Source organism: Brachypodium distachyon, chromosome 4 (genome assembly GCF_000005505.3).
Source record: "Brachypodium distachyon strain Bd21 chromosome 4, Brachypodium_distachyon_v3.0, whole genome shotgun sequence".
NCBI lineage: Eukaryota > Viridiplantae > Streptophyta > Magnoliopsida > Poales > Poaceae > Brachypodium > Brachypodium distachyon.
In genome coordinates this window covers 27657059-27799103 of record NC_016134.3, presented here as the reverse complement: position 1 = coordinate 27799103, position 142045 = coordinate 27657059, and the positions used below count along the sequence as shown (strand labels likewise).

At 45.5% G+C, this 142045-nt stretch overlaps 8 protein-coding genes, 2 long non-coding RNA genes and 1 pseudogene across 15 annotated transcripts; 8 read left to right on the top strand and 3 right to left on the bottom strand.

The window, feature by feature from the left end:
- Positions 1–6594: 6594 nt before the first annotated feature.
- Positions 6595–11258, bottom strand: LOC104584613 (F-box/FBD/LRR-repeat protein At5g22660). 2 transcript variants are annotated; one of them, XM_010239554.3, is made up of 5 exons: positions 10951–11258; positions 8787–9684; positions 7855–8016; positions 7550–7748; positions 6595–6931 (listed from the first exon to the last, which is right to left on the bottom strand). In XM_010239554.3, the coding sequence occupies exons 2-5, from the start codon at positions 9663–9665 to the stop codon at positions 6858–6860; spliced, it is 1314 nt and encodes a 437-aa protein (XP_010237856.1). In that variant the 5' UTR covers positions 9666–9684; positions 10951–11258; the 3' UTR covers positions 6595–6857. The 2 variants fall into 2 exon arrangements, with proteins under 2 accessions (XP_010237856.1, XP_024311027.1); XM_024455259.1 differs by lacking the exon at positions 10951–11258 and adding an exon at positions 10419–10543.
- Positions 11259–20297: 9039 nt separating this feature from the next.
- On the bottom strand, positions 20298–24241 carry LOC112272372. Of its 2 annotated transcripts, none has more exons than XR_002966078.1 (6): positions 23922–24241; positions 22891–23845; positions 21543–21704; positions 21254–21472; positions 20719–20822; positions 20298–20610 (listed from the first exon to the last, which is right to left on the bottom strand). It is a non-coding gene; the product is annotated as an uncharacterized LOC112272372 (long non-coding RNA). The 2 variants fall into 2 exon arrangements; XR_002966077.1 differs by having other exon boundaries at positions 21254–21452.
- Positions 24242–50607: 26366 nt separating this feature from the next.
- On the top strand, positions 50608–52513 carry LOC112272393. Its single transcript, XR_002966119.1, has 2 exons — positions 50608–51494; positions 52163–52513. It is a non-coding gene; the product is annotated as an uncharacterized LOC112272393 (long non-coding RNA).
- Positions 52514–53752: 1239 nt separating this feature from the next.
- LOC100820939 lies at positions 53753–58060 on the top strand. The gene is made up of 2 exons (XM_010239553.3): positions 53753–57444; positions 57616–58060. Exon 1 carries the CDS (start codon positions 53836–53838, stop codon positions 54982–54984), a length of 1149 nt encoding a protein of 382 aa, XP_010237855.1. The 5' UTR covers positions 53753–53835; the 3' UTR covers positions 54985–57444; positions 57616–58060.
- A 4571-nt stretch (positions 58061–62631) lies between these two features.
- LOC104584612 lies at positions 62632–68511 on the top strand (annotated as a pseudogene).
- Positions 68512–70285: 1774 nt separating this feature from the next.
- LOC100821443 (transcription termination factor MTERF4, chloroplastic) lies at positions 70286–72268 on the top strand. The gene has a single exon (XM_003577691.4). The coding sequence runs from the start codon at positions 70622–70624 to the stop codon at positions 71765–71767; it is 1146 nt and encodes a 381-aa protein (XP_003577739.1). The 5' UTR covers positions 70286–70621; the 3' UTR covers positions 71768–72268.
- A 3624-nt stretch (positions 72269–75892) lies between these two features.
- Positions 75893–83959, top strand: LOC100820952 (TOM1-like protein 3). Of its 2 annotated transcripts, XM_003577690.4 has the most exons (10): positions 75893–76145; positions 76274–76439; positions 79104–79182; positions 79501–79599; positions 79685–79798; positions 80175–80344; positions 81047–81128; positions 82205–82290; positions 82372–82605; positions 82824–83959. In XM_003577690.4, the coding sequence occupies exons 2-10, from the start codon at positions 76333–76335 to the stop codon at positions 83590–83592; spliced, it is 1740 nt and encodes a 579-aa protein (XP_003577738.1). In that variant the 5' UTR covers positions 75893–76145; positions 76274–76332; the 3' UTR covers positions 83593–83959. The 2 variants fall into 2 exon arrangements, with proteins under 2 accessions (XP_003577738.1, XP_010237854.1); XM_010239552.3 differs by lacking the exons at positions 75893–76145; positions 76274–76439 and adding an exon at positions 78339–78477.
- Positions 83960–86316: 2357 nt separating this feature from the next.
- LOC100846545 (protein disulfide-isomerase) lies at positions 86317–89939 on the top strand. Its single transcript, XM_003577688.4, has 10 exons — positions 86317–86573; positions 86980–87010; positions 87113–87397; positions 87508–87696; positions 87784–87909; positions 88444–88581; positions 88673–88792; positions 88866–88983; positions 89183–89295; positions 89394–89939. Exons 1-10 carry the CDS (start codon positions 86365–86367, stop codon positions 89619–89621), a joined length of 1557 nt encoding a protein of 518 aa, XP_003577736.1. The 5' UTR covers positions 86317–86364; the 3' UTR covers positions 89622–89939.
- Positions 89940–91263: 1324 nt separating this feature from the next.
- Positions 91264–100986, top strand: LOC104584611. 2 transcript variants are annotated; one of them, XR_002960108.1, is made up of 3 exons: positions 91264–92060; positions 92657–92691; positions 100972–100986. XR_002960108.1 is itself a non-coding variant. In XM_010239551.3 (2 exons), the coding sequence occupies exon 1, from the start codon at positions 91385–91387 to the stop codon at positions 92027–92029; it is 645 nt and encodes a 214-aa protein (XP_010237853.1). In that variant the 5' UTR covers positions 91264–91384; the 3' UTR covers positions 92030–92060; positions 92657–92863. The 2 variants fall into 2 exon arrangements, 1 of the variants encoding a protein (XP_010237853.1); XM_010239551.3 differs by lacking the exon at positions 100972–100986 and having other exon boundaries at positions 92657–92863.
- On the bottom strand, positions 93069–98551 carry LOC100845938. 2 transcript variants are annotated; one of them, XM_010239550.3, is made up of 8 exons: positions 98175–98551; positions 97205–97894; positions 96640–96678; positions 96020–96372; positions 95359–95570; positions 93947–94203; positions 93694–93872; positions 93069–93613 (listed from the first exon to the last, which is right to left on the bottom strand). In XM_010239550.3, the coding sequence occupies exons 1-8, from the start codon at positions 98401–98403 to the stop codon at positions 93533–93535; spliced, it is 2040 nt and encodes a 679-aa protein (XP_010237852.1). In that variant the 5' UTR covers positions 98404–98551; the 3' UTR covers positions 93069–93532. The 2 variants fall into 2 exon arrangements, with proteins under 2 accessions (XP_010237852.1, XP_003577734.1); XM_003577686.4 differs by lacking the exon at positions 96640–96678 and having other exon boundaries at positions 93072–93613; positions 98175–98549.
- A 31564-nt stretch (positions 100987–132550) lies between the features above and the next one.
- Positions 132551–137981, top strand: LOC100846745 (putative FBD-associated F-box protein At5g56820). Its single transcript, XM_014902356.2, has 6 exons — positions 132551–132626; positions 132752–132918; positions 132997–133939; positions 136764–136925; positions 137007–137205; positions 137834–137981. The coding sequence occupies exons 3-6, from the start codon at positions 133025–133027 to the stop codon at positions 137860–137862; spliced, it is 1305 nt and encodes a 434-aa protein (XP_014757842.1). The 5' UTR covers positions 132551–132626; positions 132752–132918; positions 132997–133024; the 3' UTR covers positions 137863–137981.
- The last annotated feature ends 4064 nt before the right edge of the window (positions 137982–142045 follow it).

The following is a 142045-nucleotide window of genomic DNA, read 5'->3' as shown; positions in this document are numbered from 1 at the left end:
TAGTTGATAGGAACATATTCTTGCGATTTGTTTCTTGTCTTCTCTTCTACTAACCATGACAGGACTTACACGAAGAATGGAAAATAGGCCTATGCTACCAAGTGACCGACATGAGCGCTTTTCACCACATCCATCCTCCTCGTCTCTTGTTGACATTGGCAAGGCAAAGGTATATCGCAATCCTTGTAATGCCAATAACTGTTTTTGGACCTTTCTTTGATGGAAATAATGATGCTGAAGCTTATATTGATTGGGAAATAGCTCTAATTGAACAATTCACATGTTTCCATGTACTAGATAGTCGTAAGGTCCAAATTGCTAGTAGTAAATTTCGTTTTGATGCATTATCATGGTGGAGTGAGATAGTTAGAGAAAACAAAATACCTCACACTTGGATTGATATGAAGAAAATCATGAGAGAAAAATATCTTCCTCCAAGTTATGCTTATGAGTTATGTTCCAAATTACGACATTTGACACAAGATGATAAAACTGTTGATGATTACTACCACGACTTTCACATTATAACGTTGCGATCTGGTTTAGATGAAACCGAAGAAAGAAAAATGGATAGGTTTTATTATGGGCTTAACTTTGATATTTCTTACATGATTGAATATGGAAAATACGACTCTCTTTTGTGTTTGCTTGATCTTGCTCGTAAAGTTGAGAGGAAATTACAGCGAAGGTCCATTACAAATGAGTCGAGCCCGCAAAGTAATGATAAAGATGATTGTGTTGCTGAATTAAATATGACATGTGATGAAATAGATGAGATACGTGTTGAATTTTCTGCAACATGTGAAATTATTGACGTACATGCTGATTCGAGTGCACCTACCGCTGAAATTTATTCTTCTAATGATTTGGGTGCACATATTAATTTTGATATTGATGAGAACGAATCATGTGAGTACAAAACTAATGCTTTCGGAGAAACATTCAAGATAGATAAATTTGGCTTAGTTTGTGTCGTGTTAATTAGACATGGAGTGATTGATAAGGATCCACCTATTAATACTTTGTGTTATATTACACTTGATACACCTATGTATTTATCACATGCAATGGAAAAAGTGTCCGAGTTAACAATTTCAAAATATTTTCCTAATGTTCATGGATACACTATTCAATTAATTGGAGAACATGATGTGAACACTAACTTTTTGGTGCATGAAATTTGCATTACTTGTGATAATTTTACTATCTTGGGAGAAAATAAATTCTTGCATATGCTTAACTATTTTGATATGACCTCCAATATTGGTGTTGATTATTTGCCAAATATTTTTTTACATTGTTTTAATATTAGTGCTTTGACTTGCTCTAAATTTTAGCATCTTGTACTAACTAATTTGGGTACCATTAATTATTATTCTCCAGTGTTGGGATGGTATAATGGTGAGCGGTGCAAACCAAATACAAGATATTGTCTCACTTATATATGCAAAACATATTATCAATCTTCTTGCTGGAATGTTATTCATGATGATTGTTTGACTAATTATCTCATGAGATTTTGTTATAAAACATTAATTGTGCAAGAAAGGATATGTATAAAGATGGATGACATATACATATACCATACACACAATTTGTCTATTTTATCAGTCTCTTTTCAGCACAAACGACGCCGAGGACGGCTTTCCTTTCAAGAAAGGGAGGATGATATGGACATGCTAACCATGGATACGACCTTTGGCACCCTCAATTCTAGAATATTCGATAACATTTATAATCAGGTGAAGTCAAGTACTATTTGTTTTCAATGTCATATGCATGAAGAGGCAGAGCTACTATCTTTTATCATTTCATTATGTAGGTATTTCGAGACCTTTCCAAAGGGTCCGGCCCCACCAAGAGATTCGACGCGAGCTGACCGTGACGGATCTGTTTTTCTGTTTCCTAAAGAGTTGTTGTTTTGTTACGAAACTTAGAGATAGAGTTGGATTTCGGCCCCATCCCCAAATTGGCCGAAAATCCATCTTCCTCATCCTTTATATACCTCATGAGCCCCCTTAAGGAGCCTTGGGTTTTGTTTAGTTAGAAGTTAGCCATCGCTACTATTTCGTGTAATCGCGTGTGTCGGTTAGACCACCTGTTTTACCGTTTTCGGAACCCCAACTTATCGTCTCGTTGAGACATTGGTTTGATATAGTATATTCGTAATTTCAGATTGCATCCGCTATTTATCTTGTTTTTGCTTGTTCTTCGATTGCTTGCAGGAACAAAGACCTTTGTGATCAGATTGATCGTGCCCCCGCGTGATCAATAACCCTTTGGAGTTAGTGTATCGATTGCTAAGGCGCTGCCTCCTAGGCCGTAGTCGGATCGTCAACGTCACCTCCTACCCAAATCAAGAGTTATTAATCTCATCGAAAGATCGTGCCACGCCACACCCATATCATAGGTTCTTGAACCTTCTCTCGAATTTGAGAGTAGCGCAGCGCCAGAAACTATTCATGTGCAGCCTACGCCAGCTAGAGAGGAAGCAAATGATAATGATCATGAAGCTTCGAATAAGACTACTACAGAACTTTGCAGGTCGAGAAGAACACGTACCACTCCTGAGTGGCACGATGATCATGTCATGAATTTCATGTTGTTAGACAACGATGAACCTACGAATTATGAGGAAGCGTTGATGAGCCCAGACTCCGAAAAATGGTTAGCCGCCATGAAATCCGAAATGGGATCCATGTACGAAAACCAAGTATGGACTTTGGTAGACTTACCCTATGATCGAAAAGCCGTTGAGAACAAATGGATTTTCAAGAAAAAAACTGAGGCTGATGGTAATATTACCGTCTATAAAGCTCGACTTGTCGCAAAAGGTTTTCGGCAAATTCAAGGAGTTGACTACGATGAGACTTTCTCACCCGTAGCGATGCTAAAGTCTGTTCGGATTATGTTAGCAATTACTGCATTTTTCGATTACGAAATCTGGCAGATGGATGTCAAAACCGCGTTCTTTAATGGCCACATTGAGGAAGAGTTGTACATGGTGCAACCCAAAGGTTTTGTCGATCCTAAGGATGCTAATAAGGTATGCAAACTTCAGCGTTCCATTTATGGGCTGAAGCAAGCATCTCGGAGTTGGAATCTCCGTTTTGATGAGGTGATCAAAGGGTTTGGATTTGTCCAAACTCATGGAGAAGCTTGTATTCACGAGAAAGTGAGTGGGAGCTCTGTAGCATTTCTGATACTGTATGTGGATGACATATTGTTGATCGGAAATGATATATAACTTCTTAAAAGTGTTAAAGGCTATTTGAATAAAAGTTTTTCAATGAAAGACCTTGGTGAGGCAGCTTATATATTAGGCATCAAGATTTATAGAGATAGATCAAGACACTTGATAGGGCTTACACAAAGTACATACCTTGACAAAGTTCTGAAAAAGTTCAGAATGGATCAAGCAAAGAAAGGGTTCTTGCCCATGTTGCAAGGTAAGATATTGAGTAAGACTCAGAGTCCAGCTACGGCAGAAGATATAGAAAAGATGAATAGTATCCCCTATGCTTCAGCCATAGGCTCTATTATGTATGCTATGATGTGTACTAGACTGGACGTGTCTCATGCTGTTAGTTTGACAGCGGTTAAGAATATCCTTAAGTACCTAAAGAGGACTAAGGAAATGTTTCTCGTTTATGGAGGTGACGAACAGCACGTCGTAAAGGGTTACGTCGATGCTAGTTTTGACACTGATCCGGATGACTCTAAGTCTCAATCCGGATACGTATTTATTTTGAATGGTGGTGCTATTAGCTGGAGAAGTTCCAAGCAGAGCGTTGTGGCAGCATCAACAACTGAGGCGGAATATATGGCTGCTTCAGAAGCGGCGCAAGAAGGGGTTTGGATGAAGGAATTCATATCCGAACTAGGTGTGGTTCCGAGTGCTTTGGATCCTATGGACATCTACTGTGACAACACTGGTGCCATAGCCAACGCCAAGGAGCCAAGGTCTCACAAGAATTCCAAGCATATTAAACGCCGGTTTCACACTATTCGTGAATATGTCAAGATGACATAAAGATTTGCAAAGTACATACGGATCTGAATGTCGCAGACCCGTTGACTAAACCTCTTCCACGAGCAAAACATGATCAGCACCAAGCATCCATGGGTGTTAGATTTATTACAATGTAAACTAGATTATTGACTCTAGTGTAAGTGGGAGACTGTTGGAAATATGCCCTAGAGGCAATAATTAATTTGTTATTATTCATATTTCCTTGTTCTTGATAAAGGTTTATTATCCACGCTATAATTGTATTAACATGAAACTAAATACATGTGTGGATAAATAAACAAATACCGTGTCCCTAATACGCCTCTACTAGATTAGCTCGTTGATTAAAAGATGGTTAAGGTTTCCTAACCATAGACATGTGTTGTCATTTAATAACAAGGTCATATCATTAGAAGAATGATGTGATGGACAGACTCAAACCTAAGCATAGCTTTTGATCGTGTCACTTAAGTTTAAATTGCTAATGTTTTTATTATGTCAAGTATCATTTCCTTAGACCATGAAATCATGCCACTCCCTAGTACCGGAAGAATACTTTGTGGACATCAACCGTCATATCGTAACTGGGTGATCATAAAGGTGTTCTTCAGGTATCTCAGAAGGTACTTGTTGGGTTGTATGGATCAAGACTGGGATTTGTCACTCCATGTGACGGAGAGAGATATTTGCGCCCTCTCAGTAATAGAACATCCTAATGAGCTTGCAAGCATGTGAATAATGTGTTTAGTCACAGGATATTATATTGCAGTACGAGTAAAGAGAACTTGCCGGTAACGAGATTGAACTAGGTATGGTGATACCGACGATTAAATCTCGGGCAAGTAATATATCGCAAGACAAAGGGAATTGAATACCGAATTAATTGAATCCTCAACATTGTGGTTCAACCGATGAGATCTTCGTGGAATATGTGGGAACCATTATGGACATCCAGGTCCCGCTATTGGTTATTGATCGGAGAGGTGTCTCGGTCATGTCCACATGTTCTCGAACCCGTAGGGTCACACATTTAACGCTTAATGTCGCTAGGGTTCGATGAGATAATAGATGGTGATATCGAATATTGATTCGGAGTCTCGGATGGGATCCAGGACATCACGAGGAGCTTCGGAATGGTCCGGAGATAAAGATTTATATATGGAAAAGCTGTTTCAGGGTTCCAAAAAAGTTCGGAGTATTTTCGGTATTGACCGGGAATATTCTAAAAGGTTCCAAAAGTTTTCAGAAAGTTCTGAAATGTTCCGGAATATTCCTGAGAAATTAATTGGACCACTATATGAATTAATTGGAGAGGAAACGTTGGGGGGGACTCCACCACGTGGTGGAAACCACCGTACATGGGAGGCCGGGCAGAAGGAGGAATCCTTCCTTGGACTCCCCTGGCCGGCCCTAACCCCTTTTTGGAGGAGGGGCAAACCTGGCCACCACCCCATATATAAATAGAGGTGAGGAACAGGGGGAGAGAACACACCAAGCCCTCAGCTGGATCTCTCTCCCCTGGGCCCCTCTCCTCCTCTCTCGTGCGCAGCAAAGCCCTGCCCGCGGAGCTCTCCACCATAGCCACCACCACGCCGTCGTGCTGCTGGAATCTCATCGACCTCTTCCCCTCGCTTGCTAGATCCAAAAGGAGGAGACTACGTGAAGCTGAACGTGTGGATACCAAGGAGGTGCCGTCGGTTCTGCACTGAGATTGATCTCATCGAAAGTTCCACTACGCCAACAACGATTCCGTGATCGTAACGCTTTGTGGTCTACGAGGGTATGATGCTCATAATCCCTCTCGTTACTTGCATCTATTAGATATGATCTTGAGTTTCTTTCACATTTGTCGTAGGAATTTTTTTTTTCCATGCAACGAACCCATCACCCGGCTCCTCCCGTGGGCGCCGTCGCCGTCCAGCGGCCATCTCCACCTGGTCCGCCCAAGAAGGAGAAGGCCTGGGCGACCCTGTCGGAGGGCGAGCGCAAGGCGCTCGTGCTCCGCCACGCCGACAACTTGGAGGAATTTACGGGAAAACGAGCGGCGAAGAAGGCGTGCCGCCTCGACCTAAACTGGTAGGAGAAGGACCTCATCGCCTGGAGCGAGCGCGAGCACAAGAAGGAGCTTGCTGTGGCCGAGAAGGCGCTCCACTGCGGCGACGTTGTCAGGCTCGATGACGATGAGCCCGCCGGCGAGGAGGGAGACGATGCGACTGGTGGAATAACCTCACCGACGACAACGAGTAGGCGGCTGCTAGGTTTTTTTTATTTTGATTAAATTTCGTCCAGCTTAATCAAATGTTGCCGAGTTTAATCAAATTTCTCCATGTTTTTTTGAATTTTGGTATTGGGGGCACAGCTAGGAAGCGTCGGATCCCCAAATTTTATTTTGCGCCCGCGCCCCCCAAACAGCTTAAAAATCAGCCGCGCCAGACGCTGAATGCGGGCCTGGCTGGAGATGCTCTTAGACTCGTTTAAAAAATATTTCGGATCAATCACAGGTTTGTCGTAACTAACTCCAATTATTCATCAAATTTGATAAAACATTAAGAATTAAGCGCCTATTTTTGAGAAAATGATCATGACTGGCAATATTAATTGATTCATCAAATTTGATAAAAACAGACATGTCGATCCTGTCCACATTTCATAGCAATGCTCCGACGACGAGTATATATATCTCCATATATAACCAACTACCACTACCACTTGAACAAACTGAAACCGTTTTGCTGAGTTGTGCCAACAAGGACATATTTTCAGGTCTAGTCGAGACTCACGATTACAGACACTTTAAACAAAAAGCACAGACGGTTTGGAACAACATCGGGATCAGACACCCATCTCAATCGTCGTCATCATACAGCCGGGCTGAGGGTCTAGCGTCGTCATTATCTGAGTTTTTCTCGAAACTGAAGCCTGCACACAAAAAAAAGACACTAAGTTTCTTCTGCGACGCCACAAGAAATGTTTAATTGCATATATAGGAGGTCATTTGCGTGTACTAGCTAGACACAAGATCACAGCTAGCCATGGCTTAACAGTGCTTCAGCCTTCAATTCACAGAAGAGTGGCTTGCTAGTTTCCTCAGTAGTGTTAATTATTGACAGCACGGCCATCAATTTCCGTTGAGCAAAATGGTAATTACCGGATCCAGTAAAAGTAAAAATAGACCAGTTGGAGATTTTTGGTCAGATGTAACCCGGCAAGTGGACATGTAAAGTTGTCTAAGGATGCATGAGAAGCAATATTGTTTGCATAATGGTGGATTTGTAACCAACAATTACATTGTAATTAGTACGTTAGTTAGGTGAAGCTGAACAGACGTTCATAACTCCGCTTACAATCCATATCCATGCTAAAGGGTTGAACACGGATAGACTTTTGAACACTCAGAATTGATGTATACTTACAGCAGACATCGTTTTATAATTAAATGTTAGAATATGCCGTGCGGCCGTGCCTAGCTTTGCTCTTATAACTAGAATAAAGGAATTGAAAGTGCGAAGCATGGAGAGGGGGATATAGTTAACTTACAATAAAAGCATGAACGCCTGGGCTTCAAGTTAATGTGCTCCTTAGGTATGCCCCCACAGGTACTCAAGAGCTTGAATGTGTTTGAAACCCTCTCATCGATCTCTTCATATTCAATGGTAACTAACTTAAGTTGCGCACTTGCAAAAAATGATTGCTCTATTGGATACTCACTTCCTTCTATTTTGTCAAAGATAAAGTCCTATAGGAATTCAGATCAATCATATATGTAGTGTCATCAACATAACCATGCATATATTGGGCCATTGTTGATATATAAAGAGAACTCACAAGCCAAACATATATACCTCAATATTATAAAACTGAAGCGTGAGCTCCTCAAGGATAGGACATTGCTGGAGAATGGAAACTAGTCCATGTAGGTTCAGAACCGCACACCATTCGTTGAGTAACAGAGTCTTCAATTTGGCAAACAAGGGGCGATATTCCAAATCCCTTTCATAGATATACTAAAGAAATTGCACAAGAATTAAAAAAAACTCGTAGACTAGCTATTAACATGCAATCAGAAAAACTGAAGAAACAAGCATTGATAACTATAGATTCTATGGTAACCAGAAAGTTCATCAAAGGATTGTTTATGCCACTTGTATATGGGAAGACAGTGTATAGCATGGGTCAGGACATCAGAAAAACAGAAAATGGATCATTGCTAACTCCAATAGAAATAATGGCTTGATTGGACAAAATACATGAAATAGTTTGCTGTCTTAAAGCATGGGCGGATCCACTCAATTTTGATATACCAATACAAATTGTAGATTTTCACCATTGATGCCCCCTCTAATTTGAGTTATAACTTCTTAAGAATGTTTAAAGTGCCCCCTCTCAACTATTCACCTGGCTCCCCCCCTTCTTAAAGTATAGGTTGTATTTAGTAAAAGTAGTAACAAGAACTGTTCATAACTCGTGGTGCATGTTGAAGTTCCTCTGCATCTGGATATACTGCCCGTACAGGACAGGCACTCAACTCACTAGCCCTAATGAAATTAATAGTTGCCGATCAATCTTAAATTCCCAAATTATACTACGTTCAGAAGTTTGAAAAGTACAAACCACACATTTAAGAATGATTTTTGTCATAATCCCTAAAGTTGATAAATTTTGTGTTTATGCATGTCTAGGAATGGATGGTGATATATACAACAAACAAAATTAACCAAATAACCAGTGAATAACAAACAATGATAGGAGTGGAAACAGTAGTTAGTATGCTTACAATTTTAGGATGAGATATCAACTCCAGATGGCTAGCATTCGACAAGCCATTGAGAAGCACGCTCTGATAATCTCCAACATAACAACCAACACAGCTTTCATGTGGACAATACCCAGGGTCATCATAATAATAGTCGCAATAATCCAAACTGCCAAAGCCCAGCCTAATATAAGCTGTTTCTAGCAATGGCATGTCTTCAAGCAACGGAGTCCTCCCTTGAAAACCGTCAAGCAGAAGTGAAGTAAGACATGGTGCAAAAATACAAACGCGGATCTCGTCATCTACACGACATGTTGAAATGCTCAAACGCTGTAACGATATGGATGACATCTCCTGAGTCCAAATGCCGCATTTTTTCAAATTTAGATCCACCAATACCGGCAATTCCGAGATATCCACAGAGAAATCAACAAACTGTAGATTTAAGATCCTCAAATGTTGGGACACGAGAGGCATGTCGAAATTTATTTTGTCACCAATGCCTTTGTCACCATTGATTTCAAGCACCTGAACCTGTCTCATTAAAAAGTAGTCAATCCATAAATCCATATCTGTGTATGCGTCATGGGCCTCGTCTGGATATGGACTGATTTCACAGTTCACAAGAGGTGAGAGTTCGCGAAGGAAGATCAGATTGTTGACGAACTTGTTGTATTTCTCTACACTCTTGAACCATGTCCCCAGTCCGGTGTGGTAGAGGAGCAAGCTGTGAGTGGACCTCCATAGGTGGCGCCACCGACGGGAGAGCACACATGTCCTCACGGCCCCATCTGCCGGCAACAAGGATAACACTTTCTGCAAGAGCTCGTCGGGAAGGGCGCTGATGCGGTCCTCACCGCTCCACAAGGGTCCTCTTTTGCTCTTACACTCCTTAGCCATTATGTCGAACAGGCAGGATCTGCATGCGGGAGAGGAGAAACATGAGAAGAGCAAGCAAATAAAGGGAGGAAAACTCATAGAGTCTATGAAAATTCAGAGTTACATGGAACGAAGTAAAGCTAGTCAACAGCTCTGACTGCTGGAAGTTTGGGGCAGACGAAAGACTACTCCCATGGCATGACTGACTAGCATGAAAATGGGTCAATATATGGCCTCATGAAAATGTGCTGGCCTTCTAGGGCCGCTTTGATTCACCGGAACAGGAAAACTATAGGATCAGAGCGTCATGTTATCTTGAATACTACAGGATTCAAATGATGTTTGATGGTGCACATGAAAAACGTAAATATTTTTTCTAAGAGGTTGGAGTCGATGAAATTTTTCCTATGAAATCTAATTCAAATTAAATGAATCCTATGGAAAAAAATTTATGGTTTGCAATCCTATGAAACAAAGGATGCAGGTGATTAGCACTAAAAGATGACCTATTGTACAACATGTTTTATTGTCTTATCTAAATGACGTGGAACATATAAGAGAAGCCGGTCTTATCAACCATTGTACATGCCCTTAGGGAGGAGGGGGCGGTAATTACTCCCGGTTGTACCAAAAAGGCTATATTACATTGTACATGCTGGGTTAAATGTTTTATGGTAAAATCATTGTACTAGCTCAGTGCATGTGCATTTCCTCAAAACCTGGTGAAAAGATAAGAAGAGAGAAAAATACATTTTCTAGGTATAAGGAATTTACTTTGATTTAGATGAAAACCCCTATGTACTTTGCTAAAAGCCTTGGTTGTTCCAATCTACTGATCAGCTCGGACAGCTTGGAGGTAGTTCAGGATATGGATAGCGATAACTGGCCCTGGTCTCCAGCTGCAGCCATATATATTGATTGCATTGAAGCTTTGAAAGAGTTCGGAAAGGTGATCATAGAGCATTGTCCAAGAGAGGCAAACCATGTTGCACATGAGCTAGCTAGGGTAGCTAGGGATGATCCACCGAATGTTTGGTTGGACAATCCTCCTAGTTTTCTTATTCCTCTCCTCATTGATGATGTTACTCTTATTTGAGTTTTAATAAAGCTAGCCCTGTTGGCCTTCCCTAAAAAAAAAAGCAAACTCAGGTTGGGACTTCCGGTTAACCCAAAAATTTGGGTCAGGTAATTCGGGTAAAAAAAAATGGATTTCCAAAACTACCACCCAAAATTATAGCACGAAAATAACACCAGATCAGGCAAATATAAGTACCATATGAGGAAATAGAAATAGGACAGGACATACATTGCACGTTTCTTCTGTAGTTGGTGCTTTCCTTCAGTTGCCGCGACCGTGCGGATTGCCCCCTCCACCTGCGTTCCGGGTGCTGGGCGCGAGAAGACGGACGAGCTGGGAGTCGGATCCGGGAGGGGTCGTGTCGTCGCCGGCTTGTGCGTTGCGGACGCCCGGCGTGGGTGGTGATGAGCGGCAGCCGGTCACGATGACGTTGAGCCGTGGCAAGGCGGCGACATGGCAGTTGCTAAGTCCGGACTCAGGAGTAGCGTCTAGGGTTGAGCGGTGCGATGCGAATGGGACTGGGAATGGTCCGGAGGATGCGGTGGCCAGGGTCGTGTGAGACGCCAGAGTTTGTGGGCCTGAGGGGTGCGGGCTAGTTTAGTTTGTTGGGTCGACTTGAACCTAAAAGTGAGAATTTATCCATTGGTCTGCTGGGTTTTTGGGCTATTCAGGATTTTTGAGTACCAGGAGTTAAATCCCGAATTACCTGAACTAATATCAGGTTTTTGAATCTATTACCTGACGAAAAACATCAGACTACGGGCTTTGGGCGCTTTTCAGGTTTGGGGATCGGATAACGGGTTTTATGCCTGACCTTTGAGGAACAGGTAAAAACCATCTACAATTATTACGAGGGGACACTCTCTCTGCACGACTATGGCACACAACAGCCCTCTCAAAGGCTCGCGTGTTTAACCCATAATTTCATTTTCAACTGACATGCCATATGTTCAGCCCTTGTCTTCAATGACAAAACCTTCTGGTTGAGCCATTTAATCCATCTTCATTCGGTCACCATTAAGGAACGTCATTTTAACACCCATGTGATGTAGCTCTAAATAATGAGCTGCTTTTGTCATGACAATTCTTAAGTAATATTTCGTTAAGACCGATGTAATGATTTCAATACGATCAATCCCTTAACTTTGTGACAAGCCTTTTGCTACGAGTATTGCTTCGAACCTTTCGATATTCCCATTGAAGTCATGCTTAGTTTTTTATACCCACTTGCAACCTACCCTTTTTTAAGCCCTTCTGGAGAGTACCCCGATGTTAATTTAGACTGTTCATTCTCTTTGATCTAAGGGCGATTAGTTGTTACTCCTTAACACTCCGATTTAATTTAGATGCGTGGAGCACCGTTTGCCAGCACCACCCTCTGCCACAGCTACCACGCGTGCTCACACAGTCACGCCCGCACTTCGCGCCGCAAGCAACACAGCAGCGTCTCGGCCCAGCTCCGCATAAACAACAGAAATCAGCGCGTGCTCACACGCGCTTGGACAGGGAACTACATGCTCCTGTTGATTCCTGCCGTCATGATAGGCTGTCATGGCAAGGTGGGAGCACCGGACCAGCCTCGGAGGAGCTGAGGAGGTAGAACAGGAGATCATGCGCCATCATCTCTTCCGAGCTCATTTTTTGGGATCTTGACACGGGAGAACCTTCTGTCGTGGAACAAGAAGAATTAGTGGAGGAATTGATTGCTGCGTTGCCAGCGTTGGCGATTCGTTCAGTTCGTCGTCCAATTTCATCTCTTTCGAGCATATATTGGCGTGGGCAGAGAGGACGGTGGCGGCGGGGTCTGGGAGGACAATGGCGGCGCAAGCTGAGGAAAGTGGCGCGGCGAGGGAAGAAGACGGCGGTGTTAGAGTGATCTCCCAGCCGTGTGGGCCCAACGGCCCATCAGGCCTAGATCTGACGCGTCCTGATCGGGGGCGCCCAACCCAATATGGTTGGTGGGCCCCTGTCGTCCTGCGCTATATAAAGAGGTGGGGGGCCGGGGCACGCACTACTAGGTCTGCATAGCCAAACTCCCCACCGACAATCCCTTCTCATCTAGGGTTGCGCAAAGGTGACGAAAGGCTCCGTCCACACCGTCGCCCCCCCCCCCCCCCGGTCGTCTCTCCCTCACCGTCGCTCCCTCGCCATCAACATGGCCGCAATGTCAAGCTCGTCGTCGTCCCAAGACGAAGGTACACATCCCTCTATCCTTCTCTCTCTCTAGCCCCATACCCGTATGCCATATTCGAATCACAGAAAGTAGTATACCCGGCTAGATCTACACCTAGACGAATTCTAGGACTTAACATTGTTATCAGAGCATGTCGAAGTTGTAGATCTGCTCGGGATAGAACAAAGAAAGAAGAAAAGGAAAAGGAAAATCAAAAGAGAAAAACCCTAACCCTAAAAGAGAAAAGATGAAACTTACTCGTGCGGGCCGCCGCCGGTCGTCAGCGTCCGAGCGTCGGCCGCCGGGAAAAGGGCGCCGCCGCCGGTTGCTTGATGGCAACGCGCGCATGTCGCCAGTGGCCGGGGACGACGCCACTCCCTCCACGCCGGTGAGTTCGCCGGAAAGAGGAGCAGAGAAAGAGAAAAGGGAGGCGGGGGAAAAGAAGGGCCGGGGGGGCGGCTCGCCGTCGCTCGCCGGCGCGCCAACCGGACCGGCCGAGAGCTCCTCCGCCGTCGTTGCGCAGAAAGATTGTGGTTAGGGTTTCACACGCTAGGGTTTCAGGCGGGTTGGTTTTATCCAACCGAAACCCGCGTCCGGCCGTCGGATCCGAAAAGACGGCCAGGATTGAGCCTGGCAAGGCTGCCTCCGCTGGCGGGCCACGAGAGCGACGTGGGCCATTGGGCCACGTGCACGAGAGAGGCTTTGGGCCGCGGCGGGCCGAGCGCGTGCAGGCCACGGGCTAGGGGCGCGCGAGCGCGAAAGAAAGCCGTTGGGCCGCGGTTGGCAGCGTGCTGCCCAACGCGCAGGTGGGCATGCTAGCGCGAGCGCGAGCAGGCTGTGCGACGAAAGTTTTTTTTTAAGATGCATTTATTTTGCTGTATATGTTTCAGTTTTGCTGTATTTGGTCTAATTTTTTATCCTATTCAAACTGAACCAACGAGAAAAGAACATGATTATAAAGTGTAAAATGATGCTTCTGAAAAGTATAAAGTTATAGTTTTTGTTCATAGTTTCCGCTGCAAATAGTTTTAAAAGTGTTGTTAAAATTAAAAGAACATGATTAAAAGTGATTTATGTTAATTGTGATCGTGTTATGTTTTTCTTGACCAACGTCATTAATAGCATGATCATGATTAATAGGTAAAGTGTGCATTTAATTCTATTTTCTGCCCAACGGTGATATAGATTAAATTGCACAAACAGTTGTATGTACCAATTTTGACCAATGTTGGATTAATGCATGCAATTGTTGTTATCTTCTGACGTCATTGTGGTTTCAGGAGGGTACTACTTGATGGGATGCCTCAAGGATGTACCAACCCTCAGGGGTGACAACTACACTGAGTGGAGAAAGAAAGTCGACCTGGCTTTTGTTTGTGCCGATGTGGACTTGGTGGTTGATACTCCACAGCCACCAAAGTCTACAGAGCCAGTCAGGGATGTAAAAGATGATGATGCTGCTTGGGAGGAAAAGAAGAGGGAGTATGCTCCATTGGAGATGTCATACACCCTCGAGAACAAAAACTGGCTCAACGCCAACAAAAAGTGTATGGCTTTTATAAAGAACACAATTGAGCATGCTATTGTGGGCTCAATTGCAGAGTGTGCTTCCGTAGGGGAAATTCCTAAAAGAGCCAAAACGGTAGGCTGTAAATGGGTCTACAAAACCAAATATGACTCTAGAGGGAATATAGAAAAATACAAAGCACGACTCGTGGCAAAAGAATTTACACAAAGAGAAGGAATAGATTACAATGAGACATTTTCACCAGTCTCATGCAAAGATTCCTTCAGAATAATAATGGCACTAGTGGCGCATTTTGATTTAGAGCTACATCAGATGGATGTAAAGACGACATTTCTAAATGGGGATTTAGAAGAAAAAGTCTACATGAAACAACCCAAGGGTTTTGTCATGGAAGGCAAGGAAAACATGGGATGCCGCCTAAAGAAATCCATTTATGGATTAAAGCAAGCCTCTAGACAGTGGTATATAAAATTTAATGAGACCATTAAGAAATTTGGGTTTAAAGAGAATGTTGAGGACAACTGTGTTTATGCAAAGTTTAAAAGTGGGAAATACATTTTCCTAATCTTGTATGTGGATGATATCCTGCTTGCTAGCAGCGATGTCAGTCTACTACTAGAAACAAAGAAGTTTTTGTCCTCAAATTTTGATATGAAAGATCTTGGTGAAGCGTCATATGTCTTGGGCATAGAAATTCACCGAGATAGGAAAAATGGGGTTCTAGGACTATCGCAAAAGGCATATTTAGAAAAGATTCTAAAGAAATACAATATGCATGCGAGCAATGCCACACCTGCTCCTATAGTCAAGGACGACAGTTTCAGGAAATTTCAATGTCCCAAAAGTCAATATGAGATCGATCAAATGAAAACGGTTACATATGCTTCGGCCGTTGGAAGCCTACAGTACGCACAAGTGTGCACTCGCCCTGACTTAGCTTTTATCACCGAGGTACTCGGTAGATATCAAGAAAATCCAGGCATAGAGCATTGGAAAATGGTAAAGAAAGCATTGCGTTATGCGCAAGGCACAAAAGACCTCATGCCAACATATAGAAGATCTGATTCACTAGAGATAAGAGGGTATTCAGATGCAGACTTTGCGGGAGATAAAGATAATAGAAAATCCACGTCAGGATATGTATTCACTCTCGCAGGCGGAGCTATTTCGTGGAGAAGCTCCAAACAATCAATAGTTGCATCGTCCACGATGTATGCAGAATTTATAGCATGTTATGAGGCCACGGGGAGGCGATATGATTAAAGAAATTTATGCCTGACTTGAAAGTAGTGGATTGTATCGACAAACCACTAAAGATGTACTGCGATAAAGTATTATGTTGTGAAAGATAAAATTCAGGATCACACTATAAGTCTCGAGCATATAAAGACAAAGGATATGCTTGCGGATCCGCTTACGAAAGGCCTACCACCCAGTGTGTTCAAGGAACACTTAGCCGGCTTGGGTTTAAGGAAAAGCCTATGATTCCTTGATAAAGAATGGCCCGAAAAGAACAGAATTTGTTTCAACATTGAAAGGTATGTCGTAGCTGTCTGATTCTATCGGCAATTGAGCTGAGATGATGAAACATGCTCTACGTACTAATCGGTGGTGAAACAAGTAAAGCAAAAGGTATATAGTTAAAAGAAAGTTGACATCAAGGGGGAGAATGTTAGAGTGATCTCCCAGCCGTGTGGGCCCAACGGCACATCGGGCCTAGATCTGACGCGCCCTGATCAGGGGCGCCCAACCCAATATGGTTGGCGGGCCCCTGTCGAGCTGCGTTATATAAAGAGGTGGGGGGCCGGGGCACGCACTACTAGGTTCACTGCATAGCCAAACTCCCCACCGACAATCCCTTCCTATCTAGGGTTGCGCAGAGGCGACGGGAAGCTCCATCCACGCCGTGCCGTCAAGCTTGTCGTCGTCCCAAGGCGAAGGTACACATCCCTCTATCCTTCTCTCTCTCTAGCCCCATACCCGTATGCCATATTCGAATCACAGAAAGTAGTATACCCGGCTAGATCTACACCTAGACGAATTCTAGGACTTAACAGGCGGCAGCACGGTCTGGGAGGACAAGGGCGGTGCGGTCTACGAGGAGAACTGCGGCACGAGCGCAACGGCGGGGATTGGGATTCTCAGGGAGACATCATCGGAGGTGAGTATATTTATTTTAATTTTTTATTGAAGTGAAAAGTTTAGAATACCCTTTCCTAATACTCCATTTAGACTAGATGGCAAATTGTCTTTTTTTTTACCTTTTTGTATATGATAGTAACATGCATTTACAAAATCTAATAAATGTATCAACCTCTATACATTGAGGCTATACCAAGGGTTGTAGGAACATTGAGGCTGCCCTTAGGTCCCGAAAGGACTTGATGGAAAAGTAGGATAATACATTGAAGTTGAACCACCCCACCCACCCCTCTCTGACTTTGATCAAATTAAAAGAGGATGGACGAAATCCATGCTGAAATGTCTTCTATTTGGATTAAAGAAGAAACTAAAGCAAAGCAAATGTCTAGGGGATAGAAATATTCTTGAGGGTGACAAAAATACTCCTTAATTTCATGTAGTTGCCAATCAAAGGAGAAAAAAAAACTTCATTCTCTTAAGGGCCCCTCTATTATCACCTCTGATCGATACCAACAAAATTAATGCTTTCTATTGCTTCTGACTTTCATAAGCAACTCTTTAGTTTCGAAGAAAGAAATGGTTTCTCTTTGCAGGATGGTTTCTTTCTCCTTCATGACAAAATTTCTCCTGGTCAAAATTTACTCCTTACCCTCCCTTTTATTGAGGAATATATTACGAAAGTTGTCTTTGATTCTTATTTAGATGGTGCTCCTGGCCCTGATGGTTTTCCGTTCATGTTTTTCCAAAAAAAAATGATATCTCTAAATCTCATCATGGACGACCTCCTTGTTTTGTTTGCAGATTTCTATGATGGAAAGCTTTATATTTTTCGTTTCAACTTTGCCATCCTTGCTCTAAACCCAGAAGAACAAGATGCTTCTACCATGAAAAAGTTTAGGCCTATTTGCCTCTAAAACAACATTTTTCAGATTTTCACCGAGGTCTTAAGCAATAAGTTAGCTCTGTTGATAGGTTTCTTTGTTCAAATAATCTATCTTTATCGGAGGTAGGACTAGTATATTTAAAAAGTTTTGTCACTGCACATGAGGTCTTGCATGATGTCCATCAGTCTCATGAGCAGAGCTTGATTATGAAAAAGCTTTTGACAAAGTTAATTTAGAATGCCTTTATGCATTACTTGAGAAAAGAGGGTTTTGTCAGAGGCAGATTTCTTGGATTAAACAAATCTCACATAATGGTTCTACTGGGGTAAAAATTAATCAGATCGAGAGGATATTTTTCCTCACTGGTAAAGGTATTAGGCAAGGCGACCCTTCTCCCCTCTACGTTTTTATCTTGTTATTGATGTATTAACCAAAATGCTTATTAAAGCTACAACACATAATCTTATTAAAGGTCTTAGGCCCAATCATTGTCCTGGGGGGAGGTTTCTCTTCAGTATGCCGATGACATAATCATGTTTACCCCCAATGATTCTACCTACCTATTAATTTAATGTGGGCGTTGGTATGTTTTTTAGCAGGTTTATAGAATGATAAACAATTACAATAAAACTACGTCGATTCCTTTTAATGGGTCCACTGAAGAGGTCCTTCCCCATAAGGATATATTTCGATGTGTTTTTAATTTGGGGACAATCCCATTAAACACTTAGGAACCCCCCTGCACTATGACGAGTTAAAAAGGGAAGACACTTAGGAACCCCCCTGCACTATGACGAGTTAAAAAGGGAAGACATGCATCCTTTAATAGACAAAATCCTGTAATTAACACCCAAAGGGTCCACTGTCATTGGAGTGGTTCTGAAGGGGAAAGAAAAATCCACCTTGCTAATTGGCATTTGATTTGTACTAGAAAAGAGTTGGTGGGCTTGGCACCCCTTGTCTTCAAGATGTCAATCTTTGACGTTTTGGGGTCCTGGATCAAGAGAAATATCCAAGACGAGGATAAACTCTCGAAATCTATTGTTGACTCTAAATATGCTAATAACAACCCAAATACATTTTTACTACTCCCTCCGATCCATATTATTTGTCGCAGCTTTGTGTAGATACGCAAGTATCTGGACGCGTTTCATTGTATAGGTACATACATATCTAGACAAAGTTACGACAAATAATATGGATCTGAGGAGTAGTAAAACTGAGGAGGTGTGTCCAGATTTTCGGAAGGTGTCATGTGGGATGCCTAATCCATCAAATTTGACTATCGATGCCATGTTGGAATGAGGTTAAAATCAGGTTCCGGGAGGTCACCTGGTTTGGGTCCTCCCTTTTGTCTATTCAGTTCTGGCCTACCTGCATTATTAGCAATGAACAATTTTCTACATTCGATTCTGTTTGGGATGATCAGTATCTAAAACTTACTTTCAGAAGGATTCTTTCCGGCCAATTCATGGAACAATGGCATGAGCTTGAGCAGATTGTCCAGCAGGTGGTTTTCACAGATGAGCCTGATGATTTAATCCAGCAATACTCTTCTTCTCGAACTTACTTAACTAGCACTCTTTATAAAATTATTGATTTTGGAGGGGTGATGCACGTAAACATCCTGTTGTTTGGTCGGTAGTTGCTCCCCTAGAATCGAGCTTTCCATGTGGTTAGTTTCTCAAATGGTGAATCCATTTTTATGACATGCATAAGGAAATTGCGGATACTTGAGCCGATTTGAGGGAGTGATTTCTTTGCTGTAGGGAAGAAGAGAAGCAGAGAAGGGAGGAGAAAGGCCGCGGGCAAGGATGGTAAAGAGCAGGGAGAACATAAATTTATCATTGTTTTAGCTTTGTGGGTCCTATGTAAAAGATATTTGGCTTTTGGCACATTGGAGTGAAAATCATTGACTAGAGATTTGGCTTTTGGCTTTTGGCACATTGTGGAAGCCCTAACAAATCATTAACTAGAGACAATTAATCCGAAGAAAAGAAACACTAAGAAACCTGAAAATTGTGTCTTCTGCACTGATGATGAATATGTTCAACATTTCTTTTTTTTTATTATGTTGTTGCTAAATCAGTTTGGAAGCTTATGTCTCCTTCTTTATTCAAACTCTATTTGTGCATCTGTATTGTGGAGTCTCTGGAATTTTTAATCACCATCCATGGTCTGATATAAAACAGGTTTGGTGGCTTATTCTGAAAACTGTCGAGAAATGGAACTTATTGTACAAGGAGCCAATGACAAACCTTATACTCACTCCGTCCCATATCAAGTGACTCAATTTTTTTCAAATATGGATGTATCTATGCCTAAAAAGCGTCTAGATACATGTAATAGAAAGTCACTTAACATGGGACAGAGGGAGTAAATGCTTTTTGCGTTCAAGTGTTCAAGCTTCCACACCTCCTGGCTGGCTGAACCTCTCCTCTGAGCAGGCCCCTTCGACTATAGAGATGGTGGCTTCCTCAACTGATAAGTTTGCTGGGAGCTGCGCCCTTCTCTTCCTCTTCACTGATGGAGTAGGAGCTGCGTTCCAAGCTCCAGAACGTTTAGTGCTTTCGCTTGACGATCGCTGAGGCCTTTCATGCCAGTTCTTTGCCGCCTGTGGCTGTTCATTTTAATCCCTGTCTAATTTTCTGCAAGAAATCAGTATTGTACTTTGGTCTGCGAGGTTGATGTTGCAGCAACAAACAGAGGCATAAGGCAAGAGCTGAAGAGCATGAAAGCACGGTCACGACACAGCACAAGAGTGCATCGATTTAATTGTTTTCTTCTCTTTGATTTGATGACACGTAGCGGAGCATTCGCTCCATGAGACTAAAGAGCGAACGTTCGCTCATTATAAATTTCGTAGAATAGATTTTTTTTTTGGATAATCTCCAGAAGTGGCAACATAAATCATTGAACCCATGACAACGTTCTGACCGGCCATAGTATCCGGCAGGGATACTACTAGTTTGCAGAGTTTATCGAAAAACTAATAAAGGAAAGTTTGAAAACCAAACAGAGATAAATGCCACTGACTCCAGAGGAGGTTTAGAACAATATCATGACCAGGCACACATCTTAGTCGCCATCAGTGGTTGAAGGTGTGACATCTCGCTGGAGTAGATGAAACCAGCTCCTTCGGGAACCTCTCAAAAGCGAAGCTTCAAAAACATGAGAAGTCACAATAAGTTTAGTTGATACCAGAAATTTCAGCTTGCATTATGAAATATTGGTAGTATTTAACATGCATCTTGACAAAAGTTTCTAACCCGGAGTTAAGCCAAAAATTCTGATTGCATGTTCACAGCCAAGCATCAAGTGTGTTTCAGGCTTGATCAGTAGGGGGGCAGGGGGGGCATGGCAGCATGAAACCCTGTTGAGAAGAGCAAAATAATGAGGCACCATTATCTAGAGAGAATTAGGGTCATTATATCCTTACTGGATGAATGACAAGTGATACATTTTTTAATATCTAGCAAGGGTCTGAAGATCAAATTACTACAACTGACAAACGCACAATAATTAGAGATTCCGAGTAAAAGAAACGGGAGAAATAAACTGCATGTGAAGATGAGAACAGTTATATTTTTGACCAGTAATTAATCCATCTATACTCAAGGATAATGGACTTTCTATATGTATGGATTCGTAAAGGGTGCCATACACCCTATATAGTTGATGCTAATTACAGCAGACATCTTAGAATGTATCAGTTAGAACATGGTTCTTTCTTCCAGAAAGAGAATAACTCAGGTAAATTGCACAGACATATGAAGCATGAAGAATGGCAAACAGTTAACTTACAATTTAACCACAACCCAAAGATCTTCTTGACGCTAATTTGCTCAGCAGGTATGCCACATGTAGTCAAGAACTTCAAAATTTTGCGAACCTTCTCATTGTCCTGTTCACATTCAATGTTGACTACCTTAAGGCGTGTGCATGCAAAAGGTTGTTCTCTTGGATCATAGTTTTCTTCAGGTCCTATCGCGCTTACGAGGTCCTAGTGGACACAAAGTACTTCTGTGAAATCAATTAAACATACCTTTAAATATATATTAGCATTGTACATATAGAACACAAACTGACAAACCTGATTGTCTTTGAGCTCAAGGGTGAGTATTTCAAGAATTGGCGAGTGTTGGAGAACTGAAGCTAGTGCATCAAGATCAATAATCGCAACCCACCAATTGAGTACAAGAGTCTTTAATTTGCTAAACACGGGGCATGATGCCAAATCCCTTCTGAAGATATACTGGAAAAATTATGGGTGAGCCCGTGAGTCAGAAAATACTCAAACTCTAGTTTTGCAGGTTACAAGATTAGATAGTTAAAATTAATAGGGACCGTCGGTGGAGATTACAAATTCTAAATAGGTAAAGCAAAAAATAGGTGGCAGTGCAGCCATTACCCTCCCTGACACCCTACCCTGGCCAGGCTAAATTAATTCCGTACTGCAACCTCATCATGCCCATCCTCAGCCACCGCCTCCCAAGCACTGGCGGATCCACGTTACAGGGTATGGGTGCAGTTGCACCCACAAAATTTTGTAATCTCTTCATAATTTTTCAAGTTTCATGTGTTTCCAAGTCTATAAATTGATATATTAGTACAATTTGCACCCACATGGTAAAAATTCTGGATCCACCACCCCAGCTTCCCTCTACAACAAGGGGAACGTGAGGCATTGAATCCATCACTTCCCTCTTCATAATGTTGAACCCATGAGCCACAACAAAGGAAGAGAAGGAGAGATCGAGAGAGAAGATAGGTCATCAGGTTGGTACCCATCTAATAGTTTTCCTCTTCTAAGTTTCTCTGCATGTAAGCATTCCACGTATATCAGGCATACAGGCTCAAGCTTAAGTCCCAAAGAAATTTAAAAGAATCATGCTCAGTCTTGCATAGACAGATCACGCTTTGTGACTCGGATCCGTTGAATCCATGAACTTCTTGGAGGGCGAGAGATACTAAGGTTTAGGAATGACACTTGTGATCAGAACATTCTTCTAAGCCATCAACTTAATTGCTACCCAAGGGTTTACCTCTACCCAATACTGCATGATGGCTAAGGAACTACCCGGAGGAAATTCGTCAGGTGATCAACTAATTGTAACTCTCTCTGCATCAGGTTGGATATATCTCCTCCCGCAGGAAAAAATCTTGCATTTTGGATTTGCTGGACCTCAGAAGTTCAAAAAGTATAAATGGTGAATAGTATATCACAATCATCACAAACGTAACTATGGTGGTAAGGTCTGTCCACAGTGAACAAGGACGAAGGCACAAACTTTCATAATTGAAATATGCAACTTGGTTAAGTTGAATATGCATCCATGCATGCCTCAAAAATGCATACTAAAATTCAAATAAGGCGTCTGAAAATGTCAAGTAGAGATGGAAGTAATTAATTGCTACCAAATGACAAATAGCAAGCGTACCTCTTCAGGTCTAGCTATCAAGACCAAATTGATAGCATTGGACAAACCATTGAGAAGCACTCTGATTACCACCGACGGGGTAACCAAAACAACCAACACAGCTTTCATCACCACAATTCCCTACTGCAAGGTTTTTGGAGTAGGAACAGCAATCAGAAGAAAATGCAAGCCTGACAAATGCTGTTTCTAGCAATGGCATGCTTTCAGTCAAAGGAGTCATGCCGTCACAATCATTTGGTGTAGATAACTGCAGTGTATTAAGGCTTGGTGTAGATAACAAAGTGCGGTAATCAGTAGGGAAGCAGCAGCCGCCGATACACATACGCTTGAGTGATCTGGATGATACCATGTGCGCGTGAATCTCGCAGTTGGAAACCTTTAGATCCTCTAACACCGGACAGCTCGAGAAATCCATGGAGCAGAGCAAGTCAACACTGTTAAGATGTAAGGTCATCAAGTGCTGGGAGACGAGAGGCACATTGAGCCGTAGTTGTTGGTCAAAATAGTCTTCGTCGACAATGACTCGAAGCAACCGAGCATGACTTGCTAAAGCGTACTGGATCCATTGGATGACATATGGATATGGGAATGTCTCACTGCTTAGCTCATCGGTATCGTCATGACAAAGATCGATCTCGCAGTCGACCAGACACAATGGCTCACGGAGCTCGATGAGACGGTTCACGAAGCTGTTGAAATGCTCGGTGCTCCTGAACGTTGGTGCCTCTGCAAACGGCTTTTTTACAACAGGCGCAAGCTGGGCAGGCGCATCCAGAGGTCACGCCACCGGCGCGCGAGCACGCAGGTCTGGACGGCCTCATCCGCCGTCAACAAGGACAGCACATCCAGCAGGAGATCATCGGGGAGCGCGCTGATGTGATCCTCAGATGTTTCCTTTGATTCCTCGATTTCGGTCCTCTCGGCCATTCCGTCGAACAGCTAGCTGGCACCGGACCTGCGGGACACGATATGAAGATCAAGCTCGCATAAAGAGCCAGATGAAAAGATTAACGATCGGAGGATCATGCCACCTTATGTCAGCTGGAGACGGAAGCTGCGGGGGGCGCCGGAGGACGAAAGCCCTCAAGAGCCCGCAGCTTTTGTCTCAACGCAATGGCTGCCCGTCTTCCCTCCATTAACTCGCATCGATCCTGGAGGTCGTGTGCTTCACGAGAGAAATCAAATCCCTCCATTAACTCGCATCTATCCTGGAGGTCGTGCGCTTCACAAGAGAAATCAAATCCCACACAAATAAGACCCCAATTAATGCAGATTATTTCTCTACAGAAAATTCCTGTGCAAGCCGCCAGCAGCATGGGAAGATAAAGCTCCTCCCAAACACAAGAGAGAATTACCGTTATTTGATCGCTAGTTGCCCCTTAAGTCATTTTTCCTATTCACACAAATACCCTTGGGTTCACAATGTAAAAAAAAAAAAGCTTTTTAAAAAATCAGTCTCGGTCTCTCTCTCCCCCAAATCAAGAGCCCAACCCGCCCCCTTTCTTTCCCCAAGGCAGTCAACTAACGGTAGTGGCATGTTTGTATCACACGCAAAATTTGAGCGGCGTATTTGAAACAAGAAAATTCTGAGTGGCATTTGGTCGGGCAAATTTTGAGTGACAAATATGGAATTCTCTCCAAACATATCTACTGTTTTACCTTCATCATCACTACTCCTCCGCTGGTAGATCATCGGCTTTCTCCTGCTCCATCGGCTCCGCTGGTGGGGAGTAGTAAAAAGATCCCCCGACTACAACTAGGGGCCTAGGCGCCTAGGATTTACCCCAGGGCAGTCACTGTAGGCTGAAAGGACGGGGAATCCCCTTTTGGTCGGAGCATTTAATGCTGGCGTGTGCTTCACTCCTCGTCTTGACGAACCCTGCGCGCAGCGCGCCCGTCGAGCGGCCACGTGGCGCCGCTGTTGCTCCCGCTCGCTCCTGCTCTTGTAACGGACACTTGCGCCCGGGAACACCCTCCCCGGCAAGTAAACTTCCCGGGAAGCGCTCAGGCGGGATTTCTCTGTTGCCCTTCTAGGCAATCCCCGGAGCCCGGCTAGCCCTGCCGGGCTGGTGACTCGCCGGGCAGCTCGTGCGGAGCTGCCTTGGGTGCGATCCTTCCGGAGAGCAAGCGAGGTGGCCCATGCGTCATGCAGTAGTGGTACCCTGGGTGCCACTGGTGCGACAGTAGCCCCTGGGCGTGGGCCGGCAACGCCTGTTCCTGGGTAGAACCTTCCCTGGTCGGTTGCCGGGTTACGCCCTTAACCGACGTGTGGGTCCCGAGCCGGTTCGGGGCCCTGCTAATGCGCTGCTTCAAGGGCTCTGCCGTTACGCGCAGAGTAGTGGGCGCGAGTTTTCCGCCCTAACCCCCCCCCCCTGTTAAACACGGGTGGTTAAGGCCACGCCCTGCGTTATCCCCTCTTAGAGCGTAATTATCCCAACGCACCCGTAGGGTGCGGATGCGACCGTTGCTTAGCACTGGGGCGCTATAAGACCCTGCCGCTGTGCTAGGGAGCAATCACTTAGCCCCCAGCTTTTTTCCCCTTCGTCTTCAATCTTCCTCGCACCCCTGCCTCCAGCCAGCTTTCGCCCACACTTCTCATGGCGCCCCCCGCTCCCAAGAAAGGGAAAGGCTCCAAGAGGCCTGCAGCCGGCAGGAGCGAGACGGCTCCCCAGAAGCCTATTTCAAATAAGGACCAAAAGAGGAGGGAGCTTAGGGCCTCGTGCACCCACTTCCGGCCCGGCTACAACGGCGAGGCGCTGGACAAGGTCCGGCATGCCGTTGCCTCACATTTCAACGAGTACGGGGAGACCCTCATCTTCCCCGCCGGCGCCGACCACCAGGAAAACGACTTCTGGGTGTTCGCGCGCTTCATCCTTGCCGGGTTGGTGCCTCCGTACTCCCTGTTCCTCCATGCGCTCATGGAGGCGTACCAGCTCCGGGTGGTGCAGCTCCACCCCACCTCCCTCTTTCTCCTCGCTGTCTTCCAATTCCTCCGCGAGGGATTCGTCGGGGTAATGCCATCGGTGGCATTATTCCGGCACTACTTCTACCCGCGCGTCGAGCAGGCGGGGGCAATGTCGTCGGGGGTGGTCTTCCGCGCCCGCGACCGGATGAAATCGGAGTTCATCGTCCGGTCGGAGAAGAAAATCGAGAAGGAGTGGCGTGCGGACTGGTGCTGGGTCCGCGTGGAGGAGCCGGAGGAGTACATCTGTTGGGAATATGCCCTAGAGGCAATCATGTATGATGTAATTCCCAAAGTATTCATAAATATTATTAAGTTGTCCTTCTTTGAACATTTGATATGTATCATTGAATATGTGATTTGATTGTGGAACTATGTATTCATGTTGTTCATACTAAATTGTCCTTAGTCATTGAGGTTGTGCTGGACACATAACCTAGACTAATGTGAAAGTTGGCTGATGACTCGGTTCCACTTGTCATGGGCATGGTGATGTCATTCCAGCTTACACGGACTCGGCTAAAGAGTTTAGCGAGTCGGACTGACCCATATTGAGATGCAACGAGTAGGTCGTCATTTGCATGTCTCAATCAATGTAATCCTTAGACCTGAGGTTATCGCACAATCCGAGTTGTGGATCACCAACTTAGGTTCTGTCAAACGTTGTTCCGTAACAGGGCAGTTATAAAGGCAGAGTTCGGGTTGACTGAGAATCAAGCTGTGTGATGTGGATAACCAAGATGGGATTTTGCCCCTCCGACTGGAGAGATATTCTCTGGGCCCTCTCGAGTGATATGATTCGGGAAGCATGGCCATGCGCGACTTGGTTAACTGCTAACCGGGTCGATCGACTAAGAGTTAGTCGGATGAATCGTATATCACAGATCGAGAAGAGAGTTGAACTATTAAAGGAATGACGATTAATCGCTTATAGTTTGACAAGGTATATCGTGAGGCAAAAGGGACTAAGACGTATGTCACATTGGAAGGTACGTCGTCATGACTCGATGGTACTTGGGAGTCGGCACGTTCTGCTAGGAGCCGCTACCGATTGATCGATTGAGAGTCGGACTCCAATCGTGTCCAAGTCACCAAGAGCCTGCAGGGTCACACACTTAAGAGCGGGAGCAAGTATTTGGTCGGGTTGGACCCGAACTGAAATTGGGCTGACAATGCAAGTTGGACTCACAGAGTGGATGGGCCACAAGTGCTGGAGCCCACTTCCACTCGGTATATAAGCAAGGGCGTAGGATGCCTAAGGGGCACGGTTTTTCCACTCTCATGCGTTGAGAACCCTAGCCCTATTCAGTCCAACCGTCGCACCGGACCTAGCAGTCCACCGCCGGAGCTCCTCCTCGCACATGTGGATACAGGCAGAGGTGCTGTACGTTCAGCACTTCGACGATCGCGGGATTGGATCGGCTGGATCGGATCGAGGGACTGCACTGCATCAAGGCGCCGCATCGATAATCCGCAACCGCGCGTCTAGTGGTAATCCTCGTGGCCTTCTACCTCGGCTAGATCTTGGGAGTTCGCGTAGGAAAAGTTTTTGTTTATCTCTACGCGCCCCTTCAACATCTTCACGCCCACCGAGCTGCCGGCGCCCAACGATACTAAAGCTACAGCCGCGATGCCGAACTCCTCCCCATCGTCGAGCGGATCAAGACCCTGCGGCTAGCAGGCCTCACCGACCTCGATGTGGCGTGCACCTACATCGGCCGGCGCATAGCGCCACTGCAGCTGCGCTCCCGCCCCGTGCGGAGCCGCGGCGTCTTCCACGGTGACCGGGAGCACGGCAACTCCTCGGGCGCCCACGGCCCCGCCTAAGCGGGGGCTCTTCCGGGGCTTCGAGTTCAAGCTCAACCCCCCGAAGGACGGCACCCTGTCGGGAGCCGGCAAGAGGGGGAGAGCCGACTCGCCACCCATCGCGCCCAGCAAGAGGACGCGCATCCAGGCCGGCGCCAGCACTGACCCGGCCGACACGGGGGCCAGCGGCGCCGCCATTGCGCCCACCGCCGACCCAACTCCAGTAGAGGAGGAGCCGGCGACAGGTACCGATCCCCTCCTTGATCCCATGGCATATGTTAATCCCGCCTGCTTACCTGCAACTGTGCCGCCTTCTAAACTCGCAGGTGAAATCCAGCCCATGACAGGCGGCCCGGTGACAGGGGCCGGAACGGGAGGGGAGGAAGCTCTTCCCGCAAGTTTGACGGCCCCGCAAGGTACTCACTCAGAGCCCCCTTGCGTTCTTCGCAGGGCAATTCGTCTTATTTTTGGGTTCTAATTCCACTCTTTGCCGCAGTCCCGATTATGCTCACGACGGGAGCGGGCGCCGTGCTGGTTGACCTCGGCTCTGACATCGAGGACGCAGGGACGAGGGAGGAGCCGGAAGGGGCTCCTGCGCCCAGCTCCCCCGCGGAGGGCGCGACGTTGGCGGCGCCCGCCGTCGTTACCGAGGCGAAGCTCGGCAGCGCATCCTAGGCCTTGCTGGCCGGGGACGTGGATCCCGTGGTCACCCCGCAGGAGGCGTCTCTTGCCGGGGAAACGGCAAATCCGCCATCCCCGCAACCCATGGGCGCGGGCGTGGAGAAGGCTGCGGCCGGGAAGCAACAGGAGGCTCCGCCGCAAGCGGACGACGCCCCCCCCCCCCGGCCAAACAGTGGCGGCGGGGGCCTCGTCGTCATCTACTGCTGCCTTCGGCCCGAACTCCGACATACTCGCCGGGCCGACTTGGGACCCAATCACCTGGGACCCAAGCATCTACGACCAGGGGCATCAGCTCCTTGACGCGATCAAGGAGCAGCAGCTGGCGTTCGTCACCTCCTTCAACCAGGTGAGGGAGCGCCACGAGCTCGCGAAGGGCTAGCTTGGCGAGGTGCGGCAGGCCGTTGACAGGGAGCGGCAGGAGCTCTCCCGGCTGGGGGAGGAGGTGCGCCTGGCCCGTCAGCCAGGGACGAAGCCACGGCGCCGGTCATCCCCGAGGCGGAGCTCCACCGGCAACTGGAGGTCCAGCGCGCCGAGCACCGGCAGGCTCTAGACTCGTTGTTCGAGGCGCACGCGAAGGCCGAGAAGGAGCACGAGGAGGTGCTCGCTACGGCCAGGCTCGCCTCAACGAGAAGAGCGAGCCGGTCTGCAGCTACCTCTCCCAACTCCAAGGGCTGCGCACCAAGGTGGAGGAGCAGGCTAAGGCGGCGGAGAACGCGACGGCGGCGTCGGTGCGGCGGGAGAAGGAGCTCAGCTCGGCCAAGGAGAGGAGCGCCAGCTCGAATCCGAGTTGGCCGCCACCCGGGAGGAGCTCGTCAAGGCAGGCGAGGACAATGTGGCCAAGGCCAAGGAGATCGCGTGGCAGGCGGACCTCCTCCGCAAGTCTAAGCACGCCGTAACACTGGCACGCAGCAACCATGCCACGCTGCTGGAGTAGCGCCGGAGGGAGACCCTGAAGCAGCTCGAGATCGCCAAGGCGGTGCACGACCTGCTGCCGCGATTCGAGTTGCGGGCCGCGTAGGTGGACGGCACGGACGTCAGCACGCTAATACCGTTCTTCTCCGACATGGTGGGGAAGCTCGGGGTGCTCGACGTGTGGATCTCCAAGTTCTGCGACCGGGAGATCGCCACGTGTGCCAGGGATATCGCTGGGACATTCCTCCCCCGGGAACACCTCCGCCACCCGGACTTCCCCTTCGAGACGCTGTTGGACGCCTGGTTTGACAGCGAGGACGGCCCCACCCACTGCCAGGCAGTGAGCAGGTTCATCGACGAGGTGGTAGACCAGATGCAGAGGAAGCTGGAGCTCGAGCTGGAGCCAGAGCCCCCAGCGGAAGACGCCGGCAACTAGTCGCCGCAGCCCCATGCCGGTCCTTGTTTTACCTTCACGTTTTTGTCTTTGATTCCTGCCAGTGTCGTGCTTGGCGCCGTTCAAACAATTAAAGTTTTATTAGTTCATGTAATCGTTTGCTACTTCTATGAATTTTGTTCTTTGGTTCTGCTTAGTGCTTGTCTCTTGTTCCCGGGATTGAGTTGCGGGGTGGATCTCCCGGCCTTCGTGTGTTATGCCCTGTGTTGCCGGAGACTCGCGCGCCACACACTTAACCGGACCAGGGACCCGGGACGGACCCGCAGTGCCGACCTGGGGTCAAGCGGCAGCGGCGAGCCACTCCACTTGCGGGGTAGCCACTCCCAAGCATGCGCTCCCGGGGCGGACCCGCCAGCCGCACGAGGAACGCACTCGCCCCGCACGCGTCCTTCTAACACCCCAGCCACACGGAGGGCTTGAGCCACGCCAGCGAGCCACGTTAAGCATCAGAGAGTTCAGCGTCCAAGATCGTGTACTTAGCTGTTCGTTTTTTATGCTCGGAATGCCTGCCGGAGGGGTGCGGCAAGGACGCTATGGCAGTGCACCCTTCGGTGCTAAGCACGGACAACATGCACCACCAGAGCGCCGCCACAGCAGCCCTCGCCTTAGACCCGCCTGCTTGAGGGATGCAGCAGGAACGCTGTGGCAGGGCCGCCGCCGGCACCAAGCACCGGTGGCGGCGCCCCCACAGCGTCTCTGCGGCACCCCTCGCCCCGAAGACTCCCTCTGGAGGGATGCGGCAGGAACGCTGTGGCGGGGCCGCTGCCGGTGCCAAGCACCGGTGGCCGCCCTGCCACAGCATCTCCGCGGCAACCCTCGCCTCAGAGTTGCCTGGTGGAGGGGTGCGACAAGGAAGCGATGGCAGTGCACCCAACGGCACTGAGCACTGATGGCATGCACCACCATTGCGTCTCTGCAGCCTTCCTCGCCTTTGTAGCCGCCTTCTGGCTTCGCTCTGGGCTGCTCCATGGCCACCGTGCCCTTTCATAGGCGTGGTGAAGAACCTTGCCACCACGCGCGCCTAGTTACCGAGGCACACGTGGTGGCACACTCCCTGCGGTGCGGTAAGGGTCCTGCCACCGCGCGCACCAAGTCACCGCGACACACGTGGCGGCTCCCTCCTACTGCAGGAACCTCGGAGTGCGTTGAGAACCTTGAAGTGCGGTGGCCACGCACAACCGGGCACCGCTAAATGACATAGCCCGTGAGCGACCACGAGCATCACAGTACGCACAACTCCGTCCTTGCCCTGCATGACAGATTCTTGCCGAGCCCAAGATGCTGCAATTTTTTTCGAAACACACGAAAAAAGACTCGCAACATGGATAGAGCATAGGTAACCCTTCTGCCTCCCAGCCCCCGGGCACAGAAAGGTCGATACCAAACTTGGGTGTGAGCACCTTTCTACTCCAGGACGCAGCTCCTGCGTGATGCGCGTTGTGGGGAGCCCGGCAACGGCATGACCCCGTGCCGGAGCAATCCGGCAGCGGGTTTTTCGTTTTCAAGGCTCCAGCAGCCCCCTGCTCACAACCAAGGATGGAAAGACACTTTTGTGCACCTAAAGTAGTAGACAGAAGGAGAAAAAACATGCAAATAATCGAGGCGGCTTGTACTTATCTTTATTCATAGAACTAGCGGTTTACAATCGGGGGTTGCCCGGCTACACTAGTTTGAGAGGCATGCTACCGGAGCATCACCTGCGGGTCGGGCTCCGCCGCTTCACGGGTAGAACTTGCGCAAGTGCTCAAGGTTCCAACTGTTTTGCACCGGCAAGCCTTCTTTGGTTTCTAGCCGGACAGCCCCCGACCTGGTCACCTGCACTACCCGAAAGGAGCCCTCCCATTTCGGAGCCAGCTTGTTCCCCGCCTTCGTTGCTTGTATCTGGCGCAGGACAAGGTCTCCGATCTCGAGCCCCCGCGGACGGACCCGCCTATCATGGTAACGACGCCCTGCTGGTAGCGTGCAGCTCGCACAGCAGCCCGGCATCGAAGTTCTTCGATGAAGTTTAGATCGCCAACCCTCTGCTCGTGTTGGCTTTGGTTGCCGTACACGCGTACCCGAGGGGATCCATGCTTGAGCTCGAGGGGCAGCACCGCTTCTGCCCCGTAGACAAGGGCGAAAGGAGTTTCGCCCGTTGCCCGGCTAGGTGTGGTCCTGATCGACCACAGCACGGGCTGTAGTTCTTCAACCCAGTGCTTCCCGTGGCCTTTGAGCTTGTCAAAGGTTCTCGCCTTTAGTCCCCGCAGCACCTCTATGTTGGCTCGCAGTAGGCTTGGAACACGGCGCTTGTGAACTGTGTTCCGTTGTCGGTGATGATGCCGTTAGGTACACCGAACCTGCACACGATGCCCTTGAAGAACTTGATGGCCGCCTGAGCGGTCACCTTCCGCACTGGCTCCACTTCCACCCTCTTGGAGAACTTGTCGATGGCCACGAGCAAGTACTCATAGCCGCCGACCACCCTTGGCAACTTACCGATGATGTCCAGCCCCCAGACTGCGAACGGCCAAGAAGAGGGGATCACTTGCAGGGCCTGGGCCGGCTGGTTGCTCTTCTTCGCGTGGAATTGGCATGCCTCGCATGTCCTGACCAGTTGCTCGGCATCAGCCAGCGCCGTAGGCTAGTAAAAGCTGTGCCGGAATGCCTTGCCGGCCAGAGCCCGGGAGGCCACATGGTGTGAGCATGTTCCTCGATGTATCTCCTCCAGCAGGGCGCGCCCTTCGTCTTGGGGCACGCAGAGGAGCTTCACCCCGTTTTCACGCCGCCGGTAGAGGTTCTCGTCCACTAGGGCGTACATCTTGGCTTGCCGGGCTAGGCGCTCCGCGGCAACGTCATCTTCCGGGAGGGCCCCTCCCTTCAGGTAGCGGGCAATATCCACTGCCCAAGGCGGGGTTTCCCTACTCATGCATGCCAATATGTTAGCGGCATGGACTTCCGCTGCCGCAAGGTTTCCTTCGGTTGCCGGGGGGGGCTTACCCGGCAGCCGGCTTGGGGGCGACCGAAGGCGTGGTCTGCTTGTGCCAGAACACCCCCGCAGGGACCTTCCGGCGCTCCGCTGCCAATTTGGACAGCTCGTCAGCCGCGAAGTTATCCTTGCGCTTGATGTGCTCAAATCGCAAACCCTTGAATTTGCGTTCCAGCTTGCGGACTTCGTCCACGTATGCTGCCATCTGCGGGCAGTTCTAGTACTTGTTAACCTGGTTGATCACGAGTTGGGAGTCCCCGCGAACAACCAGGCGCTTGATATCCAGAACGGTCGCCGCCCGCAACCCGGCGAGCAACCCTTCATACTCAGCCGTGTTGTTGGTGGAGTTGGGGAAGTCAAGCTGGATGGCGAACTTCAGCTGATCGCCCGTGGGCGACTCGATGACGACTCGGGCGCCAGCCCCCTGTAGGCTGAACGCGCCGTCGAAGTACAGGACCCAATGGCCTTCGTCCAGCTTGCCGAGTAGGCTGGTCTCCGGCTCCTCTTCTTCCATGCCGGTCGAGGTCCACTCCGCAACGAAATCTGCCAGAGCCGCGCTCTTGATGCTTTTGGTGTTGGTGAAGTGCAGATCAAACTCCGACAACTCCATTCTCCACTCGGCCACCCTTCCGGTGGCTTCACGATTGGTGAGGGCTCGTTCGAGACAAAACCCCGACACAACCGTGACGCGGTGCGCCTGGAAATAGTGGCGCAGCTTGCACGACGCAAGCAGGATCCCTAGCAAGAGCTTCTGCACTGGCGAGTATCGCGTACGGGTGTCGCGCAGCACCGTGCTGACAAAGTACACCGGGTGCTGCACGAGCCGCTTGCGCGGTGCTAGCGTTGCGGGCTCGACGATGATCCCTGGGTCCGAGGCGGTTGCCGGGGGCAGCTCAGCCCCCTGCCCCCCAACCTCAGCCACCGGGTGGTCTTCTTCCCTCTCGACAACCAGCACCGAGCTGACCATATGGTCAGTCGCTGCTAGGTAGAGTAGCAGCGGCTCCCCCGGCTTGGGGGCGACGAGGATGGGCGGCGACTTCAGGTACTGCTTGAGATCCTGGAGCGCCACCTCAGCCTCGGGGGTCCAATCGATCGGGCCCCTCTTCTTCATCACCTTGAAGAAGGGCAGGGCACGTTCACCCAGCCTCGAGATGAAGCGCCCCAGCGCGGCACCACAGCCGTTGAGGCGCTGGACGTCCTTCACCTTGCGGGGAGCCTTCATTTTCTCGATAGCCTCTATCTTCTTTGGATTGGCTTGAATTCCCCTTTGCCAAAACCAAGAAACCCAGAAGCTGACCCGAGTCCACACCAAAGGTGCACTTTTTAGGGTTCAACTTGAGCTTCATCCTGCGGAGGTTATCAAACGTTTCCCGCAGGTCATCAATCAGCGAGTCCCCACGCTTTGATTTGATGACGATATCGTCCATGTAGGCCTCTACGTTTCGGCCTAGCTGGGGTCCCAAACACTCGCGCAATGCACACTGGAATGTTGAACCCGCGTTCTTCAACCCGAAAGGCATGCACATGTAGCAGTAGCAGCCAAACGGGGTGATGAACGTTGTTTTCTCCTCGTCTTCGACTGCCAACTTAATTTGACTATAGCCGGAAAAAGCATCCAAAAAACACAGCAAATCGCAACCGGCAGTGGAATCTACTATTTGGTCAATGCGAGGTACAGGGAAAGGATCTTTAGGACACACATGGTTAAGATCAGTAAAATCCACACACATGCGGAGTTTATTCTCCCCCTTGGGTACTACTACAGGATTAGCTAACCAAGTGGGGTACAGTACTTCCCTGATAGCTCCCACAGCTTTGAACTTGTCCACTTCTTGCTTGATGAAATCTTTGCGCTCCTGTGCTTGCCGGCAGATCTTCTGCTTGATGGGGCGGGCGTCTGGGCGCACCGCGACTCGATGCTCGATCACCTCCCTAGGGACTCCGGGGAGATCCGATGGTTCCCAAGCGAACACGTTGGCGTTCTCCCGGAGGAAAGTGATGAGGGCGCTTTTCTATTCGGCAGTGAGGTTCGCACCGATGGTGACGGTGCGTTCCTCATTGCCGGCTTGGAGGGGCAGCTTCTTCCCCTTGGCGGCCTCCTCCTTGAGCTTCTGGCCCTTGCCGGGGAGTGAGCTCGAGCCTACGCCTCCCCCGACAAGTCCTTGCGGTGTAGCGCAGGCCTTCTTCGCTGCGGGGCCGTCGTCGGGCAGCGAGCCGTCACTCTCGACGACGTCTTCGGTGCCGAAGTCGGCTACGGCGGCGGCCCTGACAATCTCGCCAACGCACCAGGCTGCGTCCTTGAGGTCGCACCCGATGGAAAGGACGCCATACGTAGACGGCATCTTCATCACGCCGTAGGCGCAATGAGTCGCCGCGATGAACTTGATCAGCGCCGGCCGACCAAGGATCCCGTTGTAAGGCAACGGGGTGTGCGCCACGTGGAACACCAGGTGCTCGGTACTGAACGCTTCCCGGGACCCGAAGATAACCGGCAGCGTGATGCGTCCTGGGGGCGCACGATCCCGGGGTTCACTCCCCGGAACGGGTAAGTGGGCTTCAGCCGCTCCAACGGCCGCTGAAGTTTCTCCATTAACCTGGCGGACAAGAGGTTCAGCCCCGCTCCGTTGTCCACCAGCACCTTGGTCACCATCACGTTGTTGATGATCGGCGACACCACAAAGGGTAGAACCCCTAAACCCAGCTGGCGGGCTGGGTGATCATCGGTGCTGAAGGTGATCGGCACGTGCGACCACTTCAGCGGCTGCTGCGCCTTCGCGTCCGGCAATAGCGCACACACCTTCCGGGTGAGGCGCTTCACCGCGGCGTGGGATGAGAGAGCGTAAGCTCCCCCATGGATGCAGGCGATGCCGCGGGGCTCCTGGAAGCCGGGCTCGTCGCCCGCGCTGCAATCAGACTCACGCTGCTCCTCAGCGTGAGCCTTGTCTCGTCCCCGGGGAGGGTGCTCCCTGCCAGCACAGGCCTGGCCGCGTCCCCCCTGGGCTTCCTCCCTGCCGACGCCCCCACCAGCAGGCTTCGGGCCCCGCTCTGGCGTCGTTCGGGCAGTCCCCGGAGAGGTGCCCGATGTCGCCGCAGTTGAAGCAGGCGCCGGCCGCTCGGTGTTCCTCGTGGCGCTGCTCGTGCCTCTGCTTGATACCCTGCAGGATGCGGCAATCCTGCGTGTCGTGGGAGGCGTTGGCATGGATGGGGCAACGGGGCGCGTCGCCCGGCTTGCCGCCGGACCCGCCACCGGGTGAGGCCTTTTTCGCAGGCCTCGCGGTAGCCCCCGACTCCGCGGCGAGGACTTGCTTCCCGTTACGCTTCCGGGAGCCCTTCTTCTGCGAGCCTTCAGCTGGGCTCGCGGTAGCCTTAGCTGCAAGCTCGGGCGCCAAGCGCTCTTCCTCGGCCATGGCACGCTTGTGTGCCAGGGCGTCAAGATCCTGTGTCGTCCGGATCCGATGCATGCTCAGCTTCTCCCGCATCTTGGCGTCACGGACGTTGATGGCGAAGGTGGTGACGATGGCAGCAGCCTCCGCCTCTGGGATGGAGTAGGAGAGGCTGGAGAAGCGGTTGATGAAGCTCCGCAGCGTCTCTCTCGGCTTCTGCACCACAGTGTGCAGCTCCGCCATGGTTCCCGGGCGCTTGTAGTCGCCCTGGAACGCACTAACGAACTGCTCGCGCAGGTCTGCCCAAGTGGCTATGGACCCAGCAGGCAGGTTGAGCAGCCAAGTTCTCGCTGATCTCTTAAGGACCATCAGGAACCAGTTGGCTCTGACCTTGTCGTCGGCGCCGATGGCGTGCATCCCCAACGTGTAGGTCAGGAGGAAATCCTTCGGGTTCACGGTCCCATCGTACGTCCCGAGCGCCGGCGCTCAAACTTGCGGGGCCATGTCACCCGACGTAGCTCGCGGGTGAACGCGGTGCAGCCGTCCTCGGCACCCATGGGAGCATCCTCCTGCTCCTCCGGTCCGGCGCTCCGGGCGCTGGCGGAGATCCTCCTGTTGGCGGGCGTTCAAGACGCCGCGCGTGTCACCCTGTGTGACGGTTGGTGACGAATCCGAGGATCCCTCAGGATCCCCGCCTCCTTGCCCCCCTGCGGGGAGGGTTCTCTCCCTGCCCCGAGGCGCGGGGCGCGTCTCCACATCCCGGGTTCTGCCCACGGCCTGAGCCTGCCGGGGCACCCTCGCCTTGCGGTTGCTAGGCGGCGAGTGCAAGGAGCGCGTCCAGCTCCGCGCTCCATGCTTCGTGCGCCGGCGTGCCCTGCTGCAGCTCGTACCGTACCATGACTCGTGCGGCAATGATGGCTTCTGCCGGGGTTTGGGCTGGGGCAGTCGATTCTCCGACCGGCTGCCCTCTGCCCTATCCCCCGACGCACCCGGGTGAGTAGGGTGAGATCCCGTTGGCGTCGCTCGCGACGCGGTGTGCTCATGACGCAGCTGCCGCTGCGCGTCTCCGGCCCACGACTCGACTCGCTGGCCGGCGCGGGCGGCATTGTGGCCGCTCGCGCAACTGGCTCCGGCGCTGGGAGCTGCTGGCCCCCTCAGCCGATTGTCCGCCGACGGCCGAGAAGGCGGAGGTGGCAGCTGCGACTGCTGCGCCCGAGAGGGCTCAGGATTCTCCTGTGCCCGCGACGCGGGTTGCGCGTCGTGCGATCGCGTGTGTGCCGCTGGGGCTTCATGCGGGTCGATCCGGGAGTCACCGACCCGCTTAGGAGGCATGGCGACTGGGTCTGTTGTTGGAGTAGACGAGGCCGATGCTACCGCAGACAACGGCGCCGGCGGTCACCAGCGAGCTCTCCTCGCGCGCCCCCTACCTGGCACGCCAGATGTCGTAGCACAGGGCCTTGACACCGGGGATGCGTGGGCAACCCCTTTTAGGTTCGGTAGTGGGCGACGGGGATCGCTACGGCGATCGCCGGCGAGGCCAATGTCAAGCGCGCACAATGAACGCGAGATCGTTTACCCAGGTTTGGGCCACCCTGAGGTGTAAAACCCTACGTCCTGCTTCTGTGTTTTCTATTATCCGGTGAACAAAGGTCTACAAGTTGCCGGGGGGAGTCCCCGGGTGCTCTCTCTTTTTTGGCTAAGTGCTACTTGCTGTTTTTGGCCTACACTAGTGTGAATCCCCGAACCCAACCCCTTGACCGCTGGCGGGGGTCCTCCTTTTATACCGAAGGGGATGCCACAGGTGCCACGGTGCATGGGTGACAAATGGCGAGCAGAGAGCTAGGGTAGCTCCTCCTCGGTGCACTGGCTTGCATGCAGATTAAGTAGCACTGCAACTAGGGGCCTAGGCGCCTAGGATTTACCCCAGGGCAGTCACTGTAGGCTGAAAGGACGGGGAATCCCCTTTTGGTCGGAGCATTTAATGCTAGCGTGTGCGTCACTCCTCGTCCTGACGAACCCTGCGCGCAGCGCGCCCGCCGAGCGGCCACGTGGCGCCGTTGTTGCTCCCGCTTGCTCATGCTCTTGTAACGGACACTTGCGCCCGGGAACACCCTCCCCGGCAAGTAAACCTCCCGGGAAGCGCCCAGGCGGGATTTCTCATGCTCCCCTTCTAGGCAAACCCCGCAGCCCGGCTAGCCCTGCCGGGCAGCTCGTGCGGAGCTGCCCTGGGTGCGATCCTTCTGAGGAGCAAGAGAGGTGGCCCACGCATCATGCAGCGGTGGTTCCCTGGGTGCCACTGGTAGGACAGTGGTCCTCGCGGAGAGGGCTCTCAGCGTGGTGGCGCTTCGTCATCGAGCTTCGATTCCACTCGAGTTCGTCCATTGTAATGACATCGGTGGAGTGTCGGTGTAGATGTTGATATCCCCATGGGCCGGCGATATGTTAGGAATCTAGTCATCTGTGCATGCCACCTAGATTGTTCTAGGACAAGGTAACTAATTCTAATTTTTGTTTGGCTTTTTTCTAGACGATAGGTACAAAAAGATCTAAACTAGGGATAAATTGGAAAAATCTCACCGAGCAACCTTAAGCTCTGATACCACGTGATGTGGGTCGGGGTGGCCCAATCTTTCGATGAGATTGGTAACTCTCGATTTGGGTAGGAGGTGACGTTGACGATCCGACTTCGGCCTAGGAGGCAGCGCCTTAGCAATCGATACACCAACTCCAAAGGGTTATTAATCACGCGGGGGCACGATCAACCTGACCACGAAGGTCTTTGTTCCTGCAAGCAATCGAAGAACAAGCAAGAACAAGATAAATAGCAGATGCAATCTAAAATTGCGAATATAGTATATCAAACCAATGTCTCACGAGACGATAAGTTGGGGTTCCGAAAGCCGTAAAACAGGTGGTCTAACCGACACAAGCGTTTCCACGAAGTAGTAGCGATGACTAACTTTTAACTAAACAAAACCCGAGGCTCCTTGGGGGGGCTCATGGGGTATATAAAGGAGGAGGGAGAGATATTTTCGTCCACCTTAAGTAAGGAGGCCGAAATCCAACTCTATCTCTAACTTTCCTAATAAACTATAACTCTTTAGGAAACAGAAAAACAGATCTGTCAGTTTGTTTTGTCCGCCACGACCAGCATGAGTCGAATCTCTTTATGGGGCCAGATCCGTTGGAAAGTTCTTGTAATTACCTTTCCAACAAGTACTTGTTTGCTTGGTCTGGACTCCGGATGCGGCCTGGGTGATTAAAAGAAATTCGGGTCTTCTGACAGCTCGGACCCGAATCGGATTCAACTTTAATTCGTGATATTTTTCTCTAGCAAGCTCCGAATCATGTGCCGTTTGATTTGTTGGAAAGTAGACTTGATAGGCTTCACTTTGAATCTCCTTTTGGAGGCTATCACATTTCATCTTCACTTTGAACTTGTAAAGTTCAATAAGATGCCGACATAATAAGATTACACAAGATAATAGCTCCGCCTGTTTGCAAGTAACATATTGAAAACATTTTGTAATTGAATTCAGCTGATTATAATTGTTATTAGATACACCAACAATTAGGGTTCTAATGGTCGTATCCATGGTTAGCATGTCCATATCATCCTCCCTTTCTTGAAAGGAAAGCCGTCCTTGCGTCGTTTATGCTGAAAATATGCTAACAAAAGAGACAAGGTATGCGCATGGTATATGTATATATCGTTATTTTTAACTCCATTCCCATGTTGCACAATTAATGTTTTATAACACAATCTCATGAGATAATTAGTCAAACAATCATCATGAATATCATTCCAGCAAGAAGATTGACAATATGTTTTGCATATATAAGTGAAACAATATCTTGTATTTGGTTTGCACCGTTCACCATTATACCATCCCAACACTGGAGAATAATAATTAATGTTACCCAAATTTGTTACTACAAGATGCTGAAATTTAGAGCATGTCAAAGCACTAATATTCAAACAATCGTGTAAAGAACTACTTGGCAAATAATCAACACCAATATTGAAGCTCTTATCAAAATGATTAGGCATATGCAAAAAATTATTTTCTCTCAAGAAAGGAAAATTATCACAAGTAATGCAAATTTCATCCACAAAAAAGTTATTGTTCACATCATGTTCTCCAATTAAATGAATAGCGTATCCATGAGCATTAGCACAAGATTTTGAAATTGTTAATTCAGAAACTTTATCCATTGCATGTGGCAAATACATAGGTGTATCAAGTGTAATATAACACAAAGAATTAATAGGTGGATCCTTATCAATCACTTCATGTCTAATCAACTCGACACAACCTAAATCAAGTTTATCTATCTCACTTGTTTCTCCCAAAACATTAGTTATTTCCTCACATGATTCGTTCTCATCAATATCAAAATTAATTTGTGCACTCAAATCATTAGAAGAATTAATTTCAGCAGTAGGTGCACTTGAATCACCATGTACGACAATAATTTCACATGGTGCAGAAAATTCAATAGGTATCACATTTATTTCATCACATGCCCTTTTTAGTTCAGCAACACAATCATCTGTATCATTACCTTGTGGGCTCGACTCATTTCTAGTAGACCCTTGCTGTAATTTCCTCTCAACTTTACGAGAAAGATTAAGCAAACACAAAAGAGAGTCGTATTTTCCATATTCAATCATGTAAGAAATATCAAAGTTAAGCCCACAATAAAACCTATCCATTTTTCTTTGTTCGGTTTCATCTAAATCAGATCGCAAGGTTACAATTTGGAACTCATTGTAGTAATCATCAACAGTTTTATCATCTTGTGTCAAACGTCATAATTTTGAATGCAAGTTAAAAGCATAACTAAAAGGGACATATTTTTCTCTCATTATTTTTTTCATATCAACCCAATTGTGGGGAATTTTCTTTTCTCTAACTATCTCATTCCACCAAGATAAAGCAGCGAAAGTAATTTACTACTAGCAATTTGAACCTTGCGACTATCAAGTACATGGAAGCATGTGAATTGTTCACTTAAGGCTAGCTCCCAATCTATATACGTTTCAGCATCATTTTTCCTCTCAAAGAAAGGTACGCACAATTTAATTATATTAGAAGGATTGTTTTGTACCGTTGCCGTGGCATTGTCAACAAGAGACGTGGAGGACGGCCGTGGTGAAAAGCACTCATCGCGGTCATGGCATAGCATCGGTCTAGTTGCCATGCTTCGTGTAAGTCCTGTCATGGTTAGTAGAAAACAAGAAACAAATCACAGTAATATGTTCCTATCAACTACAAGGATGTGGCTACAAGTCGATCAACTCTCAAGCTAAAAATTAAGTTCTTACGAGTTCTAACCATGCAAAACATGAAGGTGATGGCCAGCGGCGTAATCAAGCCCTCCGAATATTGAATGTATCGATGCCTCGGTAACAAACCAACCTAGGTGTAGAATTTGTGGAGCTTAGAGACTTTTGTGAGTAACAAGGAATAGCAAATAATCAAATCAGCAATGCAAAGTTGAAAATATGCTCAATAATGCTAGTCCTAACTGCTGAAGTCGATAAGAACGAATTACAGAAATAATCTAAGCCTAGATACTGAAGAAGGTAGGATAGAAAGATGGCACAACAAGTAAATTCCTGGGATTTTTTTATTTTCTTTTTCTTTTCTTTTTGTGGCCTTCTGTTTGGCTTCTTATTCTTCTCTTCTTCTTTTTTTCTTTTTTTTAACCCCAGAAAATCACGCAAAAGAAGGACCGGAAAATTGTATGTCGGTCTATAGAAGAACAGCAAAGGCTGTAGTAAGGAAAATTCAGAAAAATATGGAAAAATATGGGTTAGAAGCGTTTCTACACAAGCTTTCCAGCAAGGGCAAGATCACTCAAAACGGATGTCGGACGGTGGAGAAAACTGAAAAACACCGGGCTGCAGCGACGCCGGAAAACGGATGCAGAAACTTGGAAGCTCCGAAAGTCCACCTTACAAACCGAATTTGAGGGTCAAAGTGTAGGGAATACACCTTGGATATTTCCTGATGCGCCTCGTCGTGAGCTTTCCAAAAAGTCCAAGAACGTCCTAATCCGAGTTGGTACGCAAAAGATACACCCGTTTTACTGAACACGGGTCAAACCCACCCGAAACTAAAATTATACTCGGACTCGGATCCGAAACTTAGTGGAACTCCTTCTCTTTTTTTTCTGTTTTTTTTCTCTCCTTTTTTTTTCCGTATCACAACTTTCCGAACAACTTGATCTCCAAGATACTTTTTTTTATATCTTTCCTCTTTCCGAAACTCTTTCCCAACTCTCTCCCGATTGGACTCGAACTCGAATTCGCGGCTGAAAATTATAACTTGCCGACTCGATGTAGCACTCGAAGAGGGACTCGGTGTAGGACTCGACGAGGGACTCGGTGTAGGACTCGGTGGAAGATATGGAGGTAGCGAAAGATTATGGCGTGGTGGTGGTGTGGCAGGGAGTTTGGCGGCGGAAGATTGATGAAGGAAACCTACGTCACACGAAAACAAGAAAACCAAAAGCAAGTTCAATCTAGTAGAAAAAATCTGAAAAACAATCCAATCTAATCCAGCAACTCGACACGATTAATGCAGCAAAGATTCAAGAATGCAAATACTAATGTGAAAATTGCAAGGCTCAGATTGGTTCTAGGACAAGGTAACTAATTCTAATTTTTGTTTGGCTTTTTTCTGGACGATAGGTAAAAAAAGATCTAAACTAGGGATAAATTGGAAAAATCTCACCGAGCAACCTTAAGCTCTGATACCATGTGATGTGGGTCGGGTGGCCCAATCTTTCGATGAGATTGGTAACTCTCGATTTGGGTAGGAGGTGACGTTGACGATCCGACTACAGCCTAAGAGGCAGCGTCTTAGCAATCGATACACCAACTCCAAAAGGTTATTGATCATGCGAGGGCACGATCAACTTGACCACGAAGGTCTTTGTTCCTACAAGCAATCGAAGAACAAGCAAGAACAAGATAAATAACGGATGCAATCTAAAATTGCGGATATACTATATCAAACCAATGTCTCAAGGAGACGATAAGTTGGGATTCCGAAAGCGGTAAAACAGGTGGTCTAACCGACACACGCGATTACACGAAGTAGTAGCGATGACTAACTTTTAACTAAACAAAACCCAAGGCTCCTTAGGGGGGCTCATGGGGTATATAAAGGAGGAGGGAGAGATATTTTCGTCCACCTTGAGTAAGGAGGCCGAAATCCAACTTTATCTCTAACTTTCCTAACAAACTTGTCTCCTTGTTTTGTCAACTTGTTTTGTCCGCCACGGTCAGCACGAGTCAAATATCTTGATGGGTCCAGATCCGTTGGAAAGGTCTTGTAATTACCTTTCCAACAAGTACTTGTTTCCTTGATTTGGACTCCGGATGCGGCCTGGGTGATTAAAACAAATTCGGGTCTTCTGACAGCTCGGACCCAAATCGGATTCAACTTTAATTCGTGATATCTTTCTCTAGCAAGCTCTGAATCATGTGCCATTTGATTTATTGGAAATTAGACTTGATAGGCTTCACGTTGAATCTCCCTTTGGAGGCTATCACATTTCATCTTCACTTTGGACTTGTAAAGTTTAATAAGATGCCTACATAATAAGATTACACAAGATAGTAGCTCCGCCTCTTTGCAAGTAACATATTGAAAACATTTTGTAATTGAATTCAGCTGATTATAATTGTTATTAGATACACCAACAATTAGGGTTCTAATGGTCGTATCCATGGTTAGCATGTCCATATTACGTTCTTTAGATCTATTCAAGGGTTCGACAACGACAACAACAGGTCCAGGACGACGGTACTTAGGGGCACGTGCACAAGGACTTTTTGCATTAACTAACATACACTCACGGTCCTGATTCTTTTGCAAAGGTGTTAAGTTAGTACGAAATCAGGTTCGTCGACGTATGTGGCCCCAACGTCGTCTTCCTCTACTCATCAGCATCGGCATGAGTCTGTGTGCCCAGCCATGAGCATTCTTACCAGAGCTTCCGGGGAGGGATTAGGGGAGTTTTCAAAGGGAGGGACCGTAGATGCATGAGGTATGTGCAAGTTAACGTTTCAAGGGGTTACCTGGCATATGGCCCCAAGCCTATGTGGCATGAGTCAACCGCCATGTCAACCGGTTAGAAGGACACAAACACACTTAGGACCTGCCATGAACCATTTAAAAAAGAGTAGGACCGAGACGTGCTTCTAACATTTAGGACTAACTTGTATCTTTGCAAAGATTTAGGACGGCAACGTCATCAGCTCGTTCAGGCGGTGGCAGTGGTCCAAGGATCTCAATGCAATTTTCATCATGTTTGAGGTGCATTATACTTGTGAACATTTACAATCGTGTCCTTTTTGCAAGGAAAAAAATATTCCTGTGCTGTGCAACCTTGTTGAGTCGGGTCTTGTCGGAAGAATCGGACAAATTTTCCGGTTAACAAGTACCATGCATGAACATCATGTGATAAGAACAAACAAGTAATCTTTTGCCAAATTTCATGCAAAAGAATGACTCTGTACATTCTAGAAACATAACGGGTCATGGACTTAATTCATAATCTATTATATACTAAAAGTACATGACGGAACGACAAAAAAAATGATAGGATGCTAGAAAATCTCACAAAAAGCAAAACATCAGACCGTAGACTGCTAAAGTTATAATTAATCTCAACCGTTGGATTTTATTACACCGAACCATAACTCTCCACGTTAGACTACCAAAAACGATTCACAAGTCTTCCTGTCGTGCATCTCTCGCCTCATCTCCTCTGCAGCTCTGCTTGCGCCGCCGGCATCTTGCCCCTTCTCACAGCCGCTGCCAGCCCTGGATCTTCCTTTTCTCCCAAGCGTCTCCACCCTCCCTAGCTAACATGTTACTTCTCTAGATCACAATCTCCCTAGGAGCATCGATGAATCGTGGAAAAGGATTTGGCAAATATGGCGTCCTGATACCTAGAGATTTCCCCCGGAAGAAACAGATCCCTGGAGGTTGAAGACAGCGGCCGCGCGGCCGCGTGACTGGTCTTTGACGTGATGCATCATATGGGCAAGGTAAGCAACCTTGTGCCATTGGGTTTTGAGATTTTATAGGTACCATGCTCATCTGGTGTTAGGTTAACCCTAGCCTGCAAATTGATTCCACTAAGGTGCAAGTACAACCGTCGGTGCTCAACGTATAGGCTGAGCTACCATAAAAAGCACATCAAAGGTGATTGTTTGGATCAAGTGATTGTGCATCAATTGGTAATTGTATGGCATGTGTTTATTAGTTGCTGGATATTATTATTTTTAGGTGCCGAGGCTGCATAATTAACAAAAGAAAATCCTATGCACACGCATACCTTCTCAAAATTGTGCCGTACAAATTTCTTGCGATGTCGATGTCACCAAGGTAATGAGAAACAATGGTCAGGGAACCAAGACGTTGGTGAAACTCTAAACCATAAATCCTTGGTGGGCGATGCAACGGACAAGATGAGGTGGATGTGCACAACAAACAGGCATCTATTTGGTTTGTTCTCCAATTTTCTTTTCTTTATGGTTTCTAGATTACCTGCTGATCCAAATTTTAACCAGTTGAACTTTCATTCAGTGAGATTGATTTTGAGATGCAATATGGGGATCAGAAGGATGGGCGTGGGAAGAAATTAATTCCAGGTTGTTCTGAGCCAAGAAAAGATGAATCTAGCATAATGTAGCATTTATGCCGGAGAAGCCAAATTTAAGAATTGCTTAGATTTGAGATGCCGGTTTTAGTTGGTTTGATTTTGTTGGTCCATGTCATTGTGCTTCTTATAATTTATCATATGCCATTTTCAGGTAATGAATGAAAGCTAATTGCAGAATTATGTCTATGGTGTGCTTTAACAATATAACAAGAATCACTTTCTTGAAGCACTGCATGGATGGTGAGAATGACTACAAGAACGTGAGTTCAAGACTTCTGTCAACAATCGGACCAGGCTTAATGCCACTTTCTCTGGAAAGGAAAATTATAGATGAAAACACGAAGGCACTAGAGGTGAGTAGTGCCAAGCAACATTTTCTGACTGTGTTGTTCACCCGAAAGACAATATGACCTCGATACATCTATTTCGACAACAGGGCGTAAGTTGGCCAACAACAAATAAACAACAATGCTGATGAATTCAATGAGGTCATCTCTGGAGCCAATTGCGATCGACAATGCAACAGGAAAAAGGGCTATGTAGCCTCACTGCATATATAAGTCAGATGCAATGTTGCACATCACAGATTCATTTTATTAGGAAAAAGGAGATACAGGATTGACAACACATGTTTTTGAAAAAAAATTAAATTATTTTCTTGACTGGCACATGTAGGACTTGAGGATACGGATCCTATCCAGTTGTTCCTAGGTAATGAATTTTCTGTTGTTTCCCATTGTTCCTACCCAGTCCCTCCTTTTGTCACTTGATCAAGTCTGGAAGTTTGCAATGATTCCATATCTCCATTTGTTTGCATTACAAAATATTGTGAAATTCAAGCGCAAGCCCAGCATGCGGATAGTATTGCAAGATCTTAATCTACAAAGATATTCTATTTATATACAGGGAGCTTATCGGTCAATTGACCGGTCCATGGTTTGTGTTAACCAATAAGATGTATTTATTATCGATTTTTAGGATTTGTAGAGTAGAATTTAAAACTTATAAGACATCGCCATTCTTTTTTTTATTCCAGATTTTCTTGCATATCCATGTCAAACAACAAGAAGGAACATTATATTGGTAGTATTAAAGATAATTGTGTATATTCTTGACATATTCCGGTATGATCACTCGCTGAGATGTCCCTTTATTTCCCTGTATTACACCGTTGCGATTTATCAAGTTTAAACTTCGAGCACACAGCACCACCATGTGGTAAATATTGCAAGAACCTTATGTACCTACAAATTATCTGTACGTATACACGAACAGCGTTGATCACTTCACAGATCATGATTTGAGTTAGTAACCAATTAGATGCCTTCTAAAAATTTACAAAGGGCAAACGCAGGCACTATTAGGCATTTCAGGTTTCCTTCTATATCAACACGTGAAACATCAAAAGGAACAAAATTTTGGTAGTACCTACTAAAATAATTAAAGTTTTTTTCGGATACTCCGTTGATTGTAGTGGAAGGCACATCTAGCAAAGAGGGTAGTCCCCTTGCATCATCTTACTTCATTAGATCTTATATATGTTTTTGGATTAGCCCCCTTTTCTATTTGGATAAATAGTCCAGTTAAGCAGGTTTGCAATAGTAGTGATGGACCACATAATATATAGTTAATATGGTTTGACCTGAATTTTGTTATACGTGAAATCACTTTTTTTTCAAAGGTATTAGGAAAGAACAATTTGAAGGAAATGTGAAGGGAAGTCCTTCTATGTTGTGATAAAACAATTTCATCAGAGACACCCAAAATTTTGTCATGAGATGTGCGGAGAATATATGCATGAATTTCCTTCTAAAATGCTATTTTGTATATTTGTTCTGGCTTATGTACAAAATAGAGTAAAAGAAGTCCTTTTGTCACAAAATAGTTGAACCAGTATCTCAAATATGTACAACTCTATCACCAAGAATGAAGAAGGAAAGTTCTCCAATGACATCTATAGACCAGATTGCTCGAAATATAAAGTTCAATTCTATGTACCGATTTGGCTTCCGGTTTCCTCATAAACAAAAACACTCCTTTTTTAAGCGGAATGCAAGTTGGCTTGATTAATATAATCGACACACGTTAGTTATTTATATGGTATCTAAAAATGACATTGATAATAGTTTGCCAACGAAATAAATTCAATCCAAAATGTTGTTGCCATCCAAGGTCATATTCTCTTCTATCATAATTTATGATCTGTTGTAGAATCGCAACATTTTCAGTCACATGACATAAAAATCTATGAAACCATTTTCAACACACTAAGGATGTTGCCCTCGCATTTGCAAGGGCCACGGTGCTAGTTTTTTCTTAACAGAGAAACAGAAAACTGAGCCTTCAGTTGCAACATATACATAACGTAGAACAAAGTGGTATTTCAGCCTGGTCAAAGCAGAAATCAGCAACTTTGCCATAAGGCTACTTATTGTTAACAGTTCTAAGCTCCATTAATCCCATCAATGGAACTGACATAAGGTCCCGGTTACATTTTCCAACCCATTACCACTTAACTTAACTCAAAGGCTCAAAGCAACTGTTATTCTCAGTTGTGTCGAACAGCAAACTTAGCCTAAATTTCAGTAAGAATCAAAGGATGCGAAAGTGAGACTAGCTAGAGGTACTGATAATGCTCAACACACGCTGCCATTCACGCGCTTTAGACAGACACAAAATCGTAGGACAACAATGCGAACCAAAGACATTGTTTAGTCGCCATCCGTAACTGAAGGCGTGGTGGCATCTCTGCATTAGACGGAAGCATATACCACGAAAACTTCTCAAATCTGAAGCCTGTACAAGCATGAAAAGGAAAAGTAAGTTTGGTTCTGAGGTCCTCATAGATATGGAAAGGATTTACATGGCCAGCATTTTGAGGTAGAGGAATTACTAACAAGTAACTTGGCCAAATTTTCCAGAGTTAAGACAGAACTTTTAACTAAATATCAGAGTAAATAGCCTCCAGAGGCAACGACATATGGTCATTTACATATAGTATTGTCAAAGGCTCACGGCCAGGGGCCTCAAAGTGCTTTAGCCTTCAGGCAGAAGTGTGGCTGAACCTTGTTAGTTCGAATTAGTATATGAAGATAACAACTATTCCACTGCTTAGTCTGGACTTAGAATATGACCTTATAGTTTAGCACGAGACAAAAAAAAAATCAGTTTTGAACACCCCTAGGCACTACAGTATCATTAGGAATGTGGCAGCACGGCATCAATCCCGCTAAGCAAACTGATCACAAGCTGCAACCAAAAGTAAAACATAGACAGGAAATTATCCAGAAAGAGACTAGTTAGAAGGACTGCATTCTATCATCCATGAAAGGTTCATAGTCCATACTAACATGGAAACCTGGGTACAGTGGACTACATCACCAGAGCTGAGTAGATTTGAAGATGAGAACAACTATTTTCAATTTTCATCAATAATCTAATCAGTAAAAAGGTTATTAGGATATACAACCCAGATGATTTGGCATGGATGGGTAAAGCTTTATAGGCACCGTGGCTACATACAAATAAGTTTTGGTGAAACATAACGGCCGTTCTGCACTCAACCAGTTTGCAATTACGTATACTAAAGGATAATGAACCGTTCATATGGATTCATATGTAAAGGGTGTCACAGTCTAGCTTATGTGTGCTTACAGAAGACATCATGGAATATTTTCAACCGTCTTCATCGTCCCGCGCCCTGTTTAATCTTGGCTATCAAGGCTGAAGCTTCCCTGTGGGGTCTCATAGATACTTTTGGTTTAGGTGCCCTGGTATCTGGTAGTGATGATGTCCCCTGATTCTAGCGCTTCCTGTATAGCTTGTTCTTCTTTTTGTTGTTTTGTTTGTAATTGTTACCTTTCGGGTTGAGTTCTTCTCGACCCTCTTTGATATATGAATGGCACGCTCTGTCGTTTCGTCAAAAAAAATATGTTAGAACATGGTTCCTTCAAATTAGAATACGTAGGAATAGGGGATTGCAGAAACATACCAAGCATGGAGAATGACAATAGTTAACTTATTGTTCAAGCTTAACTGTCTAGTTTTGATGCAGATCTTCTCTGGAAGTATGCCACATGTCCTCAAGATATTCCAAACCTCGTGAACCTTCTCATTGAGCCCATTACATTCAACTCACCTTCCAAGTTGGACCAAGAAACGATAGGAACTATTGTTTTCCCTTGCCTTACTTTTGACGCAACAGTGGAGCCAACTGCCATAGTTACACTCGTCTTCCACTCCAATACCATTGAGAACATGGAACTGAGCTTTAAATTATTGACATTTCACAAGAAACGACGGCCATCTTTCTTTAGTTTCTCGGGTGGGTGGGGGTGATGGGCCATCTTCTTGGTTCTCAATAAAGAAGTGCCAAGTCGACATCTTGCTTCTTGTTAGCTGACACATTGCCATCCAGCATGGCAAGGACGAACTGCCATGTCAACCTCCGCTTAGGGCATCTCCAATAGTACATGTCAGCAAGTACTAAGGGTGTGACATGTAGGACTTTTGATGATGTGGAGAGAAAAAAGGATGAAAAAGGAAGTAGTAGTTACCTATATAAAAAACTGCTTTGACTCTTGTACCAAGAATTAAGTAACAACAAAACACCTGTTGGAGAGATCTTTTGTTATTAAAGCCTTACTTTGTGGGTCCCATCCTCTCACATTCATCTATTGCCTTTTCAATTTTAGCACTAGATCTTAGTAACCATCTATTGGAGATGTTGTTACTAGTCATGGGATAAAATGTTCACTACCCTCTTAGTAACGGTCTAAGTAACACCTTGTTGAATATGCCCTTATGGTGACTACCAGTAGGGCTTCAATTAAAAAATGAATAGCGGAAATGCTTGACTCGGCAAAATTAAACAGATTACTGACTTTACGTTTTTCTGCAGTTAACATTGCATACATTTTCTGGAGGGTCTCGGGCGACTCAGCGCCCGCCGCCGCCCTCCCCTCTCCTCCGTCGCTGCCTGGATTTTGGCCGCCGTCGAGGCGGCCCCAGCCAGATCCTTCGCCCTCTCCCCTGGATCCGGCGTCTCGTGCCAGATCTCAGTGGAGCTCCGCCGCCACCGCTTCTCCACCTCTCCGTCGACGGAGGCGGTTGCTGAGCGCGGGTTCGTGCGCCGGACGACGGTGGCAAGGTCCTCCTCGAGCCTGTGGCTCCTGCTCCCTCTCACCCCCAGGCGCCGTCCGACGGCCCAGGTCCGGCGCCCTCAGCCAGATCCGCGGCCTCCGACCGCGTGCGCCGTTGGTTTGACCTGCCTCGAGGATCCGCTTCCGTCTCAAGGCTCGGCCCTTCGCAGGATCCTCAGCCTTGATCCGGTTCTGTGCCTCTTCTTCTTCTTTTCTCCGTTTTTCCTTGTTACTCCCTCCGTTCCATAATTCTTGTCTCAAATTTGCCCAAAATGGATGTATCTATTCCTAAAAAGTGTCTAGATACATGTAATATTTCGATAAGAATTATGGAACGGAGGGAGTAGCATTTAGTGTAAGTTTAGTCTAAGTTTGGATATGTTCATCTTTTATTTCTCTTAGGTTGTGTCACTCTGCAATTTGCAGGTGATATCGTTTTCCTATTGCAATCTGATCTATAATTGTGCTAGAAATCTCAATTTGTGCTTTGCCTTTTGAGCTAATCATGCATGTTATAGAGGTTTTTTGCTGTAGATGTTTAATGGAGTTGCTTGACTGATCGAAAAAGATAGATTGTACTGGAAATTGGAGCCTTGGGGCAAATTTTCAGAAGGTTCGATGTACTGGGCGCTGAAAATCCTAAGCACCATTTCCATTTCTTTTTCCATACTAATATGTACTTAGGGTTTTCTTGGAAGGCTGGGGTGTGATTGGGTTTAGAAGGATGGTTATTTGTTTAGTCTGAATGAATGAAAAGACAAATTATATTGAGAACTCAAGGCCAAAGGGCAGTTTTCACCAGGTTCTCTTTATAAATTGTTGAAACGATCTCAGCTAGCTTATCCTTTTAAATTTCTTTGGAGAATTAATGTTCCTTTGCAAATTTAAGATATTCCGGTGCTTGGCAATAGAGGAACCATTTTCACTAGAGATGTGCTTCAAACTATGGGCTGGGAAGGAGATGACCATTGTCTATTTCTTCTCTAGAAAAGAATCTATTGTTCATCTTTGTTCTCTTGTTCTCTGGCTAAGTATGTTTGAAGGTGGTTCAAGTTAGTTTGGCTTTTCTAATTTGCCTTGAAGTGTTCAGGAAGTGCTTGACTGTTGGCTGTTACAATTTGATAAGAAAGAGAGGATCTAGTTGTAGTTGGGTTTGGTGCTGCCATATGGGTTATTTGGAAAACCAGGCATAATGCATGTTTTCAAAACCAAATGCCACATGATCCATCTGCGGTTGTGTTTACAGTTCGTTCGATGACTGATCTCTAAGTTGGGTTACAGAAATCCGATACTCGAGAGGTCCTGCTAAGGTGCTCTCGTTGGATGTGGTGAGTCATGGCTGAGGCCTTCCGGCATTTATTCAGAGGTTGATGTTGTGAGCGGCTGGAAAATTGGCAATGCTGATACAGATGTTGTGGTGGTGATGAAACTACAAGTGTTGGGTCTTTTTTTGGTTTTCTGTTGTATTGAACCCATGTGTAAAGTAGTGTGTTCAGCGTTTGAATGTGCTGGCCTGTAGGGCTGGTGCTTTGAAGCCTATGAGTGTTTATCCTAAATTATGTAAAAGATATTATGGTTTCCTTTAATGAAACCGGGGGCAGCCCCTTTTGATCAAAAAAAAATTGCATGCATTTTCTATTTGTCCAAAGGCTAAGTTTTCCTATTTGCATGGTGCCAGATGGCCAAAAACATATAACACATGGTAAAAATAATAAGTGTACCTTGTAAGGATCGGATATGAACTCCAAACTGATAGCATTCGATAAACCATTGAGAAGCACACTCTGATATTCGTCAAAGAGTAAAATGCAGCGGCAGTCCTAATATTTCGCAAAAGTGTCAAGTTAGTCCTAAAAGTTTAAAAATGCATGTTTGAGTCCTAAATGTTTGTTAAGTTGTTCACTGTAGGTCCTAGTTGTGTTTGAGCACCTCTGACCGGCCGATGTGGCAGTTTGACTAATGCCATGTCACCTGGACCCACATGTCAGATAACCCTTCAAATAGGAAACTTGCAACAAAATCCCCGATCCTTGGTTATTTCTCTCCTGCTGTCCTCCCCAGACGGACGCCGGTTCCCCCCCTCCTCTATGTCCTTGGTGGCCTCGATGTGCAGCGCTGCCGGTGCGCCCGAGGGCAGCTTGCGGTTGACGACGTGCAGCGCCTAGCCCGTGGTTTGCTGGAGCTGAGCGGGATCGCAAAGGAGGATGACGCGCTTGCGCGGGAAGATGCAGTAGCAGCAGGCAACGCATGCGCAAGCAGCGGCAGCGACGGCCGGAGGGCAGGACCCCCATGCGATGCATCCGCATCAGCCGCACTTCGCGCACACCACGGCAACAGCCTCGGCCAGCGGGATCCCGTTCATGCAGCCCCAAACGCCGGCGGCGGCGAGGTGGGCGCCGCATCAGCGCCACCCGCATCATATTTGAGGCTACACATGAAAACGGCCGCGCCAGAGAACTCCCATGCAACGTCGGCTCCTCCTTCAGGCGTGTCGGAGCGGGAGGGAGAGATGGGGGAGAACAATGGGGAGAGGGCCGCTGCTGGGGGAATGGCTAGCTCGAAGCTCATGAAGAGCAGAGAGGGGAAGATATCTGCCACGCGGGCCCAGCTGACATGGCATTAGTCAAACTGCCACGTCGGCTGGTCAGAGGCGTCCAAACAAAACCAGGACCTACAGTGAACCACTTAACAAACATTCAGGACTCAAATGTCTATTTTTAAACTTTTAGAACTAACTTAAAACCTTCACGAAACTAATAGGATTGCATTTTACTGTTCGTCAAAACCATAACAATCGTCGTCACTGCCGTTCCCATCCAACCTATTATCACACTCATCCTGACTTTTTTTTCTTTTTTTTTTTTCGGGTAGCCAAGTCACATTTCAGAAGAGCCCTTTCCCCACCCCAAGCAAGTTTCCCTCGAACCGGAAATCTCTCCGGCGCCACCGCCGCCATGCTCCGCCTCCGAAGCTGCATCCTCTCCGGCATCGTCTCTTCTCCCTCCACCTCTCTCCACCGCCTCCTCGCCGCCGCCGCGCCCGCCGTCCCCACAAGCCCCGCCTTCGCCGTCGAGGACTACCTGGTCGAAACCTGCGGCCTCACCCGACCCCAAGCCCTCAAGGCCTCCGCGAAGCTCTCCCACCTCAAGTCCCCAGCCAATCCCGACGCCGTCCTCGCCTTCTTCGCTGGCCTCGGCCTCTCCAGCGCCGACGTTGCCGCCGCCGTCGTCAACGATCCGAAGTTGCTCTGCGCTTCCGTAAAGAGAACACTGGGCCCTAACGTCGTTGGACTCACCGGCCTCGGTCTGTCGAATTCTGAGATCGCCCGCCTGGCGTCTTTGTCCTATGGCATATTTCGCTGTAGATCCATCGTCCCCAGGCTGCAGTACTATCTGCCCCTCTTCGGCTCCTGCGAGAACTTCCTCCGGGGGCTCGAGCGCAGGTCTTTCTACATTCTGAATGTCAACATAGAGAGGGTAGTCAAGCCCAATGTAGCGTTCCTGCGGCAGTGTGGGCTAGGTAGTTGTGATCTTGCCAAGCTGTTTACCCGTGTTCCGGTGATGCTCACCTCCAACCCGGAGCGTGTCCAGGCAAAGGCGGCGTGTGTTGAAGATCTACTACATGTGCCCCGTGGCTCTGGGATGTTCACTCAAGCGCTTCAGGCTGTCGCATACTACAGCAAGGAAACGATTGCCGCCACATTGGAGTACCTGGTGAAAACATTCAGGTGGTCGGATGGTGAGGTCGGCATTGCTTTGTCTAAGGCTCTGTCATTGCTGGCGCGTTCCAAGGACATGCTGCTGCGCAGATCAGAGTTCCTGATATCCAATGTGGGGTTGGAATCGTCATACATTGCTCATCGGCCAGTAATGCTCACTTACAGCCTGGAGGGTCGGCTCAGACCCCGGTACTATGTTTTAAAGTTTCTGAAGGCAAATGGATTGCTAGATCGCGATAGGGACTACTATAATACAGTCGTGGTCACCGAGAAGGTATTCGCGGAGAAGTTCCTACGCCCTCACAAGGAAGCTGCGCCACACCTTGCCGAAGACTATGCGGCTGCTTGCAGAGGGGAAGTGCCGAATAACTTCAGATTTAGATGAACCAAGAATGGGCTATGCAAAATGGTAACTGCGATGGCACAACAGAATTTTCACTGTGCCTTGTAAGCTGGTAATTCTTGTTTCAGTGTTCTTTGCCAAATTGGATGTTGGTTGTCTGCTATAGTAGGAATGCACAGACCAAGAGGTAGAGGAAGGATCTACAGCATGCTCTCTGGCCCTGGCAGCAATACACAAGGCAGCAACACAGAGGAATGTGCTCAAACAAGTGTTCTAGTTGAGGAAGGAGGGGAGACCGGGAGAGCAATACCCAACAATCTGCCGTTCATAATTAAGAGAAGTGTGGATGTGTGAAGATTCTTCTTTTGCACGACCTGGAATGATGGTTGTGTAAAGTGTTGATGTCCGATGGTTATGTTACAAAGTCTGCACTTTTTAGGATTTTGTTTGGCCTAAAAACCTGCTGTTATGATCCAATGAGAAACCTGATGCTGTTCATATGTTATGAAACTCATGCTTCAGTTCATGTCAATTTTTGTGTGGCTGAAATTATTATGGTATGTTGCACCGATTACTAATGTTGTTCTATTGATTTGCACTCAGTTGATATCAATATGCCCAGGATGGTTTGTGCCAATAAATGTTATGCCTTTGTTTGGCCTATATATTATTTCTTAATAAATCTAGTGAATAGTGATGGCCTCTATTTTTTTTGCTTTTGACACTTTTTTTGAGCTTGGAGTGATGCCCATGATGATGGCGTAATAATAGAAGCGGGCCTTCAACTTCTACTGTTGCAACACCGTCGATGCCAAGAAGCTTAGGGAGATTGGCCTCATCGTCTACTCGATCGGCAAGCCGCTTGGTTGCATTGGCTCGCTGTGGACATGCTCAAGGGCCGCGACCTGCGACTCTGCGGCGGTTGTGTGATGCTGTGCTCCAGCAAATAGGATGGCTCCGCTGAATTTGGCTAGGTGATGTTGCTCTGGCCTTTTGTTCTGCTTGCTCAGATTCGTAGACTGGTGACATTTGGGTATAATTTAGTGGCTTCTGTTTTTAGATTGTGATAGAAAACTAGAAAGTAAGAACAAATTGAGTTTTTTTGTGCAACTGCTTGCAATTTCAGTGTCCTTTGAAATTGGAATTGTGTGTGTGATAAGAACTTCTGCGCGCCCTGTGTTTTGTAATAGTCTGCTCTCTGTATTTCAGGCAGAAGAGCAATTTTTGTCAAGGTTATTAGGTTTTGATAATTTTGGAGGCCTATTCTTGTCGATACCTATCCAAATTTTATTTCGGTTTTGTTTCCTCATCTCGTAGTGTCACACGGTTGCATGTTTGTGATGGAAAGGTGCACTTCCCATGTGTTTGTTAATTACCTGATGTGCATTTTCTGATCTTAATGGGCATGCGGCTGTTCATCCATGTCAGCCTACTCCCTGGAGAATTTCAGAGTTCATTGTGCCAAAGATTGACTAGGTTGGTGTTCACTGTTCACAATGACTGATTGCTTATGTTTAGGTGTAGTATTCTAGTCGCAGCCACCTCGGTTTTTTTATAAGAGCCAACCACCTTGTTTATCCAACAAAAGGGATGAACTCCAACAACTTCTAGTATGTACTTCTACTTTGCTGTGATACACAATGCTGAAAGGTTCTAGGAGTATTCGTAGTTTTCTCCAATGCTTAATGTATATATGTTTACCTGAGCGCTTATAGTATCTTCTACAAGACCACAAATTTCTTCAGTGATGGAAGGGAAACATTTGTGACGAGCATTGCAAGCTTATCAGTGAACCAATCTGTTGTAGGCTGACAGGCAGGAGCTGATGGTGGACACTGGCAAGTACATCTACTCCTTGTTTGTGTTGAAATAGCAAGAAATTTCAGACCTGAATTGAATGATAAAAGATTGGAAATAGTATACTAGACAAGAAGGCCACTAGTACAAACCTCGGAGCATGAGTTATTTTGCCTGTCTCTGTAACAAGATTGAATTACAAAAGACCACCACCTTACAACCGTTAGGTGCACGTGACCACCAGTTTTTTTTTTCTAAGACCAACTGTTTCTCAGGCAGACGGACGCAGGGTGCACCGATCTCTCCTTCTATGGCATTTTGACGGGAAAACTGTCATGTGGGCCCACTCATCAGGCCACGTGGCGGAGACGGTGCTAACGCCCGTTACCGCCAGCCCCGACCAGGTAGATTGAAGTTGATCCCCTTATCCGGTCCGGTCCGACCCAATTGAAGACTGTTGCAGCTAAACCAGAGGAAGAAAAATTGAAGAAGACAGAGATTTTTGTGTCTGAACACATCTGCATCCCAGTACACAGAATTGGGTCGGACCAGACCATAGGAAGCTGCGCCACACCTTGCTGAAGACTGAGGGCGCTTGCAGAGGGAAAGTGCTGACAAATTTCATATTTACATGAACCAAGAATGGACTATGAAAATTGGTAACCGGGATGGCACAACAGAATTGTCACTCTGCCTTGTAAGCTGGTAATTCTTGTTTCAGTGTTTTTTTTTTGCCAAATTGAATGTTGGTTTTCTGCTATAGTAGGTACTCCCGCCTTCTCAATTTCTTACACATTTAAAAAATCACAATAGCCAAGGAGTGCCTAATTTAATGTCAGCCGCTAGATCACCTGATACGGTGTGTTGTGCTTGCAGTGCTACAATACTAGTAAACTTAGTGGGTCGAGCTCATATTGAAGGGCTACTCATCAGCGACCGCACCACGGCTGCATGATCCTGGAGGGGTCCCTCCAATCTATGGTGGGTTCTCTTCAGTCTGTTGCCTGCATAGCAGACGTAGAGGAGGTAAAATAAGGATGTACAGCCTGCTCTTTGGCCCTGGCTAAAATGCACAAGGCAGCAACACAGAGTGTGCTCAAACAAGTGTGGTGGTTGATGAAGGAGGGGAGAGCAACACCCAACAATCTGCAGTCCATAATTAAGGGAAGCGTGGATGTGTGAAGATTCTACTCTAGGAAAACCTGGAATGGTGGTTGTGTGAAGTGTTTATGTGAGATGGTTAGGTTACTAAGTCTTCACTTTTGGTTAGGAAAACCTGCTGTAATGATCCCCTTGGATGAGAAACCTGTTGCATTTGTTATGTTGTGAAACTCATGCTTCGGTTTCATGTAAATTTTATGGTCCGTGTCAATGAAATTATTATGGTCTGTTGTGCCAATTAATAATGTTAGTCTATTGCTTATCTCTCAGTTCATGTCAATTTTTCGCTGTGCACTCAATGCCCAGGATGGTTTGTGCCAAATAGCCCTGCACTCAGTTCATGTCAATTTTTTCATGTATTAATAATGCTAGCCTGGTGCTTAGCTTATATGCCTATATATTTTTTCTTAATAAATCTAGTGATGGTCTCTGAATTTACCTTCGTAATTTTTGGTCCTACTCCCCCCACTTTTTTTATTTTTAATTAATATAAGACGTTCTAGCTTTGCCTCAACTCAAAGTTTAAAGAGTTTGACCAAGTTTATAGAACAATGTACTAATATCTACAACATCAAATAAATATACTATGAAGATAGATACCATGGAAGGTTTAAAAATACTAATTTAGAGTTGTAAATGTTATTAAGAAAAAGTAAAAGTAAAATTGTAACATTAGTATGCGACTAAATATCATTGTCTTGTTCTTTATGCAAAGAAATAAAAAGAAAATGTCCAAATTGATTGTAAAAATCATGTGATTTTCTTTTGAATCCATGATCAAAGAGAATTTCATTTGTTTTTCACGTGCTCCATTCTTTTGAATCAAATGAATAAATAATGTCATCTAGGAGTTAAATTTTTTATTTCTATTGTTTTCCTATGAAGCAGAGAAATGATTTCTATTATTTTCCTATGTATAGATTTTTTTAACTGTATTTTTCTATGCAAAGATAATTGAAGATGTATCAGGTGAAAAACTGTACTCTGTGCAAATTTGAGAAATCCAAATAAAAGGCAAAACCTAATCACTTAAAACTTTTATGAAAAATCCGGTGAAGGAGAAGTCTAGGGGTTTTCATAAAATACAATACGATTAAATGATTAGAAGTTCCACCTTTCATCTGATATTTTTAAATAAGATTTGAATAAATACAATTGAATTTTTTTTAAATTCTAAATGCATATGCATAGAGATTTTCACCTCAAACATTTCCTAGATATTGTAGTGTTTTAGTGGCCTAGTCCTTGGTGCTCGCTTTGTCCTTACTCCTTGCAGCGTGTTTGGCAAGGCTCGGGGGAAGGGGAATGGGAGTTTAATCTCAATTCCCTTTCCCTCTCACAATTACCTGCCTCCCCTCAAGGAATAGAAATTGCAAAGTTTTAGTGCTTAATTCCCTTTTGAGGTAATAACATTGGCGATACATAAACTTGTACCGCGCGAGCACTTTAATACATGAACTTGAAAATTGGGGCCAGGTGGTCCATTAACTTGTATGCGGATTCGTTTTTTGTCACAGTGAATCGGGGGCGGACACATGTGTTTCCGCGCTGGATTAGTCACGCGCTGCTAGATTTGTTATTTTTACAGGAACCCCCTGTGACAAATTTGGACCACATAGTAGCCCGTCTTCCCCAAATCGAATCCCTAACCCTATCTTGGTCGACAGAGGCGACGAGGTCGGAGCGGGTACGGCAGGGTGAGGAGGTAGGAGGGCGGCGAGATACGGCGAGGGTGAGGAGGTAGTGCGAGGGTGAGGAGGTAGGATCCGGTATGGTGGTCACCGGCGAGGCTGGGTCGACCCGACAGGCTACGGACGGCGGCGCCGGCGCGGAGTGGGTTGTGATAGGAGAAGTGTACTGGTCGGCACCTCCGCATTGCAAACGAAAGGTTAGTAATTGAATTCCTCTTCGATTTGGTGATTTTGGGTGACATGTTTTTGATTTGGTGATTCAAATTTGAATGCGTTGTTGAAGATGTTATCTTTGTGCCAGCAGACCGACGTTGATGACGATCAAATGAAGTTGGAAGTTGTTGATGATGATCAATTCAGTTTCATAAGAAAAATGGTAGAAGAAAATCTGAAGATGACCAAGGAAATTGACGAGCTCAAGGGAGAGATCTCCAGAATGATAGCAGGGATGAAGAATATGGAGAATATTCACAGGGCACAACTGAGAAATAGTGAAAGAAAAGATGTAGTTTGTCGGTTTGTGGTGCTTTATGTTGCATTATGTATCCATTGTGTGCTCTTTTCATTAGAGTGTTTGTTTGAAATAAAGAATTGATGTAGTCTGAAATCCTGCTGATTTTGAATGACTCAAATTCCTGGTGAATTGATGTAGTCTGAAATTCTGTTGTTTGTTTCAAATAAATAGTGTTTGTTTGAAATTCCTGGTGATGTTGAATGACATTTCTGTGATTAGTGAAGAACATATACAATGCTATGAAATAGAAGCAAAAACGACTGAAGCATATAGGCTTTAACCAAAGAAGACACCATTCAGATGAAGATACCATTAAGTTGAAGCAACATAGTAGCAACACACCATTAGTTCCACATAAAAGCAAGCTCTTTACAGTAGCTTTCAGAGCAAAAGGACTTAAGACATACCACACAGTGCATAAGACCCGGTGCATCAAACAGGACTACATTAGTAACAGACAGTGCATAACTAGACATCTTCATCAGGTTGAGATGCATTCCGAGTGTTCTGTACCTCTTTTGCTGACTGCTCATTCAGGCCAGGCAATGGCTGAGCAGTTTCCCCCTGGTCACCAAACAGAAGAAATGACAGAGATCCTGGACCTGTCCTGTAAAGTGGGCCTGTAGCTCTGCCTCTTCTAGTGTTTGGTTTTGCAGCTCCACCTCTACCTCTTCATGTAGTGCTTCTGCTTCTTGTTGTAGTGGCTGTAGCAGCCCCAGCTTCAGTTCCAGGTGAGGTTGCTTCAGCTTGCCTTTTCTTACCCCTTCCACTAGATGAGCTTGCTTGAGCTTGTCTTTTCTTTCCCCTACCAACAGATGAGCTAGCATCCTCACTAGTTTGCTTTTTTCCTTTCCTTTTCATCTCCCTCTAGATCCTGTTGCTCTCAAATTTCCTCTTGTCATTGTTGTTGTGACCTTTGCTGATGGCATTGCATCCCTTTCAGCTGCCACAAATGAACTCTCTTCTGGCAAATGACCATGTGATCTGTCAAGTGTCACATGAGCTCTTTCCTGCATAGTAGAGACACAAGATTAATATGTACAAATTACATTTGATCTGCAGTTCTTTAAGAAGTTGCTATGATCAATCATGAGGTGAAGCATCTTATGGTCCTTAACAGTTGTTGTTGTTGCCAATACATCTTTATCCTTCTCTATGCAAACTAAGCCATCAGATAGAGATTTGTTACGAAGCAACCAATACACTTTAATCCTGTCATCATCCTCATAACCAAGCTGCTTTGGCAAGTCTTTGATCCACAAAAGTGACCATGTGTCAACATCACAATAGTCAAAAATGTCCCAACTGGAGCTAACATATTGCAAATTAGATCCAATACCACAGAAAAACCCATTGTGTTCAATATTGACCGAAAACAATTCAGAATCAGGATCTACAAGATTGAAACAAAAGATGATATAAGCACATTGTACCAGATGAAGTCTATGATGCACAAGATGATATAATGCGCAAGTACTCAATCGAAATTGCAAAGATTTTACCCTCTTTCATGCTACGGTAAAAGATTCAAAATCCTAAACCCTAACCAAATTAGGGGCGAAAATCAGTGCAATTTCAACCCTAACGATCAACCAATCTCGCTCGAGATTGCAACCTCATAACTTCAACCCTAACGATCAATCTCACGAAACCCTACCAAAAACGAGTCCTTGGCGACAACGAACGAACGCGGGAACATATTAGGCCGCGGACTTATCGTATTGCGGTGATCCCTGATTGCCGCCGTTGAGCCGGCGTTGCGGCTCGGGCGCCATCGTCACCGACGCGCTGCCGCCGCCGAGTGTTGCCTGATCGCCTGAGACGCCAAAGAGGTGGAGACGACGGCAAACGAAACGTTCGCGGGGAGAGACACTAAGCGTCAGGGAGAAATAAGAGAATATAAAGCCATATGGTTTTTTTTTTTTGCAAAATTACCTTTCGCCGGACTTCCCAAGGACCTAAAAAACAAAGCAAAGGGCTTAATTGCAAAAAAAAAACCTGTCTCAAGGACACCGTGGCACTTATAGCACCCGAAATACAAGTTAATGGACCACCCGACCAATTTTCAAGTTTATGTACTAAAGTGCTCGTGCGGTACAAGTTTATGTATCGTCGGTGTTATTACCTCTTCCCCTCCAAACTTCCAACCAAACAATAGATTTAAAGTCTTATCTCTTTTAATTCACATTCCCTATCTTGCACTAGGCCACGCGCAACCTTGTGTTAGACTACACAACGGCCTCTTTTTGAGCATATATTGTGGCTGGACGGACAAAAAAAAAACTTACTGGGCCTTGTGTGACTTCGGGCATTTCAAAGGCCTGTCGGGTTTATTGTGTCGGGCCGGCCCGAGCCGTGCCTGGGCCTGCAGATCGCATAACTGGCCGGCGCGGCCCGGTCCCTCTAAAACCGGGCTTCCTCGGGCCATGCCCGGGCCAGGCCCGAATAAATCGTGCCGGGCCGGCCCGATACCCACATATAGCCCCAACCAAACGAGCTGTTAGTGCTCTGCCGTCGGATACGTGTTGGAACTTGGACGGCAGGATCTAGCGCCTATGAAAGCCAAGGCACAGGTCAGAGGAGCCCTTTCCCATCCCAATCCGACCGGAAATATCTCCGGCGGCGGCGGCGCCGACGCCGCGCCCGGAGGTGACCTAACCATGCTCTGCCTGCGAAGCTGCATCCTCTCCCGCATCGTCTCTTCTCCTGCCGCCTCTCTCCACCGCCTCCTCTCCGCCGCCGCGCCCGCGTTCCCCCAAGCCCCGGCTTCGCCGTCGAGGAATACCTGGTCGAAACCTGCGGCCTCACCCGACCCCAAGCCCTCAAGGCCTCCACGAAGCACTCCCACCTCAAGTCCCCAGCCAATCCCGACGCCGTCCTCGCCTTCTTCGCTGGCCTCGGCCTCTCCAGCGCCGACGTCGCCGCCGCCGTCGCCGACGACCCGAGGTTGCTCTGCGCCTCCGTGAAGAAAACCCTGGGCCCTAACGTCGTTGAACTCACCGGCCTTGGTCTGTCGAATTCTGAGATCGCCAGCCTGGCGTCTTTGTCCGGTGGCATGTTTCGTTGTAGATCCATCGTCCCCAGGCTGCACTACTATCTGCTCCTCTTCGGCTCCTGCGAGAACTTCCTCCGGCGGTTCAAGCGCAGGTCCTACATTCTGACTGTCAGCATGGAGAGGGTGGTCAAGCCCAATGTAGCCTTCCTGCGGGAGTGTGGGCTAGGTAGTTGTGATCTTGCCAAACTGTTTACCCGTGATACGACGATGCTCACCTCCAACCCAGAGCGCGTCCGGGCAAAGGTGGCATGTGCTCAAGGTATACTACGTGTGCCCTGTGGCTCCGGGATGTTCCGGCAAGCGCTTCAGGCTATCTCGTACCGCAGCAAGGAGATTGCTGCCACAGTGCAGTACTTGACGAAAATATTCGGGTGGTCAGATGGTGAGGCGGGCGTTGCTTTGTCTAGGGCTCGGTCATTGCTGGCTCGTTCCAAGGAAATGCTGCAGCGCACATCTGAGTTCCTGAAATCTGATGTCGGGTTGGATCCGTCAGACATTGCTCGGCGGCCAGCAATGATCAATTACAGCCTGGAGGGTCGGCTCAGACCCCGGTTCTACGTTTTAAAGTTTCTGAAGGCAAATGGATTGCTACATGGCAATATGGACTACTATGGTATAATCCAGATCAGCGAGAAGGTTTTCGCGGAGAAGTTCCTATGCCCTCACAAGGACGCTGCGCCACACCTTGCTGAAGACTATGCGGCCGCTTGCAGAGGGGAAGTGCCTAATAACTTCAGATTTACATGAACCACGAATGGGCTATGAAAATTGGTAACTGCGATGGCACAACATATTTTCACTGGGCCTAGTAAGCTTCTAATTCTTGTTTCAGTGTTCTTTGCCAAATTGGATGTTGGTTGTCTGCTATAGTAGGAATGCACAGACCAAGAGGTAGAGGAAATTGATCTACAGCACATGCTTTGGCCCTGGCAGCAATACACAAGGCAGCAGCACAGAGGAATGTGCTCCAACAAGTGTTCTAGTTGATGAAGGAGGGGAGAGCAACACCCAACAATCTGCAGTTCATAATTAAGAGAAGTTTGTATTTGTGAAGATTCTTCTTTTGCACAACCTGGAATGGCGGCTGTGTAAAGTGTTGATGTCCGATGGTTAGGCTACAAAGTCTTCACTTTTTTATGCTTTTGTTTGGCCTAAAAACCTGCTGTAATCATCCACTTGGATGATAAACCTGATGCTTTTGTTATGTTATCAAACTCATGCTTCAGTTGATGTCAACTTTTGTGTCGCTGAAATTATTATGGTCTTCTGCACGGATTAATAATGTTGGTCTGTTGCTTAGCATTCAGTTCATGTCAATTTTTCACTGTGCATTCTCTGCCCAGGATGGTTTGTGCCAGTAGATTTTTTGTGCTTTTGTTTGGCCTATATATTATTTCTTTATAAATCTAGTGATGGCCTCTCTTTTTCGCTTTTGACTTAGCTTTTTTTAGCATGTATTGATGCCCGTGATGGTGTAACAGCAGAAGCCGGCCTGCAAGTTCGATTGGCGCAATGTCGTCCATGCTCGCAGTGAACATGCTCCAGGGCTGAGAGCTGCGACGGGCGTGTGATGTTGTGCTCCAGTTAATAGATGGTGAATTTGGCTAGGTGATGTTGCTCTGGCCTTTTGTTCTGCATGCTTTAGATTCGTAGACTGGTTACATTTGGGTATAACTTAGTGGCTTCTTGTTGTAGATTGGGATGGAAAACTAGAAAGTAAGAACAATTTGGGTCTTTTGTGCAACTGCTTGCAAGTTCAGTGTCCTTGGAAATTGGAATGATGTGTATATTACTGCGAGTTTCAACTTCTGCCCTGTGTTTTGTTGTAGTGAGCTCTCTGTATTTCAGGCCGAAGAGCAACTTTTGTCAAGGCTATTAGGTTTGGAAAATTTTGGAGGCCTACTCTTGTCTACACCAATCCAAATTTTATTTCGGTTCTGTTTCCTCATCTCGTTATGTCACACGGTTGCATGTTTGTGATGGAAAGGCGCAGTTGCCATGCGTCTGTTAATTACCTGATATGCATTTTCTGATCTTCATGCGCATGCACATGGACATTTCGTATAACCAAATCTCTGGAGAAATACCTTACAACATAGGTTTCTTTCAAGTATCTACACTGCAAACCGTCCTGATTTCATGCAGCTCCTCTATACTTTAGCTATTTGTACTCTGGTTGTACACTGTTCCAATCACAATCAAGACTTTTGCATAATGTTCAAATTATTGTTTCATAGGTCACTTCAAGGAAATAGGCTGTTTGGGAAAATTCCAGATTTGGTTGGCCTCATGCAAGCTCTTGTTGTTCTTTGAGTAGAACATAACACTTGACTCCACAAGTGTGTAAGCTGATGCATTATTCGATATGACTGTTTTGTGTGTTCATCTATTGTTTCTTAGCGATATGACCAAAAATGAATTAGTTGGGCCCAATCTTCCAATTCTCAGCAACCTATCCTACACTGACAAACTGTTAGTATCATCAGTAGGACCCTTTCTTTCACTGAAACAATCTTCTTTTCTTCTACTAACACCCTGGCATCTTTTATCTTCAGGTATTTACTTGGCAATAAACTTACTTTACAGATACCGCCAGAAATTGGGAGCATGACTAAACTTAGCAACCTGTAAGCAGCTGTTTTTCTTTGATTTAGAATATTACATAATGTTGCACTTCCGGTGATTTCAATGATTATTTTTTGCAGCTCAAGAACTGGGTGGTGATACTTCTATATTTATGACAGCGGTGAAAATATAGTTTTGATTGACACAAGCATCTTTTATAGTTTCAGATGTGATTGTTGGATGTTTAGCTCAAATACAACGAATATGCGAAATTGAACGTACTGAATACCCTGTTTTAGATGTCCTTTTTTCGAGATTACAGATGAGTTGATTTTTCAGCCGTGAGAAACAAACAATACTTCTGGAAGAGAAAAACAATGGATAGCTTGACTAAGAACATGGTGGCACATTATCAGCCTTCATTCCTGGATACTGCTGGCAAAGACTGGAAATGGTTGTGCACCTTGAGAAACTGATAGATGATGTTGGTTTTTATTGGTACCAAATTTCTATCATTATCACGGATTTGATAGCACTGAGCAAATTGTAAGCAAGGAATGCACTCTACAAGATTACGGTACTGCCGCTTAGAACTATAAATATTTGTCTCTAGTTAACTCTCTTTACTTCTGGAAATATTTTGTCGCTGGCATGTTTGTAAATTTTCTGCAGTTCAATTGAAGCATCTTTTGTGACATTTGTTGCTTATTCGGTTGTTTGGCAGGCCGGTCTAGACAGGTAAAAACCCTAGGAAACACTGCGAAACACGTCGGGCCAGGCGGAATCTCATACGCGACTCACATTTCTTCGCTCGCCTCCGCGTCGCTACGGCGCCGCCGTAGCCTGCCTCTGAGACCGCCATAGTCTGCTCTGCTTCCCGCCGACAATGGCCGCCCGCGACCTCTGCTTCCTGCCGCAGCGGCAGCAAGAGCGACCTCACCGCCAGTCGGACCGCCGGTGAGTATGATCCCATGGTACGCCCCCTCCCTCCCCCCTCTCTGTATTCTCCTACCCTATTCCGCGTCGCCATTGATATCATTTGTCTAACTCTATCAAACAGAGCAGAGGACTCAACTGCCGTCGACTTCTCTTCTCTGGCTGCCTTCAACTTCTCCGGCCGGAGTCAGGCTGGCTTTCTTGCCGGTAAGTTCCTCTTGTTCTTTCTCTCCTCCTTAGCAGTCCAATTTTGGGACCATGTGTTTTTGTTGTTAGTTGGCACATAAAATACTTTCCTTGCAAATTTTGGTTACAATCAGTGTGTTCTTGTTGGACTTCCTATAAGAAATTTTCATTAGATTGTTTCACAAAAGCTATATACCGAACTTTTGTTGGATTTTGGTAATCTTAGTTGATCACAACAAATTGTGGTAGTAATAGATTGTTGCCATCACACAAGATACTGACCTGATTGTGTTCTCTGAAGATGTCATGAAATGTGATGGCAGCCTGGAGTTTTTATTTTTTTTAGTAAAATTAAGTGACTGTAATTTGCATCATCAATTACTACCTTGTTGTGCAGCGTAAACGTGTGAAGGCATCCTCGGAAGCATTTTCTAGTGCTTCATACATAGCCTGTGCTAGTTGGCTAAATAACCCGTGTATTGAAAATGTATTGCCATCAGTGGAAGTACATCTGTCTGTAGCTAATGCATATATACATGGTCTGGACATGTACAACTTTTTACTTTTTTTCCTTTCGAAGTTAGATGCATATATTTTCTAATGCTTCATAATAAATGGGTTTGCAAGTAACCCATTTGTTAATATGTGATGAAACATAATGTCTTTTCATATAACTTGAAACTTGGTGTAAATTGGCAAGTTCCAACTGTTTAACTGTGATGTACATCCAGTACATATTAAGTCTGAGATGCCCTTGAGCTACTGTTTGAGACTGAGATGCCTTTGTGAGGTACAAGTGTTCTGGCTTCCATTTTTTAGTTCACAGCATAAGTTGTACAATGAAAAGCTCTGTTGAATTGGAGGACAAGATCCGTCGTCAGTAGCATTAAGCTGTGCTGTACATGCGGTACATATTAAGCCGTAGCCTGTGTACAAATGTTATGGTTTCCATTTTTGGTTCTGATTGCTTCATATTCCCTCCCATCCATAAAAAGTGTTGCCCACTTAGTACAATTTTGTAATAGGTTAGTACAAATTTTGTACTAAGTGGATGACACTTTTTATGGATGGAGGGAATACATTTTTTAGATGAAATTGGTACCCAGCTTTGTGACATTTTTGTGTACTTGGGATTGTGGCTGATTTCTGGGAAAAAATGTATTAATCATTTGATCTTAATTGTTCCTAGCTAGCAATCAGCATTTACAATATATATAAGCTGCCCTCTTTGCTGTACATGTGCTTACGTGTAATGTTCATCATCTCAGTTTCCAGTTAATGTATGGACATAACACAATCTCTTCTTGTAGGTTCAAGGTCCGAAAGGTGATAATTCTGGACTCGAAGGCGGAGTAAAAAGATCTACAATCCAAGATGTTATCTCTAGCAAAAAACTGAGTTCAGAGACAAGCACCATCTACGATTCAGTACTTAAGAATGCTATCATTTTTATTGTAATCAAGTACCCTCTCCGTTGCATAATTCTTGTCTCAAATTTGTCCAAAACTGGATGTATCTATTACTAAAAAATTTCTAGATACATGTAATATTTCGACAAGAATTATGAAACGGAGGGAGTAGTTGACTAAGAACGTGACGCGAAAATCTGCCTGTTTGCACTCATTTTGTGTTGAAATACAATAATCAATTTTTTATCGAGGTAATGATTGAAAACACTCATTTAGTTAAAATCGGTTTCAACAAAAGGCCTCAATGAATCCCTTTGTGCCACAATGCAACTAATGTTGTAATCAAGTGTTATTTTAGCTCAAGAAGGTTGATTTCGATTGCTCGATTAGAAGAAAGTAAGAAAGAGTTGACCCTATATATATGAGAAAACAGGCCCTAAAAACCATGCATTTCACGGCTTATTTTATGAAAGCCATGCGAAAAACTATGGCTACGAGCAAACGCAGGAAAAAGGAAAAAACAAGCCGCAACCGTCAGAGTGAAACCCGTCCCGCTAAAATGACGCTGAATAGTGAACGGACCCATGCGCGAGAAGAAGGTAGGCAGAAATAGGTTTCTTTGACGAATGGAGCAAAAAAGAGACTGCCTCGACAGGAACAACTCGCGCATTAGCTAGCCTGCCCTGCAAGAAGCCACCATCCCTAGACATGACCCTAGTCAGACCCGTCGCTGCAAGCATACTCCGCTGCCAGACGGGGGCTCCAAAGGTAACGCCTCCAGGGAGGCATGACGTTCGAAGCCGTTACCCAATCGGGGAAACCGAGTCTGATTTTTCACTCGGAGGCACCTCATCTTCAAAGGGTGGGATGTGGTACATAGGGCTGGACGATGACTCCTTCAAGAAGGGAGCAAAGTCCGAGGACGCCTTAGTCGCTGGCATCGACAAGTCAGTGAAGGGTTTTCACCCGCAACCCCACTCACACACCACGGACAGGAGCAAACAACATTGCAGCGAGCTAGAGGGCCGAAGTCCTGACAAGAGGCCACCATACCACCGTGATCCCTGAGGAAGCCTGCTGCTCACCCCCCGGCCTAATCACCACCCCACGCACCAGACTTGACATTCCCAGCCCCCAGCCCCGGAACTGGCGCCACCATCGAAGAAGCCCACGTTCAACAGCAACAGTGACCCGCTAGGCCCAGACCAGGTCCACCCCTCCACCAACAACAGTAGTGTACCTCCATGGGGAGTGGCATTTCCGCTCGCCACCACCCCACCAAAGAGTGGCCACCGTGCGCCACCTCGCATGCAGCACCCCCGTGCGCCAAGAACTCCGACAAGGAGAGCTGCAAGAATAGATAAATCGCCCCGCCGCCACCACCCCATCGGAGAGCCGCCGTCGTGCGCCGCCTCGCATGCAGCACCCCCGTGCGCCAAGAACTCCGAGAGGGAGAGCCGCAAGAGAAGAGAAACCGCCCCGCCGCCACCATCCCTGGGCGCGTGCGGCTTCATGTGCACCCTCTCTGGCAGTGGCAATGCAGGGAAGGGAGGAAAAAGGTCCCTAAGGTCGCCGGCGGCTAGGGTTCCCACATGTCGCCGGAGGAGGGAGACCGAAGGGTCGGGTGCGAGACCAATTCCTCGTGAAACAAGCTTGACTATACAAAACACAATACTTTCAAGAAGAACAATTGTTTTGGTTGAAACAAGAGTTTTCACCCAAACCTCTATTTAAGACTCCAAAACCCTATGAAAAACTTCGTGCCAAACAGGAACGAAGTTCAAAACATGTACTGTTCGTGTACATGGACAAAGGTTGGTTCAGTGGTGAGGTCTTCGTTCAATAGAAAGTGAAGATTGTCAAAACTGAGAGATCCAAAATAAAACTGAAAAAACCGAATTTGTTTTCATGCCAAAATGCACTACCACGTTAGTTGTCCATTGCTTCACGTTAGTCAAACTTGATTTTTGTTGTCAGTTTTTTCAAAATGCCAATGCTACCCTCGGATAAACCTAGCCAAAAGCCCAGGCCTTTCACCTTCCCCTCCCGTCCCCTTCTCTTCTCCTCCTTCCGACCAAGAATGGAAGCGCACCGGCCCGCTTGCACGGCGATGGCGCCCCGACGCGGCCGCCTGCTGCCTTCTCTCCTCTCCCCTCTGAATCCCATCTCCCTCTGACCTCTCCGCGGCTCCATCTCACGCGGGCTCCCTCCGCCGCCAACGAGTCCGTCGCGGCCAGGCCCGACGAGGTGGCGCACGGCTGCTCCAAGAGGAGAGAAAGCAAGGACCCCCATGTGAGTTGCACAACCTTTCTCTCCGATCGGAAATCTCTCCGCCGCCACCGCTGCGCCCGGAGGTAACCTAACCATGCTCCGCCTGCGAAGCTGCATCCTCTCCCGCATCGTCTCTTCTCCCGCCACCTCTCTCCACCGCCTCCTCTCCGCCGCCGCGCCCACCGTTCCCCCAAGCCCCGGCTTCGCCGTCGAGGACTACCTGGTCGAAACCTGCGGCCTCACCCGACCCCAAGCCCTCAAGGCCTCCGCGAAGCTCTCCCACCTCAAGTCCCCCGCCAAGCCTGACACCGTCCTCGCCTTCTTGGCCGGCCTCGGCCTCTCCAGCGCCGACGTCGCCGCCGCCGTCGTCAACGACCCGAGGTTGCTCTGCGCCTCCGTGAAGAAAACCCTGGGCCCTAACGTCGTTGGACTCACCGGCCTCGGTCTGTCCAATTCTCAGATCGCCCGCCTGGCGTCTTTGTCCGGTGGCAAATTTCGTTCTAGATCCATCGTCCCCAGGCTGCAGTACTATCTGCCCCTCTTCGGCTCCTGCGAGAACTTCCTCCGGCGGTTCAACCGCAGGTCCTACGTTCTGGATGTCAGCATGGAGAGGGTGGTGAAGCCCAATGTAGCCTTCCTGCGGGAGTGTGGGCTAGGTAGTTGTGATCTTGCCAAACTGTTTACCCGTGACACGACGATGCTCACCTCCAACCCGGAGCGCGTCCGGGCGAAGGTGGCATGTGCTGAAGGTCTACTACATGTGCCCCGTGGCTCTGGGATGTTCCGGCACGCGCTTCTGTCTATCTCGTTCCGCAGCAAGGAGACGATTGCCGCCAGAGTCGAGTACTTGATGAAAATATTCGGGTGGTCAGATGGTGAAGCCAGCATTGCTTTGTCTAGGGCTCCGCAATTGCTGGGGCGTTCCATGGAAATGCTGCAGCGCACATGTGAGTTCCTGATATCTGAGGTCGGGTTGGAACCATCATACATTGCTCAACGGCCAGTAATGATCAATTACAACCTGGAGGGTCGGCTCAGACCCCGGTACTACGTTTTAAAGTTTCTGAAGGCAAATGGATTACTAGATCACAATAGGGATTACTTTAGTGCACTCGTGGTCACCGAGAAGGAATTCGCGGAGAAGTACCTATGCCCTAACAAGGAAGCTGCGCCACACCTTGCTGAAGACTACGCGGCTGCTTGCAGAGGGGAAGTTCCGAATAACTTCAGATTTACATGAACCAAGAATGGGCTATGAAAATTGGTAACTGAGATGGCACAACAGAATTTTCACTGTCCCTAATAAGCTGTTAATTCTTGTTTCAGTGTCCTTTCCCAAATTGGATGTTGGTTGTCTGCTATGGTCGGAATTCATAGACCAAGAGGTAGAGGAAGGATCTAGAGCTTGCTCTTTGGCCCTGCAGCAATGCACAAGGCAGAGGAATGTGCTCAAACAAGTGTTCTAGTTGATGAAGGAGGGGAGAGCAACACCCAGCAATCTGCAGTTCATAATTAAGTGAAGTGTGGAGGTGTGAAGATTCTTCTCTGGAATGGTCGTTGTGTAAAGTGTTGATGTCCGATGGTTAGGCTACAAAGCTTGCACTTTTTTATGCTTTTGTTTGGCCTAAGAACTTGCTGTAATGATCCATTTGGATGAGAAACCTGATGCTTTTCTGATGTTATGCCAGTTATGAAACTCGTGCTTCAGTTCATGTCAATTTTATGGTCTGTGTCACTGAAATTATGATGGTCTGTTGCCCCGATTAATAATGTCGGTCTATTGCTTAGCACTCAATTCATGTGAATTTTTCGCTGTGCACTGAATGTCCAGGTTGGTTTGTGGCAATAGTGTTGCCCTCAGTTCATGTCAATTTTTCCATGCATCAATTATGCTGGCCTGTTGCTTAGCTTAGATGCCTATATATTATTTCATAATAAATCTAGTGATGATCTCTGAATTTTCCCTTGTAATTTTAGATGCTAATAAGTTTAGAATGAGATTACCAGATGATATACCTGCTCTCCAGGTTGGCAGGTTCTAACCACATTTGATTTGGCTGCTCATGATTTCAGCTGTGTGAAATCGCAAGAGTCAAGAGCTAGTCAAGGAAAACGTGGGGAGTGAGTTCTCCACTGGTAGAAACGAAATGTCTGACCAGTAAGGAAAATCTCATCGAGCGTCACAAACGAACAGTCTAGCTGGGTAACTGGTTAGCCTGTTCTAACATCCAGGCCTCTCCTAAGACATTGTCTTTTTAAGTTTTGTCTATTAATGCATTACTAATGCTAAGATACAACCTCTTTAAGGCCTCTCCCAATGTGTGATCTGTCAACATTGTATCTTGAAGCATTGTAGAGCATTTACATACAACTCTCCCAATAACTTGGTATGTTAAGTGTTGTATCTAGATAGACTTTTGTAGTTAATTAGTTTTGGATCAATCCTTGCATTTTAACATTGTGGCATGTTTTGTTGACACACGCAATGATCACAACAAAATTATTCTCTCCCATCTGTACTAATTGCATCCAAATTGAGGCAACTGACAACAAAATTTGCTTGCACACAGCAATTGTTGCCAAATGAATAGCATTTTTACTCCAATGTGTATGCACAACCACAAATTCAACAGTGTGGTGGTTGAGGAAGGAGGGGAGAGCAACACTCAACAATCTGCAGTTTATAACTAAGAGAAGGGTGCATGTCTGAAGAATCTTCTTTTGCACAACCTGGAATATTGTTTGTGTAAAGTGTTGTTGCCCCGATTGTTAGGTTACTAAAAGCATCTCCAACGGCATACTCATATTTTGGATACTCAAAACCAATATGGGTAGGGCTGAGAGAAAATATGGTTACCCAAAATCACTCTGCCTTTTGCAGCGTATCTAAAAACTGGATACCCATATCACCAATTTGTATCGGCCCCACGTGTCATTGTACCACTTCTCATCTTCAACCTCCACCAGAAGCGGACGAGCATTTGACCATGACGGAGGCGCCTCGGGCAGTGTGGCGACGTCGTGGCCGAGGTGCTTCTCCTCCGGACGGCGCAATGACGACGCGGCTCCTCGCGGCGGCGAGCTTGCCAGTTTGGGGCACACAGTGGCGGCGCTCGTCGGGGCAGAGGCAGGCGCCGCATCGGGGGAAGCCGGCAACACCAAATTCGGCCGAATTGATGGCACCCGGTGAGCGTCCAGTAGGGGGCAGGTGGCGTGTGGCGCATCCAAGGCGGTAGGCGGTGGTAGATGGCCGGAATTTGAAGAATTCGACCGGCGGCGCAGGTATGGAGGCGCGCGGCGCCGCTTGGGTAGCAGCTCTTGCTGCTCGTCGGGGCGTCTTTGGGGGCGGGTAAGTGAGGTGGAGGCATCCCCGGTGGTCAGGAGGATGGTCGGAGGCCGCGGATGGGGCGGCGACGCCGAGCGCGGCATGATGGTGGCCTGCGGCGTGTTTGATCTCGGCGGGCGACGGCGGGGTCGTGGAGCGCGCGGAGGGAGGGGGGACGACGGCCGGGAGATGCGCGGGGGCGGGGCGGACCGACCGGAGGCGCGTCGGGCGGCGGCGGCGCGGTCCGGTCGCCGGAATCAGCAGCGGCGCCGGCCGGTCGGGGTCGCGGTGAGGGAGGAAACTTCACGGAATCGGCGGTTGGGTTCCCGCGTGGACATGGTAGCTGCCCATATTCTAGCTCGGAATACCCATATTCGGGTATCCGGGAGAAAAATATGGTTAGCTATCCAAATATTTTTGGGTAACCAACGAATATGGGTACGCTGCTGAAACTTGTTTTTAGCTAAAATACACATATTGACAATTTTTGAATATTCTCTTCAAATATGGATATGTTATTGGAGATGCTCTGAGTCTGCAGTTTTTTATGCTTTTGTTTTGCCTAAAACCTGCTGTAATGACCCACTTGGATGAGAAATCTGACGCTTTTGTTTTGCATGTGCCCATTAGTAATAATGTTGCTCCGTTGCTTAGCACTCAATTTCTTGTCAATTTTTCCCTCTGCGCTGAATGCCAAGGGTGGTTTGTGCCAATAGCTTTGCACGCAGTTCATGTCAATTTTTCCATGTATTAATAGTGCTGGCCTGTTCCTCTTGGGACTGTAGTTAGCCATATGGTTACTTGGGACTGTAGTTAGCCATATGGTTACTTGGAGGAATGGAGGCTTGGAGCAGTCACCATTGGGCGTTTCTGCCTGCATCAAGGCGGGCCCATGTGGCTGACTGTCAAATGGAAATATATACGGCCATTTTATAGTGGACGGCTGGACGCTGGATTAAGCTGGTCCCATCAGGTGATGTGACCCGACCGTCCATTTCAAGCAGATCAGTCCATTGACACAATCTTAATGGGATCTAGTAGCATCGTATTAGATTAATAATTTTAGCCGACATAACAGCTAACTTTCTCCTAATAACGAGTGCAAAAGAAAGTGGGCTTTCTCCTCTATCTTGTCCATTTGAAAAGGTTGCGAAAAAATTATTACTTTCTTCGTTCCTAGATATTTGTATATGCAGTTTTTTCAGACAAAATAATTCAGAAGAACAAATTGGCGTTTACGCTTCTCTTCAAATTCTGAATGCAATTAATTTTATCATCGGTCTCCAATCTCTACACCTGGACAATTTTGGAAGTTTAAATGTACATTAAATACCTTAACAATTTTGGTCAGGCTTGGGATACACGTTTTACCACTGAATGCGAACACATGTGAATTTGCGATACATCGGAACTCTTGGTGGGTGGGTTGCACCACGGCAAGCCTTACCAAATAAGTCATGGCTCCATTCGTTTTTATCCAGGGGCGTTTTGTACATTCTACATGCGCTCCATTGCCTCGAACTAACATGATCTGCACCAAGCGATGAGTATGTACCGGTTTGGATTCAGAAAAATAATGCGAATCAATATACTCCGTACTAGATTTATGGTTCACATAATTGACTCTCCAACATAAAATGGTTAGGTTATGATTGTCAACAAATTCTATTTAGTGACCAACCCTAGGTAGCTAAACCAAATAAACCTAAAAAAGATACAAAAGTTGGGAGTCCCTTACCCACTAAGTATCCATACATGTTTCCTAATGAAACTTCCCAACTCACATGAAAATGACTCTTTTCAACAAAAATCCATGTGAATGGCTGAACGGCATTTTCATTTTTCACCCACAATTCTTCTAAAATGAGAAGGCAACCCAAAACAAAAACCTGAGCCCAGAAAAGGCCAAAATTTTCTCTCTCAAAATACAGTGAATTAAATTTTATAAGAAGCAAAAAGTAAAGTAAAACACAATTGTAGGCCCTGAAATTAATTAATTCACACCCGAAAAAGTCCACGGCCGCGTTTTCCCGTCTCCTCCGGTCCTCCCCCAAAACCAAACCAAACCAAACCCAGTCTCTAGGCGAGACAAGTCCTTCCTACCTTCCTTCCCAAGAACAAGAACAAGAACCCTCCAATCCCACACCAGCTGCCGCTCGAATCCGCCCTCCCCTTCCATTTCTCCAACGAACCCCTACAGTTCCCCCCCCGTCTTCGCACTTCCGGATCGGAGAAGAGGCTGCCCCGGTGCTGCTAATTGGCGCCGAATCTCGGCGGCGTCCGCTCAGATTTGGTAACGATTTGGGTTCTTGGGGGTTGAGGGTGTTGGGTTCTTGGGGTTGGGATCGGGGGTTGGATGGTGCGGTGGATCGTGGCGCTGATTGATTTGATTCGGGGGTGTTGGGTTTGGTTTGAGCGCAGGATTTTTAGGGTTTTTGGAGGTGGCCGCGGTGGCGGGCTTGGTGCGCGGGCGGGCGGAAATGTCGGCGGCCGTGGCGTGCGCGGAGAGGGCGACGAGCGACATGCTGATCGGGCCCGACTGGGCCGTCAACATCGAGCTCTGCGACATCATCAACATGGATCCCGGGTACGGCTGTCTCTTACCTTGTTTTTTTGTTCTTTGATTTGCTTGGATTAGTATGCTATTCTGCGTAGAAATATTTCTGATTCGCTGCTTTCTTCAACTAGTGGGGGATTAAGTATTGTTCTATTTTACCCTCGCTAAAGCAGGATGATACCGATGGCATTTTAGCCCATTGATATGACATGGTTTAGTTCCTACTGAGTCAGTCGTTGCATCTTGTTCCACTTACATTGATTGAAAAAAGTATTGTGTAGTTAGGTGGAGATGCAGTGCTGCTTATATGGTCTCGTCGATTCCACTGTTTGTAATTTGTCTCCGCCTGCCCGTTTATGTACTCTATGCTACTTGTATTTAATTTGCAATCTTTTAGGAGTTTATTCTTATGGTTGTTGACATGGAGGGTAACACATTTCCTTAATTGACGAATAGCTTTTTTTTTATCTTGAGTTGATGAATATTTTGTGTTTAATTCAGTCATAACCTCATGGAGGGTGTTGAGCCTTGTGAAGTTCTGATGAGTTGGTGGTGTTTGTTCTTCGGGAAAATTGGCCACAAGCATGGTTTTGAATACGGCATGGCGAGTTGCAGGGACCCACCCCCTCACAGCTTTATAAAGCTTATGGCGTGTCGCGTGACGACTTCATAGAAATATACTAGCAAACAATGACATCATATAAATCACCAATTTAGTACATATGCATGCCTGTATATAGTAGCTATAATGGCATCATAGAAATATACTAGCCTATAATGGCATCATAGAAATATACTAGCCTATAATGGCATCATCTAAGTAGGAGGGAGAGGCACACTACCAGAATAGAGCAGAGGGAGGAAGAGGGGAACAGAGCATACCAGAGAGGGTTAGTAGCATAGAACAGAACAGAGAGAGGGAGCGAGGGCGGAACAGAGCAGAGAAGGAGAGGAGATGCTGGGAGGAAGAAGACAGGGAATACCTGCTACTGGGGTTCGGAGAGGTCGGAGAAGGAGCTGCCGGGCCGGCGCTGGGGAAGGAGCACTCGATTCCCTCTCCTCTCCCTTTCTCTTTCACAATTTCTCTGTGACTTTGATTTCACGGGAGGAGACTCGGCCGATTCCCTTTCCTCTCTTTCCTTCCCTCCCTCGCAACTGCCTTTCCTCCCTCTGCGCCTGATTTTCCTCCTGCAGTTTCCCTCCCGCTAGCCTTGCAGTTTCCCTTCTGCGCCTGATTTTCCTCCTGCGGTTTTCCTCCTGTGCCTGCTCTGCTGTTCTCTTCGGTGGCATCGCAATTTCAGTGCCACGGAGTTCAAAACGTCCCCGCAACGCCACGGCGACGCCACAGACAAATTTTATGGCGGGGGTGGAAGTGATGCCATCCATGGGCGCCACGACATTGTATCGTCGTCATAACGACGATATGATGACATATTAAATACCATGGCTACATGACACCATTGTTTTATGGCCTTTGCCCCAGCACATCGCCGGAATGTGTCTTTGCCTAGTACCATTACAATTTTGTGGTACATTTGCCAGAACACACCGCATGGCCCAAAACGGAAAGTTGACCTTTTTTGCTTGGGGTGATGGTTTTGAACAGTGTTTTTTCTTCTGTAATTCAAATTTTGGCTCGAAAAGGCAGCCTCTGTATACAAGCAATTCACATCTAATTGTGAAGAGGATTGGGGGAGAAAATTACCCGTCAAACACCCAGGACAAGCCAGCGTCCATGGCTGCGGGCAGTGACGTGGTCCAGTGTGAGGGCGTTGGTGCAGCACTCAGACTCGTCACGGGGCAGTGCGGCACCTTGATATGCCGGTCGCCATTGGGGCCGGCCGGCGACGCGGGGCAGACACGAGGTCGACGGAGAGACCCGGCTTGTTGGGGACGAGGGAGGCAGTATAGGGGTGACGGCGGCAGGGTGGGCAGGCATGGAGCAACGGCGGCAGTGCGGCAAGGGGCAACGGTGGCAGGGTGGCGCCTCCTAGGGTTCGTGTTTTCTTTTCTGACGTTTGCAGTCTGCGGGAGGTGGAAGAACGAGGGGAGAAGAAAAGGCAGAAGGGTAAGATGTTAATTTAACGCGAGGAAATATTCAAACATTCTGTTTTGAGCCATAGGATGTGTTCTGGCAAATGTACCACAGAATTGTAATGGTACTGTACTGGGCAACAACACATTCTGGCAGTGCATTTGGACAAAGGCTGGAAAATAATGGTGTCCTGTAGCCAATTTTCCTTGTTGAAGTGTGGTTATGATGTGGCGTCATATTTGGTACTGAAATATTAACAACGAGAAACTTCATATGGTATTAAAATTTCTTCATTACTGTTTTCTATTCAAGGGTGTGATCTGCACCGTGAATTATATAAGGCTCCCAAGAAGTTTAACATGTCTATTAAGGGGTGAATTTATTTTCTAACTTATGATCTTTGGTATCATTATCGAGATCTATGTATGTAATGCGACTAAGTTCTCTACTCTGGTTGATGCTTGATAACTTGGTTCATATGCAAGTGCTGCCTAATCCATAGTTTGGTTTGGTATATTGGAGTGTTGTCATTGTTGTTTGGTCTTATACGTTTGTATATTACAGAACTTCTTGTTGTGGCGTTTTTTCATTTGCCTTTCCACTTTCGTGTGTTATACTCATAAAATGCTGATACATGTATTGTTGAATTGGCATTGCAGACAAGCAAAGGATACACTCAAGCTCCTAAAGAAGCGCCTTGGGAACAAGAATTCAAAAGTGCAAATTCTGGCACTTTATGTGAGTACTGCAAAACCTACTCTTGTATATTGGTTTTTTCGGAGTTGTGACAAGGCATGTCATATTCTGAATTCTGTTACATGTTCAGGTGTTGTTTTAGTGCAAATTTAAGCTACATTCAGTTGCTAATAAACACGTAAATATCAAAAGTTGTATTAATGCATTGGCTACATAAGTTTAAAAAACGTGGTCTTGTCTAGATTTTACATTTGCACAGGCATCTTTTAGTTCTCGAAAATTTCAAGCTGCATATACATTATCTTCCTTTCATTTCTGTCACAGTTTGCTGATTTCATTTGCCTGATTGTCTTACTTCAGGTGCTAGAGACTCTAAGCAAAAATTGTGGGGATGTTGTTTACCAACAGATCATTGAGCGTGACATATTAAGTGAAATGGTTAAGATAGTGAAGAAAAAGGTGGCGAGAGCAACCTCAGTGGCTAGCAATTTTTTCCTAGATTCATTCACGTGCCTCTGTTTTGATTTTAAATTTATCTTTGCAGCCAGACTTAAATGTACGGGAGAAAATATTAAGCTTGATTGACACATGGCAAGTGGCTTTTGGAGGTCCATCTGGGAGATATCCCCAGTATCACACAGCATATCAAGAACTCAGGGTAACTTCAACTTCTGTCTCTTTCATTTGTATGTATCCTGTGTAATCATGGTATTCTTAGCTAAAAGTCCTTTTGGATATTAACACAGTCTTCACGGTGTTACCTTGGGGCCACCAATGTCTAAATAAGTTGCCCTACATGAACATTATTATATGATGTTGGCGGTGCTAGTAATCCCGTTTTATAGATGGTCAAACATAAAAATATTTGACTATATTGCAAATTAGAGGGAGTTACTACTTTTTCCACAGACCTTGATCAGTGTTATTTCATATTCTCAATAAAACTTAGGTCTGCACTAATTTTTTAGTTAGCCAAATCAATTCCTAGTCCACACCATGAACAGGATGCCTTGCTGCCCCTTTTCTTTTTGCAGACAGCTGGTGTTGATTTTCCACCTCGCGAGGAGAATACAGTTCCATTGTTCACACCTCCTCAAACCCAACCATTGAGGCAGCCGCACCTATTTCCTCCAGGACAAAGCTATGAAGATGTAGCTATACAAGCTTCTCTTCAATCTAGTGCCCCTGCTGCAGCTGCCTTGAGGTATTCATTTATTTACTTGCAAAATTGATCTGTGATCTGGCTCCTTTTAGTTCCTCCATATCTTGTTTATGTTTCTTGTTAGTATGTTGCAAACAATGCTAGCAGTACTAGTATCATTTATCCTTTCTTGATGCCATTGTTTGTGCCTCACTTTGTTCATCTTACCTTCTCTTCATTGCATTCTTCCCCTTTCACTGTCATCAAACTTGTTTTCGTTTGATTTGCACGGTTTGTTGTACTCCCTCCGATCCATAATAAGTGTCTCAGATTTTGTACTAACTTAGTACAAAGTTGTACTAAATCTGAAATATTATGGCTCGGAGGGAATACTTTTTATTTGTGTAAGCTTGTACGGAGTAAGGAAAAATACAGTAGGATTGTCTCTATTTTTATTTAAAAAAACATGTTTTAAATGGTTTTCAGAACATACAGTTGCATAAACCATCAAATTCATAGCATCCATCAAATGTACCTTGCCTGGTCTGTGTACTTCTCGTTTGTGCAAGTTTGTACATAGTAAGAGAAAAGACAACAAGGCAGTCTCTATTTTAATTGAAAACAAGCATGCCCAGCCTTGCGAGTGTCACATTGTCATAATCATGCCAAACAGTACATAATTCTCGTAGTTGTGTTTACCTTTTTTCATATTTGAGGAAGAACATTTTAAGTTATAACCTACCTTTATCTTGTACAATGGTACAGTCTAAGTGAGATTCAGAGTGCTCGAGGAATTGTGGATGTGCTGGATGAGATGTTAAATGCACTTGACCACCGACACCCTGAGGTGACTTGCTTCTCATAAGGAATTGGGTTTTATGTGTTCGAATGTATTATCATTGGATGATATTTTAAGTTTTTTTTTCATTTGGTGTATTCTTTATTATGATTTGGGATCTCTTCTAGGCTTCTGTTTTTCTTGATTCAGTGAAAATTTTAGATATAAACATGTAATTTGTTGTTTCAATCTTTGTACTACTCTACTTGGGAGATAATAATTCTGTTAGTGAGTTGAGGTATTTTGTACTAGCATGTATTCTTATGCATTTCATAGAGTATGTCAATATTGTGATGGTGCCATTATTAACCAGAATTGTAGTTCCACATGCAATGAGTTGAGGAGTTTTATAACATGTATTCATATGTATTTTATAGAGGAGGGTGTTAATCCTGTGATCATGCCATTATTAATAAGGTCTAAATGTCTTAATGGTCTATAACGGACAACAAAGTAATTTGTTTACTCAACTTCCAATTTATGTGACATGTTTGGAGTCTGTATTATCTACTTGAGTGAATTCATGCTTCTTCAAACTTCATTGGCTTGTAACACAGCGTATGATGGGAACCTTGATTGCCCAGCTAAAAAAACCTTGATTGCTAACTCAGCTGTTTCCTGTAAGTGTGTGAATGATTTTGACTGTTTCATTTTGACCCAAGTGAAATGTGCTTAGCATCATAACATTAACAAGGATCCCCAAGACCCAAGACAGATGAAAAATTGAATAGATTCAGAGCTGTACTCTTCTCTTGAACTTGCTCTGGTTTCTGGTTGAATGTAATCGTGTTTTAAAATATTTTCGATGTTCGGTAAGAAAAAGAAGAACCATATCAACCCAGTAATTTTTGTGAAATGGTCTTTTGTTCCATAATTTGAACATATGGATCCTTCTGTTCACACCCCGCTTGCCTGGATCAGTTGTAAACTTTTGGTCTGGTTTATTGTTTTCAAATTTCAAGTCAATGAATTAATATCTTTAGCAAAAGAAAACGTTTACTGATGTCCTGTCCTTTTGTTTCCCTGTTTAACTAATATTATTCACGTGCCGAGTAATATTGATTTGATTGAGTTTCATGCTTTAGGGAGTGAGGGAGGAGGTCATCGTTGACCTTGTGGGGCAGTGCCGATCTTACCATGCTCGTGTGATGGATCTTGTTAGTGATACTGGGTATGTGTTTCTTCACTCTGAGTTTGGTTTCCATGCATTTTACATTGTCATGTGACATGACTTCTGGTATTCTCTCTGCAGTGACGAGAGCCTTCTATTTCAGGCTCTAGGACTAAATGACGAGTTGCAGCGTGTTCTTCAGCGTCATGATGACATAGCAAAGGGACTGCCTCCCAATATACCAGTGCCTGTTGCTGGTAACGTAAACCAAGGGGCACCCCCTCCTCGGCCTGCCGGGGCTTCATTTTCCCCACTTCTTAATGTACATCATGAGGATGATGAACCAGAAGATGATTTCTCTGTGCTTTCTCGCAGGCAAGCTATATTCATTTTGCCATAATATTTTTAAGTTTTATGCATGCTAGTGTTCTAAGGTTTGGATGGTTGCTGTCATATCAACTCATATTACTGTTTCCTCAAATTGCTCGCTGATTACTTAAGTAAATGTTTAGTTTCTTTAGGGTCATGTCATGTTACCAGGAATCAGTGGATTCTTTAATTCATCAGCTGATATATGATCAAACGCTTTGTAGGTCTGCAAGGGATGGCACAGCAGCACAGGGCAACCTTTCTTCTGTTGCAAGAAATGAAAGGCCATACCCAAGCCCACTTCTTCCTCCACCGCCATCAACAAAGAGACCTGTTTACACAGAGTCAAGCAGTGTTGACTACCTGAGTGGAGATTCCTACAAGTCTGAAAAAGTACCAGATGATTTTGTTAACCCAACTGCCCCAGCCAATATATCTGCGCCATCTTATTCAAAAGCAGAAACAAACCGGCAACCAAGTTATGATAACAGGTCAGAAAGTGTGTCTGATGACTTCATAAACCCAACTGCCGTACACAGCTTCTCTATGCCTTCTCGTCCTGTGAGTGAGCCAAACAGTTCATCTGTGAATCAGCATGAGAGTTTACCTGACGATGACTTTATAAACCCCACTGCACTGCCTGGTTTTTCTTCGTCTTCAACTAGTGAGGATCTTCCAAAAGCTCCATGGGAAGCACAAGCTCCAGTTTCACTACCGCCACCTCCTGCAAGGTATGGTCAAAGACAGCAGTTCTTTGAGCAAAATCATGTCTTTCCTGGTGGGAACAATGGAGGAGGCTACGATGAACTACTGACGCAGACAGGGAACCTTTCTCTTAATCAAAGAAACACCGAGCATGAGAAGAGTGCATCAGCATCGACCGCACCCCGTCAGCCCAAACCTGAGGATTCTCTTTTCAAGGATCTAGTCGATTTTGCCAAGAAGAATCCGTCTTCTCCAACTAAACCAGCGAACAGCCGCAGGACTCGCTGAGTGACGAGTGTTCCAGTGATGTAACACAGTTAATTGAGTTATTGGGCTGTTGGTTTTATTACAGGTTAGCGGGTTTACATACACCATCAAATAAGAGTGTTCAGACCTTTTTTTTCCATTATGTTGGGGATTATTTCGGTTTGCGCGTTGGACAGTTAGAACCACAGATGTCAGTCAGATACAACGTGATGATACTGGGTGTGGTGTGTAGTGAGTTGCCATTTCACCTTTTCGATGTATTGGTTTTCGGTTCTGCTTTCCCTTTTATTTTTTGCTTAGCTGTATATATTATTACTCCATTCAACAGCAATATTCATAGTTCAGTTTGGAGTTTGATGATCTATATAAAGGCTTATGTTCGCTCTTCTTTTGGTGAACTTTGTTGGTGAAATTAGGTGTTTCTTTTTACTTGTTCGTTTGTGTAGAATTCAGCAGAGAAGTTTTAACAGAGAGTAAAATGCATGGTCAATTTGTGGCTCATGTTTGGCATTGGACACAGAACGATCGTCTCCGCGTTCATATTGATTCTTACACGCAGAATATGACCGGATTGTTGATTTATCTTGATAATAATTCACGGTAGCAGCAAACAGCGTGAAATGAAATCTATGGTCTGATCGTATCTGGGTTAGCACAAGAAGCTTCCGCGATATATGGACAAACAAACAAATAGCGTGATGGATGAACTAGATTTGAGCAGCAGCAGCAGTAGTTGGGAGGCCAAAAACCTGCGTGCATTCCGCTCCCGTAATCCGCCGGGTCTGCAAGCACGCTCTACGTGTGAATCACCGATCAGTTCAACATTGGCCTTTTTCTTGGATAGTACAGGGAGGCAGAGATACAAGATAACAAATTCGCATGCCAGATTTTGTTGCCTACTAGTACAGCAGTGTCATTTCCCAGCTTCAGATGAGGTGGATCCTATATAATGTATGTAGTGTATGCTTGTCATCTGCAGGAAAAGCAAATCAGAAAAAAATGAAAAGCTTTTTCTATAACAAACAGATTTTGTTCTCAGCTCTACACAAGGTGAGCAGCAATTCAGATGATGTGGTTTGTATGCTTATCCCAGTAAAGCCAAATTTATTTTTATCTCCATCTGCTAGCTTGTTCTGTAAGAGCACGGAAAGGTGTCCAGGCCGTTGGAGATCATCCGTCCATCATCCTTTCGCATCAGACGGCCAGCACATAGCTTGGGAACGGAATCAGTTCAAGATTATAAGCGGATACTGCCACTGACACGGCCACAAGAGAGTGAACTGAAAAAGCATGAACACTGGCAGAGATGGATACAACGGAACAAATTCGCGTAGGGCCGGATTTTGTTGTTTCACCAGTAGCTTCTTCAGCCTCATATGAGGTGGATCCTACATAATGCTTATCATCTGCAGGAAAAGCAAAACAGAAAAGAAGCTTTTCCAATAAAACTAATTAACAAACAGATTTTGTCTCAGCTCTTGAGTTTGATAAGGATCACAGAGCAGAAATACTTTTTCTCCGTATACGCAACGTCAAATGTTTTAGCCCTACTTTAAAAAAAAAACAAGTTTTAGCCCTGGTGTTACGCTTTGTTCTTTGTATTGTAATGTAATAATTGTAAAAAAGAAGAATTACAGACTAAGGTAGGGGCCTTCTTAAATTAGGATGTGTATGTATCGGACCGTGCTAAGATTGACCAAAGCATCATGATCAAATCTCGTTTTAAACTCCCCCCACGCGTTCCGTGCAACCTCGTGCTGTTGAAAGTAATATATACCGAATCCCTAATCTCAATGAGCAGCTAGCATCACATGTAAGTCATCAGATCCGAGATGACCTGAATTAACGCTTTGTTCTTTGTATTGTAATGTTGACTTCCGACATTAACACAATTATAACGCCCAATGTATAGACAAATCTTTACAGCTCTGGCATCAAATGAAATTAAATGAATTGAATTTCCACAAAATTTATTCTGTTCCAAACAAACAAACAAACAAACAAACAAAACCTCCTTAAATATCAATTCCAAAAATCCACACACCAGTCGTTATCCCGTCGCTCTAAATTTGGATCCAGTCCACCAAAATTTGGCAGCAAATTAATGAATCAATTTTCCTGACTGAAATCGGCACGAGATTAATTTTTGGTTACTGCTAGTACAAAATCATCTTTTTTCGTATCTTTGGAAGCGGTAATAAATCAAAGATTAAATGCACGCCCTCCTTTACCCCGGATTTGGAAACGGACGCCGCCGGGGTTTGGCAGCTAATCAGGGACGCGTGGCCGTGTCACGGGGGCTTACGTGGCACGCTCCCATTGGCCCGGCCCCGTTGTTGTACGTGTTCACGGGCTCTCACACTGTATTCCAATTCCAACGGCGCCTGCCCACGTGACGTGGCGTCCGGGGCTCGTTAATTAATCCCCGGCGGTTTACGGCACGGCAAAACATTATCAATTAGACCCCCTTGTGATTCACATAATTAAATCTATACCCCTTTGGGGGTGTCTCTTTGATGGCCTTGTTTTTTGTTTATGCCTGCAACTGAGTTTGTAGGAGTTACAGGGGTGTACATGGAAAATTAGCATGTAAGTTGCCCCATGAGCCCTGTGGGCCGCGCCCACGGTTTCCTTCGACTGGTGGGGCCCGGTGGCAGGGACCACGGCCTGGTGGACCGGGTCTACGGTGTTGTAATCTACTGTAAACCCCTCTAGGCCACTCCGCGCTATTAAAACCCGTGGAGTGTGTCGTCTCGGGAAATCTCTATCTCTCACCACTTCGAGTTTCCCGTCATGGCGATCTGCAACAAGGCCTGGATCTCGCTGCTGCTCGCGCTCGCCGTCGTGCTGGCCGCGCCGGCGGCCAGGGCGGAGGAGGCGGCGGCGGCGGAAGAGGCCGCCCCGGCGGCGGGGGAGGAGGCCGTGCTCACCCTCGGCACGGACAACTTCGACGACGCCATCGCCAAGCACCCCTTCATCGTCGTCGAGTTCTACGCCCCATGGTGAGTGAGCCTTCGCTGTTGTTCTGCGGGTTTGTATTGTTGAAGGATGGATCTGGAGGGTCTGTGGGGTTTAGATCGCTGGAGGGGGTCTCAGATGCGTGAATTGCGGAGGATGGTGGTTCGTTCTGGGATCTGGTGGGGGTCGATGCTCCGTGTAGTTTAGGTTGGATTTGTGATCCTCGAGGGTTTTAGGGCTGGATCGGAGGTCCCTGTTGGGATTTTACTGGGAACTGACAGTTGAAGTTGACTGTCTACTGCTAGTTAGTGTCAAGCTTTATACTGCTATTGTTGCCGATTGCTTGTGTTCTACTACGTAGTATTGATCTTAGTACAGTCTCCAGTTAGTTAGCTCCGAATTTGTCCGACTAGTAGCTGATAAAGTAAAATCGTTTTTTTTACTTTTCAGGTGTGGACACTGCAAAAGCCTGGCACCAGAGGTAATTCTTCTACATCCTTGGACCACTTCCGTAGCAGTAGTATCATGTCGAATTGAATGTTTTGATCTCGTTTGTTAAGTTTCAATGTGTTTGCTGTTGCAGTATGAGAAGGCAGCTCAGCTGCTTAGCAAGCACGATCCTCCGATCGTTCTTGCTAAAGTTGATGCCAACGACGAGAAGAACAAGCCGCTTGCCGCGAAGTACGAGATCCAGGGCTTCCCGACCCTTAAGATCTTCAGGAACCAGGGGAAGAACATTCAGGAATACAAGGGCCCCAGGGAGGCTGAGGGAATCGTTGATTACCTGAAGAAGCAGGTCGGTCCTGCTTCCAAGGAGATCAAGGCACCAGAAGATGCATCGCACCTTGAGGACGGGAAGATCCACATTGTAAGATCAGGATTCAACTTGGCTTTCTTTTCTCTGACTTAATTCATATAGCAATTGTTTGGTTCATGCTCTATGCTGGCTGACAAGAAACAACAATTGCAATTTTATAGGTTGGTGTCTTTGCCGAATTGAGTGGCCCTGAGTTTACAAACTTCCTCGAGGTTGCTGAGAAGCTGCGGTCTGATTATGACTTTGGCCACACTGTGCATGCCAACCACCTCCCACGCGGTGAGACAGCAGTAGAGAGGCCATTGGTTAGGCTATTCAAGCCATTCGATGAGCTCGTTGTTGACACCAAGGTTATACTCTACTTTGAAAGCTAATATTTGTTTATCTATATTCATATTTTGTTGGCTGACCTTATATTTTGTTGCTATATTTTACAGAATTTTGAGGTTTCTGCTTTGGAGGCCTTCATTGAAGCTAGCAGCACACCTAAAGTTGTTACTTTCGACAAGAACCCTGACAACCATCCTTACCTCCTGAAATTCTTCCAGGGCAATTCTGCCAAGGTAACCACATGATGCTACATACTTTGTAGACAGTTTGATGATTACTTCTATCAGCCATTCATCGTTAAATTGGTCATTGTATGGAGTTTTAACAGGCAGTGATGGTTAAATTTGACAACTGCACAAATTTTTTTATGTCTATGGTCAATTAACACTATCTAGCTATTTTTCAGCTCAAGTCATGCAAACAACTACATTTCGTCGTTGTGTGCTTTTGATGTACATCTCTAATGTCAATCCTCCTGTATATAGAAGAAAACAATTTACTCTTAATTTTATCAGAACAATTTAATGATACATTCCTAGGATTGGGCTATCACTGTCTTATTTTGGGTTATTTCTAAGGGCCATCACCCATAGTGGTTTACTTGGAACTCGCTGATTAGCTCGTGATGCTGCTTGGCTGTCAAACTTTTTATCTCTTTTTTCCGTAATTTCTATAGAATTATCTGTTTAAAGTTTACATCATATCAGTATATTTTAGTTGGTGGTTACTGATTAGACTTCTGTTACTTGGCATTAAATTGCGTGCAGGTTATGCTTTTCTTGAACTTCTCCACTGGACCATATGAGTCCTTCAAGTCTGCCTACTATGGTGCTGTAGAGGACTTCAAGGACAAGGAGGTCAAGTACCTGATCGGTGACATTGAAGCCAGCCAAGGCGCCCTCCAGGTTGGTTTCTAACTTCCAAGAGGACCTGTACTCACTTTATCTAAGCTGTTATTTATCTCTTGATGCTGACAATTAATTTGTTGAAATACAGTACTTTGGGCTTAACGCGGACCAGGCACCCCTTATTCTCATCCAGGATGCCGAATCCAAGAAATTTTTGAACTCAAACATTGAGGCTGATCAAATCGTTTCCTGGTTGAAGGAGTACTTTGTAAGTAGTAGACAATATTTGTTTCCCTTGTGATATTTTGGTCATCTGTCTCATGAGTCCTTAATATTCACAGGATGGTAAACTAACACCATTCAGGAAGTCTGAGCCAATTCCAGAGGCTAACAACGAGCCTGTCAAGGTTGTTGTGGCTGACAATCTCGATGATGTGGTCTTCAAATCTGGCAAAAATGGTACTAAATCTTCATTAATATTTTATCTCCACCAATTAGGCTTATAGTAATAGTATTGCTGACTGTCATTCCATCTTAAATTAATCATGTTTGACGCGAATGTCTAGGGCTGTCTTTGTTCTTGTCACTTGTTACACCATAACAAAGTCTTCCTATCTGATTAACGTGTATCTCATTGATTTACTGATTTGCATTGCAGTTCTTATTGAATTCTATGCTCCCTGGTGCGGACACTGCAAGAAGCTAGCACCCATCTTGGATGAGGCTGCTACCACCCTTCAAAGCGAAGCAGATGTTGTCATCGCTAAGATGGTAACCTTTTGTTTCTGGATGCATCATTCGTCTTATTTCACTTCTTACCAGCCGCAACCTCAGTTTATCTAACCACTGTTTTACATTCTTGTCCCCAGGACGCAACCGCAAACGACGTGCCTGGCGATTTCGACGTGCAGGGTTACCCGACCCTGTACTTCGTCACCCCCAGCGGGAAGAAGGTCGCGTACGACGGTGGCAGGACGGCCGACGACATCGTCGAGTACATCAAGAAGAACAAGGAGACCGCCGGCCAGGAGGCAGCGGCGGCGACCGAGAAGGCGGCAGACCCTGCCGCCACCGAGTCGCTCAAGGACGAGCTCTGATTAGGCTGCTTTGCAGCAGTGGTAGAGGGATCGACATGGGGTGAGGAGGACCTGGCGCTAACATGTTTTGACAAGACAGCTTCCAACGCCAAATTTTGCCGAGGGTGGTTTAAAACAGAGTGGAAGAAAGGAGGGTTGGTTGTTAGATGTGTTGGCTCCGTCCGGCCTTTACTTACCTGATATGTATCCCATTGAGAGAAACCTGTACAATCTCAGATCAGTGGTGTACTTAGTTAATTACCGGAATGTGACATTAGAGAGGTTCCTGGAGAGAGCTTTGGTAATAATAAATGGCGCTTCTGCTGCCTTGTCGCATCATCATGCTTCATGCTTCGTATATCATTTGCTCAATTGCTTGGTTTTAGATAGTCTGGTTCAACAGTCTAGCGGAGGGCAAACTAGGCCTTCAAGCTTAGATTTTTTCTTCTTCTTTGAATTGGTGTCACTTTACTGATTAATCAGAAACAAGGTCGTTACAAATCTCATCCGGGCCTCAAAAACCAAAGCCCGAAACAACAGGCTTGGCAATCAAAGAAGATAAATCTGACGCCTAAGAGTTGAGCAACCGTAGGCAGCGTCTTTACTTGTAGGAGTAATTGTTTATACTTTACTTCAGTTCCCTCTTTAAGTCTGGCTATGGCATCTCTGGTCCTGCTTTGGTAAAAGTTGACTATCAAAACTTAAACAAGGCCAATTTAGGGATCACACTTGAAAGTTTAAACTACACCCATCTTGAATGAATTGCAATAAAGCACAGGACACCCATTTTGTGGTCCTTAATCCTTTTCAAACGGTGACAGACTGAGAGTGCACTTCTTCCCTTGTCAGGGGCCCCAGCAGGGCATCCAAAGGGCCCCCGTCTATCCTTGCAAGTCAATCAATAACATAATGGTTGCTCTTCCATCAGAAATCCAAACACCTAGCCAAACACCAAAATCGAAGGCTGGATGGGATGATGATGATTGGTCCTGGTGGTTGGTGAGTGAGCCGTGCCTGAGACTGATGGTAAACCGGATTTGAATTTCATCAATTGTGCCTTTTACAAATTTTGAACCCGATCTGTTTTCGGAAAAGTTTAGTACTTTGTTCTAAATTCAAGACACTTATTATGATCAGAGGGAGTATATATCGACGTAGTGCTCGTGCATAGCTACGGAAAAACGATGACATAATTTACCCGGAGAGTGAGTGAATTTTGTTTTGGATTCATCGTCAATTTCATGCAACAAACCATATAGAAGTTTTGTTTTGAACTTACGGGCATTAATTGGGAAAAGTGAAAAGCAAGAGAAGATAAAAATGTAAAAAATTAAAATAAGAGCTCACGAGGTTACGCAGAAAAGACGGTACTCACTCCGATGCATAATAAACAAGTGTTTCAGGTTTGGTACAACTTTATACTAATTTTATATTAAATCTAAAACACTTATTATGGATCTGAGTGATTACAATTTACCCGGAGAGAGTGAATTTGTTTTGGATTGATCTCAATTTTATGCAACAAACCATGCAAACCTTCTTTTTTTCTGAACTTACGGGCATTAATTGGGAAAAGAAAAGCAAGATAAGCGAAAAACTTAACCGACTTAAAATAAGTGCTCACGAGGTTATGTAAAGCAAGCAAGGTTCATTGAAAAGTAAAAAAAGGTTCATTTAAAAGTACACATGCATAAGCATCAATCCTCTTGCTTCACTCCTCTTCTTCCTTGCTTTGAAAAAATCTTGCCTACCCTTCCAAGGTTAGAAAACCCAACCATCCATGCATGCAACAACAAATATACTCAGATCAGATCATTCCTCGTTGCTTACTCCTTGATTCGATCCTTGGATCTCCCCATGAATGCACGCACATGAAGACGACGACGACGACGACGACGACGAGACGCCTCCTTCTCAGGCCAATAAGCACAACCAGCAGCCCTCGCCGGCAGTGCCCTCTCGCCGCCGGGCTCGCGCAGCTCGACAGCTTCTCCTCCGACGACGGCGCCGGCGGCCGGTTACCCGTGCGGTGGTGCGCCGACGCCATGCGGCTGGTGAAGCGCACGCAGCGGGACCTGATCGCCGCCTTCTGGAGCTCCTCCGCCGCGGAGGAGGCGAGGAGATTCGACGGAGAAGGAGACGGGGAAGAGTGGTTGGACTTGGAGAAATACATGGAGGAGACGGCGGCGCTGCTGGACCTCTGCAACGCGCTCAAGTCCGCTGCCGCGCGGCTGCGCCGGCGCTGCATGGCCGCGGACTTCGCCGCCGCCGCCGGAGGCGAAGACGAGGAGAGCGCGGAGGTGAGGGGGTCAGGGGAGCTGAGGGAGGCGGCAGAGATGCTGGGCTCCGTTGTCGATCAGGTGTTCGACGAAGTGATCCGGGGCCGGAACGAGATGCTGGGGATCCTCAGAGACAAGGCTCTCGCATAATTCCTTTACCGGTTGATTGAATAATTTTGGGGTGGGTTTTAGTTACCCCTTGATTAATTAATCATTAATCCTGTGTAGAAATATGCATGGTAATGTTGGAAATGCTTCTTTTATTTTACTGTAGGAGATGTTGTGATTTGTGGTTCTGTGTGATCTGATTGTATTTTCATTGAAAACTTGGTTTGTAAATTTGAATTGACGGTGTGATGATAATTAATAAACGTTTCATTTGTTTATCTTGCTTGGGTGAAATAGCCGCAACCAGCTATATAGAAAGATGCCGACTTTTGGATTTTTGTCTCCCGAGCTATCTCCATGGAGTTCTCCATTTCAAAACTTACATTTACAAGTTTTAACGAATTCTGAAAACATTTCTGGATGTACATACAAACGTATAACATGTCATCTGAGCTACAAAGGAAAGATACATACGTGGATCTATAGTTGATGGATAGTAAAATCTAGTGATAGATCCAGTCATTTCTCTTTTTCGTGTAGCCCACAAATAGAGTTATTTCTCAATGAAATTTTACACGTATGTACTGTACATTTATATGTAGATGCAGTTTTTTATTTTTATTTTTTTGCCACTCATCAATATTTCTTTTCAATTTTTCACAATTACAGGCTTCATGGAGCCCAAGCTTAAAAAGAAATTTCAGGTACCTTTTATTCTTCTCTTGAAGCAACATAGCCTCTTCATTTGTCCATTTGGCATAGGGTGATGTTCATTCTGAGTGAAATGAGTCCCAGAGATCTGGACTTATTCAAAGTGACTTTTAGAGACTGACTGTTTGATGATACTGATAAATAGAGCAATTGTTTAAACATCCAGTTATTTATTCCAGCTATGGAGTACATATTTTTTTGTTTAAGCAACATGCCTTGTTTATTGTGGATCGACACAGAAAGAATGATGTTCAAGTTAGAGAACAAAACAGAATGAAGTTCATCGAGTCAAATGAGTTTCAGAGATCAAACATACAAATATATGATTTCAAAGCCACATTTAGTTTCGTAGGCCAGACTTTGAAGAAAATCATGCCAAAAAACTCTTTTGCTATTCTGGAGAGAAACTACAGAAAGTAGCTTCCTGTTGTAATATTACATTTCAGTATGGCCATTGAGGATTACACGAGAATACAACCGCATGATGGTACACAACACATGCCCAGCTATGACTTCCACAGATCAACCATGGACCATTTCTTTCCCAAAAGAATGAACAAAAACTTTACGGCGAGCAACAGGGGCTTATGAAACCAAACAGCTAACATTTCCTAATCTGCCTATGTCGAGTACAAAATGGAACACAGCACTGATCTGCAGGATCATGTATATATGAGTAAAATCGCCCATGACCATCCATTAAGCATAAATTCCTCAACATTATAAGATATTGACAATGAACAGCCCTGTGCCTTCCTTAGTTGTACCAAATGTATAATCCTCGAGCTATCTCTGCTTCTTCTTCTACACATCCATCCTTCCAAAGAATATCTGCTATCTTGTTAGTTGTTGACTGCTGCGTCTCTCCTCTGATCGATGATGGAATAGTTTTGCTATTGATCGCCTCTCACAATCCTGAACAAGTGAACAATAGTGATTAAACTAAATTAAACATGGTTGTGGCCAACCTAGCCATGATGGTTCACCATACTCACCTTAAACATATTGAGGCGAAATGTTTTCTTGGGATTCATTCTTCTAAGCTTCAAGTATGTATATGCAAAGCTGAGCTGGTCACGAGGTGTGAAGCGATCAACCTCATTGAACCACAGGCAGGAGAATAAGTTGGACATTGGTGTGTGTTCTCTCACGATGAAAGAACCTTCAGGGACATCTGTAGCACGAAAAAAAATCTTGTTAAGCAAAACTAGTACACTAGAATTAATACTAGCAGGTAAGAGACCATACAGCTTGGTAGCAACTTGTTGGGATCCAATGGGTTGAACTTTGTCAGTCCATCAGCTTGGTAAAACTCAAACTGCTGATCAATTATTGTATGGTTGAACTTGTTTAGCTTTTTATTTTGCACCACTTCCTCCCAGACACAGTGCCGATCATAGTGATTGGAAATCGCATATTCATAACCATGCCGCCAAAGAAAATATTCTAGGATAAGGATAGGATCAGTTTGTAGTCGCAATTTGCTGTCCAGCCAGATTGAGAATCTGATACAAACAACCATGCTGTTAGATATTGCAAAAAAGACAGTCGATTAGGATGCAAAGCTAAGCACAAGCACCAAACAATTTATACACTAATTCTCTGGCCGATCACATTCACTTTTGCATATTCTGGAACTTCAACAATCAAGATAATACATTTGTCAGAACCGAAATACCCATATTTTCTAGATAGATAGCATTATAAAAAAGAGATGTTGCCTGTTTATCCATAGGCACACCATATGAAAGGCAATCCAAAAGTGAAATCAGGAAGACTGTCACGAAGTGATCAAACCAGAAAAAAAAACAGTAACGGTATGCATCCAACTGTGGTCAGCATATTTGACATAGAAACACTGACACTATTGAATTGAAGAAACCACTATGGATTATCACTATGAGCTATGATTTAAGAAGACAAGCACACGCTACAGATGCGGACGGGATGGGTTCCTGGTGGTGGCCTGGAATTGATACTTGGGACAGTCAAGGGTGGGAAACAGAGAACCAAATTCTCTATTTCGGAAAAAACCCAGCCTACTTCAGTACTGGTTTTTGGCCAGTTACTGCCACTAACTGTTATTTCCAAGGGCGGTAAGGTCTGTCCAATATAATCAAAAGCAGTGACTGCCCTTGATTTTCTGTTTTTTTCTGAAGATTTGAAGGTTACTGTCTAACCACACTTAAAGGAATCCACGCTATATTAGTTCAATTGACTAGAAAAATCATCCTTTTCCGAATTAAGTACCTGGTGCCAACATTATTCTTTTCTCAGAAACCTTCTAACCATGCAGTTTTATGCCTGATGCCAGCACACAGACAGTCAAATGTTCCATATATGATGCCACAAATTAGACTGATATCAAATTTGAATTTCACTGATTTGGTCAGTATATATTTTTTTCTGATCATGTCCCGATTGGGAAGGAAAATAAGTTCACTGCCTTTGATTACATTACAAAGGAGGTATGCAAAATACATGATAAACCAATGCACTAAAAGGTATGTTGAGCAAAAGGTAAGATTTTTTCAGCAAGAAAAAGGTTATGGCATGACAACAGGGAAATTGCAAGCATAACATTTCAAACTACAGTTGAGTCCATCATTGAAATGTGCGGTTATCAGGACAGAAGATATTATGCAGAATTTCAGTCTTACCTTGATGATGGGAAAAGTCGATGTGCCAAAAGTTTTGGTATTTTCCCTACCCTCCGCATGTCATTATAAGGCATATTCTTAATCACTATGATTTTCCATATACCAATGAAACCCATATTGTCCATTTTTAGGCCTTCCGATAGCAAAGTATGCAATGTGACATCATCCAAAAACATAGCAAAACAAACTGTCTTCTTTGAGAGACTTGTGATCTGAAAAAAATATCATAGAAGGACATTTGTTAGGGATATTACAGGACAAAAGGTCAACAATTGTTTAAGTATGGAGTGTGGTTATAGTGATTTTGAAAGAAAAAAAAGTATGTGAAGAGCAAGCTTTCGATCTTGTATCAGATCCAAATATAAGGATACTGATGAAGATATCGTCATCGTAATATTGATGGAGATGTAACAGCCTTTCATAGGGATACTGCTTTAACTTGACACGTACATAGACGATAGAACCATATGTAAAATAAATGCGAGGCTAACAAGATTCTAAACTTTCTGTGGCAAACCATACCAAGAACAATGCTTTTGTGATGTACAAGAACATATGAAGGAACCTACAGAAATAGCTTAGATTGATATAAGCCACTTAGTGCAACTTATACAGGACAGACAAAGCATAGTAAAAGAGTTATGTGAAAGAAATATCATACTGTTTTGCCAAACGGAGTCCTTAGACGATCAGAATTTCCAAAGATGCAGGAAGATACAGCAATTCGGCATTTGCTCATGTACTTCCTGTCATCCTCCGATATATCAAAACCGGTGCTTGTACCATTAGGTCCCTTAACGAAAGCACATGTCAATTGTTGGTCTTGAGCTACATAGGAATCCTCTCTTTCCTGCAGACTCTGGTGGCCGGCAAATCTTGGCTCCCAAAAATCTGATCCAACTGGTTTTTCTTCAACTTCTACATACTTCAAACTAAAGCTAGCGAATTTCTCATTTTTCACAGGCTCTACAAGTTGAGCAGTGGAGTTGAGGAACTTCATTTCACAAGTTAAACCTGGTTAAGATTTTTCCACTAATTAGAACACCATCAAGAATAATAGATGCTAGAATAATAGCCTTTTAAATGAGTAGATAAAAAATACATGCAACCAGCTTTTACTAGACATGTACATGACGGCAAAAAACAGTAGTATCATATTTGGTAACAGCAGTATTTATGTCACAGAGCAAATATAGCAATCCTACTGAACGATTTATAAACCTAATGACCAAGCTCACAAATATTGACTTGTACTTGCATGAATTAGTGCAGAAAATATACCATGGTATCGTCGTGTGCTAACATTCTTCGTTAATTCACCTGGCAAAAGAACCTAGTCATCCAACACGGGCACCATACCAAGATTATAGCATTTAAATAATTAAACGGAGCTTGTGCTACGTTTGATTTCCATATCCAACACCAAATCATGAGGATGTTGTGCCACCAGCATATCAGTTAGCGGTCTAAAATGCCCAAAATATCCAATATTCTGGTCATGTTATGCAGGTTGCAGAATGTAAGTAGGTACTAGGTACAAACGTATGGATGTTAATGTGTTGTTCATGCTGTGAGATGAAAGTTGTCACTACGTACAACACACATGTTATTCATGTTGCCAGCACCCTTTTGTTAGATTCAATGATTCATTCAATCATATTTCATTTTTGACATTTCTAAATAAAATAATGATCTCACTACAGTAGAAAGTAAACATGAAAAATCCCCAAATCTTATGTTATCCTAAGTGGGATTAAATTGCCCACCAAGCTTAGCAAGAAATCAATTTCCATCACTTAAACTGCCCGGCTCTAGCTTTTAAATCTGAAAAGGGAGAACAACTCACCAGACTTTTTACGCTTTGATTTCTTCTTGGACCCACGTTTCTTATTAACAGTCCCCGAAACTTTCTTTGGATCCACATTAGCAGCATCACTGCCAAGATTAATCCCCCCGCCTGCCTCCATGTGTCTATCCAAGGCAACATTTTCGTCCTCGATGCTCTCATGAGTACCATCACCAAGCTTCCTTCCGCCGTCAGATGAACGAAACTGAGCATCTTCGATATCATCCTGCACATCAATGCCATCATCATACTCATCATCTGGATCAACCTCCCTCATCCTCGTGCCCGCGGCTCCAATGGCAGCCGCCTCATACTGCTCCAGCTCTTTCCTGCCACCCTCATTGTACAAGGTGCCTCCTTTCCCACCTTCAGCCACCTCGGGGACCTCCTTCTCAGCAGCACCCCTGGTACTCTCCAAGGTCAACCCTTTCTCAATACCGGTATCAGAATTTGTGTCTTTGCCTTTCTTGCTGCTGCCACCAGCATCGCCGGTGTTTCCACCTGCACCCGAGATCTTCTCTTTCTCATCCTCCGAGTAGTCCTCATCGCGCCTCCGATCGTCCTGGTCCCAGTACCTGGAATCCCGGGCACCGCGTCCACCTCCGCCATGCCCAAACTTGAGCTCTTTCCAGTTCTTGCTCCGGTTCCACTCCGGCAACCCCTCCCCGCCGCCCGAATCTTCGCTGGTATCTGCAAAAGGTACACACACATGGGATGGCATTATGCCAACCGGAGGAACAAACTAACAAATGAAGCACCCCAAGATGGTATCTACCAAACACGGAACTGGATCGCGAGCTCTCCATCCGCATCCAGCCACGCCATGGACGAACCCAAGCGAGTCAAAATATGCCATCCCCCCCCCCCCCCCCCCCCCCTAACTCTCCAACCAACAAGCACACCTTCGTAGACCGCGTCAAACCATCGCCAAGAAATCCACCGAACCCGGGGGGAGTGAGAAACCACGAACCTGCGGGGTCACGGGAGAGGCGGCGCGAGAGGAGGAAGACGCCGGCGAGGAGGAGGAGCGCCGCGACGGCCGCGGCCACGGCCGGCGAGCGGCGGCGCGGGGGCTTGCCGGGGCGGCGGATCCGGGAGGGCTTGGAGGGGTGGGCCCGGTGGTACTCCGGGAGCGGGTGGTGGGCCGCGCCGCCACCGCGGGAGTCGAAGAAGCCGCCGGACTGCCTGTACTGCGCCATCGGTCAGAGGCGGTGGTGCTGCTACTGCTCGCGCCCGTGCTCGGCCACCATGGACGGGAAGGAAGGAGGAGTCCCGGCCAGAGGGAGGGGAAGCGGAGGGGAGGAGAATGGAGGGGCGTTTCTGTAATTTGGTCGGGATGGTTCGAGGGGAGGGTTGGTTAATTACACGTGATGGGTGTTAGGAGGAGATAAAGAGTACTGACATTGTACTAACCTCACTTTCTTTCTCTCTAGTCATGGAGGTTGGTGAGATGGAAGAGATCACAGGTGAGAGCCGACATGTTAGACGAAATAAATTCCCCCTACTTTTATGTGAAAGACTAATTTTAAGTTTAAATTTTCTAAATCACAAAAGAGTAAAATGCACCCGCAGTCCTATAACTAGTAGTGTCATGTCAAGTTTGTTCTAATTCTATAAACTGCATATTTGTATCCGATTCGATTTTATGCTGTATACATCCTTGGTTCTAAACGCGCACGACAAGCCGTTGACCGGCCAAGTGACGCTTTGACTGCCATGTTGGCTAACTGATCGGTAGTAGAAATACGCAAATAGGACAAAATATTTGTGTCTTTCATTCCGCGTTCCATCCCTAAAATTCCCCACCTGAGTAGCCCTGGAGACAAATGATCTCGACGGCGACTTTAGGTTTCCAGCTCTAGCCATCGTTGATGGGTGGAGGCGGAGGCTTATCGTCACTTCGTCGGGACTGCTCCGATGGGATGACTCCCTCACGACGTTGCCTTGGTGACACTCTGCCACAATATGGTAAGTAAACAGTGGTGATTTCGACGTTTTGATTTTGATTCTGGTCAAGATCTCTCTGCCTCGGTGGTGATTAACAGCCGCTCGACGATGCAGACACTCTTCACAAGACTCCGTGGTGCTGACCAAAAGATCTTGTAACCAGTGGCGGATCCGGGAACAAACAAAGGAGGGGGCTAACTTATAACACCCAAAATTTGCTAGACAGTAATAAACTGCACGAGAGTGACAGTACGTAGTTATCGGCCCAAACACTATAATCGTCTCTAAAAAAATAAAAGACTATCGATGGTAGATCATGAATAGAATCTCTCCGTCTCAAATGAAACATAATCTTTTTGGCCTCAAAGAACAACTACCCATGATAGAACATGGATCACTAAAAAAAATCAAATGCAAAAAACTTTTGAAGAAACACAAACTAAAAGGCACCGCCGAGCGCTCATGATGCGCGTTGGTGTTCAAAAACGGAGAATTGTGGATTTGGGGGACTTTAGGGTTGGGGTGGCTTCTGAAGTTCGGGAATCGGGTAGTGCAGAGACGGAAGACGACGAGCTCACTAGCCGCGAGAGTTCTTTTTTTTAGCGGGACTAGCCGAGGGCGACTGGGCTGCCGCGGCGGACTGGCGGTCGCCGTGTGGGCTGTACCATGTTGGGCTGGGGGAGTGGAGGGGCTATGATGGGCCTGGCTGGAGGGGCTAGGTTGTCTGAAAACAACTATGTGGCTAACTTTTTTTTTAAAATAATACGAATTAAATAATCATTTTTGAAAATAATATGCATTTTTTTGAATTTTTAAGAATAATACGCCCTCGGTCTGGGCTAGGCCGATTAGCTCCAATTGGTCTAACCGAAGCCGATTAGTTCCAGTTGGTATGGGCGAAGCTGATTAGTTCCAGTTGGCCTGGGCGAAATTTCAGTTGGTGTCGTCCAAGCCGATTGGAACTAATTAGCTTCCTCAAGCTACTTAGTTGCATGATCAATGCATGTTTAAATGCACGTTGCTTATGTTTTGTCCACAAACGCAACAATTCGACTGAAATTACGGCACGATTGAAATTAAGAGAGCAAATTAACAGAAACTGGTTACAGAACTGAGTCACGATTTGACTGAAGTTAAGGCACGATTGAACAGAAGTTGGTTACAGAAGTAAGACACGATTGAACTATCTGCTCTCTTAATTTTCAATTTCAGTCCAATCGTGCCTTAGTTCTGTAACCAGCATCTGTTAATTTGCTCTCTTAATTTCAGTCGAATTGCTGGATTTGTGAACGAAACACAAGCTACGTCCATTTAAACATGAATTGATCATGCAACTAAGTAACTTGGGGGAATCCGATTAGTTCAGTCGGAGCTGATTAGTTCTAATCGGTTTGGACGGAACCAACTGAACCTAATCAGTTTCGCCCACGCCAACTGGAACTAATCATCGCCGACCGCACCTAATCGGCTTGGGCCAGGCCGACTGGCCCTAATCGGCCTGGCTCATGCCGAGGGTGGCCTAGTTTTGTAATTTTTTACAAGAACGCGTTATTTCAAAAATGATTAAATAATTTGTATTATTTAAAAAGAATTAGCCAACTATGTGTGCTAAACAGCACGGGCCGTATGCCTTTTGTAACGCGTTGGCAGTGCTGGACAACGCCGGGTTGGCATTCGCTAAAAAAATAAAAAATACCGTCGGGTTGGCATTACCGATTGGCCACAAAAAACATTCTGTCATTAGTTCGGTGGTGTATAACACAAACTAAAACTAATCCCTATACTAGGCCCAGTTCTAACCTAAAGATGGTTTCATACAGGAGCTCCTGCGGAGTCATTTATGTGCATCCAAGGCCAGAACATTGCGACGCTTGCAGAGCCGCTCTTGTTTCGTTTCAATACACTCAGAACCTTTGGGAGCACTTCTCGTCGGAATCCCGTGTGTTGTTATCTTCAGAGGTGCTATCACGAAGAGGTCTTTTAGCACCACAAGGTTGGTCCCGAGAGAATTTTCAGTACTCACGACCCCTTAGGTGCTACCGTGCTAGCATCACTAATTTTTTTTTAATTTTTTTAAATAAATTGAGTAAATTCATATGACGTGTGTCTACCATCTTGCAAAATTTCAAATCCAAATTCATTATATGCATAGAGAAACAAAAAAGACAAATATGCAAGGATGAACAGTGTCAAGAATTTTGTCTTTTCTGTTTGTCTTTTTGTGACCTATTCATATCAAAATTTGTCTTTTTTGTTTCTCTATGCATATAATGAATTTGAGTTTGAAACTTTGCAAGGTGATAAACACGTATCATATGAACCTACTCAATTTATTTCGAAATTTTTGAAAACTTTTAGTGATGCTACTGTGCGTTGAAAGCACGATAGCACCTAAAGGATGGGAGCATCAAATATTCTCTCGGTTGGTCCTCAGGAACTGTTTCGTTTTTTTTGCACTGGAGGTGCTACCCGGATATGGCATCTCAGCACACCAGTGCAGCTCGTGTCATCTTCAAGAGCAACTGTCTCATACGTCTGCTGCTAAATTATTGCGCGCATCCTCACCTTTTGCAGAAGGTTCAATGGTCCCTCTTTTACTGTCACTTGCCGCAACATTCTCTCAGTATTTCCATCTTTGGACTCACAGCGAAATTAAACAGCACTGACACTGGCCATACCGCTGTCAGCGTTCCCTTCTTTGGACTCGGATGAAACATTCTGCTCATTTGCAATTGTGCAAGTTTCCTTGGTGTTATCTTCGGTACCATTTTTTATCTTGAAATCCAAATTGTCTTCATGTTTCATTGTTTCGCGCCCTCAGGTTTGACATCATTTGTTTCAAAAGAATACTCTGTAACAACTAACAAACCACGCAAGGCATGCTAGCACTAGAAATAAATCACACCAATTCGGATCGGACCAAATAATTATACTCCGTAAAACAATTCGGAGTAATAAAGAAGAATTGGGGGACAATTGGAGCTCAGGGTTCAGATAGAATCAACGCAATCAAGCAACAAAGAAGAGATGTTCTGTCACCCTGAAACGGAAAAAAAGATGTTCTGTCACGATGAATTTTACCCGAGGGCGTGTCTGGGTATCAGGTACAAAATGATGGGTCGGGTACGAAGACATGGCCTGTACCCGAAAAAGCCGTGGGCTCGCTATAGGTGGCCAACGGGCCGGCCCGTCTCTTAACCGGGACGGCATGGCCCAGGCCTGTCAGGCCCACCTATAAAAGGGCCGTGCCGTCCCCGGACCAGGCACGTCACACGAGCCTGGTCGGGCCGGCCCGGGCCCGGAGAGCATGGTGGGCCGAAAAATTGGCCCGTCTTCTCCGCATCCCGCGTCCGCGAGGAACTGCGCAGTGGAGCAGGTCGCCGGCCACCGCCCGAGCCTCGCGCCGCCGTTGCTGCCGACCGAGCCTCGTCGCCGCCGGCAGATCGGGAATGGGGAAGGAGCCTTGCCGCCGCCAGGAGCCTCGTCCAGATCGATGGGGAACTGCGGAGCTTCCTCGTCCTCGATCCAGATCGGGAGAAGCCGAGAAGGTAAAAAGGAGGCTGGGGCTCGATCCAGATCGGGAACTGTCTGTCCTCTCGATGGCTCTCGATCCGAACGGGATGAGGCCTTCGGGTGGAGGGGACGAGGCAGCCCTGTACAGGTTGGGCCAGCAAATCGGTAGTCAGGCTGGGCCAAAAGAAGATGAAATGATGCGATGGGCTCTAATGTTAAAAAAAAAAGTTAAACGGGCCCCGGCCCGCGGGCTCGAGGCTGAGGCCCAGGCACGGCACAAGGCAGGGCGCGGGGCGGCACAGCCCATTTAATTTCGTTCCGGGTCAGGTCCGTAACGGGCCGGACACGCCGTGCTGACGGGCCGGCCTGGGCTCGCCACCCTCGGTCGCACCCTTGCCGCGGCGGACCTAGGGTTCGCCACCACCGGCCATTCCCTCGACCTCTCCTTCCCCTTCAGCGCGGGTTGCCCCCGATCCTCCACGAACGGCCTGGCCATCGTCCTCGGCCCCTACCCGGTCGCGCTCCTTCCGGCCACGACGAGGTGCCTCGAGACGGCGTTGGACGCGGGCCTCCAAGCTCGTGTGCGACGCGGCCTCTTCGTCGTAGGCCGCGCCTACTACCCGCTTCGCAAGGCGTCCCCATCGCCTAACCTGCTTCAGCCTGCCTCCGTTCGCCCAGGCTCCACGCTGCGGCCAGGACTGCCCATGGTATGTCCCTCTTCAAGCCCGATCGATTCGTTGCAATGATGACTGTTATGAGAATCGTGTGATTATTCCTCATAGAGGTATGGAAGCAATTCCTATTTTCTGTAATCCCGAGTCGATCAGGCTGAATGTCATTAGACACATTAGTTGCAAGGAAGCGCCATCCTTCCCATAGTTGCTGGCTGAGTCTTGCAAATTAGTTGTAATGAAGCGCCAAGGATGAGTCCTACAAATTTTGCTGGATCCGATCTCATAGTCATCTTGAGCTTGTGGTTGGGTGACAGGGTTCAATAGGACCTGACTGAAGAGATTTTTTATAGCATGTGCTAATGTGGCGATTAGTTTTCCTGGAAGTTATTAAGTTGAAATGGGGTCTATTTACTGATGGATCATATCTCGGTTCACAACAGACTGTCCATCAGAAAGGTTTTGCACTTGAATAAAGATTCAGGTCGTAAGATGTTTTACTGATTAAGCCTACCTTAACAAAAGAATCATATCTGATTATTTCCTTTCTAACGTAAAAAAATATTAAGTTGATGTTGGCTAGATTTTTTTTCTGAACAACAAAAGATTTTATTGTTTTAAAAACATTTTAAAGAGAGCACCGTGTACAGAGACACTCAAGATACAACAAAAATGTCTTTGCCTAAACATTGTCCTAGTACCTGAACTAGGAATGATAGCTAAAGATGTAGACTGAATTTTCAGAACTAGTCTTTTAATGATGAGCTTTCACATTCTTGCTTCTATAAATGTTGGAAATCATGTTGGGTTGGAAGGAGTGACATAATTGGATTTGTGCTAATAAAGGTCTAACCTCCGAATAACCTGCACCTTGGAGCAGTAAAAATGTCTATAGCTGCTACTTATGTAGTTAGCATTGCAGTCAATTGTGATTTAATTGTGCCAACAATAGAGTTCATGTCCATGAGTACATCCACAATGACACAATTGTGAAACTATTTTCATTAATGATCATGTTGTTGTTTTTCTCATTTATGAAGTTGTACATCTGTTAATCTGAAATTATTTTCTAAATTGATTTCATTGTTGTGGATTTGTTTCATGTATGAATCTTGCTATATCCTTGGCATAACTTAATATTTTTCTCTTCATACGTAGGAAATCTGATGCCAACGTATGAAGACCGCTGGCGATGTCATCGAAGAAAACAACAAATAACTTAAATCAGCGTGGAATTTACAACCTGCCATGGACTATCTGGCTATTGCGGCAAAGTCCAAACCGACTTCATCTCTAGTAGAGTTCCGGAGCAGCAGCCAGGCCACTTATTTTTGGAAAGTTACTTTTTAGTTTTATCAAGCAAACTTTATAATTAGCAGAACTGGTCATCTACTTCATCACAGGCTACAATCAATCATAAGACAGTGCCCTTCTAGGTAGCAGTAATGAATCAAAGACCGCTACTACAGAGAGCCGTACATACAGTGGAGAGCTGTGCATACAGTCAAGGAATAACAAGAGGTGAAATAACTAGAGGATGATAGAATGACCTAAACAACAAAGTGAATATATTAAATGCATATTAGCATAGCATTGACTTTTTATTTTTTCCACTTATACGAAGTATGGAATTTTGTGTTTCTCTTTTATGCAGACTGTAGAGATTTTTTGGCGGGGACCCTAACACCCACTTTTAAGGACATTTGCACACCTACACTACTTGGGATATCACACTTTGAGAACTCAACACTTTATTCACTATCTCAATTTTGGTACAACACTCTTTTTATTGGTACACATACAACCTAACCATGATAGTTTCTCTTCTTGTGTAGTTGTTGTGGCATATTGCTTGTGGTGATTGCGGTACACCCTATGGGGTGTAGAGAGAGAGCACCCATATTTATACATGTACAAGTCCATGTGATACATCCTAAACATTTTACTACAATTTTCTAAAATATTGTACAATGATCTTAGTTCTAGAGAATTCTCACCTACTAACGAAACTTGTCCTAGGACCTTCCATGGTAAATATCTTGTCTTCAAGCAACCTCCCAAGCCTTATAGAATATTCCAATTCTCTCATGACACTAGAAAGCTCCTTGTAATATCTTCTCGTCCAATAATCCAAAGTATTTTAGAATCTTCTCAAACATGCATAGCTAATTCTCAACACTCTCCAATTATCTAGAGTATTCCAGAATATTTAAAAGTATGCATTGCTATTTCTTGATACTCCCCCTCATTGCATACTTGCCTGTGATATCATCTCTTCAATGTTTCCTTTGGATTTTCTGAGCTCTTCTATTTCACACTTTCTTCTTTTCTTTATGCATTGGGTCCTTCTTATCCTCATAGCATTCTTGCGGCTTTGTTTTCTTCTTTGCCCTTCTCCAAACTTGCCTCATTTCTGTTTCTTTGTATGAGGATGCTTGAGAAAGATAAGCATCGACATACTCTATGTTGATCCAACATTTGTTCTCCATTTCTCCCTGTGCCTTCACTGATGGACCATTTTTCATGACTATTGCTCCATCGCCATCTTCGTTGAACTATGACTGAAAATTACGGTTGAAACCGGATCGGATAATTTCCGTCCGGATCCGGTTTCGACTCCGGTCGGATCGGATATGGGAGATAAATTTGTCTAACCGGTCGGATACAGAAACAGAAACCGGATAGTTCAGGCGGATTCGAAATAGGGTACGGAAACGGTGTTATCCACGGATACCGGATTATTCGAATGTTTAATCGGATAATCTGGCGTGACTAATTCGGATTTATCCGGATTTTGTATGCAAACCCATACAAAAAAGACCCAAGGCCCAGCTATCCTGCCTTTCACCTAAACAAGAACTCCTGGTATACGATCCACGTCTCCAGGCCCGTACCAGCCAGCACCTGTGCAGGGTGTGCCGCAAATCCCTGGAGCCCAATTAACCGTTGTTTATTATCTAGCACTGTACTTCACTAATTTCGATATAGTCATGACATCTGCTGCTACCAGGCTGCAACAAAATTACTCCACTAACGCCTCCTTCCAATCCGCTCAGATTTTCTAATCTTCTCTCCTTGATTAATTCTTCACCAGGTTTTCTCCGATTAGTGTTCATACATTTCACTAGTTGATAGCTAGCTAGTAGCTCAATACAGTGGTTACTACTTTGTGTGCGAAATCTAAATAGTGTGTAATCTTGAATACATCTATTATTTTCTTTGTATTGTCCGATCATATTTGTCCGCTTCTGGTCCGATGACGTTCCGTTACCGTACCATCTCTTATTGGCATATTCCGCATTTGTTTCTGCATCCGAATCCATTAAAAAATGTTGAATAGGATACGATATGATCATTATCTGTCCGATTCTGATCCGGTATGATAAAATTAGGAACCAACTTGACACGCCTCCAATAGTTATAAGACTCATCATAAATCTGTATCTTTTTCCTCTTAAAATCGCGTCTCACTTAATTGCAAGTTCATTGGATTCAAAAATCTATTAAATGCGCCTAATGCATGCATATTATTCTAAATATATATTGGCTGCAAGTCTCTCGGGTTCCAGATTTAATTACCAAAACAAAAAAAGGCTTCTCCAAAATGTGTGCTATTGCCTTGGTATCGAAGATTTCCAAACGAGGGGATGAGGGAGTATATCAGGGGACAATATTGTGCTCCAGCCTCATATCCCACCAGCAATAACCATTGGGATATGTGCCCCGTTTTATACTTATTATGGAAGTATAATTTTGGTATGAGTTATAATTTATGATGTCCTATTTTGTAAGTTGTAATTATATTGTACGTTGGTGCTTTGAATACCCTAAAACCTACATCTAAAAATAACATCTAGGGAGTTTCATGTTTTCTTGCTCAAAGTCCCAACAGAAACATATGTCAAAATTTGAATTCTTGAAACTTAGTTTGCTATATGTATTCATGAAATTTATAATATGATACGAAAAGTTAGATTTATTTAGTTCCAAGTTCCAGAAACGATAAAGTTGCACTTTCGAACTTTATGATATTTCACAAAGAGAAAAGTACTTTTTTCGTCCCTCAACTTGTCGGAAAATTCATTTCTCGTCACTCAAAAGCAATTCGTACTTTTTTCATCTCTCAACTTTCAAAACCGGACATTTTTAGTCCTTAAGCCGGCTATCCGAAACGGTTTGTCTAGCCACGTGTCCGGTTTGCACTTAATGCCGTGACCGCCGAGGCTGTTGAAATTGGTCGTCGTCGTGCTCTGGATCTCGTCCAGGCACTGGTTATATTTCTCTTCCATCTGCATCATCCATATCTTGATTGAAAAAAAAATAAGTGAGAAAACTATGCGAAAACCAGACACGTGGCTAGGAAAACCACTTTGGATGGACTGAGGGACTAAAAGTGTCCGGTTTTGAAAATTGAGAGACAAAAAAAGTATGAAATTTTTTTGAGGGGCGAAAAGCGAACTTTCCGACAAGTTGAGGGATGAAAAAAATAGTTTTCTCTTTCACAAACACATCAGGATTTAGGTATGATACGATCCCAAGTCCTTCCTTTTTTACTCCTATTACACAATCTCCTTTCCCTTTCAGGAAGAATATGATCCTGACTCCACTAGTAAGGGCATGTACAATGGTTGATAAGACTATCTTATTTTAGGCATTCCACGTCAATTAGAAAAGACAATAAAACATGTTGTACAATGGGTTATCTCTTAATGTTCTATCTTAGAATTAATGTTTAGATGAATAAAATTAACTAAATAAATGCTAAGAAAAGGTGAAATCTAGTACAATGGTAAATTTGCCTTATCTTTGCCTTATCATTCTTGTGAAGAGATCTCTCTTAATTAAGAGAAGACTTGTGTCTTTTCTTCGTTTCTCTCTTTTCCACATCAGATTTTATCCTATGTGGCATCGCTAAGAGAAGGCTGACGTCACCCCATTGTACATGCCCTAATGGACGGTGGAGACCCTGGACACGACGATTATGCAGTCAATGGCCCTTTCGGCCAAGAGGTGGCAAGATCGAAAGCGAAAGCCATATTGATGCCCTAACCTTGCTGCTTCGAGTTCCCTTCTCTTGCAAATAGAGATGGGGACTACTCTAGCAATGTATGGTAAGAGGAAAGGCCTCCTCATACCACTCTAGATTTCCATGCGGCCATAGCTCGAGTAGGTTTCTTTGATGCTTTGTTCAATTTATTATACCATTTTCCTTCTTGTGTCCCTAGATGTTTTAGAAGGGCGGACAGTGGCGAAGGTAGAAACAAAAGTCATTGGGTTCAATCCCCTTATTTTATTTATGGTGTATTTTTTTACTAATAAGAAAACAATGACTAAATTAGTGAAGGATTTAACAAATTCATTGGGTTCATTTGAACCCAATGGCTGTATACCAGATCCGCCACTGAGGGCGGATGGAGTCGTGCCACCTCCGGTGGAAATTGGGACTTATTTTTGCCCTAGCAAATACGTGTTGCGTGAGAAAAGCAGTAAACCCTATCACAGAGAGATTTTGCGAACAAGGAAAAACAAAAGCCATCTACCCTCAAAAGATAAATTGTGGAAAAGAAGGACAAGAGATTCGTTTCCCGGAGTTCAGATTGGTGACGTGATCCTAAGTCTCCATTCAAGAGGTTTGATGATAAAAGATCTACAAACACAAAGTCCATGCCTTTAACCTTGTTGAGCTTAGGACACAAAATCCATGCCCAATCACTCAGAAAAGTGAATTTTTGTGAAAAATCCGAAAAGCTTGACAAATTTCTTGGATTCTTCACTAGCATGAAGACTTTCAAGCACTCTACTAGTCAGCCTGGAGGCCACACACCCTCCAAAGGTAAAAAAAGATAGGATAACATTTGGTGAAGAACTTCCCAAGAGATCACTTAGAAAATACGAAGAACTCTTGGGAAGGGAAGAACATAAGCAACCACTCAAGCAACCCCCATGCATCATTGAACCGGGCAAGTCATTATTCACAGGCAGAGCCAAAATCCCAGTTGTTACCCAGTGGCAGTGTAGCTGATAGACACCCAATCTAGCGTCAAGTATGTAATTCAGACTCTCGTTGACATTTCCGAAGAGCCAATCAATAGTGATTAACAGCCCTTCGACGGTGCAGACAGACTCTTCACAAGACCCGGCAGTGCTGACCAAAAGATCTTGTAGCGTGGCGGAAACATGAACGAACAAAGGAGGAGGCTAACTTATAACACCCAAAAATTTGCTATACGATAATAAATTGTACGAGACTGAAAGTACGTAGTTCGGCCGAAACACTTTAATCGTCTCTAAAGATATAAAAAAATATGGATGGTAGGTCATGGATTGAATCTCTCCATCTCAAATGAAACATAATCTCTTAGGTCTCAAAGAACAACTACCCATGATAGGACATGGATCACTCAAAAATTCAAAAGCCAGAAAACTTTTGAAGAAACACAAACTAAAAGGCACCGCCGAGCGCTCATGATGCTCGTTGGCTAATCTTGGATCAAGCGCTGTGGCAGGGCCAGGGATTTTGGAGACTTTTAAGGTTGGGGTGGCTTTTGAAGTTTGGGAATCGGGCAGTGCAGAGATGGAAGATGACGAGCTCACTAGCCGCAGGAGTTGGAAAGATCAACAGGCATCCAGCGACCGAGCACCTGCGCCTGGGCTGCCATGGCGGACTGGCGGTGGCCGTGTGGGCTGTATGTACCATGTTGGGCCGGGGGAGTGGAGGGGCTATGCTGTCTGAAAACAACTATGTGGGCTAAAAAAGTAGTAACACATTTTCTATCCAGTATTCTTCAGCTGGGCGGCAGTAGGCCCGACCCGCCCCTTCTCGTAACACCACAACATGCTCTCTTTTTTTGTGCAAAACACTACACCATTCGGCAGTGTCAGTCCAACACTTGGCGGAAGTTCAACGAGAGAGAAACACGGAACAACTGGCAACGGAGAGAAACACGGAACACTTTTGATCGGCAACTAAATTTAGACACACAAAATGGAACCAAGCCAGGCAGGCAGATAACCATTATAGTTTCATAGATCCGACGAGGTTCTTAGATGTTTTCGGAAGTCACCTATTACAGAAAAGTAACCACATTACAAAAGGAATATATTTATATAACAAAAACTAAAACTAATCCCTATACCGGGCCCAGTTCTAACCTAAAGATGGTTTCATCCAGGAGCTCCTCCGGCGTCATTTATCTACACCCAAGGCCAGAACAGTGCGACGCTTGCAGAGCCGTTCTTGTTTTGGTTCAGTATACTCAGAATCTTTCTGTGAGCACTTCTCATCGGAATCTAGCATGTTGTTATCTTCAGAGGTGCTATCAGGAAGAGGTCTTTTAGCATCACAAGGTTGGTCCTCAGGAACTGTTTCATTCTTGGCACTGGAGGTGCTATCTGGATATGGCATCTCAGCATCCGTGCAGCTCGTTTCATCTTCACAACGAACTGCCTCGTCTGTTGCTAAATTATTGCGCGCATCCTCACCATCTGCAGAAGGTTCAACAGTCCCACTTTTACTATCACCTGCCGCAACATTTTCTCAGTATTTCCATCTTCGAACTCACAGGAAATTAAACAGCACTGACACTGGCCATACCGCTGTCAGTGTTCCCTTCTTTCGACACTGGCCATACACTGACAGTGGGAGCTCAGGGTTCAATTCGAATCAACTCAGTCAAGCAACAGAGGGACGGAGACAGTAACCAGAGATGCTCTGCCACGCTGAAACGGAAAAAAAGAGATGTTTTGTCCCGATGAGTTTTACCCAAGGGCGGGTCTGGGTATAGAATGATGGGTCGGGTATGCACGACCCGTGTAATGGAAGAAGCCGTGTGCCGTTAGCGATCAAATTTCCCCCAAATCGGTCCTTCCCCTTCAGCGCGGGTTGCCTACGATCCTCCACTGACAGCCTGGCCATCGTCCTCAGCCCCCACCCGGCCGCGCTCCTTCCAGCCTCGACGGGGTGCCTCGAGATGGCGCTGGATGCGGGCGTCCTGGGCCTCCAGGCTCGTGCGCGACACGGCCTCTCCACCGTGTGCGGCGCCTACTACCCACTTGGCAAGGTGTCCCCATCGCCGAACGTGCTCCTTCACCCTGCCTCCGTTCGCCCAGCCCAGGCTACATGCTGCGCCCAGGAGGGCTGCGCATGATATGTCCCTCCTTGAGCCCGGTTTGTTGCGATGATGACTGTGATGTGAATTGCATGATTATTCATGAGAATCGTCCTCATAGAGGTATGAAAAGCAATTCCTACTTGCTGCAATCCCAACTCGATCAGGTTGACTGTTAGACACATTAGTTGCAAGGAAGCGCTATTCTTCCCATATTTACTGGCTGAGCTAATGTGGCGATTATGCCAGATCAGATCTTATAGGATCAGCTTGAGTTTGTGGTTGGGTGATAGGTTCAGTAGAACCTGATTGAAGATCAAGAATTTATAGCATGAGCTAATGTGGTGATTAGTTTTCATGGAAGTTATTTAATTAAATTGGGTCTATTTACTGATGGATCATATCTCGGTTAGCAGCAGACTGTCCACCAAAAAGATTTTTCACTTGAATATAGATTTAAGTCATAAGATGTTTTACTGATTACGCCCACCTTAACAAAAAAATCATCTCTGATTATTTCCCCATTTTAGACTAGAAGTAAAACAAAAATACTCCCTCCGTCCCATATTAAGTGTCTTTTATTACATGTATCTAGACACCTTTTAGGTATAGTGTTGAGAAATAATAATGCATATACTTAAGAATATTTTGGAACATGCAGTATAATTGGAAAGTGTTGAGAATTAGTTATGCATATCCGAGAACATTTAGATATGTTGGATTATTAGAGGAAAAGATATAATTACAAGGAGCCTTCTAGTGTCATGAGAGGATTGAAATATTCTACAAGGCTTGAGGTTACATGAAGAGAGATGCTATCTAACATTGAAGGTCTCGGAGAAGCCTCATTAATAACTAGGAATTCTTTAGAACTAAGATAGTTGTAGAGTATTCTAGAGAGTTGTAGTATCATGTTTATGATCTATCATATGGACTTGTACAACTATAAATATGGGTGCTATAGATAATGATAAACGTCTGTCCAAGGCTCAATCTAGTAAAATGAAATAAAATCCAATCTATTCCAGTGTTGTGGGCTATGTCATTCTTCCAGTAAGGCTCGTAGAATACGTTGCATAGTGGTTGCAAAGCTCCGAGTTTATCTCCAGCAGAGTCAAGCTTCCCGAGAATATTGTTACCGCACGCATCATCCATGGCCCTAATACTTGGCAAATCCCATTTTAGTTTGATCAAGAAAACCAAAGAATTAGCTTGATTGCACTCTACGAGGAATCACACGGCAATCCTCCTGGATAGCAGCAACGAATCAAAGACCACCGCTACTACATAGGGATAAATAGGTACAAGCAGTGAAGAAGCCGTACATAGACATTGGGTATAAAACGCTACTATAGAGGGATAAATAGGTACAACATACAGTCAAATAATAGCAGCGGGTGAAGTGAAGTGACCAAGGGATGATAGAATCACATAAACAGCAAAGTGAATCCATGACATGCATAATAGCGTAGCATTTTTTTTTGCACTTATACTAAGTATGCAATTTTGTGTTTCTGCTCTGTGCAGACGTATACCAATTACTACTAGTTGTTTGTCATCTTGATGAATTGTCCAAATGGATATCCAAATAAGCAGCATTACAGCCGTGGACAATTTCTGTTGAATGCACCATCTTGGTGACAGACAAGCTATAGATAATGATAAACGTCTATCCCTTAATAAGGCTCAATCTAGTAAAATGATATAAAATCCAGTCTATTCCTCAATGGAATTTTTGATGCCCTCATCGGACCACCTTTAGTTTTAACATTAACAACGCTATTCCTCCCATATATTCTTGATCACCCTCATCAGACCACCTTTAGTTTTTAGTACCTTGTACATTCATAGCAAGTGGAATCTTGTTCCTCCAAGCCATCGTAAAGCACAGCTCCTAGGTACACTTGAAGACCAATCATCCCGAGATGCCAAATAATTGTTTAGAACATATATTTGTGTGCTGGGAATGGAACAACATAGTGGTAATAATAATTAGTCAGCAAATACTTACCAAATCAACTCCGTGATGAGACGGTAAACACCCCACAACAAGCCACATAGGGAGCCATTAGTAAACCATATATGTTCATAGTTGTGTTGAAGTTAAGGTACTCATGCTCTTTAGAAAAAGACTTACCAAGAAAGCTTCGTTGTTCTTGAATAACAGTATAAATAGCAGAACTGCATTGGGAATGAAAGGTATATGTTTTCGTTATTCATAAAGGTGCATAATTGCCACGTGAGAAATATACATCTAGACACCTAAGATAGCAGAAGATTTTTTGTGTTCGGATGGTTGCATGTGCAAATCAGGAAGCGATCTCAATTTTACATAAAAAAAATGGATCCATAAAATGAAATTTGAGGGGTGCTTCTACGCTTTTTGCAAGTTTCAGTTCAGTTGAGAAAGAGTGAATTGAAATACACTCCATAAACTCGGAGCCAACGCACAATTTAGTCCACGAACTTAAAAACGCACACATAAAGCCCTGACTCGTAATACTGCCTATAAATTTTAATATTATCAAATTTATTGTAGAAATCATGCACTCCAACATAATCACATACTAACCACCTTGCAGCAACAAGTTTGATAAAAATATAAGAATTTAGGGGATGGATAACTTACTTCTACCAGGTACTCCTTGATCCTTCGTAACTCTGAGAAACATCTTTATTGATTTATTTCCAGACTTTTTGCAAGGGATACATACGTTCTGCTATTTCCTTCTGGATGCACGAGCATAAATTTCTAGTTGTTGGTTGGAAGATGATCCTTGACATTTTTGCTTGGAATAATCAGCAGAAAAGAACACAATTGATGGAAATGTTAATCTGCAGTACAATGGAATGTGAATCCTGCTTCTTTGTCAGAATATTTATTCCAAGGTGACTACAAGTTTTGGTTTTGACATAGCGATTTTCATCTTCACCTGCGTGCTTGCTCGCCGCTGGCACCATATGGAAGGTTGTCCCATCCCTACTCATCAATACTGATGATGATGAGAGAGAAGAGACCTATGAGAATGCTGCCCCTTGAACAAGTTTCTTCACAATCTACTTCTCTCCCGTGAACGAGTTCCTCTGCATGCATGCAAGATCAATTCCTAACGGTGATGACACAAATGAGGCACTAAAACATATTGAATATTGGCTTCGGAATACCGTGTCATGTCAAGTTCAGATGCTTAGAGTTTATGTTCATGATTGGAGACTTCACTTGCCTCTGTCCAGCGTGCCTCTCATTACCGAGCACTTGCAAGATTGGAGCTCAAGTCTGTAGAGTTCAGGGGGTTCTCTCTAGATTTTATTCTGTCTTGCTCTGAACGTGTTAAAGATGATAGATTGAGCAATAGAGCACCCCTGAACTCTACAGACTTGAGCTAAATTCTTGTCAAGTGCTTGGAAATTAATGCGAGGAACATTGGATATATGCAGGTGAAAGTCTCCCATCATCGATATAAACTCCAAACACCTGAATTGGACACGAGACAACATACCGGAGCCAATATTCAATATTTTTAGTAGCTCATTCGTGTCATCACCATCGTAGAGATTGATCTTGTATGCATGTAGAGGTATTCGTTCACGGAAGAGAAGTAGATTGAACAAACTTGTTCAAGGCCTAGGCATTCTCGTAGGTCTCTTCTCTCTCATCACCAGTATTGATGAGTAAGGATGGGACAGCCTTCCATAGGGTGCGCCAGCAGTGATCAAGCACTCAGGTCCGCACAACCTTCCATAAGTCGGAAGATAAGAAGTGCAGATAACTGAGACAAGTAAATTAACATGTACATAGCACCACTAATTATTATATAGATGAAATAATTTGAAACATGATTTTCTTTCCTGCTGTGAGGTAAACTAAAGCAATCGAGGTACTGTCTATCTACCCCCATTGTGTTTGGTGGGATTTCGGATTTCTGATTTTGAGAGGAGAATTGAAATGGAGTCCAGAAGTTCGCATAACAATTGGGTACTCTAGTCCCTTGATGCTTATAACTTGGATCATTAAACTCTCACACAACAACGGCCACATAATTTGTTACTTAAATTGTAGTGTGACTATTTTGAAGTAAAATATTAACTACACCGAGAAAAGAACAATTTTGAACATGTCATAAGCAACATAATTGGGGGAAAAGAATCTCGGCACTGCTTGAACCATGGTAGTTTGCTTCCAAATGCAAACAAGTTTTCTTCATAGACGACCCGATAGCGAAAATCCGCGTAGTCATGAGGAGAGGCAAAAGGAGCATCGTTGGGGTCGACGAGTAACTTGACAACAAGAGTACGAAGGTTTCCCTGATCCCACGACCAGGCAAGAAGAAGAGGTGGAAAGACGGACGATCCAGACAAGGACGAATACAAAATTACCCGCACAAGCAGGGCCTACGCTAGAAGCAGCCATAGTGAGGTCCAAACGTATAGGAGGAAAGAGAAGACAACAAAGAGAAAAGACAATATTTAGTACTTTTGAGTACCTCATTTGTGTCATCACGATCATTGGAATTGATCTTGCATGGATGCAGAGGTATTCATTCACGTGATAGAAGTAGATTATGAAGAAATTTGTTCAAGACCTGGGCATTCTCGTAGGTCTCATCTCTCATCATCAGTATTGATGAGTAGGGATATATGGGACAGCCTTCCATAGGGTGCGTCAGCGGCGAGCAAGCACGCAGGTCTGCACAACCTTCCATAAGTCAGGTGTGTGATAAAAAGTGTTGAAGTGATAAAAAGTGCAGATAAGGAGACAAGTAAATTAACATGCATGTACATAGCACCACTAATTATTATATAGATGAAAGTATCTGAAACATGATTTTCTTTCCTGCTGTGAGGTAAATTAAAGCAATCGAGGTACTGTCTATCTACCCCCTTTGCGTTTGGCAGGATTTTCGATTTCTGATTTTGAGCTGGGAATTGAAATGGAGTACAGAAGTTCGCATAACAATTGGGTACTCTAGTCCCTTGACGCTTATAACTTGGATCGTTAAACTCTCGCACAACAACGGCCACCTAATTTTTTACTTAAATTGTAGTGTGACTATTTTGAAGTAAAATATTAACTACACTGAAAAAAGAACAATTTTGAACATGTCACAAGCAGCATAATTGGGGGCCGGAAAAGAAAACATTAGCATGGAAAATTCAAAATAGACATTAGTCATCTTCATTATTTCCAGAGTGAAAGGCCTCTTTAACTTAAACCGATCTGCCTTCTGACGGGCATAATTCTTCCATCCTTCACTTACAGGTGTCCTTTGGATCTTATTGCTGATTGCTTTTGACTCGTCATACTGCCTATAAATTTGGATATTATCAAATTACTTGTAGAATTCATGCACTCCAACGTAATCACATACTAAACACATTGCAGCAAGTTTGCCACAATATAAGAGTTTAGGGGATAAATAACTTATTTCTACCAGCAACTCCTTGATACTTCATCACTCCGAGAAACATCTTTGTTGATTTTTTTGAGGACTTTTTGCAATGGGTACGTTCTTCTACCATGGTGCATGAGGAATCAAAATATGTGCAATGGAGAGTAAACTTGAAGAAAAATCATATGAATACTTTAACAGAGCGGCTGCTGTTTGATTGCTACCTAGATCTGGGTATGTCGTCGCTGCAGATCCCAGTCAAAATGAATAATTGGAGGCAGGTGGCACTTTGAGAGGCCAGATCAAGGTCGATGCCTCTTTCTTTTTGGTGCCCCCCCCCCCCCCTTTCCTCCCTCCCAGTGTCCATTGATGCCAGCGGGCCCTTGTCAAGAAGGAAAGAGATGTGGACTCTGGTTCTCGACTTGATGTCCAGAGTTTGATGGCGATTGCGAAGGTGGTTAGGTTGAGGTTTGTTGTGTTGTGTGCATTTTCAGAGCTCCAGGTTATGCATTGTCCTTTAGTTTTAATTTGCTATTCGAGGAAGGACTTTGTTGGATCAAGGGTTGTTCTTGGGTTCTGTTTTCCGATTTATTACCTTTGCAATGAATCTAATGTCGATCTATTGCTCGCCGATTGCGCACCCTATGGAAGGTTTTCCCATCCCTACTCATCAATACTGATGATGAAAGAGAAGAGACCTACGTGAATGCACAGGCCTTGAACAAGTTTCTTCATAATCTACTTCTCTCTCGTGAACAAATGCCTGCATGCATGCAAGATCAAATCCTACGATGGTGATGACACGAACGAGGCACTAAAAAATATTGAATATTGGCTTAGGTATGTTGTGTCGTGTCAAGTTCAGGTGCTTGGAGTTTATGTCCATGATGAAACACTTCGCTTGTCTCTATCCAATGTGCCTCTCATACCCGAGCATTTGCAAGATTGGAGTTCAAGTCCGTAGATTTCAGGTGGTGCTATCTAGATATTTCTACCTGTCCTGCACAAAAGGTGTTAAAGATGATAGATTGTGCAATAGAGCACACCCTGAACTCTATGGACTTGATGAGCTCCAATCTTGTCAAGTGCTCGTTATTAGAAGGCACATTGGATAGAGGCAAGTAAAGTCTCCCATCTTGGACATAAACTTCAATCACCTGAACTTGACACGAGAGAACATACTGGGGCCAATATTCACTATTTTTGCGTACCTCATGCATGTGGTGTAAGAATTCAGAAAAACCCTGAAATAATCATCATGTAGTGGTAATTAAGGGCATGCTCTATATCCAATCATGTGAGATACAGCAAATATATCCCCAATTCCCCGCTAATTCAGTTGCTTCTGAGAGAGGAGTACATTGTAACCTTGTTTGGACAATCCATGGAATAAGAAGAACAGCAACTTGGCAGCAACTGCATTAGGAACTACAGTAGGCCATATAAGATCAAATCGGCGGTCGCCAGTCCGTACTCCACATAGCCGCGTGCTCGATGGCAGGAAGACGACGGCGGCGGCTGCGTTAGGGAGGCTTCTGGAGTTCGACGGCGGAAGACGCAGTCGTTCTCGTCGGGTTGTTTGGTCACGGGAGGAGATCTGGCATCGGAGAACCCTAGCCGCCGGTGTCCACGGAGGGAAAGACGGCGCGTGAAGATAAACCCTAGCCGCGTCGCCTCCGTCCCGGCCCCTCCCAAATATATGGGCGGGTCGATGAAACTTTTGGTATGTGGTTGCAAAAAATGGAAGGCATTTGTTGGCCCATGGGCCAATTTGTTTTTACAAGAATATTCATGCACAAAATGTGAGATGATAGTTCTGTAAAGCTTGTCTCTACAGCGTAATTGCCCAAAAGAAGAAGAACATCGTCAGGGGCATCAGGTTCGGTGGGCTGTGATCTTTCCCCAACTCGCAAAACTGAACTTGAGATGCTCGAAATGGCTGTACTAACCAGAGTAGATGAATCCACAAAGTCTATAGTTGATGAGACCCGTGCGTGTTTACAAGTTTGGGGAGTCCGATGTGTGCATGGAATGTGTTTGGCGTGCCCGCTTCTGGGCGTTTAGATCGGTCAGAATCAGATGAAGCCAGCAACTTCGATCGTTACAAAAGTCGTCTTGGAATTAACAGTAAGGAAGGAATATCACTCAAAGCTGCTAAGGCGTTGATCTAAAAAAAAAAGCTGCTCAGGCAATCCTAGTTAAGGATTATGGCGACACTATGGACCAACTAGAAATTGATGCATTCATATATATTCACCATCATCTCGTCATGCACACTAGAGGACCATCTTTCAGGACCTATCGTCCTCGTGTAAGCCGTTCCCTCTTCAGCGAGAGAATCAACCATTTTGTCCTCCAAGATTTGCTAAAACGCACAAAGACGTTAGGGTCCGTAGCCGTAGGACCCGCAGTCAGTGAGGGTTGGCCATGTGATAAATACAGCATCATTCAGCTCTCTTGTGCTGTATTTGTGCGTATTAGGCTTTTAGCAAATCTTTGTGAGTGTTGGCCGTGTGATAAATTTTATTAGTTCAAATTTGCAATAAAAACACGACAAGAATTTAGGTATGTAGGAAGTATTATTTAGCAACCACTGTTGCTCCAGTTGTCCTTGATGAGGATAGAAGAATTAATTGTTCTTGATCTTGATCTGTGGCGTTTCATTTGCACTGTTTAATTCGATTAGCATCAAGCTGGCTCTGCAAATATTGTTCATGCTTACACTGATTTGAGTTTTTCTCTGCTTAGTTCTTACTACTTATGTACTGATCTCTATACGTATATATAGTATATTGCATAATGCTGGTCAAGGAACCAATTATATGGTCCTTTTGTCAAAACAATGATGTTCATTTACATATGCATGTTATTTTCTCCTTTCAATTTTGCTTTAATATTCGCGCTACATCAACATATATGTGCACATAAATAAGAGAATTTACATATACTAATATAATTTTTTTTTCCATTACATGTCCTCACAGTCACACATCAGGCAACTAGTTCTTAAAGCACCTCGGTCGTATTCTAATTTATCCTAAAGCGCACATGGATATTGATCACAAACTTCACCGAATGAACCCGGTCAAAAATAAATCTACGATTTCAACAGTAGGAAGTTCGGGAGAGAGAAAGGGATTAGAGAGGGCTTGTTATCGCTGTCCATGGCGCACACTTTACCTCTCTAGATGCCTCTGCTGAAATTCACCGTACCCCATGTGGTGAGCACCCGTAAAAATGAGCACTTCTCTACTACTGTAGTCTCTATGTCTGGTAGTCTAGGATTGCAATGGGGCGGTCTGTACAGGCGGAGAACCTGCATATCCAGTATCTATCCACATAAATATCCATGAAGCCAAATCCATATCCACCCGGTATCCGTCGAGATCCATGGAGCAACAAATAATGTCTTAACAAAGCAAATCAATAAAAATGTTGCGGCCGCGGCGAGGTAGGGAAGGGCAGCCGAACTTGAGTTTGGGATGTGGGAAAAGCCCGATGAGATTAATAAGGGGTGGCGGCTTGGGAACGAGGGGTGGGGAGTGGGGACTAGAACATTGATCTGCATGGCGTGGTTTTGAAGAGGAGGATAAACCTCGGTCTTGTTGTTGGCAACATTTATCTCCAATTAATAGTCTAATGATATATCTCTGCACGGAAGATTTTCTGGAACCAAGCTCTGCACGGAAGATGTTCATTTGATTAATGCTCTCCGATCAATGCTACACATTTAGAAAAAGAAATTGCTGTTTATGGGGAAATAACACAAAACACATGCATCAATACATCCTCGGCATACAAATCCATTAATCATAATCCATCAAGTATTATTTTTGAGTCTATTCCTGTTTTGTGTGACAAATCTTATCATGAATTATGGACCCAAAAGTTCTCGATTGGACCTGTACGCATCCACCTTCTTCGTCTTCAAAGAGTCATGCGGCTACGAGAAGCGTTGCACTGTCAAGGAGAATAAAGAGGAGTGTTACGCTTCTTGCTCGAAAAGATACAAGATGAATGGGTGAAACTCTCACCACAGACTTCTTAGTGCCCACTAATCTGAGCATGATGAAATAAAATTCTTCAAGAATTTACAAAAGTAAAATCAACGTAGAATGGGCGAAGTCTTGTAAAAAGATCACCAGCTTCATTCTTCTGAACTCTTAACTATATTGCTCTGGTGTATATCACACTCGGCAATACTCCCTCCATTTCACAAAGAATGGCACGCAAGAATTTCAAGATTTTGCTTTGACCAACAATTAGACTAATGATTTGAGACTTATGTGTTACAAAAATTATATCATTGGATTCGTATTTCAAAAACCTTTCCAACGATATAAAATTTGTAATATACAATCTACATACTGTGAGATCGAGATAGGCAATCAGAGGGGGTGAATGATTGTGCGGAAGCAAATTAAAACTTTTCCCGAAATTTCAAACCCTAAATCACCTTTCTGTCCGTGATAGTAAAACAGCCGTAACTTTTGATTGGATGAACCAAAAAATACGTATGAATATGCAAAAGAAAGGTATTGAAATTATCTAACCAACACAAGAAGAATCAGCTCAATTGGACTTACCAATCAAAAGATATGATCAAATCAGTAACAGCTGACAGAAAGTTACGAGAATTAATCCATAATCGATTTCGAGGAATAACAAGAAAGATGAAATAATCGCGATCTTCCTCGATCTCGTGGTAAACCTGCAGAAAAGTACTATGAACTCGTGATAAACTTGCAGCAAAGTGTTAGAAAGATTTAGCACGAAAAATCCACGAAGATCCGAGAAGAACAAAGATGACACCGCCAACGAATCTCTTTATTGCAACGATGTCGATCGATTACAAAAGATACAACCATGCATCCAAGAACTCTCCAAGAATTGATCTAGATCCAAAACTCTGAGTTCCCTCACGTCCTTCCTAAAACCCTAACTAGAACGTCCTCTATTTATAAGGGAAAATTCGTGACCCTAAACCGAGTCCGAATCCAACACGAACTCTTCTGTCCCGGTCGTTATTCTGCCCGTGGGGCCCACAGACGACCTCGGATTGAGACGAATCCGAAAGCAAAGTTGTTCGCCTCGACGACGCGCACAACTTTCATGTGGACCACTTTTCCATCCGACGCCATCTTGATGACGCTACTGTTTAATCTTTAAACAGCTCTCATCCAGCCACGGCTGGACCTACATATCTTCACGTCGATACCACTCCATGCCATCAACTCTTCTTGTGATGTCTTCAAAACTCGACCATCATGTATTGAATATCTCCAATACCGTACATATCCGGTATAAACAACGTACGACAAACCGGTGCCCTCCCGGATCATCGTAGCCTTCACTTTCATTGTTCCTTCGCCCGAACGTCCCGCATGACCTTGATCCTCGACCTCAGCTTCTCCCAAGCTTCGTCCCTCGATCCCGTCATCTACCACGTTCCTCTAGCTCCGGCAACACCTGAAAGCGAACACACAAATAACCAGTACGAGCACAAGTCCACGACTTGACTCAGAATAAGTTTTACACAACTCACGTCATGTTTTCACATAAGAAACTAATGGATCAGCACACCACTAGCAAAGCACTAAGTCCAAACAAGATACATGTCATCACATAAATATCCATATTATTCAAAGTATCCACATCAATATTTCATCTAAAACACTTGCCAATGTTACACATCATCTATGATTTCACACATACAATTGGTCTAATCGTTGGTCAAAGTTCGACCTCGAAAAGCGTGTGCGCCATTCTTTGTGAAATGGAGGGAGTAGCCCTTTTGTTGTTTCTAAATAATATTAGAAAAAGAGTATGGTTGGTGCCAAGCACATTATCGAAAGTTTTCTGTATCATCACTGCTCCGATACTCCAGTGAAGTGAGTTGTTGAGATCCAAGGAATGAATATACTCTCTCCGTCATATATTAAGTGACTCAAATTTACACAAGTATGGGTACATGTATGCCTAAAAAGCATCTAGATCTATGTAATAGAAAGTCACTTAATATGGTAGGGAGGGAGTAATTAAGAGGGCCATCGTACATTCACTACAAGAGGAATAGCCCGTAGAGACACTATTTTTGGTGCGTAGAGACACTATAATTGTATATACATAACTTTAGACACACATGGTACACAGTGTCACAATACTGACACTACGGACAGTGTCGCTATGTGTGATTAGACACACCTCTATTGTTTTAGACATTTCACTAGTATAGTGCCCGTGCGTTGCCACGGACTCTTAAATACATCCACATGAAAATTCATGTTTATAAAAAAACATAATTTGACATCAATCGGAATGAACGAAACAATGGGTACAATCGAGTATGACATGTGTGTTGTTTGCGTAGACGGTGCTATATTCCCTACTTGTATTTAACATAATTAGACTGTTTGATTTCCATCTAATCTAATGGCGTAATAATTTCATGTCGTGCGCCTAGTGCCACTGTCTATCATGGCCATCCGATCGATGAAAGTCTTGCCTATGTCCTTGATCAATCTGTCGGGTCCGGGTCTGGTAATGCACGACCCGTACCCAGTTCAGCACAGAGCCCAGAATATAGCACATGCAGCCCAAAAACTTAAGGCCCGTCACAACCCCTGCGGGCCTGCTATAGCAATCCAACTCCCTATTCCTATGTCTAACCCTAATCCTAAGCGAGAACCCCCACTATAGCTAGCCAACGGGCTGGGCTTTTTGAAAAAGCCCGCGACCCCACCGTGCGCGGTCCGTTTCGGGCCCCGCACGATTATAAACGGGCCGTGCCGGCCTGCAACCCTTGTCGGGCCGTGCCTGGGCCTCAGTCTCCATCGCACGGTCCGGCCCAGTCCGTTTGGCAATTTGTTTACTATTTTATATTTCTCAACGTATCTTTTTCCCTCGGTTTAGCCCAGTCCTGCACCGGCCCATCCTCTATTTTATCTTTTTCTCCCGTGCCAGCCCCTACTGACATCCTCTAATTGAGAGGATTCCCATGCCATCGATCCCCAATCCCCCACGAGGCCACAACCTCGACTGCCTCTCACTCGACTCCTTCTCCGCCGCCAGCCCAACCCCTCGTCTTCGGCCTCTCCGCTTCCAGGCACGTCCCAGAGTGCCTCTCCCTCTCTGTCTTCAGCCGTCCGGTGGTGTGGCTTCTCCACCTCTAGCTCCGCCCCGACCCCTTCTCTCTATCACGGTTCTCTCAGCGCAGCAAGCAGGCAGCGGCGTCCCCGACCTCTCTCCAGCATGGCGGCGACGGTTGCAGCGATGAGCCGGGCTTAATTTAGGCCACCGGGCTAGACGGGCGGAGGGTAGCAGAGGTGGCGCGACGGGCGGAGGTGAAGTGGAGGTCTGGAGGCGCAGCGGTGGTGGGTTTTCCTTTCTTCCGTGGGTACGATGGCAGGGTTGTTTTCCGTGGTATGTACCAGTTTGGACCGCGGGTTGAATTAACAAAGACTTGAAGGGGCAAATTGCAAAATTCACAGACGGACGACGAAGGAAGCATTCCTCCCTTTATTATTTGGATAGATAAAGCCACTATACTATCTCTACGTTCAATACGACATTTTGTAAAGACATTGCATTGTGTCTTTATACTTTTTAAACATTTCATAAAGACACTATATTATCTCTACATTAAATGCGACATTTTGTAAAGACATTACATTGTGTCTTTATACCCATGTGTTAGAAAATATACATTGAAAAATTCATGTTAAGACCAATCCTCGAACTCAAGACCTTAAGGAAAAGTACAAACTCACCTAACCATGTCAACCTAATACCAAGTTATGAGTAGTCTACTACATCTATCAAACTTGCTAAAAATGTCTCTACACAACATAAAAACGTGTCTTCAATAGTGTCTCTAACCATACCATAAGCTCATTTCATCAAGTATCTCAAAATTATGTATCTACAGACTTTTGTGACAATATATTAAATGCATCAAAAAATGTCTCTACACCATAATGTCTCGACTAGTATCTCTATATTTAAGACATTTTTCATAACGCCTCATAGATTGCCTCTACATGAAATTCTGTCTCAAAATTGTCTCTAGGTAGAGACAAAGAATATATTGCCTTAGCAAAACTTTTCTCCTATAAGAATATTTGATATTTAATTCATACTAACGGCTGGATGGATTTCATTGAAATTTTAAAACTGGAATCTGTATACATACTGAGCAAACATCCCAGAGAAATTCTATTTGACCTAGGAATTCAGTACCTTTTAATATTTTTTATTTATTGTACGAGAGGCTCACAGAAAATGATGATTTAATTCCCCGCAAAAAAAGAAAATTAAGCCAGGCTAGAGCTCAGCGTATGCCTTTTAAGCGCGCGCGCTCTCTCTCTCTCTAGATCCAATTTCTTGCTCCAAGAGCTGGGACGTGAAGTGAGCGCCCAGGAGAGGAGAGACCCTCCTTCGTCTTATCCCCGCGGCGGCTGACGGCTGCGGTGGCTGCAGCTTCCGGCTCGAGGTAAGGTGACAATCCGATCCTTTTCTCATTTCGTCTGGCTCTAAGGCCGAGCTTTGCTCCGCTGATCGCCCACCTCGTGCCCTGCAGGTCCGGCGCCGGCAGCCTGTTCGACGGAATGCCTGAGACTGGAAAGCGCAGGGAAGCTTCGGCGAGCGACAAGGACCGCATCAGCGCTCTTCCTGACGCGCTCCTGCTGCACACGCTATCCTTGTTGCCGTCAAATGATGCTGTGCGGACTTGCGTTCTCGCCCGCCGGTGGCAATACCTCTGGAGGTACAGCCCCAGCCTGCAGCTCATCCATGACAGCAAGTCAAGGTTTAGGGACGCCGATCATTTCAACAAGTTCGTGAGCCATCTGATCGTCCTCCGGGATCGCTCACCCCTCGTCCAATGCAAGATTGATCTCTATCCTTACGAAGAACTCGAAGAATACCCATACGTCCAAGCGGTCCAGATGTGGATCCATTACGCTCTAGCATGCCAGGTTCAGGTCCTCAATGTCACCGACGACTGTGGCCAGCAAAGGTTGCTACTGAATGTGCCTTTCATTTCCCGGCACTTGACGATCTTAGAGCATCTCCACCAGCATGAGAAAAAACGGAAGAGAAAAACTCATTTTTGGGAGTGAGAAAAACAGTTTTTTCTCCTTCACAGTTTTCCTCTCCACCAGCATGAGAAAAAACGGTTCCCTATATTTCATCTTACACATGGGGCCAACCTGTCAGTGTCTATCTTATCTTTGCCCCTCGGCTTCCTATGAACATCCCCGGCGAAGCAGGAGACCACCGGCGACTCCTTCCCCGCTCGACTCGACGCCAGAGGCAGACGGGGACGCATCTGGCAAGTCCCTCCGTGTCCGGGCGACGGGCTCCCGTCGCTAGTGGCCGAGGCAGGCCCTGCCCAGCGGCCTTCTTCATGTGGCAGGGGCGGCAGTGCAAGGAGTCGAGGGTGGTGGCGATGGAGGGAGTTCGGGGTGGCGGGGACGTCGGGAGGATGGGGCGGCGGTTCCGGGGAGATAGCCCCTGCGGCAGCTAGCCAAGCCCGGGCTCTATGACCAGGCCGATGCAGGCAGGGCAGGCCGTGGGGAGGGCGTGGAGGGGCGGGGAACCTCCGGGCCGAGACGGCGGAGGGAGTCGAGGCCAACGGCGACCGTCTGGGCGGCGGCGGGGACCTCCGGGAGGCGGCGCGGGCGAGAATTTGTCGGCAGCGGGAGGAAGTTGGCGACAGTTGGGAGTGAAAGCGGAGGAGGAAACTTTTTTCTCCTCGGGGTGTTGGCTCCCTATTTGGAGGGGGGAGGAGAGAGGTTTTTCCTCCCTCCAAAAAAAATTAATCATTGTAAAGTGCTTTAGGGGAGCTGTTTGGAGGAGAAAAAAACAGGTATTTGGTTTTGGGATTCAGTTTTCTCGTGCTTGTGGTGATGCTCTTACATCTTAATAGTGTTAAGTTACAATGCTCTATGGATTTCCCGAGCTGTCCAGAGCTAGAGAACCTGGAGGTGCAATTTTGCAGCATTTACGCGCCCAAGATGGCATCCAAATCACTAAAGCGTTTGTGCATTGACAATTGTTGTTTCATGAATGAATTCCGCACTCGGATTTCTGTCCCGAGTCTTATTTCACTGCGACTAGATGACTGTGGCTACAGGACTCCTTTGCTCGATAGTATGCCATTGCTAGAAACTGCATTCATTAGGCTGGACGATGAATGTGATTGTAGCTCCAACTTGAATTGTGGTCAACAAAGTTGTCATGGTTGTTATGGTTTTGGCGGTGATCAGTGTGTGCTTCTCAATGGTTTGTCCAATGCCACCACTTTGGAGTTGATAGCTCTACCTGAAAAGGTACACGACATACTGCCCTCTTTACTTGCTGCTATCACTACTTGGATTATTATAAGCTATCAACTATCTTTCCCGTAGCATTTCAGTCCATTTTTTTTGACTTAAACTGTAAAAGCTGCGCGATTGCAGTCCGACAATATATAAATATATAATTTTTACAAAATGAGACACCAAAATGCGATCTTCGAGGATCGAACTCTGGTGGGCTGCTACACCTGGCTAGCTGACCACCCAAGTTATGCTTGGTTCTCATTTCAGTCCATTGATTGATAGACAACCATAAACACATATGTTCACAAATTGTTTATTTCATTACCTACCACAGTTTGGTACTTCCTTTGTCATCGAATGAGGACAAACTGTCATTCTTTATAGTTGGTGTGATGAATATGCTATGTTATCGTTCTTACTATGCCATTATATGTCTGGAACATCTCAACCTGCAATTAGGAAATGTATCATTGAGCTATACATGTTGGTTCTGCTGCAGTATATAAAAAACTTAACTTATATAACCAATATGTGGTAGTCTGCTTAAGAGCAGGCTGGCATGGCAGATCCACGTAGCCATGCTGGATGACGTTCCGTCAGCTAACAAGAAGCAAGATGTTTGACGTGACACTTCCTTCTTGAGCTCGTGGAGAAGCAAGAAGATGGACCATGTCCACCTCCCCCCAAATCAAGGAACGATGGCAGAAATGCATCTATGGCCTATTGGAAAAGTAGGACACTTCGTTTAGTTGTCAGCGGAGGTGCTGGTGGTTGTCAAATAATCTATTGGCGCTCAATAATTTTATGGGTTCAGCCTTAAGGTGTGGAACTGACATTTGCCCACAGCTGAAGGTGTGGGCAGCGTAGCAAATGTACATTGTAGAACTTCTATGCAACAGAGCACACTGACAAATGAAAGCAACATATGCTTACTGAAAGTTTGAATCGAGGAACAGCGACCGTGAAAACAACTGAACAACACAAGTGGTGGTAGCTTTTCTACACCCCTGAGGCTGGGGCATCATAATTGTGCGCCTTTGTTTGGACCATTTGTTCACCTATGTGCTGCCACCAAGCCACGGGCCATCTAGCATGCAACCTCCCCTTTGTCTCTCTTGTCACCGCCAGTACCAGTAGGTGCACATTGTTTCCATTGCCAGTCCCATGTGCTTGACATAGGAATGAAAGACAGAAGCAACTATGGCAGTTGCCTATACTGGTGAATCACAAGGAGATAAGGCGAGGTAGTTTGATGTTTCAGATAAACAAATTCGTAACGAATGGTCTTGATTGAACAAAATGAAATCATTCGGGGACGTATTGTGTTTTCCCCTTTCCTAATTACATTATAGTAGTATATATAAATTAACCACCCAAAGGTCCTACTTACCATGATTATTTCATCTTATAACCTGAAAATCTAGAGTTTGGAAGTTTTCCTAACTCTTCTGCAATTTTTCCAGTTTATCTTCAGAAGGGATGTGGCATGGTGCCCCACATTTTGCAGGTTGAAGACTCTATTACTCAATGATTGGTGTGTGGCTTTTGACCTACAGTCACTAGTTCGTGTTCTCAAATGCTCGCCAGTTCTTGAGAAACTCACTCTTCAGCTTCTTAATGATAGGGCATGCGTTCTGCATGTATTTGCAGCTGTACTATTAAAGTTATAATGTATGTACGTCAATCTTACTAAGATGTTCTGTATCTTATAGGACCTTGTAAGCACAGTGGGAGTCGAAGGACACCATGATCCAGAACTATCTTCTGTATGTGCACACCTTAAGGTCGCCAACATCGAATGTAAAGGGCTCTATGAGAAGGTTCACAAGGTTTGGAATATGTTGAGGACATGTGGCATAGTTCCAGAGAAAATCTGCATCAAAACTAGACAGTCAAGCTTGAACAATAAGTTCACTATTGTCATTCTTCATGATTGGTATGTTTCTGCAGTGTGCAGTCCCCTATTCCTACTTGTTCTAATTCGAAGGAACCGTGTTCTAACATTTGTATTCTATAGCGTCTGTTGTAAGCACTCAGTTAGACTGTGACACCCTTTTCATATGCATCCATATGAAAGGTTCATTACCCTTTAGTATGATGTAATTGCAAACTGGCTGACTGCAGAATGGCTGTTTTGTTTCACCAAAACTTATTTATACGTAGCCACGGTGCCTATAAAGCTTTACCCATCCACTGCAAATCATCTGGGTTGTATATCCTAATAACCTTTTACTGATTAAAATTAAATCATTGATGAAAATAGTTGTTCTTCTCATCTTCAAATCTACTTTAGCTCTGGTATTGTAGTCCAATATGCTCAGGTTTCCATGTCTGTAAGAACCTATTGGTATGCATTTTTTTTCTGTTTGTAGTTTGAACCCTAATGGATGATAGAATGCAGTCCTTCTAACCAGTCCATCAATGAGACGTTGGCTCTATTATTCGCTTTCTGGATACTTTCTTGTCTATGTTTTACTTTTGGCCGCAGCCTGTGATCACTTTGCTGAGCAAGTCCTGTCCATATATATCAATGAGGATCTCAGAAGAAAACTTACTTTTCCTTTTCATGCTTGTGCAGGCTTGAGATTTGAGAAGATTCCGCGGTAGATGCTTCCGTCTAATGCAGAGATGCCACCATGCCTTCAGTTACTGATGGCGACTGAGCCATGTCTTTGTTCGCATTGTTGCCCTAACATTCTGTCGGTCTAAAGTGCCTGAATGGCGGTGTGTTGAGCACTATCAGTACCTCTACTCTGGTTTTCGTATCCTTCTTTGATTATTACTGAAATTTAGGCTAAGTTTGCCGTTCGACACAGCTGAGAACAACAATTGCTTTGATTTCAGTGAAGTGATAAAATGTAACCATGACCTTATGTCAGTTCCATTTAACGGATTAATGGACCTTAGAATTGTTAACAATAAATGATTAGATATTGTTCTGCGTTATATATGTTGCGACTGAAGGCTCAGTTTGCAGTTTCTTTGTTGGGAAAAAAATGAATTAACTCCATGATCCCTTATGTTTCTAGAATGTATAGTCATATTTTTTGCCAGACGGTTGATTTGAAAGAATTCGAAGAGACTGACGATTCATGGCTTCACTGCGTGCCTTCCCAACGAAAAACAGAGGAGAAAAGACGACCGGTCAGGCTGGGCTGGGCTGGGCTGGGCAGGGCAGCGCACGCAAGAATGGGCCGATTGGCCACGTGAGGGGAAACAAAGGCCCATAGAACTGTGGACGTGCGTGCCTAGTCGGGACAAACGGAGATGCTTGTATTCTTTGGGCTTTTGCTGCTTCTGGCGCTCTAAAAAGTAGAAGTTCACACGTGAAGCTGAGAAGCACGTCTGGATGTGCTTCTTGCAGCTTCTGGAGGGAAGCACCTCCAGCTTCATGTGTAAACGGTAGAAGTGTTTTTAGAGACCTAGAAGCACCAAAAGCTGAAATAGAAGGCGAAACAAACAAGACCGACCTCGTGCATGATCGACTTGCACAAACAGGGATAGAGTGGAGGGGAATAAAGATGACGTGGCCTCACGAGAAGTCAGGAATAATTGAAATAGACAGCGGGGATCTTTCTTTTAGATATAAAAGTAGATATAGAAGAAAGAGAGGGGATTTTTTACTCTCGAGCATAGTACTCCATCAATACAGATCGTCCGAGTAAATGGCAATGGAGGGTGGATATTTATGGTTGACGACAGCGCATGACAGAGCAGACGGCTACCTGACGGAGAGTACCTTCGTTTCCGTCAATGGCTGATGGATAGGCAACGAGTATAGACTGTACGATCTGCTGAAAAACATGTAAAACAATTGTTCTATCCCGATCTGGCACTGTGGCCAGATTGTAGATACCGTCTAAATGTATATATATAGAGAGAAAACACATATTCTTGAGAGAGAATGTATATGTATATATAGAGAGAGAGAAATACATATTCATGAGAGAGAAAAATGGCTCAAAAAGTGGCTCTCTCTCTATATATATAGAGTACATATTCTTGAGAGAGAATACATGGCGCCGGCACGGGATGGCCTAAATGTCTTCCAATATTATATTTCTTTCCTTCGAAAATAAGTGACGTGAATTTGTACTCCATCCGTCCCATATTATGTGACTCAAATTTGTCAAAAAAATGAACGTATCTATATATACTAAAATACATCTAGATACATATAATATTTCGACACTTAATATGAAATGAAAGGAGTATAAGAATCTATACAAATCGACGTCACTTATTTTGAGATGGAGAAAGTATACGGCCATGCATGTACTCAGGCTGAATATGTAGAATACATCCATGTGACAAAAAAATATAGATATTGACCAAAAGGAGAGAGACTGCATCGGAAGCTGTCGTAAATCAATATTTAAGAAGTTTTTTTTTCGGGTAATATTTAAGAAGTCGGGGAGTCAAACATGTACCAGCGAAAGAAAAAGCCATGGTAGCGTCTGGCTATGTTAAAAATTGAACTAGACAATGATATGCCGAAATGTGAGAAAGTCATCAGGATGCCATCGGGTCAGCTTAAAGGACATGCCGAATAGTACAGGTACGGCCGATCGGAGCAGGACGTGAGAAAAATCATTGTAAACTTTCCGTCAACCCAACGTCGGGCGTGTGTGCGGCCGTCTGCTACGTGGGGCGAGATGGACGCTTGCTGATAAATGGAGCAAGACGCTCGGGAGCAACGGGAGCTTTTCCATAGAAGAAGATATGAAGAACCCGTCACAGCCATATCTGAACGCGCGCGTCCGGCAAGAAGAAATCCTAACCTCGCTGCGTTGCGGGAACATAAGAATCTCCCCAGGTACTCTATCAATTTTGTTCCGACGAAGTGATGAACGAACTTAAGGGAAATCGGAAACTATCTCGACAATTAAGCTAAAAAGAAACTATATCTCGACGAGAAGCGCCGCCATCCGAGTGCCTGAGAGGACGATGTCAAATTCCACACGCCTCCCGAGTCCCGATAGCACGAAACACAAAGCACGAACCGAGTGAGTCCAGGCGGAAAGATCTTATTCCCGTGTTCGATGAGAAAAACTATAACTCCCGGCCGGTAAACAGTCTCCTTGGGCTGGTGGGCCGGTGACAGTGGAGAGTAACGTATGTCAGTAATATGCATATGTTACTAGTATATGTTACTACTTTAATAATGCGTCGTAACATATTTGTGATAACATAAAAAATTTATTTATTATCTTTATAAAATTATTGTATTTTGAAAAATGTGATGTGACGGTAATATATCTAGTTACCCCAACCATCTCTTTTCTTATTAATAACATAACACATCATTCAAATTATTTAGTTGACACTTTAGTTAACATCTTTGTTACTCCCGTTATGACCATCCTTACGGGCCTCCCGCTGTAACCATCCTTACGGGCCCCACAGGGAGAGCCGATTGAGGAAGAGAAGGCCGAGGATCTACTGGCTTGGGTGACGGTGAAGCCGTGAAGGTAAAACCTTAGGGAAGGAGCTTATCTTCCCGTGCTGCTGGCGGCTTGTACAGGAATATTCTGTAAAGAAATAATCCTCATTAATTAAGGTCTTATTTGCCTGGGATTTGGTTTCTTTCGTGAAGCACACGACCTCCAGAATAGATGCGAGTTTTAATGGAGGAAAGACACGCAGCTATTGCGTTGAGAGCGAGACAACAGCTGCGGGGAGGGCTTGCTCTGCAAAACGAGGAGGGGTCTCTCGTCCTCCGGCGGCCCCCGCAGCTTCCGGCCTGCTCATAGCTGACGCAAGGTGGCATCATCCTCCGGTCGTTAATCTTTTCATCTGGCTCTTTAGCTGAGCTTGATCTTCTTATATCGTGCCCTGCAGGTCCGGTGCCAGCTATCTGTTCGACGGAATGTCTGAGAGGACCAAAAACAATGAGGAATCAAATGAAACCTCAGAGGATCACATCAGCGCGCTCCCCGATGATCTCCTGCTGGATGTGCTGTCCTTGTTGACTGCGGATGAGGCCGTCCAGACATGCGTGCTCGCCCGCCGGTGGCGTGACCTCTGGAGGTACCTGCCCAGCCTGAGCTTCGTCGTGGAAAAGCCGTCCGCAGAGGCGCCAACATTCAGAAGCACCGAGCATTTCAATGAGTTCGTGAACCGTCTCATCGCCCTCCGTGAGCCGTTGCCCCTCGTCGACTGCGAGATCGATCTTTATCAAACTGATACCAGCGAGTTCAACAACGATGAGACATTCCCATATCCATATCTCAACCAGTGGATCGAGTACGCTTTGACATGTCAGGCTCAGTTTCTTCGAGTCATTGTCGATGACCGCATTGACCAAAAGTTCCTGCTCAATGTGCCTCTCGTCTCCCGCCACTTGATGACCCTACATCTTAACAATGTTGACTTGCTCTGCTCCATGGATTTCTCGAGCTGTACTCCGGTGTTAGAGGATCTCGAGGTTTCTAGTTGTGACATTCATGCGCGCACGGTATCATCCAGATCACTCAAGCATCTGTATATCGTCAATTGCCACTTCAGTATTGGTTACCGCACTTTGTTTTCCACACCAAGCCTTAATTCACTGCATCTTGCTTATTTTGACGGCATGATTCCTTTGACTGAAAGCATGCCATTGCTAGAAAGAGCATTTGTCAGGCTTGAATTTTCTTCCGACCACCGTTACTGCATCAACTTTGCAGTAGAGGATTGCGGTGATCAAAGCCGTGTTGGTTGTTTTGGTTATCCTAATCAGAGTGTGCTTCTCAATGGTTTGTCCAACGCTATCAATTTGGTGTTGATAGCTGGACCTGAAGAGGTACGCTTGCAATTAATTACTTCCATTTCTAGTCCTTGATATTTGTCATGCCATATTTCAATGTTATAGTATGCATTTTGAGACATGCGTCGATGCATATTCAACTTAAACAAGTTGCATACTTTAGTTGTGAAAGTTTGTGACGTCATCACTGTGGACAGTTGGTTTGTGATGTTTGTGATAAAATATAAGAGAGTAAAATACACCACTAGTTCATGGACTTGGCAGAAATGAACACTTTAGTCCATGAATTCGAAAAACGCACGCTTAAACCTCTAAACCAAGACAACTGTGTCACTTTAGTCAGAAACAGTTCGGTTAGGTTTAAACACGCCACGTGGGCGCCACGCCGGCTTCGGCGACCCCTTCCCCAGCGTCCTCTCGTCAAAATTGAGCGTTGTGGGCTTGATGACAACCTTAGAACATCTCCAATGGGCTACCCCAAAATCATTCCAAATGTATGCTGCCCAAAAAAACATTTCCCAATGTGCTATCCCAAACAGACATTTTGTCCGTTTTGTCCGGACAAAATCTCCCAAACCTCTCCCAAATTTGGGGCAACTTTGGGATGTCCGGTGTCCAGACTTCGTCTGTCCAGGACCACTTTTTTTCTCCCACGCGAGCACCTTCTTCCCGAAACACGAATTCCCCGTCGCCTCCATCCATTTTCCCAAATCTCTGTGCCTCCCCACGAGCCGCCATGGACGGCAAGCGAAGGCTGATTGCAGCCGCCACCCGGCGCCTCCCGTCTCCTCCTCGCATCCCAGGCGCCATCGACGCCGAATCCGGCAAGGTGCTCGTGGGCTCCGACGCGGTGGTGCGACCCCACGGCCACCCCGGCGCGCCGCCCGTGCTCCGGTAGAGATAAGACAGGAGAGGGAGAGGGAGATGGGGAGAGGGAGGTGGGGAGCTGCCCCCGAAATCCCCCACCTGAACGCGCATGGAGGCCTGCGAGCGCACGAGCGGCTGCGTGCGCCCGGTCATGGTCGTCGCGCCCGGATCGACAGCGTTCCCCTCCGCCCAGCCCGGCCCTCTCACGTTGCTCGTCGCTGCCCTCTTCGCGGCGGCTGCGAACCCCGTCAGCACGTAGCTATGGTCGGCCGGGCCGGTGCTGCCCTCCTCCGTCCGGTCCACAGCTGCACCTGCTGGTGCTGCTGCCCATAGCATGCAGCCGAGAAAGAAATTGGACGCTCACGAGGCCCCTTGTCATGAGGTGGAGCTCATGCTCAGATGAGCTAGCTGATTTTGATGTTGATTTTGATTTGGAACAGAGAAGTGGGGGAGGAGACAGGAGAGTGAAGTATCGTCGCAGCTAGAGGGGGGATTGCCCGGGTTTAGTATGGTGGCCGTGGCGGCAGCGAGTTCCGGCTCGCCGTGGTGCTCGCCGGCGAGATCTGGTGGTGTACAGGTGAAAAGCCATGGTTTTGGCTCTCCTTGTGAAGAGCTCTGGCTTTGGAAATGGAGATGGGGAAGAACCGCCCCATGACGAGTCTCACGGGCGCAGACGGAGACAAAAAAAAATATATTTGGGGAAGACCAGTTTGGGGACGCCGTTGGGTGACTAGGTTGGGTGACTAGTGTGGATACCGGGCGGACACATGTCCATTTGCTCCACCAAACAGACAAAAGAAGACATTTGTGGACAATATTTGGAGGATCCCATTGGAGATACTCTTAGGTGAGGCAGCAGCAGCAACAACGTGGTTCTCAAGCCCCGGGATCCCCGTCTTGGCGTGGCCGTCTTGCCCCTCGCGGCGGGTCGGACATGGTGATTTCGCAAAAAAAAAGTCCTAAGAAAATTGAGTAAATCGAGTAGTAGCCCGCGGTCCTGGCCGAAGTCGACGTGACAGCCACGTGGTGTGTTTAAACCTCGCCGAACCGTTTTTGGACTAAAGCGACATAATAGTCCCAGTTTAGAGATTTAAGTGTGCGTTTTTCGAGTTCGTTGACTAAAGTGTTCATTTTTGCCGAGTTTATGTACTAGCGGTGTATTTTACTCATATTCGTGCTATATCATTTATACATTTTGAACTTCTGAGGTCCAGCAAATCCAAAGTGCAAGATTGTTTTTTCTGGTGGGAGAAGGAGATATCAGTAACCTGATGCAGACAGAGTTACAATTAGTTGATCGCCTGACCAATTTCCTCCGGGTAGTTCCCTAGCCATCATGCATGCAGTATGGCTAGAGGTAAGCCCGAGGGTAGCAGTTAAGTTGATGGCTTACAATGTTCTAATCACAAGTGTTGTTCTCATTCATAAGCCTTACTATCGCCCTCCAAGAAGTTCACGGATTTCAACGGATCTGACTCACAAAGCGTGGTCCGTCTATGCAAGATTGAGCATAATTCTTTCAAATTTCTTTAGGACTTATGCCTGAGCCTGCATGGCTGATATATGTGGAATTCTTAGGTGCAGAGAAACTTAGAAGATGAAAACTAACAGACGGGGTACCATCCCGATGATCTATCTTCTGATGTTCTATCTTCTCCCTCGGTCTCTCCTTCTCTTGCTTTGTTGTGGCCTTGTGGGTTTACCATCGACTAGGGGGAAGTGATGGATTCAACACCACACGTTCCCGGCCCTGGTTGTAGAGGGAGTCTGGCATGATGAGGTTGCAGTATTGAATTAATGTTAGCTTGGCCAGGGTGGGGCGTCAGGGAGGCGGGAGGGTGATGGAAGCACTGCCAGCTATTTTTCGCTTTACCTATTCAGTACTATTAATTTGTAATCTCCACCTATGGTTTCTATTAACTTAAATTGTTTAATCTTGTAATCTGAAAACTAGAGGTTGAGTATTTTCTGACTCACCTATAAATTTGTCCAGTATATCTTCAGAAGTGATTTGGCATCGTGCTGCGTGTTTGGCAAATTAAAGTCTCTTGTACTCAATGAGTGGGTTGCAATTATTGATCTAGACACGCTAGCTTCAGTTCTCCAACACTCGCCAATTCATGAAAGGCTTACCCTTCGGCTTGAAGACAGTGGGGTTTGTGTTCTGTATATGCAATGCCAATATATATTTAAACGTATGTTTAATTAATTTACAGAAGTACTTTGTCTCAAACAGCACCTTGTAAGGGCGATAGGACCTGAAGAAAACTATGGTCCAAGAGAACAACCATTTGCATGCACACACCTTAAGGTAGTCAACATTGAATGTGAACAGGCTGATGAGAAGGTTCGCAAAATTTTGAAGCTCTTGAGTTCATGTGGCATACTCGCTGAGCAAATTAGCATCAAGAAGATATATGGGTTCTGGTTAGATCGTAAGTGAACCTGTTTGCCATTCTTCATGCATGCTTCATATGTCTTGTGCAATTTCTGAGTTGTTCTCTTTGTGAAACAAAGAACCATGTTCTAACTTCTACATTCTAAGATGTCTGCTGCAATCAACATCAACAAGGGTATATGTCCTTTACGACATATAGAACGTCCATTATCCTTGTCCATACATATATTACTGTTCACATCTTCAAAAGCAGTTTATTTCTCCCATTTCTTTTGGTCGGAATCTCCAATTGTGCTTTTGCCCTGTTGTAGTTTGAACTTCAGACCCTGGTTTGGATTGAAAAATGTATCACTTGTCATCCATCCAGGAAGGATGTAACAGCCCTGCAATTCTTTCTAGATAATGGTGCCTCATTATTCTGCTCTTCTCAACAGGGTTTGATGGCCATGCTGCCATCTCCCCTACTGATCACTAAGCCTTAAACACAGTTGATGCTTGGCTGTGAACCTGCAATCAGAATTATTGGCTTAACTCCGTGTTATGAAGATTTTTTTTTCTAGATGCATGTTAACTACCAATATTTCATAATGCAATCTGAGATTTCTGGTATCAACTAGGACATCATCACTAAACTAAACTTATTGTGACTTCTCATGTTTTTGTAGGCTTCAGCTTCGAGACGCTCCCGGAGTAAACTTATTGCGACTTCTCATGTTTTTGAAGGCTTCAGTTTCGAGAGGCTCCTGGAGCAGCTGGGTCCATCCATTCCAGCGCCAGATGTCACACCTTCAACCACTGATGGTCACTTTTTTTCTCGAGAAAACGCAAAAGCTCGATGAATTGATAGAAAGAAGTTTATGTACAAGACCACAAAGGGCCACACCCGAAATACAACGCGACACGCCTAACTAGCCGGCAGCAATGCCCCGAGGCTTGCTGCGCCCGCAGTCACCCAACATCTAGCATCAGCTTTGATCAGGTCAAGGAGGGAGGCGACGTTGGGGGTTGCGTTGTCGAAGACGGTAGCGTTGCGATGCTTCCAGATAGACCACGCCGTAAGCATGATCAGGGACGCCGTGCCCTTCCGCGCGGTGGGAGGGGAGGAGCGGATGGATTCCATCCACCAAGTCGCAAAAGAAACGCCGGCGGTCGGCGGGACGCAGGTGGAGCAGATCCAAGAGAGAGCTTCATGCCACAGGACGCGGGAGAACGGGCAGCCCACAAGAAAGTGGTTCATGGTCTCCAAGGTCTGGTCAAACAACAAGCATCGTGGCGTGTGGGACAGCCCATGACGTGCCCGTCTCTCGGCAGTCCAGCAACAGTCCTGGCAGGCCAACCAAATGAAGAATTTCACCTGTGGAGGGGCCCAAGTTTTCCAGTTCTGCTTCCAGGTGTCGGAGGTGATCCCACCCTGAAAGAGGGCCCGGTAGCAAGACTTGGACGAGCACTGGCCATCCGTCGTCCACCACCAGGAGAGGACATCAATCGAGTCCGAGAGGCGAACGGTGCGGGTCCATCTCCAAACCTGGATGTATTGCCAGAGAGCCAATGGCCCCCTGGATATCATGGATCCAACGTCTATCCGTGAGGGCCACACAGACCGTGCGGGTCTTCCGAATGCGCCTTGGAACAAGAAGGTAGAGATCCGGGGCCAACTCGGATAAAGCCCGGCCATCGACCCACCGGTCTTCCCAAAACAGGGCGGTGGCACCATTGCCGACTACCATCTTGGTAGAGGCGAAGAAGATGGCACGCTACGTGTGAGAGAACTGGAGATCCAGACCCCGCCAAGGTCGAAGGGGATCAGTCTTCAAACGCCAAAGCCAGCGAGCACGCAGACTGGCGGCCAGTCTGGCGAGGTCTGGAATACCCAGCCCACCGAGGCACAACAGACGGCAGCACTTCAGCCAGTTGACATGGCAGTTCCTGACCCTGGCTTCAACCCATCTTGACCACAGGAAATGCCGCATGATCTTCTCAACCTTCTTCTGTACCTTGCGAAACAAACCTAACACCGTCAGCTGGTGTAGGGGCATGGTAGACAAGACTGACTTGATCAAAGTCAGACGTTCTGCCTTAGACATCATTCCCGCCTTCCAAGATGGGAGATGGTCAGCGATTTTATCAACCAAGCAGTAGAATGCCAAGGGAATCCCGAGGTAACGAACCGGGAAGGGGGCAAGCTGGCAACCCATCGTAGTTGCCGCCTCCATGGCCTCTTCATCAAAACAACCAATCGGAGACAGCGAGCATTTAGAAAAATTGATATGCAGGCCCGAAGCTTGCTTGAACAGGGCAAGGATGCAACGGACCGCCATCAGCTCCGAGCGATCCGGGTGGCAGAATAAGATCACATCATCGCCATAGAGGGAGACGCCAGTGGACAACTTGCGAGGCGCGAGCGGTCGGAGAATCCCCATCTCAAAGGCCTTAGAGAGGAGTCGGTTGAGCATGTCAATCACCAACACGAAAAGCATGGGCGACAACGGGTCTCCTTGTCGCAAACCCCTTCGATGCCAGATCGGTGGTCCTGGCTCCCCATTCAACAGGATGCGGGTGCTCGCCGTGGACAGGAGAATGGCGATCCACTCACGAAATCTAGCCCCAAACCCCGCATGTCGCAGCACCGCAACAAGGAGGGCCCAAGAGATGGAGTCAAAAGCCTGGGCAATGTCCAACTTGAGCATGACCTGAGGCTCCCGAAGCCGATCGAGATATCGGGCAGTCTGTTGAACCAACATGAAGTTGTCATGGATGCACCGCTTTTTGATGAAGGCACATTGTTTGTCCCCCACCAAAGTACCCAACCTCGGAGCCAACCTAGAGGCCAGGACCTTAGCAACCAGCTTGGCAAAGAAATGTATCAAGCTAATAGGCCAATAATCCTTCAAGGTTGCGCGTCCGGTTTCTTCGGAATTAGCACCAGCAATGCCTGGTTCAATCCTTGGAAACCGCGCGTGTAACATCCCAATTTTTAAAATCCTCCATATGCATTGCATTTCATAAGCATCATGTCACCTTTGCATTTAGTCACGTTTAAAACCCTAAAGTTTAACTCAGAAAAACCCATTAACAAAGTTGTTTTTATTTGCATCTCGCTTTTTACCCATCTTTTGTTAATTGCATTTTAACCCACGAGGGTTTTGGCATGAAAAGGGGTTTAATGCAATAAAGATGCTGCCCCATATATTGGTAGTTGAATTGGATTTGAAACTCTAAATATTTTAATAGCTAAAAAGCTCTAAATGCGAGTTTATAGGCAAAAGTATTTTTAAATATTTTATTTTGAGGGAATTCTTGTCTCAAAAGTTGAATCATATGAAGATATGATTTTACAATTTTTGTTGCATTTTATTTGACTCGATTTGAAGCTTTAAATCAAAAGTTAGAATCAAAAACAGAAAATAAGAAAAAGAAAAGAAAAAAAAAGGGGTAACGGACTAACTCCAACCTGGCCGACCCACTTACCCGAGCGCCACGGCCCATCTCCACAAGCCGTGCGCCGCCGCTGCCACCGACAGGTGGGACCCACTGGTCGGGCTCATCTTTAACCTCCAACGACCGCCCCTATTTCTCCGGCACGAACCTGAGCGCGCGTCCACGATCCCCACGCCCGATTTCTCCTCGTCCACTCCACCATACCCGAAGCTATCCGCGTCACTTTAAAGCACCTCACCCCCGCATCCTTTTCCTTCTATCGCTCGACCGTTTCCACGCCGCCAGGCTGCCCCAAAAGCTCGCTGGAGAAGCCACTGCCGCGGCGGTTGTTTTGGCCGCCGCTGCCGACCCGGTGAGACAAAATCGCGACTACCTACCTCTCCTTTTCTCCCCTCATCTTTGCTGACTTTGTGACGCGCTCCGTTTAATTTTTGGAGCCCCGTAGCTCGCCGTCGACTCCAACCCGAAGTAACCGCCACCGCCGTCGACTTCTCGAGGACGAAGCGCACACCTCCGCCCGAACCGAGGATCGCCAGCGCCGCCATCTTCTTCACCTCTTCGCTCCGCCCCTCCCCAACTTCTTCCCGAGCTCGAATGATCACCGGAATGCCCGCGCCGCCACCGCCCGAGCCGCCGCCGCTGCCCGAGCTCACCGGAGGAGCCAACCCTAGCCGGAGTTGAGGTAGGTGCATTCCCGTCCATTGGATCTTCATCTAAGGGCCCAAATTAAATCACTTAAGTGAAAGGGTAAGGGCTCATCTCATCCGTCCATCCCTCTTTAAATCCAATGGCTCGCTTTTATTCTTGAACCGAACCGGTACCGGCCAATCACGTACTGCCACGTGTCCCTTATTTTATTAAAACGATTCCCGGACCGATTTAAAAAGGAACTTTTGCAGAAAAGCCCTCGGATATTCAAACCATCATAACTTTTAAACCGTTTGGCCAAAAGTTATGATCCACACCTTTCTGGAATCCTCACAACATGTAGAATCTTTTGGCATAGTTTAATTTTGAATTTGACCAACTTTAACGTAACCAAATTACAGATTGCTTAGTTATGGTTTAAAATTCATATGAATTGTTTCAAAATGATTTTGAACATGTTAGCATGTTGAAAAATGTTTTGACTATACTCTCTGTCCATTAGGACCAGAAGGGAAATTATTTTTGTAAATAATATTGCTACACAAATTTAATCTTGCTCCATGCTTTACAAAAATCAAATAAACTTTTAATTAAAGCTCATCTTTGTTTCATACAAAGTAATTGCCTCTTTATTAGTTTATAATCTGTCCAAACCTAAACCTTTTGTGAAGCTCTTTGAAATAGAAACTAAACATGTTAAGTTTAGAACCAACCTAAGTGTGCATCATCATGACTGTTGCATTATGGCATGTTTTTGTATTGAATAGCATGTTTATGTGTGTGTATTCTTT

Coding starts and splice junctions, on each gene's coding strand:
- LOC104584613 (XM_010239554.3), bottom strand. CDS start 9,665: ATGGCTAAGGAGTGTAAGAGCAAAAGAGGACCCTTGTGGAGCGGTGAG. Junction 8,017..8,786: donor TGATATCTCATCCTAAAATT/GTAAGCATACTA, acceptor CAATTTCTTTAG/TATATCTATGAAAGGGATTT. Junction 6,932..7,549: donor CAGGCGTTCATGCTTTTATT/GTAAGTTAACTA, acceptor TTTTGTGTGCAG/GCTTCAGTTTCGAGAAAAAC.
- LOC100820939 (XM_010239553.3), top strand. CDS start 53,836: ATGCTCCGCCTCCGAAGCTGCATCCTCTCCGGCATCGTCTCTTCTCCC.
- LOC100821443 (XM_003577691.4), top strand. CDS start 70,622: ATGCTCCGCCTGCGAAGCTGCATCCTCTCCCGCATCGTCTCTTCTCCC.
- LOC100820952 (XM_003577690.4), top strand. CDS start 76,333: ATGTCGGCGGCCGTGGCGTGCGCGGAGAGGGCGACGAGCGACATGCTG. Junction 76,440..79,103: donor ATCATCAACATGGATCCCGG/GTACGGCTGTCT, acceptor TTGGCATTGCAG/ACAAGCAAAGGATACACTCA. Junction 82,291..82,371: donor GATCTTGTTAGTGATACTGG/GTATGTGTTTCT, acceptor TTCTCTCTGCAG/TGACGAGAGCCTTCTATTTC.
- LOC100846545 (XM_003577688.4), top strand. CDS start 86,365: ATGGCGATCTGCAACAAGGCCTGGATCTCGCTGCTGCTCGCGCTCGCC. Junction 88,793..88,865: donor CCTGGTTGAAGGAGTACTTT/GTAAGTAGTAGA, acceptor TAATATTCACAG/GATGGTAAACTAACACCATT. Junction 88,984..89,182: donor CTTCAAATCTGGCAAAAATG/GTACTAAATCTT, acceptor TTTGCATTGCAG/TTCTTATTGAATTCTATGCT.
- LOC104584611 (XM_010239551.3), top strand. CDS start 91,385: ATGCAACAACAAATATACTCAGATCAGATCATTCCTCGTTGCTTACTC.
- LOC100845938 (XM_010239550.3), bottom strand. CDS start 98,403: ATGGCGCAGTACAGGCAGTCCGGCGGCTTCTTCGACTCCCGCGGTGGC. Junction 96,679..97,204: donor ATCAAAGCGTAAAAAGTCTG/GTGAGTTGTTCT, acceptor TTCTTTTGCCAG/GTGAATTAACGAAGAATGTT. Junction 94,204..95,358: donor CGACTTTTCCCATCATCAAG/GTAAGACTGAAA, acceptor TGTTTGTATCAG/ATTCTCAATCTGGCTGGACA.
- LOC100846745 (XM_014902356.2), top strand. CDS start 133,025: ATGTCTGAGAGGACCAAAAACAATGAGGAATCAAATGAAACCTCAGAG. Junction 133,940..136,763: donor TGATAGCTGGACCTGAAGAG/GTACGCTTGCAA, acceptor AAATTTGTCCAG/TATATCTTCAGAAGTGATTT. Junction 137,206..137,833: donor ATATGGGTTCTGGTTAGATC/GTAAGTGAACCT, acceptor ATGTTTTTGTAG/GCTTCAGCTTCGAGACGCTC.